The 129,473-nt window shown below is 35.4% G+C and overlaps 5 protein-coding genes across 9 annotated transcripts in view; 3 read left to right on the top strand and 2 right to left on the bottom strand.

The window, feature by feature from the left end:
• eps8a (epidermal growth factor receptor pathway substrate 8a) overlaps nucleotides 1-5,786 on the top strand; it is a 35,722-nt gene extending 29,936 nt beyond the window's left edge. The window contains 4 exon segments of the mRNA XM_042721556.1: nucleotides 498-729; nucleotides 2,042-2,225; nucleotides 2,615-2,747; nucleotides 5,357-5,786. Coding sequence (XP_042577490.1) covers nucleotides 498-729; nucleotides 2,042-2,225; nucleotides 2,615-2,747; nucleotides 5,357-5,473 — 666 coding nt within the window. The 3' untranslated portion in view covers nucleotides 5,474-5,786.
• A 5,453-nt stretch (nucleotides 5,787-11,239) lies between these two features.
• LOC109074321 (mitochondrial inner membrane protease ATP23 homolog) lies at nucleotides 11,240-16,518 on the top strand. The gene is made up of 6 exons (XM_042721555.1): nucleotides 11,240-11,533; nucleotides 13,038-13,083; nucleotides 13,162-13,243; nucleotides 13,318-13,455; nucleotides 15,852-15,935; nucleotides 16,003-16,518. Exons 1-6 carry the CDS (start codon nucleotides 11,299-11,301, stop codon nucleotides 16,204-16,206), a joined length of 789 nt encoding a protein of 262 aa, XP_042577489.1. The 5' UTR covers nucleotides 11,240-11,298; the 3' UTR covers nucleotides 16,207-16,518.
• Nucleotides 16,519-31,786: 15,268 nt separating this feature from the next.
• LOC109062733 (leucine-rich repeats and immunoglobulin-like domains protein 3) lies at nucleotides 31,787-62,666 on the bottom strand. The gene is given in 21 exon segments (XM_042721554.1): nucleotides 31,787-32,298; nucleotides 34,136-34,274; nucleotides 34,309-34,337; nucleotides 34,414-34,618; nucleotides 35,689-35,768; nucleotides 35,919-36,165; nucleotides 36,168-36,376; nucleotides 37,466-37,747; nucleotides 38,976-39,296; nucleotides 41,027-41,190; nucleotides 41,951-42,022; nucleotides 42,112-42,183; nucleotides 44,443-44,523; nucleotides 45,412-45,555; nucleotides 46,529-46,672; nucleotides 47,872-47,979; nucleotides 49,369-49,512; nucleotides 50,514-50,648; nucleotides 58,282-58,356; nucleotides 58,443-58,514; nucleotides 62,136-62,666. Coding segments are annotated over 21 exon segments (3,114 nt in total). The 5' UTR covers nucleotides 62,336-62,666; the 3' UTR covers nucleotides 31,787-32,107.
• Nucleotides 62,667-74,355: 11,689 nt separating this feature from the next.
• LOC109089285 (monocarboxylate transporter 2-like) lies at nucleotides 74,356-100,720 on the top strand. Of its 4 annotated transcripts, XM_042721553.1 has the most exons (7): nucleotides 91,840-93,202; nucleotides 93,872-94,003; nucleotides 94,103-94,328; nucleotides 96,233-96,376; nucleotides 97,619-97,906; nucleotides 98,293-98,811; nucleotides 99,996-100,720. In XM_042721553.1, the coding sequence occupies exons 3-7, from the start codon at nucleotides 94,115-94,117 to the stop codon at nucleotides 100,265-100,267; spliced, it is 1,437 nt and encodes a 478-aa protein (XP_042577487.1). In that variant the 5' UTR covers nucleotides 91,840-93,202; nucleotides 93,872-94,003; nucleotides 94,103-94,114; the 3' UTR covers nucleotides 100,268-100,720. The 4 variants fall into 4 exon arrangements, with proteins under 4 accessions (XP_042577484.1, XP_042577485.1, XP_042577487.1 ...); XM_042721550.1 differs by lacking the exons at nucleotides 91,840-93,202; nucleotides 93,872-94,003 and adding an exon at nucleotides 74,356-74,504; XM_042721551.1 differs by lacking the exons at nucleotides 91,840-93,202; nucleotides 93,872-94,003 and adding an exon at nucleotides 75,938-76,124.
• A 21,068-nt stretch (nucleotides 100,721-121,788) lies between these two features.
• LOC109089293 (chemokine-like protein TAFA-2) overlaps nucleotides 121,789-129,473 on the bottom strand; it is a 21,421-nt gene continuing 13,736 nt past the window's right edge. For both annotated transcript variants that reach the window (XM_042721549.1, XM_042721548.1), the window contains exons 3-6: nucleotides 126,909-127,064; nucleotides 124,624-124,748; nucleotides 123,235-123,284; nucleotides 121,789-122,203 (exon numbers count right to left, since the gene is read on the bottom strand). In XM_042721549.1, coding sequence (XP_042577483.1) covers nucleotides 123,255-123,284; nucleotides 124,624-124,748; nucleotides 126,909-127,064 — 311 coding nt within the window. In that variant the 3' untranslated portion in view covers nucleotides 121,789-122,203; nucleotides 123,235-123,254. The remainder of the gene's footprint in view (nucleotides 122,204-123,234; nucleotides 123,285-124,623; nucleotides 124,749-126,908; nucleotides 127,065-129,473) is intronic.

Raw genomic sequence — 129,473 nt, 5'->3', positions numbered from 1 at the left:
TGCTGTCAAATAAAACAGTTGCCATGCCAACATGTTTCTGTAAACAATGCTTGCCCCGCATGCTGGTTCTTCTTATTGGAGTTTTCTTGAAATGATGTTTATGTAAAGAGTTGTTTATAAGTTTTTAATGTTTTTTTTGCTTGACAGTGTCTTAAAAACGCTGTGCTCATGTGTGAGATGCCGCAAAAGACACGAGGCGTGAGTAGTGGTCATACGTCCATCTAGTACGTATTTACATAGAAAAACAAAGGAAAAGTAGTGCACTGGAATAGAAAAAAGTGTTCTGTGTGAACGGCTTCTTAGAGACCTCTTGCAATCAGATTCATACCCTTGATGAGCTGGTGTCCAATCAAAGTTGATCATGTGATTACAGCAGGTCTGCAGGTGAACTAAATCACGAGTGCTTCAGCATGTCCTGTGTGAACAGGAAGTGCATTGGTGTGAGGTCTTGATCACAGCAGAGTTCAGTGAGTGACTGTGCTATTTGTGCCGTTCAGAAGCAGCGCTCAGATTATGTGCCCAAACCGGCGGTGACGGAAGCCCCGCCCACCCCAATGGCCCCGCCTCCTCCCGCCCCACTGCAGATCCCCACCCCCCCGCTGCTGCCCGCATCCGCCCAAAAACATGACACACCACCGGCAGACGGCCAACAACACAACAACAGCAGCAGCGAGAGCGACGGCGTGACCATGAGAGAACATCAGAGAGAGAGACCCGCGCCCGCCAGCCGTACGTACACACACACACACACAAGCAGCACATTTTCTGAAAAATAAGCCATACTGGACAAATCGATTCAAAACATTAAATGGGTCATGAACTGAGAAACCAAAATTCCCTTGATCTTTTGACATATGGAGGTCATTGTACTATAAAAACATCCTGTAAGTATCAAAACTCAACACTTTGTCATTTGTCTAAATACAGCTTCTATTTATGGCTGTCTGCCAAAACCACAGCTTGTGGATTGTTCTACACTATGACGTAATAGTGTGGATAAGCACCGCCTCCGCAGAACATCAACATCTGCTTCTACATCAATAGCTGTTTAGCCACGCCCACCGATTCTACAGCATTGCCTGTTTAGCCCCGCCCACCAGTTCTACATCATTGCCTGTTTAGCCCCGCCCACCAGTTCTACATTATTGCCTGTTTAGCCCCGCCCACCGATTCTACATCACTTTCTGTTTAGCCCCGCCCACCAGTTCTACATCATTGCCTGTTTAGCCCCGCCCACCGATTCTACATCACTTCCTGTTTAGCCCCACCCACCGATTCTACATCATTGCCTGTTTAGCCCCGCCCACCGATTCGCACATGTAGTATAAGTGAGAGACGAACGCGCAGGTCTACACAGAAACCAAACGATAAAGATGCTCTGAAGACAAGAAGATGCTGTTCAATGCAGCCTTCCTTCTGATCCCAACGTTAGGAAAGAGTGGATGAACTTTATTTTTAGTGAAGATCCAGACCGCGTGAGTAAGAACTCGTTCCTTTGTTCACTTCATTTTACCGTGGATTCATTTACAAACAAGGAACAATTCGATGCGAGATTGAAACTAAAAGACGGTGCTGTGCGACTGTATTAGATCCGACAGTAATGTTGCAACACAAGTGTGCGTAACTGTTTTCATTACGTGATCAGTATTGCTTTGTCTCGTCTTATTGATCGCTTGATATGTATTGAGTTATATTGCGTTCTTGACCTAAATCACAGCAGCGTCCATCTGTAAGGAATATTGCTGTCAATCATACACAACTATTAGCCAATCACAGCAGTGGGTGTTTACTTCTGAGTCTACAATCCGCCTTCAAACAGAGCGTTCTGATGAGGGGTTAAAAACAGCACAGAAAATAGCCTGTTACTTCTAAATAATGTGTTTTGATGTAAAAATCTTAACATTATAAGTGGACTTCAGAGAACAGTACAAAATAAAAAACAAAGGCAGTTCATCACCCCTTTAATAAAAGAAGTATAAGTATCTCAGTGTGTAAATGACACACACACACACACCTGCAGCATTATCCGTGTGTTTCTCAGGCCGGAAATCCAACATGGAGGAGGTTCAGGACGAGCTGATGCACAGACTGACTCTGGGCCGCAGCGCTCAGAAAAAGTTCCAGGCTCCGTCTCGATCCTCCAGCCTGCCGGCGGTCAACATCACGTACGACTCCACGCCGGACGAGGTCAAGGCCTGGCTGCAGCTCAAAGGCTTCAGCGAAGAGTGAGTGACCCGTTCATCAGAAGTTGATATGATTCTTTAGGGTCTTAATGAAAAGTCTATAACATACTTTGGTTAAAATATCTCAATGGCAGTGTAAATAACATTCTTTTTACCTTGTTAAAATCAGCTCTGTTTTCAGCGAGCCGTTTTAGTGCATGCTCCTTTAAATGCTAATGAGCTCTGCTGACCCCGCCCCTCTCTTCCGTGGGGTGACGAGCAGTTCTCATGAGGCTGGAGATGTAACACTGTGTGGATCTGTATCATTGTAGGGTGGTTGTGTACACACACTGCCAACACACATTTCAGTTCAATCATCTTGTAAAAGTGTATGCCCCGTCCAATGACCCCTTTAAGGCTGATGGGTTGAGCTGTTGTGGTTCGGTCTGCAGGACTATCAACAGTCTGGGTGTGCTGACCGGCGCCCAGCTCTTCTCTCTGAACAAAGACGAGCTGAAGACCGTGTGTCCTGATGAAGGAGCTCGGGTCTACAGCCAGATCGCCGTCCAGAAAGCTGCTCTCGAGGTGAGTCGACATCTTCTGCTTCTCCTCGCAGATCCTTCCTTATTTCTCTCGTCATTCCCCTTTCAACTCTTCCGTCACAATCCAACTGTCTCGGACCGGATCACATCACACTGACCGTACGATTCTGAAACCATCTAGAAAGCGATAGCATAATAGTCCTCCCTGAATCGAATCTCGAGTCCGTTTAGTTGATCTGCTGACAAGTTGCTCAACTCTGTAGTGTCGCTTTGGTTTTCCTGTGGTGTTTTTGCTGTCCGCAGGTTTTCTTCTGACCCTCCTATGATCCTCACATGTAACCCACATTCCTCTGAAGGTACTTTAGTATCGTAGCGAGGCGGCTTTGCTCTGTTTAGTTAACACATCATTAACCAGTTCCTTCTTAAAGGGATAGTTAACAAACATTGCATGAGTTTCTTTCTCAAAGAATATGTTTTAAAGAATGTTGGAATGCGAAGAGTTAATGGAAACCGTAATATGTGGGACGTCAAAAACGGTTTGATTCCTGACATCCTTCAAAACATCTTCTTTTGTGTTTAAAACAAGAAAGAAAATCAGGTTTGAAACAACTTGAGTGTGAGTAAATGATGACAGAATTTACATTAATGGGTGAACTGTCCCTTTAAATTGGAATATGAAGTCCACACTTAGCTAGTTCATCACTAACTAATAGTTTCATCATTCAGTTCTCATCTGATAGCGTCAGTGCAGTTAAATCAAAAATATTACTCAATAATAATAGTCTTTTAAACCCTCCCAAAATAAAAACAAACATAAGAAATGGCATTTGTTTATTATGATTGATCTTATAATGCACAGCGACTGAAGTCTGACAGGTAAACATCATAACAGGTAAATATTTAGTTTAAGCATTATGGTTCAATGCTAAAATATTTAGTAACTTGCCACAACTAGCTGGTGCAAACGCCCCCCGATGATCCAGAGCCGCTCGTTTCCTCCTCCAGCTCATATTAATATTTCAACAGCACTATTTATTTTGTTTGCACGCGACCGATGATCTCCGTTTCATTGAATCTGTTTGAAATCAGAGCGAGTGCTCATTCTAACAGATGCTCGTGTTGTTTAGTGGCTTCTGTCTGCGGTTTCCAGTCATAGTTAGAGAATAGATGCTTTCCCAGAATCCCTCAAGCGCCGCTTTACACGTCCATCATTGTCAGTTTAGAGCATCCTCATTCACTCGTTTCTGCTCTTCTCCTCTGTCTCTCCATCACGCCGCAGGTGTTCTGAGGTACTGAGCTTCACGCAGCTTGTTTAAATAAGCATTTTGTGAGGGCTGGGTTGGAAATACATATTTCTCGATTTGAATCGATTCTCATTTTGATGAACTGATATTGAGCAAGAGCTGATCTATGCTGTTTTCTGTAACAAAACTTAATGAAACATTATTTCATTAACACATCCCATCCAATACATCGCATTACGCTTTGTCCTTAGTTACATCTGATAGGAAACAAAGTCTCAGCTTTCAATTTTTCATGAAATTCAAACAATAAATACTTTTTAATGTGGTGACAGACCACTGCAAATAAGTTTCAGCTGCAAATAAACATGAATGAACATCAGAAGAATCAGAACATCTTTCTGAAATTAATCATGTCCCTTGGAATCAGTGTTTTAAATACAGAAAGGTGTCAATAAATCAGCTTGTGATCAATAATGTCACAATTACCTCCGAAATATATTCAATGACCATAAACTTAATAGTCAGCTAGAATAAATAACATTTTGCTGAATACATTACATATTTATTATATTTTTACTTAAGCTTTCCTTTAATATTAATAGATATTATTTAAAAACAAATCTACTTGTTTTATTTAAAAAGAAAAAAGAGTCTCTAACTCTAGCATTCTCTATTCTTTCTCTAATCTCTCTGCTTATTTTCTTTTTATTTATTAATAATCAATAATAATGACCCTCTAACATTAGCATTGTCTATTCTTTTTATATTCTTTTGACTTGTTCTTTTTCTATTCTATCTCTTTGTTTTCTTTTTATTTATTATAAAATATATAAATATATTCTGTTTACATAATATATGTTTATATAAATACACATGCATGTATATATTTAAGAAAATGTTACATTTACATATTAAATATATTTATCGAATTATATGAATATAAATATATACATGTAAATATTTTCAAAATATATGCTTTATGCGTGTGCATTTGTATATACACAGTATATAAATACACAAAGTACACACACATATATTATGTAAACAAAAACCTTTATTTTGGATGCGATTAATCGCGATTAATCATTTGACAGCGCTAGTAATATTTAATAAATCCATCATGAAATCAAGTTTTGACATCCACTATATAAATGTTTATATTTAGAAAGAAAACTGGAGTAGAAACATAATTATATCAATAAAATAACCTTTGTTTGTAATATAGTTTTTACAGCACTAGTTGAAATTTTTTTTGCTTATATATCCAAAGGAATCAATATTGATCGGAACTGAATTGAATTGCAAGCTTGTGCATGAAAATCGAGTCAGATCGTGAAATCAGTCTGAATCCCCAGCCCTCGCGAGGTGTTTCTGAGAGTCTCACTGCGCTCTGTCTGTGTGTCTGTAGAGGAGCTCCGCCTCGGAGCTGCAGGAGATCATGAGGAGGCGGCAGGAGAAGCTGGCAGCGGCGGCGGCGGCGGGTGATTCCGGCGTGGAGTCCTTCGATGAGGGGAGCAACCACTGACCCCTCACTCACCTCTGTCACCTCTGACCTTTTACAGGACGCCGTGGAGCGCGCTCAGTTTGCCGCCATAATGCACCGTCGTCAAGAACTCTTGGACCCGTCTGATAACGGAACCAGATCGGACGCAGACAAACACGCGTGACGAGACGCGAGAGGAAATTGGCTTTTATTAGCAGAGATGTGAACGTTGCTTCAGCGTTCTCCGCAGGTTCCTGTGAGAACATCAGAGCTGTATGTAGTCTAGTGCCATTGAGTTTTGCCTTCATACTCCAACATCCTGGAAAGATTCGTATATATATATATATACTGTATATATATATAGAGTACAGGTCAAAAGTTTGGAAACATTACTATTTTTAATGTTTTTGAAAGAAGTCTCTTCTGCTCATCAAGTCTGCATTTATTTGGTCAAAAATACAGTAAAAACAGTAATATTGTGAAATATTATTACAACTTAAAATAATAGTTTTCTATTTGAATATACTTTAAAAAAATAATTTATTCCTGTGATGCAAAGCTGAATTTTCAGCATCATTACTCCAGCCTTCGGTGTCACATGTAACATCCAGTCTATCACATGATCATTTAGAAATCATTCTAATATTCTGATTTATTATGAGTGTTGGAAACAGTTCTGCTGTCTAATATATTTGATGAATAAAAGGTTAAAAAGAACTGCATTTATTCAAAATAAAAAAAAATATCTAATAATATATATTCTAATAAAATGTTTTCTTTACTATCACTTTTTATCAATTTAACACATCCTTGCTGAATAAAAGTATTGATTTTATTTTAAAAAAAAAAGAAAGAAAAAAAAATTACTGACCAGTAGTGTATATTGTTATTACTTGATGTTTATTTTTTTTTATTTTTTTATTTTTTTTATTTTTTTTCTTTTTATTCATCAAAGTATCCTAAAAAAGTATCACATGTTCTGAAAAAATATTAAGCAGCAGAACTGTTTTCCAACTTTGATAATGAATCATCATATTAGAATGATTTTCTAAAGGGTCATGTGATAATGATCCTAAAAATTCAGCTTTGCATCACAGAAATAAATGATAATTTAAAGTATAATAAATTTAAAAACAATTATTTTAAGTTGTAATAGTTTTTTTAAATTTTAATGTTTTTTCTGTATTTTTGATTTTTTTATTTCAGGCTTGATGAGCAGAAGAAACTTCTTTCAAAAACATTAAAAATAGTAATGTTTCCAAACTTTTGACCTGTACTGTATATGCACTCATATTGTACTTTTACTGCTTGGACAGAAAACATCAGAAAAAAATCCCACACGATTGACCGGATCTTGGACCAAATATCACTTACTATTGTTCCTCACAGACACTTCTGACTAATGACGTCCTGAAGTTCAGCCAGATTATTTATCAGCCGCTTTGAATGTATGTGGAGATTTTTTTTTTTTTTTTACTAGCAAAATAATATTTCTGTACGTGTACAGCCAAAAGAGAAGCTTTATGGAAATGAAACGTCCGTTACTGTAGATCTGACGTTCGTTGCGTTGGCCTGAATTATTTGAGTTTCACAAGAACACGTGACCGGTTCTGGGCCAAAATCCTCCTGCAGTCTCATCCTCTTCTTCCTCTCTCTGCGGATCTCATTGTAATGATGATACTGATGCCATCAAACCTTCTGAAATATTAATGACTTCTTGTAAGCATTGATTTTTTTCTTCACTGTCCCAGTAATGTGACTGATGTTTGGCCAAATCAATCTCTGGGTTCAAGGTTTCTGTTTAAACACAAATGTAAATATAAAGTGTGTGCAGAATAAACAGAATCATGTGAGCTTTGTGTGGCGTCCATCAAAGTGATTTAGTAGATAGTAGATTTGAACGAGAGCTTAGCTGTAAGAAAATAAATCAATAAAGAGAGAGGTAAACTGGACCAACACCGAACTGCTTCATTTTCTCCAGTTTATCACTGTGTATTACGCTCTGTATGCATATAGCGATAGACAGGTGACTTAATATAGTTGAAAGTGTACATATTTTAGAGAGAAATTATACATTTAAAGGGGTCATGACATAAGAAATCAAATTTGCTTCGATCTTTTGCCATATAAGAGGTCTTTGTAAAACATCCTGGAAGTTTCATAGCTTAAAACGTCCTCATTATACGACACAGTGTCCTGGAGAGTCACAAAGAAACGTGTTGAAAGATAAAGTGGAACTAGATCTGAATGCAGCTGCATCACGAACCGTAAGTAACAATGGTTTCATAATGCTTTGTCTGGAAATTTTTATTTTCATGTTGTGGAAACACAGTGAGGGGCATTGATAGTGTTTCCTATTCAGTGACGTCAGCCAATCACAGCAGCGTCCGATTACTGACGAGCCTTAAAGGACCCGCCCCTTAAAACAGCACTTTTTATGAAGAGAGCGTACATTAATAACTTTAACATTAACAGTAAACCTCAAAGAACATATTCAAATTCTAAAAAAAAAAAAACATGTCATGGAGCCCTTTAATGAGGAAACTTTGGATGGATTGTGATTTGTTTGAAGTAAGTTATTACATTTGGATGAAAGATGTTTTAATCTGTGACCCTGCAGCACAGAAGCAGTCATAAGTAGCACAGGAATATTTGTAGCAGTAGACAACAATACAATACATGTATCTTTCTTTAATGCCAAAAATCATGAGGATATTAAGTAAAGATCCATGAAGATATTTAGTAAATTTCCTACCGTAAATATATAAAAACTTAATTTTTGATTAGTAATATGCATTGCTAAGAACTTCATTTGAACAACTTTAAAGATGATTTTCTCAATATTTAGATTTTTTTTTGCACCCTCAGATTCCAGATTTTCAGATAGTTGTATCTCAGACAAATATTAAACCATACATCAATGGAGAGATGATTTATTAATCTTTCAGATGATGTATAGATCTCCAGGGTCTCATACGTCTGTACAGTAGAGGGTTGTGCTTTCTGACTGCATGAAGAAAAGGATGCAGGAGAAGAAAGTTTAAAACTCTTCAGCAAATAAAAAAAAGGAGAAAGTAATTTTTGTTCATTAGTATGGCTGCATTAGGTCAGCAGCAAAGACACTGGTTACTGTTATTTAACATTTAGAATTACTGCAGTTTTGCATCACATTTTGAGTTTGCATTGCACTGTTTTTATTCATTTTTTGAGGAACACTGAATGACACTATCACTCCTGATTTCTGTCACCATGGCAACACCAGATCTGTCAATCAATAATACACGGGAAACAAAGTAACCGGCGTTACTCATCTGAAAAAGCACCTCAGATATTTAAATCTAAATTAAAAAGTAATGCGGATCTCACAGCACACGCGTCTGTCAAACCAGATCCCTAACAGACCTCCCGGAGCTTCTGGAGCTCAGCCTGGGCCTCCGCGCTTCCAGGATCCAGCTTGAGAATCATCTCATAATCTGGACGAATGAACAGAGACCTGAACTGGATGAAGATCAGACTGGATTTTTATTTCTTGTGCATCTGTTAAACTGCGTGATCATTTAATTTTTTCGTGATCATTTAATTTTTTCATTTTTGATGGTTTCACCTCCATTTTTTTAATGTTTTATGCTGCATTTTTTTGATTACAAAATAATTTAGTTAAAACATTATATGGAGTTTAAGTTTAATTAAAACAAGAGAAGTAATGATGCTGAAAATTCAGATTTGATCACTGCAATAAATTTCATTTTACAATATATTAACATAGAAAACAGTTATTTTAAATGTACTAATATTTAACTGTTTTAACTGTATTTTTGATCAGGTTAGGGTTATTGAGCAGAGGACACTTCTTTCAAAATGTTTAATTATTCCAAACTTTTGACTGTTGTTGTATACAGCAAAGTTCATAAAGGTAATTAAAAAGGCTCTGAAATGTAAATCGTTGCGTGTGAATCGTTTTGGATGATTTGTGAATCAGTTCAACTGAATCACTGAAAAGATCCGACTGGCTCACAAGTTCAGGCACTTTTTAGCTGCTGGATTATTTCAGATCAGACACAAGAGCAGCTTCATGCACTTCCACGAATAATTCCTGATCAAGCTCCAGACCTTCGAGAGCATCCTGGTGTTTGTTGAGCGCCGCGCGTGCCGCCGCTCTCCTGATGTATGCGTTGACGTATTTCCCGTCGGCAGCGATGGCCAAGTTACAGTCGGACTCCGCCACGGCGAACCTGTGGCACATAAACACTCTCATCAGCACCGCTCCACCAGAACACAGCCGCATGAAGACGGGAGACGCCGCAGTACTTCTGGAGTCTGAAGAAGCAGCCGCTCTGCTGGTGGGCAGGACAGGGCTTTACGGATCGGCGTCCATTCCTCCGGTGTAACACTGGATGGCGCTGTCGTACCGGCCATCCCTGAACAACTCATTCCCCTGAAACATTAAAGGAGTTTCCACAAGTTGTTTTTTTCAGAAAGCTGTTTTAGTGCATGTTCCTTTAAATGCTAATGAGCTCTGCTGACTCCACCCCTTATTTTTTTGTTGATGAAAATACAGAGAAATTCTGAGGTTTTTTTTCTTTAAATGACATTTGAGTGTCATCTTATTTCACATTTTGATACGATTAGTGTTTAATGCAGTCATCTGGTCGAAAACTTTTGTCATTAATATAAACAGACAACAAACAAACAAACAGCCGGATCTGGAGAGCTCAGAATCTCTGATGTCTTCCTCCCAGGTGTTCAGCTCCTTCATGAAGTTCTGCAGATCTTCTGGGTTCTGTCATATCTGTATCTGCAGCTCCAGCGCTTTATTTCCCGACATCTCTGCACTCTTCTATTCGACATCAGATTTCCTGAAACAAACACAATTTCACCAGTTTACAACAACTACTTTGTTGTTTACAACAACTATAAAAATAAAATACAGTTTATTCATGCACCGCTCCATAACAAAAACATCCTAAATATACATTTAAGTGTTTATTTATGAAATTTTATCTATTTGCATCTGTGGATTTTGAAGTTTTTATCTCCACGTTTTTATCTCCACTTACATATACCAAATAATAAATAATAACAATTTTCTGATGAAAAGAGAAATCCAAAACCCCTTAATATGTACACAAAATCAAATCTATATATATTTTATATAGCAGGTTTATCATGAGCTGTGTGGAGTTAAATACAGAGCACTGATAATTAACTTATAATTGACTTGATTTTAAATATTTTAGGAAAAACATGGATCAACGTCACTGGCGTGCTAGAACACACGTGGGATAATTAACTTAGGATCATAAACTTATCTAAAACGCATGTTTAGAGAAACTCATCCAGACGTGTTTAAATTGAAGAGCAGAATCAGACGTGTGTGTGTGTGTGAGTGTGTGTGTGTCTGCGCGCATGCGCGAACTACTTTTCTCTCTCACACACACACACACACACACACACACACACACACACACACACACGCACTGCGCGCGCACGTATAAAAAAGCGAAAATGCTAGAAATAATTATTTTCTTCATTACCCATTTTTGGTGTTTATAATGCTCGTGTTTTGTCACAATATGAAATATATATTTTTGAAGAATATAGTCTCTTGCGTGTGTCGTTTAGTCGTGGACTTTTATTTTGAAAACAAAAACAACCTTGAGGAGATATTATTTTAAGCACAATTATCTTATTTCGAAAATCGAAACAATATAAAAATAAGTACCGCCTACACAAAGTAGAGTAAGTAAAATCGCGACCGTTTTAAAAACTGAACTACTTTAATCCCCTTCACCCTTCGCCTGCTTTCAGTCACGTGACTCGCGGACACCCGCGTGACCTCTGCGTACGTACACGCGCAGCTCAGAGCTATGGCTCAAAACAGCGCAAAAGGAGATGACTTTATTAATAAAGAGCCGCTGCAGGAGAAGAAAGAGGCTGAGGAGCAGACAGCGGCGGCGGAGAGCAAGCAGAAGGAGGAAGACTTCGGCTACGGTTTATACCCCGAGCGCAGCAGCAGCAAGTTCAAGCAGGGCTCGATCGGAGAGAGTCTCTTCACCTTTAAACACAAGTGTCACATCATGCTGCAGGTCGCCATGGACACTAGTAAGAGAACAGCAGCTGTGGGCACGCAGTTTCTCTACATTATCAGAATATTCAAATAAGAGTTTCTAGAGATTATGTTATAGAAGTATGCTATAATGTTTTAGTAGAAAACTGTACACAGACACACACACACACACACACACACACACACACACACACACACACACACACACACACACACACACACACACACACACACACACAGACAGACACACACACACACTCACACACACACACACACACACACACAGACAGACACACTCACACACACACACACACACACACACACACAGACAGACTCTCTCTCTCACACACACACACACACACAGACTCAGACTCTCTCACACACACACACACACACACACACACACACAGACACAGACACACACACACACACACACACACACAGACACTCTCACGCACGCACACACACACACACACACACAGACACACACATACACACACACAGACACACACAGACACTCTCACACACACACAGACACACACACAGACACATACACACACACACACACACACATACACACACACACACACACACACAGACACTCTCACACACACACAGACACACACATACGTACACAAAGATATTATCTGTTAGTATAACAAAAATGTATTCTTATGTTTTAATAAATATACAACACTCTCACACACACACACACACACGTGTCATGTTTTAGATCATCTCTGCATTACTACAGAAGCTTGTTTCCATCACGATTTACAAGGAAAAAATAAAAGAGTGATTGCAAATTTTTATCTCACAATTCTGACTTTTTTAAATTAAAGAAAAGTTAGTTTTATTATTGTATAATATTATTATTTTTTAATCTCACAATCTTGACTTTTTTCTCGCATGCTCCCACCAAATAAAAAATAAATTTAAAAGGTGATTATAATTTTTACATTTTGTTTTGGGGGGGGGGGGTTCTCACAATTTTGATTTTGTCTTGCAATTCTGACTTTTTAAATAAGAATTCTGAGTTTACGTTTCAGTTTTAAGATTTCAGTTATTATTTATTTATTTATTTATTTGGTGTGTCTTCCACTAAATAAAAAAAATAAAATAGTAATTCCTTTTTTTTTTTTTTTTTTTATAATTATTATAATTATTATTTTTTTGTTGTTATTTTTTTTTTGTCTGTGACTGTGTTTTAAATAAAAAAGGTAATTCCAATTATATTATTAGTATGATTTTTATCATTTTAATGTCACAATTTAGACGTTTTTTTTTCTAAGAATTTTTAGTGTATATCTGGCAATGCTGTTTTTTTTTCTACAACAGAATAAAAAATAAAAAAGGTATTTGCAACTTTTTATTTCATAATTCTCATAATTCTAAGAAAAAGTCACAATTATGAAATAAGGTGCGGTTACCTTTATTTTTGTTTCATGCTGCAAACAAGCTTCCACAGATTAGAGTGAAGTGTTCAGTGGCTACAGACAGTTTTAACACATGAACTGAAGCGGTGCGTGTCTCATTCAGGTCCTTATGCTAAGCTCCTGCTGGGGGCCATGAAGAGCTCCGGCTGGTAAGAGAGCGACTCTCACATGAACTCTTCCTCCAGCGCTGCGTGTCGCTGATGTGTTGTTATCTGATTTCCTCTCAGTACAGTTTATAAAGACAGACACTTCTCGTGTGAGGACTGCGACGGGACGGTCAGCGGAGGCTTTGATGCTGCCACCTCTCAGGTGAGGCCCCTAAAACCAGTTCACGAGCCAGAAGAACATGAAACTGAGTCTGTGTGTGTGGTCTCCCGCTGCAGATCGTCTTATGCCAGAACAACATCCATCAGCAGGCTCACATGAACCGCGTGGTGACCCACGAGCTCATCCACGCCTTCGATCACTGCAGGGCCCGAGTCGACTGGTTTAGCAACTTCAGACACCTGGCCTGTTCAGAGGTGAGCAAACACAACACTGTGATTGGCTGTCGTAGTGCATTTCAAAATTACACTTAAAAAATAAATTAAATTAAATATAAAAAAACCACAAATAATTGGTTTTAGAAACCACATATAAAATATACAATACTGAAACCAAAATAAATGCTTTTAAAAAATTTAAATAAAATAAAAAATAGAATCCAAAATAGAATTAAAAAAACTAAATAATAGTTGAACTATAATAAAACATTCTAGAATCCACACTTTAAATTAAAAATAATATAATAAAAATGAAAACCACATCTAAAATATAAATATAATGTATACAATATTGATGCTTTTAATAAATGTTTTTTAAAATATAATAATAAAAATATATTATAAAAAATAGAATTTTAAAATAAACAAAATAAAAGTGGAACTATAATAAAACATTCTAGAATTCACATCTAAAATTAAAAAATAATAATAAAAAAAAACACATCTAAAGTATAAAATACTGAAACCAGAATAAATGCTTTTAAAAACCTCATCTAAAATAAAATAAAAAATAGAATCCAAAATAGAATGTTAAAAAACACATCTAAAAAAATAAAAGTGTAACTATAATAAAACATTCTAGAATCCACACTTTAAATTAAAAATAATATAATAAAAATGAAAACCACATCTAAAATATAAAATACTGAAACCAAAATAAATGCTTTTAAAAACCTCAAAATAGAATCCAAAATAAAATTTTTAAAAAAAGTGTAACTATAATAAAACATTCTAGAATCCACATCTAAAATTACAAATAATTGGATACAAAATTAAAAACCACATCGAGACCACAAAAACCACAGCAGTTTTAGAAATTGGATCTAAAATTAAAAAATATAATTCAAAATAAAATGTAATTTAGAAATCATATATAAAATACAAAATAGCATCCAAAATGTTTTAGAAACCACATCTCAATTAAAAAATATTGTAACCCAAGTAAAACATTTTAGAAACCACATCTAAAAAAAATAAATAAATAATATAACCAAAATTAAAATGTTTTAGAAACCACATCTAAAAAAATAATAAATAAATAATATAACCAAAATTAAAATGTTTTAGAAACCACACCTAAAAAATATAAATAAATAATTTAACCAAAATTAAAATGTTTTGGAAACCACATCTAAAAAATATAAATAAATAATATAACCAAAATTAAAATGTTTTGGAAACCACATCTAAAAAAGACTAAATAAATAATATAACCAAAATTAAAACGTTTTAGAAACCACATCTAAAAAATATAAATAAATAATATATAACCAAAATTAAAATGTTTTAGAAACCACGTCTAAAAAAATAATAAATAAATAATATAACCAAAATTAAAACGTTTTAGAAACCACATCTAAAAAAAATAAATAAATAATATAACCAAAATTAAAACGTTTTAGAAACCACATCTAAAAAAATAATAAATAATATAACCAAAATTAAAATGTTTTAGAAACCACATCTAAAAAATAAATAAATAATATAATATAACCAAAATTAAAATGTTTTGGAAACCACAACTAAAAAAAGACTAAATAAATAATATAACCAAAATTAAAATGTTTTAGAAACCACACCTAAAAAATATAAATAAATAATATAACCAAAATTAAAATGTTTTAGAAACCACATCTAAAAAAATAATAAATAAATAATATAACCAAAATTAAAACGTTTTAGAAACCACATCTAAAAAAATAATAAATAATATAACCAAAATTAAAATGTTTTAGAAACCACATCTAAAAATATAATAAATAATATAACCAAAATTAAAATGTTTTAGAAACCACATCTAAAAATATAATAAATAATATAACCAAAATTAAAATGTTTTAGAAACCACATCTAAAAATATAATAAATAATATAACCAAAATTAAAATGTTTTAGAAACCACACCTAAAAAAAAATAAAAAAAGATAAATAAATAATATAACCAAAATTAAAATGTTTTAGAAACCACATCTAATAAATAAATAAATAAATAAATAATATAACCAAAATTAAAATGTTTTAGAAACCACATCTAAAAAAATAATAAATAACCAAAATTAAAATGTTTTAGAAACCACATCTAAAAAAATAATAAATAACCAAAATTAAAATGTTTTAGAGACCACATCTAAAAAAAAAAAATAAATTGTAACCAAAAAAAATGTTTTAGTAACTGCATCTGAATTTAAAGAAGTATAACTAAAATAAAACCTTTTGAAAAATCACATCTAATATTTAAAAATAGCTAAACTAAAATAAAACTATTTAGAGACATTTTAAAAAGGGTTAAAAGGGTTTATTTAGGTGTTAAATAATGTGTAGCTTGAGACATTTCACAGCACTCTGAAGTGTTTGTGTTTGTTTTGTTCCCTTCAGATCCGAGCCGCCAATCTGAGCGGAGACTGCTCGTTCGTTAATGAGATTTCCAGATTTAACTTTGGCCTGAAAGAGCACCATCAGGTTTGTGTATTCGGCTGCGTGGTGTGGATGGTTTCTGGACGTGTGTTCATGTGTGTTTATGTTCCAGGCGTGTGTTCGCGGCCGAGCGCTGCGCTCCATCCTCGCCGTTCGCAAGGTGAGCCGGGAGGAGGCGGAGCAAGTGGTTGACGAGGTGTTTGACAGCTGTTTCCATGACCACGCCCCTTTTGGCCGCATCCCACACAACAAGAAAGACGCCAAGTTCGCCTACAGGGATTACGAGAACCGAGACCGATACTACGCCAACCTCTGACACAAAAGAGAAATATAATACACTGTGCTGTTCATTCATGTTCTGGAAGAATTAAGAAACCACATACTCGCCTTTCTCATCACTGATCATTTGACAACACCATTTATAGTTTGACATGGATGAGATTATTTATTGATGGAATAACAATCAAATCCGTCTTTGTATATGACTGTACAGGTTTTTATGAGGTATTCTTGTGAACGTTCGGTGTTCATGGAGCCTCAGGTTTCTGTAATAAATCTGAGTTCTGCACAAAACTGAAAACCTTTCCATTTAAGTAACAGAGAATTAAATAAATGTTATTTTACACAAGTGTTTTTCTCAGTTGCGTCGTTGATGCTGTTAGTTTAATTATGGACTTAAATTTCCATTGAATTATATAAGAATTTATTCAGCTATTTTTATTTATTTATTTTATATTATACAAATACATACATTATACATTAATATTTTAAATTTATTCATTTTTTTAAAGTTTGCTATTTTTATATTAATATTGATATTATATTACACACTTTTTAATTCCTTTATATATTAAATATTTGATTAAGGAATTTATTTAATTTATTTTATACAAATACATTATACATTAATATTTTAATTTTATTCATTTGAAAAAAAAAGTTTGCTATTTTTATATCAATATTGACATTACACACACTTTTTAATTCCTTTGATTGTATATTAAATATTAGAATAATTAAGGAATGTATTTATTAATTTATTTTATATTATACAAATACATACATTATACATTAATATTTTAATTTTATTAATTTTTTTAAGTTTGCTAATTTTATTTTAATATTGATATTATATTACACACTTTTTAATTCCTTTATATATTAAATATTTGAATAATTAAGGAATTTATTTATTTTATATTATACAAATATATTCATATTTTAATTTTTTATTTTATTTTTTTTTAATTTAGTTTGATTTTTTTATTTTTATATTGATATTGATATTACTTTTTATTTTTTTTTATTTTGTTTTTATTTTTTTTATTTTTATGATTAAGGATTATTTTATATTATACAAATACACACATACATTTATATTTAAAATGTATTCATTTTTTTAATTGATATTGCATTTTATTTTATTTCTTTATGAGTATATATTAAATATTGGAAAATATTATTTTAAAAATCTTATATTAAATAGGGTTTTAAAGTCAGTCGCTTCGTTGAACCACAAGGTGGCGCTGCTGCTGTTTGTATTCTGTCGAGTCTAATTATTTACCATTTAACTCTATCTGACTGAGGCCTAAAAATGTAAATTAATCGAGTTCCTATCACCGATCTAGATATAATTCTCTATTACAGATCAGTGGATCCCATATTTAAAAGATTCAAATGAAGCAGTTCTTATTACGTTCAGCTTTTTGTGTCTCAAACCAGAAGTAAAAAGAAGAGAACATAGTATTTTATGCGAAAGAGACTGTGGGCAGAGCTAAATCACAAACAGTAAAGCCATTGGTTGAGAATGTGATTAATAACAGACACCTGCTAGAGATTAGATTAGATTTGATTAGAAACAAGAATCTGCACGAACACTTCAACACAGAGAAGTCTCTGAATGCAGTAAGTTAGTTTTCTTTAAGTTTATCACAACATTTACTATTTAAGTAACTTTTGGCATGCTCTTAGTTTTGTTAGTCTGTTTTTGTGAACTGGTGTTTGTGTTTTGTCGTAATCATATAAACACGCAAGTAATGTACCCTTACGAAAAATTTGGTTTTATTACAAAAAAAAAACAAAAAAAAGCCTTGGTTATTATTGTTAAACTGTGGTAACCATAAGTTACCAATGGTTTTGCTACACTGAGTTTAACCAATTTTTAATGTTATAACTAATATAGGCCTGCAGTGTTTAACCAATTAATGTTTTCAAGTAAGTGTAGTGATTATGCAAATGAAGATGTTGGAAGCTGTTGTGAGATGAGTTTGTTGTTTTAGTTTTCTTGAGGTTTTTGTTAAGATTTTGTGGAGTTCTGGTTAATGTTTGGTGGAGTTTTATGTTTAGCTCTCGGACCGTTCTCTGGGTCAATGCTTCCATCAGAGAATGATCAGAGCCGTGTGTGAACAATAAAAAGATGAATGTGACGTTTGTGTTCTGTTCATGATCTGCAGAGATCATCTGATCTCAGGTCTCCAGACGTTTGCTGTTAGTTCTGATCAGTAGTTTAATGTTCTCCAGTAAGGTTTGTGTGTGTGACGAGTGGAGATTTCTCCGTGGATAAGCTGCGGCTGAGCTGTAGTTTAAAGTTAAACCACACGTGTTGAAATAAATGAGGTTTCTATGTGAACGTCAGTAATGTGAAGCAGTCGTATTGTTAATTGTTGAGCTGTGTGTGATTCCGGCACGGATCTGGAGCTGATATTAGTGTGTGTGTGTGTGTGTGTGTGTGTGTGAGAAAATGACTGGTTTATATTGGTGCGAACGGTCAAAGGTGCAGCTGTCCGTCTGTGGAGTCCTGGATCAGATCCTGCAGCGTTCAGCAGGAGACGTCTGCTGCTGAGGGGGTTATTAATATTAATAAAAGAGTTGTGGACTCAGCCTGTGTCTGGAGTATTTTAGAAGTCGGAGAAAGAGAGTTTGCTCGGTGCTGCTGGATCTGGTGTGTGGAGCCCCAGAGGGAGCGTCTGGATCTTCATGTCTGTCCTTCTCTCGTCTCTGATCGTGCTCTGATCCGCTCTGCAGCTTGTCACAGCTCACGACCGTCACGCAACCGTGCATCTGTGACCAGGCTGGGGTTCGAACCCAGGCTCCTTCCGTTCAGGGAGGATCACTCAGACCACTGAGCCACTGGCACTTCCACACTGAACACTCTCTTTTTTTTTTGGACATTTGTCTTTTTTTCTCTTGTCTTTAAAGACTAGTGAAACTAACATTTTCTTGCTCAATACAGGATTTGAACCTGGAACTCCCAGATCATGAACTGATGCTCAGACCACTGGGCCACAGGATCTTCTATGTTTGTTCGGCTCTGTTTTGGAGTGAAACTAAACTATTTTTCCAGCGCGAGCGTGAGGCTTGAACCAGCGGTGCCTACATGAAGACCTGCTGTTCAGACCACTGAGCCACAGGCCCGTCTGCGTGTGCTGCTCATCTTTTTCTGTCTTATTCAGTCAAAAACCCTTTTCCACTGAAAGAGAGATTTGAAGAACTGATGTTCAGACCTCGAGTCACTGGTGCTTCGCTGACTCACTCTTCATCTGAGTTTTTCTCATTCGTGCAAAAACATCGTAACGAGAGCGAGGTTTGAACTCAGATGTTCCAGATGAAGAAGAGAGACGCAGACCACTGAGCCACTGGTGTCTCTTCATCCAGCTGAGTTTCTGGAGGAGTTTATCTCAAACTCAAACCTTGTGAGCACAGAAAGCCCCGCCGCTGCCGTGACTGGAGCTGAACTCCTCACAAGCCACATGTGATGTTGGTCAGTCGACTAGTTAGTGTGTGTAGCTAGTGAAGAGAGTGAAGCTCTTCTCATCTGATGTTTGAGGAGTCTTAAAGCTCTTTTATTGTTCTGGGACGAATCACAGTCACTGTTTCTGACTCGTGTCATGAGAGGATCCTCAGTTTAGCTGATCAGAGTCTTAAATGAGCTGATTAATGATTTACTCCTTCAAGAATCACTCAGAGACACACCAGAAGAGCTCATGAACATTTTGAGTCTCCCCCTCTCTTACCTCACAGTGCTTTGGTCCAAATGCCTGCTTTCCTCTTTTACATCACCGACACACACACACAAGGTGCGTCTCAAATCGCGTACTTATGCACTATTCTATGACGTTTTGTAGTATAAATAGAGAGTAGTGCGTTCACACTGAAAATTCCAAAAATTAAAAGTGTACTTTAAACACCCGAATGATGCACTTAAATAACCGAAAAAACAAAGTGTGGAATGTTGGACACTTTATGCACTCAATTGTAACAGCTTTAATTACGTAACGAAGGGGGAGGGGCTATCAGAGTCTGATTATGAATGACAAAATAATTAAAACTTATATAATTCATACACTACATGGTTGAGTACATAGTGCATAAGTACACAGTGTATGAGTGCATAGTGTATAGTGTGTCATTTGGGATGCAGTAAAACACACACATACACACACACACACACACACACACACAAGTCCGGTGAGAGAACAAAGTCAATAGTTGTGGATCTCCAGTAAGTAAGACTGTCGAGGCTATTTTATTCACTTAAGCATTGGATTAAGTGATTATTTTCTCTTTAATACAGATGATGCCGATGTATTTTTTGATGAGTCCGCTATGTTAGCAATAATAACGTTACCGTATTAACCCTGAGGAAAAGGGTTGCCAGGTTTTCATAACAAAACCCACCTAATTGCTACTTAAAACTAGCCCAAAACTTATCTGCGTTTTGAGGGGGTCCCCTGGTAAAAAGTGTGTTCCAGGGGCTAAATATACACATTGTTGGGGTCGCTTCAATCCGCGAACATGAAAAACAACCCGCGGCAACCGTGATAAAGTATCCCACGGGAAAACCGCGGACATGGCAACACTGATGGATAGTGTCTGTTGTATTTAAGAACAGTAACCATAATAAAATTGACTGTTATTCTTTGTGAGGTTTAAAATACTATAATTTACTTTGCAATTTAATGGTTACTTTTCTTAAATGAGACTTCCCCGATGCCCCGAGGGTCCCAATGTTCTCCACCCCGTCAGGGCCCTGAGAATACATCTTCAATGCTCCGGCCTGTTCAGAGAGTTGGAGCAGCTTTTCGTTTGCTTTGGAGGCTGCTTAAGATGCTGCCGGTTACAAAGCAAAGACTATCCCGCTGGATAACTGATGCTGTAGCCTTGGCTTCTGCCTCAGAAGGTTTGCAGTGCCCCGTAGGTGTGAGAGCCCACTCCACCAGAGGAACAGACCCCTCCTGGGCTTGGTCCAGCAGAATCTCTGTTGGTGAGATACAGTGGGTACGGAAAGTATTCAGACCCCCTTAAATTTTTCACTCTTTGTTATATTGCAGCCATTTGCTAAAATCATTTAAGTTATTTTCCTTTCCCTCATTAATGTAACCACAGCACCCCATATTGACAGAAAAACACAGAATTGTTGACATTTTTGCAGATTTATTAAAAAAGAAAAACTGAAATATCACATGGTCCTAAGTATTCAGACCCTTTGGGACCTTATCAGTTTAAACTGCTTATTTTTCCCTATGGTGGAAATAGCTATGTCCCTAGTCCTAGTCTGCTTGCATATTTGAATCATATTTGGTCATTATTTTTAATGTATTTGCCCCTATTTTAACCATGGGAAATTTATCTAGTGTTATATTTATATTATTTTGTCATCATTATATTGTTTTAAAGAGTTCTATCACATTGTTTTGACAGTTAAAGTTTTGGGAGTTTTTTTTGGATGAACATCCGCTTAAGAAAATATTTTCATTAAATGTGAAAAACACAAAGATCATGGAGAAAAAGTGGGGAAAGACACACACTATATATATATATATATATATTATAATATATATCTATATATATATATATATATATATATATATATAATATATATATATATATTAATTATATTATATTTTTTCAAAATATATACTGTATGTGTGTGTATTTATATATACATATAATTATATACATAATAAATACACAAAGTACACACACATATGTCATGTAAAAAAACTTTTATTTTTGGATGTGATTGATCACGATTAATCGTTTAGACAGCACTAAAATATATATTTAATATATTAAATTAAAAAGCGAGTCACACGAACGTAACCAAACTGTATGAATTATATTTCTACGTCTTTATATCTAGCCAGAGGAAAACCTCATTTTGCATTAATATTTAATAAATTATTTACTATGAAACCAGGAAAAACCTGTCAAACCACCCATTTTATTTACTATAAAGATATTTTACATTGTAATATACATTTAGAATTCGAGTTTCATCGCCCTCCTGTGGTGAATCGTGTGAATTACATTAATGCGATTTATTTCTGCAGATATAACGCGAGTTAGAGGAAAACATTGCACTAAATTAGTTTGCATTGATTTCATATAATTTTATATATTAATCCCGACCCTTTGCAACAATAAATCATCTGGAAAGCCGCCCTTTTCTTCAGTAGAAATATATAGTTATAGCTGAGCGCCCTCCTGTGGTGAATGGTGAGAATTACACTGCTGCTGTTTATTTCTACATCTTTAATTCTAGTCATGGAAAAACATTAAATTATTTTGCATTTATTTAATATTTATTAAACTGTCGATTACCATGAGAAGCAGAAAAACGTGTCAAATTAACCCTTTAATTTACTGTAAATATATTTTACATCTGTAATATAAATTTATATTTCGACTTTCATCGCCCTCCTGTGGTGAATCGTGTAAATTACAGTAATGCGATTTATTTCTACAGACAGAAATAATTTGCAGTGATATTATTATTTTTTTTTAAAATATGTGTTTTAATCAATTTTATTTATTTTTTAAATAAATGTTTTATTAACTAATCATTTAACAAAACTTTTTTAAAACATTTTTCTCATTTTTTCCACTGAGCCCCTAGAATTACCATGGTATTCTTGGATATTTTTTGTAAGTGTTTCATGGACGCAGGGTGATATCTACTGCTGGACGTCCTGCTCAAAGTCATCGAGGTGACCGACTTGACCCCCCACTCGACCCCGAATACTCTGGAGTCCCTGATGATCTTCTCGCTGCAGGAGACGTGGAGCAGAACGGATTCATCTATCCTGATCTCCAGCAAGGACAGCAGACCCACGAGACGTGAGGGGACCAGAGACAGCAAACACACACATTCATCTGTCTAAAGGAGGACGAGGCCACCAAACCATTCCTCATGAAACCAACAGAATGAATGAAGTTTCTGGAGGTTTAGTCTTCGAGTAAACACAAACACTGCAGGCTTATTAACAGCGACGCTTCTCTCTGATCAAACAGAGACGCTCATTAACCTGATATCAGCGGGAGGTTCATTAGCCTCCTGACCCTCACTGTCATTACCAGCAGAGACGGGAGACACCAGGTCAAAGGTCACCGCTCCTGCTGCCTCTAATCAGGCCGTCAGTAATGAAGAGTCACTAAAGTAAACACACTAATGAGTGCACTAATCACTGCATCACAGAAACAACAGCGTGTCGTCTGACCTCCAAAACAACACAGCGTATGAATCTACTTTGTGTAGAAACGTTTGAAGACTTTAAAACTCTTACATATGCATATATAATTCACTCATATATTTATTAATTTTAGATTACACATGTACATACATTATACATAAATCTTGCATTGTTTAAAAAAAAATTATATTTGATATTAATATATATTTTATACACACACATTCATTTTGTGTATTTTATCAAAATATTCCTTTATATGATTATATAATAAATATTTGAAGACTTAATGCATTTTTTTTATATATATACATAATTATCTTTCATGTCCTATGTCTGATATTTTATCAATATTGATATTATAAATATTAAATATTTATAGATGTTTATGTAGTTATTTAATTAATAAGTAATGCATTTATTTTTTAATAATGAATGAATGAATGAATGTATTGTTTTATTTTTTCTTATTTTTTATTTATGAGTGAATGAATGTTTTTTTTGATGGCATTTGTTATATATTTTTGTTTATTTATTTTTTTTATTTATTTATTTATTTTTTTTTTTAAATATTATTTTAATGTATAATAACTATACTGTATGTTATTTACTTATTTATATATAAATATTTCTGTGTGTATATATATATATATTTATTTTTAGAGAGAGAGAGAGAGAGAGAGAGAGAGAGAGAGAGAGTTTATTATTTAAAATAATAGTTTATTTACACAATAAAAGACTACACTATTCTATTGTGAACACAGGTCAGGGTGTTTTTGATCGCAGTAGTCCTGGTTTCCACCAGATGGCGCTAAAGGAACATTTTTGTTCTCACAAGAAAGCCTCTTTGTTCTTCACACTCTTCAGCGAGCGCGTGTGTGTGTCTGTGTGCTGAATGCAGTGTTCGAGTCTTATTCTCACTCACCAGCAGCCTTCACTCCACTCTCTAGTGAACATCGGGGATCACAAGAGTGTGCTGTTCCACTCTGTTTTGTGCGCTTTCAGGCAGAGCGCTGTGATTGGCTGCTCGTGGTGCGGGGGGCGGAGCCTCTGATTGGTCGTCAGCAGGCGTCTGGCGGCGCAGCAGTTATTTATTTTGGGCAGAAGAAGCTTCATACTGCCAGACATTCCCAGCAGACACTACACACAGAAATCCTGTTTAATTTTTTGGCTGACTTGGGGAACGTCTGAGCTGAAGATGATGATGTTTGTCTGCACACGAGCGCTGATGAAGAATTATTTTCTCTGGCCTGTCGCTTGAATGTTTTCACGGTTCCTCGAGCCCCTCTAAACCAGCCCCACAAACCACTTCTGATGGAAAATGCAGATGTTTGCAAGTTTCCTCCCCCCACAAACCACGTTTGTGAACGAATGCTTTGTGAGACAGACTGAAGAAGGCTTCTAAACGCCTGATCTTTAAACAGTGCAATCAAACTCGAGCAAACAGACTGACAGTAACACCATCCTGACAGACTGAAAAACGCCTGATCTGATCTGATCTGATGCAGAATGCAAACCTACTGTGCAAATCAAAACTCGAGCACATCTCCCTCACAAGACTGAACTGAAGCACATTAACCACCATCACTGAGTTAGTTCGTTGTTTCTAATAGAACGCTCATTCAGCTGCTCTCTAGTTCTGTTCTTAAATGTCATCACAAAAACAGAATGTTTTAGTTGGATGCTTGTGTAACATTTTTTAATTGTTTCAGAGAACATTCATAAATAGCATTTCCATAATGTTTGCATGTTCCATTAATGTTCATTAAACCAAGAATATAACAAAAAAAATTATAACATTAAACATAAGCAAAACATTATTGTTAGCTGGGGAATTATTTAGACTTTATTAATGTCCTCATAACGTTAACGTAAAAACATTTTCTACGTGGTTCATGGATTTTTTTTTTGTTTATGGTTGTTTTTTTTGTGTTAATGTTGTAATGTTGTAGTTGGATGTGTCCTTCTAATGTTTGCAACTTGTTTTAAATGTAACATTCTCTTCATAGTTTCAAAGTGATGAAATGGAATGTTACTTTAACATTCACATGACCAAGAAAAAAAAATATTTCTACAGTATTTTTTAAAAACTGGATGTTCAGAACTTGATTAGCGAAGCTTTGTTTGTGTGTGTGTGTGTGTGTGTGTGTGTGAGCAGGTCTGTGAGGGTGATTAACAGCGTTGAGCGTGTGTTTTGCATGTGTGATTGTTAATTACAGTGTTTGAAGTGCAGCAGCTCACAGACTTGAAGAACCATCTGGGCCTTAAAACACACCAAGAACATTGTGTGTGTGTGTGTGTGTGTGTGTAACAGTCTTGGAGTTAAATCTGGGCATTAGAATTGTGTGTGTGTGTGTGTGTGTGTGTGTGTGTGCATGCACTTGAGACTTTTCAAGTGTCAATACAAAAGTTTTGGTTACCAAACTCTCTTGGTCCCCATTGACTTCCACAGTATGGTAAAAAAAAATATGGAAGTCAATGGCTACCGTCAACTGTTTGCTTCCTAACATTCTTCAAAATATCTTCTTTTGTGTTCAGTAGAAGTTTTTAACTTGTACAGGTTTGGAATGACATGAAGGTGAGAGACTGGGCATTTTTGGGTGACCTGTCTCTTTAATGCAATTAATCTATTTCTTTCCAGTGTAACTGTATTATAGTAGGTTTATGTTAAGGCACACTAATGTGAAAGGACGTTTAGTGCTGTTAGAGAGTGAATCGTCCACCTGTGTTCAGAACAGCAGGTTTGGTAACAATCACACGAGTCCGGAAAACCAACATTACCACGCCATTAGTGTAATAACAGTCTTTCAGCCTCTGCAGGAACATTAACACACACACACACACACACACACACACACACACACACAGTGAACCAGGTGCTCACATGTCATCCGATGCGCTCTTTTCTAAAACACACTGATCAATGTACCTTCAGTCTCTCTAAAATGCATAATTCACCCCAAAAATATTCATTCTGTCACCATTTACTTCACTGTATTATTTACTTCAGTGGAGCGATGTTTAGCTGAATGTTCATGCTGCTGTTTGAATGAAAGGGAATGTCAAGCTCTAAAAGACCAAAAAATATATATATAATTGATTATATATTATTTATATATATAAAAATCTAAAACAAAAAATTATAATAAAGTGTAATGAATCATAAAAACATAAAATCAGGCAATTTAAAATATAAATAACAATAAAACCATAAAAATATCAACTATATCTAAATATATAAAAGCATCTTAAAAATATGAAAACATAAAATATAAATATATATATATCAAAAGTATCAAAAATGTATAATGTGACAATACAAGTATCTTGAAATGGGATGTAAAGTATACTTTTCTAGAAAAATATCACAAGTACGGTAAATATATAAAAATCGAATTAAAGTAAGATGAAATCATTAATGTATCATAGAAACAAATTAAAAAGTATCATATCAAAATATAAATATCATAAGACAAAAAAAACTATCATAAGATAAATTAAAAAAATAATAAATGAATGAAAGTATCATGATCATATAGCCCATAAATCTATTCCAATAGGAGGAGGGGGATATTGTGAGGATTTTTTTTTTGGATTTTGGCTTTTTGTTTTTATAGTATTATTCAGCATCAGCCTTCAGTGTTTGTGAGAGAGCAGCTTGGACATCCTTCTGAACGTCTCTTAAACGCGTCTCTGAGTAAGTAAGTGATGACAGAACGCTGAATTACTGCCGTGATGATTGTCTTTGTGTTTCTGAAGCTCTCGCTGGCATCATCTGAAGCTGAGATGATGGAGCCTCGTTCCAGAGCGTCTGGAAAACATCAGGAGATCTTTGTTATGAGAGCCAGTGCGACGGCAACTCAAATCAACTGCATATTGACTCTTTTATTTCTGGAGTCTGATTTCTTCTTGGATGGTGCTAATTTGGCTTGGAAGCGGGAGAGAATCCGCTGCGTGTGACAGTATATGTGAGTTGGCTGAGCTCCGATAAACCAACAGAGGAACGTCTGTGAGCACATAAAAACGGCTTGTGCGACTCTTCTGGGTGGGCCGCGAATCTGGGGATAAAATCACCGTACGATCTGCAGAGGGAAAGTGTTATGTGTTCATGCAAACATGATCTACACGACCACACCTGACGGATTCAGCGCTCATTAACCGCTCATGAATCTCTGATTCTTCAGATCTGATTCTTGATTTAATCAGTGTGCATGGCTTCATTTCAGACAAGCTACTCCAGCTAACAGAGAATGTTCTTTAAAAGATTTATGTAGATGTTAGGACATAACGTTCTTAAAGTAATAATTATGGAATATTCTTGTAAACGTATTAATATTTGATATACGTTCTCATAACATTGAGGAAACGTTATGAGATCAACCTTCTCCAAACATCCAATGTTCTTATTTGTTTATTAATTAACATTTTAAAAACAAGGCGTTTCAACGTTTAGAGAGTATTCATAAATAACATTTTTATAACTTAAATTAAATGTTAAGATATTTAGCTGGGGAATTATCTGGCTTTAAATAATGTTATCAAAATGTTAACACAAAAAAAATTTATTTTGTATTTTTTTTCTGTTTTTTTGTAGTTTTGTGTTTCCATCTAATGTTTTTTAAATGTTGCAACTTGTTTTAGAATGTTCAGAGAACATTCAAATGTAACATTCTCTTCATAGTTTCAAAGTGATGAAATGGAATGTTACTTTAACATTCACATGACCACAAAAAAATAAAAAATAAATTATATATATAAATGTTAGCACATAATGTTCTTAAGGTAATGATTATGGAATGTTCTTGTAACCTTATTAATATTTTATATACATTCACATAACATTGAGAAAAAGTTATGAGATCAGCATTCTCAAAACATCCAGTGTTCTTATTTGTACTTGATACATGTTCTAAGAAAGGTTTTTGCAACATTTAAATAACATTCTAATCATGATATGAAAACTGGACATAAAGACGTAAAATCAATGCTCCCACATTTTTATAACCTAAATTTGTTCCCAGGGTAGTCAAGTCAGTTTATATTGTCATTCGACTGTGAATACTGGAGAGTAAAACTGGTTTAATTTCCCCACAGCTCTGATCTAAACTGTGTTTCATCTCCACTCACTTATGATCAACATCGCTGTCCTGCATTCCAGCTGTTTTTATGTGGATGAAAATACTCCAAACATCAGTTGAGCTGGTTTTGAGTGTGGGGGCGGAGCTATAAATAGGTCTGACCAATGGCAGACGGGGGCGTGTTCATGAACTCTGTTTGAAAACAAACAGTGTTGGGTGCCTGCAGTGAAGCAGAACCACACTGAAACTACAGCAGTGAACGTCTCTCTCTCCTTCTCTCCGTCTTTCAGCACGTACAGAGAAAGAATGTGAAGTCGTCGCAGCTGGAGGAGTGGAAAGCACCTGGAATCGAAACGCTCGCGTCTCACTGCACACAGTCTAAACACAGACACATTCAAACATTTACCCTGATCCTCAGCTCGAGCGTCATTAGTGTTGAACTATTACTATCTGATCAAAGCTGTTCAAGTTCAGACTCGTTTGTCCTTCTCATAAAATCAACAGTTATACTTTATCCAGAGGTGGATAATAAATTAATTACAGATAAGCTATATTGTCAGTATCGACAGTTTTTGCTCTTTCCCATCAACAAAAACCGCTGTGTCTCCGATTATGCATGCTCATGAATGTTTCAACATTTCTGAACGAATCGAGTGAGTTAATGATTCAATGACTCATGAATATAGACAGTAGTGGCTTCCTTTTTTGCCAGTATGATTCAACATTTTGAACAAATCGAGTGAATAAATGATTCAGTGAAGTATTCGTTAAGACAGTCACTTGCTTTGTTTCTGAATGATTCAGCTTTTTGGATGAATTGAATGAGTCAACAATTCAATGAGCCATTCATAAAGACAGTATGACTTGCTTCATTCCTGAACGATTCAGAGGTTTTGAACAAATTGAGTGAGTTAAAGATTTAGTGACTCATTCATAAAGACAGTATGACTTGCTTCGTTCCTGAACGATTCAGAGTTTTTGAACAAATTGAGTTGAGTTAAAGATTCAGTGACTCATTCATAAAGACAGTATGACTTGCTTCATTCCTGAATGATTCTGAGTTTTTGAACAAATTGAGTGAGTTAAAGATTCAGTGACTCATTCATAAACACAGCGACTTGCTTCATTCCAGAATAAATGAACCATTTTAAATGAATCATGAATCAGTGACTCACTCATTAAGACAGCAACTTGCCGCCACCTACTGGTGGTTTTAGTTTTATGTTTAAATCAAGCCAATAATTAAATTCCATGTTTGTACATTAAACATATTCAATATTTAAAGCATTAATTTTGTAACACTACGCAGCTGCAACTGCAGTGTAAACACGTTCATGGCATCTCTGAGATTTAAATACAACTAATGCCACTTTCGATTTAATTTGATTGCTAACAGCCCTATAATGTCTTATTTAATGAATAACTACATGCATTTACATTTCAAGCTGTTAAAGCCTACATTAAGGGTAAAAACGCCCTGGAAATCTATTGAACTTAATTTTCCTTAATGGAAAAGTTGATTTCTGTCACAGCTTATAGGTTCAAGTATTATTTATTATCAGTTTTTATCCCGTCCTTCTTTCTGGTGTTATAGATCTTCCCAGAAACTCTCACATTCCCACCTGCGCCGCCAGTTTACAAGAAACCGCAGCGAGATTCCAGCGTCTCTTTCTCACTGTGAAGATCAGCGCTGAACATTCCTGCAGATTTACAGCAACATCTGTACCATAAAGAACATCTGTTTCACATCGTCTAAAGGATGGATGAAGATTTCAGTGCAATAAGAAAGCATCCTCAGACAGAATCAGATCCTGAGATGCTCTGCAGATGGGTTAATGAGAGCTAAACGACTCTGCCGGTCATCAATTATCTCAACATCTGCGTCCACGCTGCAACATCTGGCAACAATGAGGACCAATCGGCTCTGAAATAGAGATAAGAGGCAGGCATGTGAAATCCATTTGCTCTGCTTAGTCACAGAGTGGGAGGTAAACTCTGGGCCTTCAGCTGATCTGAGGTCAGCCGCTCCAGCGCCGGGTCACGTTCAGATGCTCCTCGGCCGACGCAGGATCAGGGAAAATCCGCCGGTGGTCTGAGAAATAGTTGATTTCCTGTCTAGTTTCACTGGAGCCAAAATCAAAGTGGGGGAATTATTTTGGAATTCCAGTCATTCTCACGTTTTTTTTTTTTGCCAGGAAACTCTTTGTTGGCCGCGATTGAAATGAAACGCTTCTCGACTCGAAATGCTTTGATCGAGACGCTGCTTTCGTGTTTAACGGCTTTAAATACCTGCTGCATTAAAAAATACACAGCAATGTGCAGCTAAATGGACTTCAGTTGTTCTTACTGTGATGAACGGTCCATCAGTGCAGGGTTACTATAAATAAAACCGTTTTTACTTCAACATTAACTTTAATATAAAAAGAATTTCTACTAGTTGCCAAGGCAACATTTTTCATTTTAATTTAGCTTAACTTAAATAAATACTAAAAATAAATATATATATTTTTTTTAATAAAATTAAGTAAAAATTAAATGCAATTTTTTTTATAAAAATAGTAAAAAAATTAAATGCATGAAAAATTTAATTTTTTTAATTAAAATTATATCGATACGTCTGAAAAACTACAAAAAAAATAAATAAAAAAAAAATCACAAAACAAACTGTCGATTAAAATTCAAATATAAAAACGGATTTGTAATATTAATTGAACTATAATAGTATCACATTAATACAAAAAAAACAACAACAAAAACACTAAATGTCAAAAAGGATCTTGTCATCATCTAATCATTTTTCTAATTAAATTATGCAATTCATCATGGATAAAATCAAGTCCCATCCTGCATTTTGCATGTATGCATTTAGCAGACGCTTTTATCTAAAGCAGATTCCACTGCATTCAAGATATAATCAATTTAATCAAGTGTATTTCCTGAGAATCGAACCCATGACCTTGTTTGAGCTAGAGCAAAGAAAATATCGTTTGTTTCTTGCCAAACATTGGTTTTACTCAGAAATACGTTTACAGGTTGCAAAAGCGGTTTCATGTTGACTTTAAAACTTGCTTTGTCAGTTTCAATGGGAGATCGTTGTAACTGATTAAAAAACGTCTTAATGCTGGATTTGTTTCATCTTTTGTCTTCTCCAGATGTTAACTGATGGACTGGAGTGCTGTGGATTACTTGTGATGTTTTTATCAGCTCTTGTTCTGACGGCACCCATTCACTGCAGAGCATCCATTGCTGAGACACTGATGCAGCGCTACATTTTTCTAAACCTGATCCCATAAGGAAATAAAAGCACATCAAAAATGAAGCGTATAAAGATGACACATGCGTTCACGTGTAGCAGCTCACGGGAATGTTTATTGTGTACTAGTTTGTGCAAATGGTGCTTTATTCAAAGCAAAAGCCAAAGCGGAATAAACATCATAAACATCATTAACTAGTCCTCGAATGGGTTGCATATATCTGACTCAGGCGTACATTTACAGGAAAAGAGTAGGAAAAATAAGGGTCATATTTACACTATTAATTTACAAAATATAATTTCGTATAAAATGTATATAATCTGTTTTTCTGTACAAACGTGTCATTTACATTCAGTCGCAGCTCCTTTCTTGAGGTAGAGCGTTTCTGGTCTTTGGTCGTCCTCCTGTCGAAGGCGCTAAGAGCCCAGCGGTGACGAGGGAAAGCTCTCTATCGTCCTGTGATCGAGTGGCTGCTCGTAAACGCTCGCACGCTCCGAGTCCAGGTCCGAGTCGGCGTGAAGCGCTGCGTACGGATTCTCGTGAAGGATGACGGCGTTATGAGCGCAGAGCTCCTGCTGCGGCCGCCACGGCGCTTTCCCGAACGTCCCTGAGATCACAGACACACGCTGTCATTAACATCAGTGTTAGCAGCTCAAACCATAAAACTAGCTTCACAGTAAGGTCCTATAAATTAATGCATTCACTAACATTAACAACGAGCAATACGTGACTCAGCATTTATTAATCTTTGATAAGTTGTTGATTGTTAGTTCATGTTATCTCAGCTCCATTGAATAACATTAACTCTTTCCCCGCCAGAGTTTTTGCTGATTTTCACTAAAATTGCATGGCCCCCAGATTATTTTGTTGTATGAATATCTGAACACGCAATACATTAAAATAAACACCCTCTACTTTCAAACAAATAAAATCTGTTTTATTCTAGCTTCAAGCATTGATTTTTTTTATGTCGGTAGGTTTCATAAAAAAAGCAAAATTTTTATCAGATACTACATCTGGATCATATTCAGTAATATTATCAAAGCGAAGCTGCAGTAGATGTCTTCCATCAGTTCTCCCAAAGCTTGCACACTTTCTGGATCCACGCTTCACTCGCTAACTTTATGCAGTTTTCATTTATACGCGGTTAGTGTTGATGATCATATGCATGTGCTTACATAAGAGATCGCTCGTTTCTGCGTCTTCCTCGTCTGTGTTTTTGATCGAGTGATTCTAGACTCGTTCAGGAGATGCGTAATAGCGCCCCCTAGTGTATAACAGTGAAAACATGAAAAAATTCTGTGTTTGGCGGGGAAAGAGTTAACAGATACACCTGTTGATTTAATTATTGTAATAGTGAATGCTGAAATGAACACTAAAATTAATAAATGCTTTAGAAGTATTTTTCATTGTAGGTCCTGTGTAAATTATTTGATTTAATTAATATAGTTTTTAAAATTTTATAAATTAATATAAATAAATAAAAATGTAAATGATTACATTTAATCAACTAATTTCGTACAATGACAATAAAGGCTTTCTATTCTATTCTAATACTGTTATAACGATTATTACTTATTGTTACATTTATTTATTATGATTAAAAATGCATTTGAACATTGTCTTGTTGCCACTGTCTGTGTTATGTGTTCAGTGTGAGTTTTTTTTTTTGGATTATTTAGACTGAGTAAGATTTTGAATTATATTTTTATTTTGTTTTTTTTTTTTTCATTTTATTTAAATTTTAGGAACTTAGTTATGTGATTTGTATTTTTTTTTTTTTTGCTATATAGTTTTTATAAATTTTTATTTTAGCTTTAGTTTTATTTATTTTAGTAAAACAAGTCACAAAAAAAAGAAAAAAAAGAGAAATGTTGCCTTGGCAACTAGATGAAAAAATATGTTACTATAACATTGCATTAATATTTTCAATTAGTTTTTATTTTTCATTTTAATTTTAGTTTAAATTTTAGTGACTTAGTAGCATGTTTGTATGATTTGTATTTTTTTCTTTTCCATTTTATTTAATTTTTATTTTACTTATTTATTTTAGCAAAACAAGTCACAACTAAAAAATATTTACATGGCAACTAGATGATTTTCTTAAAATTAATTATAAATAATAATTGTGAAAATTATAAATATATTATTTTAAATATGATTTTGTTTTAAATATTATTTTTCATTACAAAAATATGTTTATGGTTTTGTAGCTTATTGCTGTTAATTTATTAAAAATAAACATTCATTAAGGTTTATTTGTTTAATAAAAAATATATATATTTTTTATTTTAATAAATGTAATAAATAATGTTTATATGTGATTGTATTGTCATGTGAATGAAAAGCATATTTGTGTTACTTTGAAGCATTCTCATGATTACTGCTCGTGTTTCCTGTTTGATAAATGTGAAGTGAAAATATTATATCTATCTCAGACTCACCCATATATGATGCCGAGGAGCCCAGAACGCACTCTCCTCTCTCACAGTCCTCCACACAGGAAGTGTCACCCAGCTGCATCATCATGTGATCGAAGGACTCGAGGGCGGAGCTGCAGGTGTAGAACAGATCACACTTCTGCTGTACTTCCTTAAAACTTCTGTAGAACTCACACTTCCTGCTGCCGCTGCTCTGACGCACACGCTGCACGAGAGAGGAAGAGGTCAGGATTAATCACGCAGACGCAGACGAGTGTCCTGTGCGTGTCTGCGTCTCTCACCGCTGAAGGTGTCCTGCAGATCGGGGCTGTAGCGGGGGCTCCGTCTCAGCAGAGAACCCACCGGCCCCTGATAATGGCACAGCAGGGGGTCGATTGCCGCCTCCATGTCCGCCTCACTTCCTGTGTCCAGCTGGCAGAGGCCTACGGGAGGAGAAACGGTATCATAAATACTACGGTAAAAAAATCTCCCGTCCTCAGTGTAAGACTGACTTTAAATTCAACAGGAGAATGTTTTTTATAGGTGTGTATTTTGTAGTGTGTAGTTTTTTTTTTTGATCATCGTAAGAGTGTAAAGTGTCAGTTGACATTCCCATATGATGAATGAAAATGAAAAATAGATCTGTAATAAAAATGAGCCATTTCATCATATTTTACAGCAAAACACTGTACTGTAATACTTTTAGAAGTGAAATTTACATTTAATGATTTTTCATCTCAACAACTGTGTACTCTTAGTTTTTTCTTGTTAGTTATGACTGTACTGTTATATTTTTTTTTTTTTTAGTGTATGGGTTTTTTATAACTGAGATACCATAATATATTTTTTATTAATTTTTTGTTTTTTTTTATAAGTTTTTATTTTTATTTTTTTTTTTTTTAATTTGAGAAATTATCTTGTTATTTTTTGTGCCATATTTAGTTTTTTATATATATTCTATATAGATATATATAGATATATATTTATACTTATATATTATCGATATATATATGTTTAATAGTTTTTATTAATATTTAGAATTCGCATATTCCGTTTTGTTTTTGTTGTTCCATTTTAATTTTTAAAAATTTGAAAAATAATTTTTTTTATAGATATATATATATATAGTTTTTATTTAGTTTTAGTTTTTTAGTTTATCAAAATAAATTAAAAAAAATCTAAAATGTTGCTTTGGCATCTAGATAAAATAATGACATTTTATTTTAATTTATTTAATTTAATTTTCTTTATAAGCAAGTAACCTTTTTGTTTTAGTTGACTATAATAAGCCTACTCAGTATATAATACCGGTAAAATACTGATTTCAGTAATTTGGTATAACACTACTTCAGTATTTATATTTCAGTTCATCTACGCTGTATTTTCTTGCAGTAGATTTCTGCCAACCATAACTTTTTTTTTTTACTTTAAATTTCCCATATGTGCTGTTTTTTAAGTTTTTTTTTTTGTATGTGAATTTAGCATGTGTGTTATTGTTTATGTTTTTTTTCTGTGTTTTTGAAGCAGGGCGTTGTGTTGCTGTTTGTGTTTTTGTCTGGGCGTGTACTCTCAGACGCCATGTACCCGTCCTGACGCTCCGCTAGCGTTCCCTGAGACGACAGATAGCTCGGGATGTCCGCCGGGAGATTCGTCTCATCTAAACACGAGACAACAAAACGGAAAGTGGCGTTAAACATCACAGATGCTTTGTATTATACCTCGGGAATAAAAACCTCCATCCAGAGGGAAGAAGCTGAACACAAGTAGCTTTGAAGTTCAGTTTTTCATCAGTAATGTAGTTCTTCACCTGTGTTGGTGACGCTGCAGTCCTCGTTGCGCCGGCGCGTGTGATAGATGATCACGACCCACACTAGCGAGGTTCCCACCACGCAGCACACCACAGCGATGATCACGATGCCCACCGTGGTCCAGCCGTCCTCCTCCGGCCCCAGAGCCCCTCCGGCCGCCGGCCCCGAGTCACAGTTTGGGTTGGGCAGGACGGCCAGACGCACGTTCCCTCGCTCCGTGCCCAGCGGGTTGGACATCTCGCAGGTGGGGTGGTTCCTGCTCCGTCCGCGGCGTCCACGATGATCAGCAGCTGGTTCCCGGCGGCGAAGAAGTGTCGCTCGGTCACCTGCAGCGGACTGTCGTCTTTGGTCCAGTTGAGTCGAGGCGGAGGACTGCCGCCCGCGATACACTGCAGCACCGCCGTCTCGCCCTTCACCACCACACGGTCCAGCAGCGGACGCAGGAACGACGGCGTCTCTGCGGGAAGAACGGGACGCTGCTGATGCACACTGATGCAGTCGAGTTACACAAACAACGAAATTCCCAAATTATCGTATTTTTTTTTTTTTTTATTTTTGTTGTGCTTGTGTAATGAATTGAAGTAATGATGTCGTGCTTGAGGTTTAGCGTCTAATATATTCCATAAGCTTCGTAGCTTTTTGATTTTTGATAGTAATTTTTTTTCATAAAACTCAAACAATAAATGTGGTTTTTAATGCGGTGTGACAGATCACTATATTATAATTATAATAAAAAATTTTTTTTTATACAATTCACAAAAACACCAAAATATTTTATGCATGCATTAGAAGACACAGCAGACATATAGGAGGTAAATAATTATTATTATAATAATTAAATAACATAATGAAATATTATGATCAATTATTTTTTTAAATTTTTAAATTTAATTATGTGATATTGTTGATAGAAAAACTGGCATAAAGTTTTTCTATTTATTTTATATTTATATATTTTTAAAATTTTATAAAATAATAATTAAAATTTATTTTAATTATTTAAATATATATTTAAAAAATTTTATACAATAAACAAAAAAGACCAAAATATTTTATATATATATATATAGATATATATATATCTATATATACATTCTAAAATTAAGTAAAAAGTTAATAGAAAAACTGTCATAAAGTTTTTCTAATTATTTAAATATATATATTTAAATAATTATATTTCAAAAATTAAAAAGTTGATATAAAACCTGCCTTTATGTCATTTAAATGTTTTATATGCAAGATTTGATTATTAAATAAATTATTATTAAGAGTGTTGTTTAAATAAATGTGAATAATTGATTATTACATTTTTTTATTTATTTATAATATATTCTTTTTTTGCTTATACACACACACCACACACACACACACACCACGCACACACACATAACATATATATATCTATATATATATATATATATATATATATATATATCTATATATATATATATATATATATACACACACCTCAGTTGACAGCTAAATTAAATCTTTAATTTTGGTTTGGTTTAATGTCACTCTTTCAGAAGCACATGCAAACTCTTACCCAGCACCGTTAGCGTAGCGTTAGCAGAGACGGCGCCGGCGGTGTTTTGCGCAGTGCAGCTGTACACGCCGATGTCCTCCGTCTTCACGTCCACGATGAAGAACACGTCGTCCCTCGGCATGACGTGCATCCGCCGCTCGCGGGCCGCAGGGAAATCCGTGCCTCCGTCCTTCTGCCAGGCGATCTGAGGAGACGGGTGTCCGCTGGCGGCGCACTCCAGGCGCGCGGTGGCTCCGGCGCGGATCGTCAGGTCCATCGGCGTTTTGGTGAAGTACGGCAGCACTGCGAGGGAAAAACAGATTAGGGATTGTTCTCGCAAACTCAAGGAAATACAACTTTGCAATTAACCTCCATCATCCATTCTGGACAGTTCTGACCTGGAAAACCATTTGATATGTTCAGGTCTTTTTGACCCGAGTATGCACGAGGCACAATCAGACAACAAAAATAATTTTGTAAAATTATTAATGAGTTTATAATTGTGTGTCAAAAACATTTTGTTAATATATTTAGCATTTTCCCCATACCTCGCACACTTTTAGAACTGAATTTTGTTGATGAACATGAATATGTTGCCTATTAATGAACCACTGCAGAATAAAAAACTGATCCCTTTTCATCTGAAAGTGAAAGTTTATGCAAGAAAAATGGATTTATTTTGTTTGAAAACTTTTTATAATAATATTTATGCTGTTTTGTTAGAAATAACTTAATGTAATTTGGTATTTTTTTTTATTTCATGAGACACATTCAAAGGAATTTATAAATTTCATACATGATATATTCTATACTATATATAATATAAAGATATTTTTATATGGTTTGTCTATATTTTATGATTTTTTTTGGGAAAATAAATATAAAAATTATATATATAAAAATTAATATATATATATATTTATAATGTAATGGTTTTTTCTGGGTCATTCAAAACGTTGATTTTTTTCACATTAACTCATTAATGAGAAGTTGCTGCTCAGATACAATATGACTTTAGTTGAAAAATACAAAGTTTTGACTGTTAAATAACGATTCTTCGGGTCCAAAAGGACACATAATGTGAAATTAGCAGAGATTTTGAATGCATTATGAGGGATACATAGTAGGTTATTAAACAGATTCGGGATAATGTAAACAATAAATACTTCATCTGGATGTACACCGCAAAAAAATGATTTTCTTCCTTAATATTTTTGTCTTGTTTTCTACTTTAAACATCTAAGAATTCTTGAATCAGGATGCATTTACCTGGACAGCTAAAATGACTTAATTATCCAAAATGATCCAAATTGTATTAGTTTTTGCTTAAAACAAGCAAAAATATCTGTCAATGAGACAAAAAGCTTTAATTTAAGATTACTGTTCTTACCCCACTGGCAGATATTTTTGCTTGTTTTAAGCAAAAACGAACAAAATTTTGATAATTCATTGCATCTTGATTCAAGAATGTTTAGACAAAAATACCAAGCAAGAACATCATTTTTTGCAGTGTAATTGTGTGAACACTTACTATGGACGGTGAGTTTGGCTTTGGTGGAGTACGAGGAGCCGAAGTGGTTGGAGATGACGCACTGGTATCTGCCCTCACTAGTGAACTCCACGTGGCGCAGCTGCAGTGTGGTCGTGTACTCGGTGACCTCGCTGACCTGAGAGCGCAGGTGAGCCTGGTTATGGATCTCGGCGTCGTTCAGGATCTCGTTGTCTTTCTTCCAGGCGAAGGTCATCGGGGAGTCGCTGGAGCTGGCCGCGGAGCAGACGAACGTCACGTTGGTGCCTTTGATGGCTGACTGTGTCTCGGGCTGCACGGTGATCTGGGGTTTGGGGAAATCATCTGCGAAGCACAAAAAGCATCAAATATCAATTGTTTTATTATGTTAAAAATACAGTAATATTGTGAAATATTATTATAATTTAATATGACTGTTGACTATGTGAATATATTGTAAAATGTAATTTATTCCTGTGATGCAAAGCTGATTTTTTTATAGCAGCCATTACTCCAGTCTTATTTTAATTTATTCTAAATATTTTAATTATAATAATTTTTTTTGTCATCAAAAATAGAGTAAAAACATTGAAATATTATTACAATTTAATATAACTGTTGTCTATGTGAATATATTGTAAAATGTAATTTATTCCTGTGATGCAAAGCTGAATTTTTTTAGCAGACATTACTCCAGTCTTATTTTAATTTGTGAATATATATTTTAATGTATTATAATAATTTTTGTCATCAAAAATACAGTAAAAACATTGAAATATTATTACAATTTAATATAAGTGTTATCTATGTGAATATATTGTAAAATGTAATTTATTCTTGTGATGCAAAGCTGAATTTTTTTTACCAGCCATTACTCCAGTCTTATTTTAATTTATTCTAAATATTTTAATTTATAATAATTTTTTGTCATCAAAAATACATTAAAAACATTGAAATATTATTACAATTTAATATAAGTGTTATCTAGGGTGAATATATTGTAAAATGTAATTTTTTCCTTTGATGCAAAGCTGAATTTTTTTAGCAGCCATTACTCTAGTCTTATTTTAATTTATTCTAAATATTTTAATGTATTATAATAATTTTTTGTCATCAAAAATACATTAAAAACATTGAAATATTATTACAATTTAATATAACTGTTGACTATGTGAATATATTGTAAAATGTAATTTATTCCTGTGATGCAATGCTGGATTTTTTTAGCAGCCATTACTCTAGTCTTATTTTAATTTATTCTAAATATTTTAATTATAATAATTTTTTTGTCATCAAAAATAAATTAAAAACATTGAAATATTATTACAATTTAATATAAGTGTTATCTATGTGAATATATTGTAAAATGTAATTTATTCTTGTGATGCAAAGCTGAATTTTTTTAGCAGCCATTACTCCAGTCTTATTTTAATTTATTCTAAATATTTTAATTATAATAATTTTTTTGTCATCAAAAATACATTAAAAACATTGAAATATTATTATAATTTAATATAACTGTTGACTATGTGAATATATTGTAAAATGTAATTTATTCCTGTGATGCAATGCTGGATTTTTTTAGCAGACATTACTCCAGTCTTATTTTAATTTGGTCAAAAATAATACAGTAATATTGTGAAATATTATTCCAATCTAAAATACATGTTTTCTCTGTGAATATCTGTTAAACTGTAATTTATTTCTGTGATGCGCAGCTGTATTTTCAGCATCATTACTCCAGTCTTCAGTGTCACATGATCTTCAGAAATCATTCTCATATGATGATTTGCTGCTCAAGAAACATTTCTGATTATTATCAATGCTGAAATAAATTTTACATTTTATTTTTCAGGATGAAAAGAAAGTTCGAAAGAACAGCATTTATTTGAAATAGAAATCTTTTGTAAAATCACTGTCACACTTGATATTAATTTCTTTAAAAAAAGGACACAAACACAGTTTTATGTGAAATTCACAACAGTTTTGATTGTAAATATGAACAGAACCGCTTCTATGCAGTTCCAGGAAATGGAATCATGAATAAGATGTTTTAAAAGAGCAAATGAACTCACCGCACACAAACTCCTCCTGGGCGACGGCGAAGACGCTTTTGCCCTTGAGCAGATGTGGATGGGCGCAGCTGGCGTTCACCAGAGGAAGGAAAGCGTGCTCGGCCACCCACGGAGAAAACCACTTGAGCTGGCAGTCGCACAGCAGGCTGGAGGTGTTCAGGTGCCTGACGGAGAGAGAGACGTGTGAATAATCACTGCAGGTTCATGAGTGTTACGCAGCTTTAAAGCCGTTTCACACGACGCAAAAAAGAGAAGCGAATCGCAAACCAGCAATGCTTTTTTCCTCATGTAGCGTAATTATTTCATGCATGGCTTTGACATCGTCCGCTGCTCGATGTGCAGCATTAAATCAAGATAAACAACTTTTGGTTCGTCATCACACTGCAAAAAATGATTTTCTTCCTTAGTATTCTTGTCTTGTTTTCTAGTATAAATATTGAAGAATTCTTGAATTTACAAGTAAAACAAATTACCCAAATTGTAATAGTTTTTGCAAAAAATATCTGCCAATGGGGCAAGACAAATAATCTCGTTTATCCTTTAATTTAAATTCAATGTGTTTGCATGCAGCTCATGGTATTTCTGTAACAATTAAAAATGTTTATGACTATAAGCAGTGTGGTGTTATTAAACAAACAAAGAGTGCATGTCTGCCTATAATAGAATCTTCTATAGAAATTCTCAAGTGTATCTTGATGCTAATTGTACCTCTAATTGTATTTTAGGATGTATTCTTGTAAGCATTATAGACAGACAGAACTAAACTTTTTTTTAATCCTAATTTAATGCTGTTGAGCTGCACACGATTTTAAATCCATTTACGATATGATATACATATCTGAGAAAAAATGCATTGCTGGTCTGTGAATTAGCAGAAGGCAATCGATCATATCGCGCTCGGTGTGGAACAGCCTTCATACGTACAGCTCTGTGAGTTTCTTCATCTGAGAGAAAGCGTTGGCTTGAACCGACATGATGGCGTTGTTGCTCAAGTCCCTGCGATGTGAGGAGAGAACAGACGTTTAGGAACCTAATAAACACACGTCATCATCATCAAACGCTTCAGATCTGAGAGAGAGTCTCACAGCTGCTCCAGCAGGTCCAGGCCTGTGAAGGACTTCCTGGTGACCGATCGGATTCGATTGCCTTGGAGGAACTTGAGGAACAGAAAAACAAATGGAAGTTTAATGATGTGTTGAATAATTAGTTTATCATTAATCGTATCTAAAATAAAAGTTTTTGAGTACATAATATATATGTGTGTGTGCTGTGTATATTTATTATGTATATATAAATACACACACATGCATGTATACATTTAAGAGAAATGTTATGTTTATATATTAAACATATAATATGTAAATAAAATATAAATACATACACATGCATGTATACATTTAAGAGAAATGTTATGTTTATATATTAAACATATAATATATATATAAAATAAATAAAAATATTTTCTATATATATATACTGTATGTGTGTATTTATTATGTAATATTAATAATAAATATATATATTATATAAACATTAATTGATTAATCGTTGCCCAGCACTAATTAATCGCACATTAATTACCCAAAAGATTCATTATTGTGTTATTAGATAAGAAAAGCATTGATTAGTCATTGCAAAAAAAAGTAGCTTTAGAATGAAATATTTTTAACAAAATGTATTTAATTATTATATTTTAGTTAGGTTTTTATATTTTTTATTTTTTAATATTTTTAATGTTTTTGAAAGAAGTCTCTTCTGCTCATCAAGCCTGCATTTTATTTGATCAAAAATACAGAAAAACAGTAATATTGTGAAATATTATTACAAATTTAAAATAATGTTTTTAAATTTATTATACTTTAAATTATCATTTATTTCTGTGATGCCAAAGCTGAATTTTAAGGATCATTATCACATGATCCTTTAGAAATCATTCTAATATGATGATTCATTATCAAAGTTGGAAACAGTTCTGCTGCTTAATATTTTTTCAGAACATGTGATACTTTTTTAGGATACTTTGATGAATAAAAAAAAGAAGCTACTGGTCAGTAAATTTTTTTCTTTCTTTTTTTAAATAAAATCAATACTTTTATTCAGCAAGGATGTGTTAAATTGATTAAAAAGTGATAGTAAAGAAAATATATTATTAGAAAATATATTATTAGAAATTTTTTTTTTTTTTTTTTGTGTAGTTGCTTTTTTTTTTTTTTTAATATATTATATTGGAGAGCTGTTTCCAACACTCATAATAAATCAGAATATTAGAATGATTTCTAAATGATCATGTGATTATGACTGGATGTTACATGTGACACTGAAGGCTGGAGTAATGATGCTGAAAATTCAAGCTTTGCATCACAGGAATATAAATATTTTTTTTAAAGTATATTCAAAAGAGAACTATTATTTTAAGTTGTAATAATATTTCACAATATTACAGTTTTTTCTGTATTTTTGATCAAATAAATGCAGGCTTGATGAGCAGAAGAGACTTCTTTCAAAAACATTAAAAATAGTAATGTTTTCCAAACTTTTGACCTGTACTGTATATATATATATATATATATATATATATATATAGGTATATATATATATTATATATATATATATATATAGATATATATATATATATGTATATATATAGATATATGTATATATATATATATATACACATATGTATATATATATATATATAATATATATATATATATATATACATACATACATTTATTTTTTAATGAAATGATGCTCTCAATGTGAAACTATAAGTTTCAGAAGGTGGCGGCAATGAGTGAGTCGTTGAATCATTCGTACAACCAATTCATTCAAACGGCTAATTAATTCAGAAATGAAACAAGCGAGCGAGTCATTGAATCATTCACTGAACCGATTTGCTCAAATGGATTCATTCAGAAACGAAAGCAAGTGACTTTCTTAATGAACAATGCACTGCATCATTGACTCACTTGATTCGTTCAAAACAGAGGATTCATTCAGTAATGAATCACCACCATGTGCTGCTAGGAGACGCTGAACAGTTCTGCTATTTTCATTCGCAAAATTAAGCAAAATAAACAACATTACATCTAAAATGTAACACAAAATTAATTCTCGTTCATTGGACTGTTATATAAATCAATATCACATTTACAATGGTGCAGATGTTGGATAAAAACAGCACTCTTGTTGGTGTGATATTACTAAACCATATCATATGCTATGAATATAAGAGTCATTTTTTGCACTCATATCTTGAATTTTAAGCTCATATAACAACATTCACGCAGTCAGCTGTCATCCTGCATCATGTGCGATGACAAACAGGTCTGTACGTCAAATGCATTAAACGGACAGGTCGAAAATTACCGAAGATAATATCGCAAACAGTGAAGAAAGCAAATAAGATCACTCACAGTTTCCTCAGATTGTCGAGAGCAGAGAAAGGTCCGTTCATGTCCTCGATGGTCCACGAGATTTCATTATACTTCAGATCTCTGGAGAAGGCGAGAAACCACACTGTTAAAATCCACACCCAGAGAACACGAATCGACAGAACGTTACGCTGAAAATCAGCTTGCAGAACAAATCCTGATACTAACACAACCCCCTGTTCTTCTTCTTCTGTGGTCACAAACTCTCTAACATCCCTGCCTTTAACACATTACACCATGATTACTGCACAGAATTCTGCTGACCTTCCTCCAAAGTTGCAAAAAAAAAAAAAAAAATCTAAATATTGAGAAAAATCACCTTTAAAGTTGTCCGAATGAAGTTCTTAGCAATGCATATTAAGTTCTGATATATCTACGGTAGGAAATTTACAAAATATCTTCATGGAACATGATCTTTACCTAATATCATAATGATTTTTGGCATAAATAAAAATGTATAATTTTGACCAATTCAATGTATTGTTGTCTATTGCTACAAATATACCTGTGCTACTTATGACTGCTTTTGTGCTCCAGGCTCCCATATTTAGATCATTTTATGAAAGTATCTACTGTACTGAAATAAAGATCTCATTGATTTACATTACAAGCATCAGAATTTCATTAAACAAACATCAGCATCTGCACCAAACTGCACATTTCTGCACAATTTCTCAGACTATACGAGCTTTAAAAGCCTGATGGATAAGATTCTGTCTAAAAGTACAATAACTCTTGCTTTTAAATTTTTTTTATTTTTCTGACTATTATTTAATGCATCCGGCTTAACAGGGTTATTGTTGACCTGCATGTTCAGAAAACAGGTTTACTTGCTCTTCTGAAGAGTTTGATGCCCAACCAAGACCATGTATCGAAACTAAACAGCAAAAAAGGCTGGTTCATGTCATAAAGATCGAAGCGGCTCTGCGGTGATTCAGAAGCTCTACTCACAGCGCCTGCAGGTTGCTGAGGCCTCGAAACGCTCCGTCAGCGATGAAACTGATGCGGTTGTTTCCGACGTGGAGCTGCTCGAGGACGCTGAGCCCAACGAAACTGCCTTCCTCCAAACGGCTCAACTGGTTCCAGCTCAGATCGCTGACAGACAACGACAGCATTACGTACAGCATTCCACAACACAGCTTTAAACATCATCTGTTATGAAGGACTGATCGCAGCTCTTTACTTGTGAATAATTTACTTGCAAATGTTTGCTAAATGAATATCAGATGCCCAAAAACGTCATTATTTATCCACTGCATCAATCCAGAGCTGGGGTGGTGGAGGGTTTTATTGTGTTATTGTTTGGGTTTTTGGTTTTTTTGTGATTTTGAACCTTAAAAACTGACATTTTAAGATATTAAATAGTTACTTAAGAGCTTAAACTAGTCTAAACGAGGTACTAGGTTAAACGGGTGAGGGTTAGGATTTGTTTTTATTTTGTTTTTTTTTTTTAAATGTTATTTTTTTTTTATTAATTGAATTTAATTTTAATTAAAAATTATATCAAGTCTTGTTTTCAGAAAATATTATTGTGAAAATAAAAATTGTGTTGGTTTTTGCTTAAAACGAGAACAAATATCTGCCAATGGGGTAAGAAAAATAATCTTTATTCAAAGAGAAAACAATTATTTTTCGTGCCCCCTTAGCAGACATTTCTTCATGTTTTAAGCAAAAACCAACAAAATTTTAACATTTTTAGAAAACAAGTCTTATTATCTTAAATCATTTTGCTTGTCAAGAAAATGCATCATGATTTAAGAATGCTTAGATATTTGTAACAGAAAACAAGACAGAAATACTACGAAAGAAGATCTTTATTTACAATTTATTTGTTTTTTTGTTTTTTTACAGTAGTCTAAAAATACTTAAACTAGTCTAAATATTACACATCACTTTAATTCCCAGCAACACATCTATAATGTTTGCCTCTCAAAACACTATTAGCTTCAGTCTTAAGACCACTTTAGACAGGAGAACACAACACGTTGTGCTTGTCCTGCGCTGCGCTAATGCATGATGGGACAGAGAGGTGAGGGAGAGAGTATCTGTGAGAGTGAAGTAGACTCACAGCTCGGCGAGTTTCTGGCAGAACTCCCAGGCGTCGGGTTTGATGCGGCTGATGGCGTTGTGTGACAGATGCAGCTGCTGCAGCGTCAGGAGGCCGTAGAGCCAGCCTTTGCTCACCTCCGTCAGGTTATTGTACTCCAGCTGCCTGCTCACACACACACACACACACACACACACACACGTACGTCACACTAGGATTGGGTATCGAAAACCGGTTCCAAATTTCAGGGTTCCCACTCTAAGCCAAATGTGAAAATCCCTGGCTTTCCCTGAATAAAGCTGAATTTCCATCACCTGTAACAGGCCGCTGCTGTGCTGAGCACTGAACAGACAAAAACCAGCCACACACAGTACTTTAAATCCATCCATTTGCAAGCTTTGTTTACTTGTTCACATACGTTTTTAGTTCAAACCTAAGTTAAACACACATACACAATATATTTTTTTTTATTTTACCCATTAAATGCACTTCCATACTACTTTTTATTCATTCAGGGGTTAAACGCTCTGAAGGAGTTTCTTTTTGTCACCAAGTTCATCATTCAGTGTTTTTATTTCAGCCTGGTGACTGCATTTGACTTAAGTGATTGCCGGTTGATGAGCAGGAAGGGAATAAAAATATGCAAAGATTAAAAAAAAAAAAAAAAAAAAAAATTTATAGAAAAATTACAGTTTGATTATTCCCTGGTATTCCATGACTTGGACAAAAAATATATGTGACCCTGGAGCACAAAATCAGTCTTAAGTGTCAAGTTTTCAAAATTGAGATTTATGCATCATCTGAAAGCTGAATATATAATCTCTCCATTGATGTGTGGTTTGTTAGGAGGACAATATTTGTCTGAGATACAACTATTTGAAAATCTGGAATCTGAGGGTGCAAAAAAAAATCTAAATATTGAGAAAATCATCTTTAAAATTGTTCAAATGAAGTTCTTAGCAATGCATATTACTAATCAAAAATTAAGTTTTGATATATTTACGATAGGAAATTTACAAAATACCTCCACAGAACATGATCTTTACTTAATATCCTAATGATTTTTGGCATAAAAAAAAATCAATAATTTTGACCCATACAATGTATTTTTGGCTACCTGTGCTACTTATGATGGCTTTTGTGCTCCAGGGTCACATATATATATAAAATTCCCTGACTTTCAATGTCTGGAATAGACCTTTTAAAATTCCATGATATCCAGAAATTCCATGAGCCCTTGGAACCCTGAAATTTTTTTGTTTTTGCTGTTGGTTTTTTTGTTATAATAATGTGTGGATTTTTTTTTTTTTGGTTTTTTTGTTAAAGGACTTCCATGTTGTTAGGATAGGAGAAAGTTTAGTCACTGGGCTTCGTTGTTGTTCCTGTTCCTCTGGATCTTCAGCGAGAGCAGGCCGTGAAGGCCGTGGAACGTCAGACCCTCGATGCGCCGCACGCGGTTCCTGCTCAGCTCTCTGTCACACGTTAAACAACAGTCAATGATAAGTATGCTGTTTTGATATATTTATGGTAGGAAATATACAAAATATCTGCACGGAACATGATCTTTACTTAATATCCTAATGATTTTTGGCAAAAAAGAGAAATGTATAATTTTGACCCATACAATGTATTGTTGTCTATTGCTACAAATATACATACAAAAGTTTGGAAACATTACTATTTTAATGTTTTTGAAAGAAGTCTCTTCTGCTCATCAAGCCTGCATTTATTTGATCAAAAATACAGAAAAAACAGTAATATTGTGAAATATTATTACAACTTAAAATAATAGTTTTCTATTTGAATATACTTTAAAAAAAAATAATTTATTCCTGTGATGCAAAGCTGAATTCTCAGCATCATTACTCCAGCCTTCAGTGTCACATGTAACATCCAGTCTATCACATGATCATTTAGAAATCATTCTAATATTCTGATTTATTATGAGTGTTGGAAACAGTTTCTGCTGACTAATATATTTGATGAATAAAAGGTTAAAAAGAACTGCATTTATTCAAAGTAAAAAAAAAATTCTAATAATATATTTTCTTTACTATCACTTTTTATCAATTTAACACATCCTTGCTGAATAAAAGTATTGATTTTATTTAAAAAAAAAAGAAAGAAAAAAATGACTGACCCCAAATTACTGACCAGTAGTGTATATTGTTATTACAAAAATATTTATATTTTAAAAAACATAGCTTCTTTTTTTTTTTTTTTTTTTTTTACTTTTTATTTCATCACAGTATCCTAAAAAAGTATCACATGTTCTGATGAAAAAATATTAAGCAGCAGAACTGTTTCCAACTTTGATAATGAATCATCCTATTAGTGTTTTTTATAGAGTATTATGTTATTGTTATTATAAATTCAGCTTTGCATCACAGAAATAAATGATCATTTAAATTATAATAAATTTAAAAAACAATTATTTTAAATTGTAATAATATATCACAATATTACATTTTTTTCTGTATTTTTGATCAAATAAATGCATGCTTGATGAGCAGAAGAAACTTCTTTCAAAAACATTAAAAATAGTAATGTTTCCAAACTTTTGACCTGTACTGTACCTGTGCTACTGATGACTGCTTCTGTGCTCCAGGGACACAGATTATCACAGAAATACTGGGATGAAAGTTTATAGTTCAATTCATGTATTAAATACATAGTATTTTAAATACATATATATTAAAATTAATAAAACACTTTAAAAAGGACTGTAAAATAAATATTTTGTTTAGTTCAGAACTGTGGGACAATTGTGGTCTCTAACTGAGACAAAAAAATCATGATTCTCAATTTATCCAGAATCGTGCGGCGCTAGTGTCGCATGAGATGGATGTGACGTCACTTACAGGTGCTGCAGGTGCGGCAGCGAGAAGATCTTGGGCGGGATGGAGCTCAGCCGGTTTTTGTTGAGTTTTAACACCAGCAGCGAGCTGGACAGGTTACTGAAGCAGCCGTGCTCCAGCGTGGAAATACGGTTATTATTCATCAACCTACAGAAACAAAGCCGTAATCACTGACAGATCTGGTAATAAACAAACTAATAAGCAACAAACAATAAACTACTACTACTGAGTCACACAAGAGATTAAGCTAGACTAAAAAAAACATTTAAACTAGTGTTAAACAGCTTAAACTATTCTCTAAAGGAAGCTTAAACTAAAAAAAGAAATTAGTCTAAAAAACCCAAACGAGTCTAAAATTAGCTTAAACTAGTCCAAAAGGCCTTGAATTTAACTTAAAGATTAAAAAACAACCTAGTTTAAAACAAGCTAGTCTACAATGAGCTTAAACTAGTCTAAAGCATCTTACGCTGATCTGAAAGAGCTTCAACTAATCTTTAAAAAGTGTATATTACTCTAAAATGAACTTAAACTAGTCTAAAGAAACCTAAACTAATCTTTAAAAAAAGTTTAATCTAATAGTGAAGCTTAAACTACTATAAAAAAAGCTTCAACTAGTCTTTAAAAAGCTTAAACTAGTTCAACAGAGCTTAAATTTACAAAAAAAAGTTTAATAAACTAATTTAAAAGAGCTTATGCTTGTCAAAAGAACATAAACTAGTCAAAAACAGCTTAAACTAGTCTAAACTTTGCTTAAAATAGTCTAAAAGAGCTTAAAATAAATCAAAAAAGGGCATAGACTAGTCTGAAAGAGCTTAAACTAGACTAATGGAGCATAAACTATTCTAAAAGAGCTTAAACTAGTCAGACAGGGCATAGACTAGTCTAAAATTAGCTTAGACTAGTCTAACGGAGCAAAAACTAGTCTAAAAGAGCTTAAACTAGTCAAACAGGGCATAGACTAGTCTAAAATTAGCTTAGACTAGTCTAAAATTAGCTTAAACTAGTCTAACAGAGCAAAATCTAGTCTAAAAGAGCTTAGACTAGTGTGAAAGCTCACTGTGAGCACTGAGGACTGACACAGTGAGCTGATGTGAGACTCCTGGCAGTTTCTGGAAAGCAGGTCAGTTGAGAACAGAAGAAGGACTCACAGGTTTTTCAGAGGGAGAGGAGGAAAAGCCCCGGCGCGAACCTCCATAATATTGTTGTTGCTAAGGTCCAGCGTCTCCAGAGCGACCAGCGAACTGAGCCGCTCCGCCGAGATCCTCGAGATCCTGTTGTTTGCTCTGAAACACAAGCAGAGGCATTCAGAAAGCAGATTTCAGCGCACAGGTGAAGAGCGCCGCTGCACGCCTCACAACAGCCGCTGGGTTCAGAAGCGTGTTATTTGGTTTATAAGGTAATTACTAACAAGGTATTTAAACAAAAAATACCCCTGCCAATTACACGGATGATGAAGCCAATTCCCTCAGTGAAAGCGCCGCTGACGAGCCCAGCAATTTCCCGAGCTGCACGCCTCCTAAATTGCAGTGCAGGAGCTGCTTGTGTTAGAAACACGGAGGGCACAGAGCCGCCTTTGTGTGTCAGACGTGCTGAAAACATTCCCTGGAATCACAGGTCTAAACCTTCAGACAGTCACACTCACACACGGTTTGAGTTTATACAGCTGAATGAGCGTAACTCAACATAAACACGGGACTGACGTCATGAGAGTGGACATCACTCCAGACTCATTCCTCCCACTGATCGCTCTTTTGTGCCTGACTTTCTCAGTTAGTCGCACAAGTTTTTTTTTTTTTGTTTTGTGGTTAACAAATGTGTTTTGATGATGTTTTATGATGGTTTTTTGTTATATTTTATAAGTTATTTGGAAACATAAGTGTTTGTGATTTGTATTTCTTTGTTTGGGTTATGTTCTTTTGCTGTGTTATAAGCCCGGCTTCGGATGCTTTCACTTTCGGATTCACGATCTTGACACGTTTTACAATAAAAGATAATTGTCTGTTTTGCTTACATCTGTACACCTTTTGACTTTTTAAGACTATAACAAAAGATGGATTCAATGTTATTTTTAATTAAAAAGCACAACAACAATAAAACAGAACAATGACAATCTAGCTTACAAAACGTTTATTAACTTATATATAGACAATCTAGCTTACAAAACGTTTATTAACATATATATATAAACCAACAAAGAGCTTAAACTAGTCTAAAGGACCATGAAATGGTCTAAAATTAGCTTAAAGGAGCATAAACTAGTCTAAAAAAACACTAAACTAGTCTAACAGAGCATAAAGTAATCTAAAAGAGCTTAAACTACTCTGAAAGCTTAAATATAGGTCACATCAAATCTCTAAAGTAATGCAGAAACAACATGAAGACTGTATATTTTAAAGATTTTTTTAATGCCATCTTTTAAGTATTTAATTAATTTTTTTTTATTTTTTTTTAATAAAATTTTTTTAATAATATGATTAGTTATTGTAATGCAACATTACAGGCCATGCAACATTATTTTTTTTAGTAGTAATATGTTGTTAAACATATTATATTATGTTATTATAAATCATAATTATTTATATATTATGTTAAGTTTTAATTTAACTAAACTTTTTAAATTTTTAAACAAAAGTTTTACATGAACACACACACACACACACACACACATATATATATCATCTTCAGCTCAAGGCAGAAATCTGAACCTCTAATCTTTCTCGTTCTCGTTTAAGAAAAGCCCACGGTCAAAACAAACACCTTTCAAAAGCAAGGCATTAAATGGTTGTGTTGAGCGGCGCACAGAGGCATGATGGGAAGTCTGTGCTTTTGTGAAGTGAAGGAGGAATGAGTAAAAGGTGTTGAGAGAGCGAGAGATAAGACGCGGGACGTGCCGGAGCAGATCCTCTGGAGAGACAGACGTGTGAATACAGCATCCGAGGCAAAACAAGGAAGTCGAGAGGAATGTCGAGCAGCTCATTTATGAACAGAGTCTCAGACCGTAAAAACTTTTTATTTAAATTTTTATTTAAATTGTAGGTTTGTAACTGTGTTTTTGTAAATAAGTTTGAAAAAAAAGTGTTTGAATGAGTGTTTTCAGTCTCAATTCTACTTCCTGTTTATCACCTCAGCGTAATTCCTCATGAACAGCCATAAAATAACCAGACACACTCTCTCTCTGTGTGTGTCTTCAACATCTGCTGAGTGTGTGTGTGTGTGTGTGTGTGTGTGTTTTATCCCTCCCTCCTCCTCCGTTCAGACAAACAAGCAGCTCATTGTGTCTCTCCGCCGCACACCTCAAATTTGTTCAACCAATTTTCGGCAAATAAGGTTGTTACACTCCGCTAGTTTAATCAGAGTCTGAGCGGGCCGGGGTATTTTTAGTGCCGCAAGCTAAACGACAAACACTTGTGAGCGTTATATATGACACGTTATATGAAAAACGCTCAGGGTGAGATTATTTCCACATAAAGCAGATTGTGAAAGCAACGCTGCGAATGTTTGGCACGTCAGCGCATTATGAGAGTTACTAGACGCTCGCTGAATTTCACAACGCAGACACTTTCCATACCCCCAGAGTGTGTGTGTGTGTGTGTGTGTGTGTGTGTGTGTGTGTGTTTCTGGCAGATGAGACTAAAGGGAAAGAAGTGAAGTTGGCTCTGAGATGAGCAGAGAAGGTCTGAAACACATTAACTTCAACTCAATTTCAACATATTTTCCTCGTGCTGTAAAGATCGTTAAATTTCAATAACCGTGTGCTCATGGCAATCCAATCAATTAAGTATTTTACAATTATTAAATGTACATTTATGCCTTTATAGAATCTTAGAATTTCCACAGTGTGAAAAAAAGCGGACAGAATCATTGAATCCAGCCATAAAAATAGAATTTACAGCATAACACTGAATGTTATGGAAGTTGGCAAATTTTTTAAGAATAAATCTAAAGTAGGGCCGTGCAATTAAACAAATCGTGATATAAAACATTTTAAAGGGCCCTATTACCTTTCAAATAAAAATGCAAAACGCTAAATATGACTAAAATTGAAATTTGTTAAACTTATAATTTTTTTTATTTTTATTGTATAAGTTAGACATTATTTTTGAAACCCAAAATTTATTTTAACCCTTAAAACGGAATCCAGAAAAATTGAAATGGAAAAAAATGGAAATCCAGAGGAATAAAAAACAGAATTTGGCCAAAAATAAAAGGTTCTCATAGAATGCTTTTTATCCAAAGAGATGCTTCCCATTTTCTCTTTTTGTTTGGAACTATATTAATATAAACCAGCAAGCTCATAAAAAATGAATTAGTCTTACATTTAATATTACATTAGAACTAAAACAGTAAAACTAACAAACATATCTGACTCTACCATGATAGGACGAGCGACACTGGCGTCACCATCTTTACTTGTTTGGGATGTGTTATTATGCATATTTTTGTGGTTCTCAAGTGTAAATAAAACAGTACTGCCCGCAGATAAACATTAATATACACACCACAAAGGGGGGGGGGGGCCATATCTTATCGTTTGCGATATACCGGTGAAATCTCTCCCCACGATAAGAATTAGTCTTCCTGCGCTAATAATGATAAAGTCTAGTTGTTGACATATTTCTGTGCGCGACATCGCGGAAGGCGGACGTGAACTTGAGGAGGAGTATATCGCTAAATGAGGAGCTCCTTCTACAATCTTGAACTGGTTTGGTTAGGGCTGTACAGTGCACAAAATAAATCGCTCTGAATAAATGCAGTACAGTAGCATGTGTGCGATACAGTTTGCATGTGATATCATTATCCGCTAAATACCAGAAATATCATGATATATTTTTATGCCTATATCAGCCATCCCTACTACCACAGTATAAATGCATTTGACACAGTTCTACTGTTGCATACAAGAGCGAGAGAGAGAGAGAGAGAGAGAGAGAGAGAGAGAGAGAGAGCTGAACGGGGGTCTGGGGTATCGTATAGCTCCTGCCTCTTATTCAAACAGTCTCTCAGACTGAGCGTCTCTCGTCTTTGACCCTTCAGCTCACCAAAAACAAACGGCTTCGGCTCCACAGCTGGGAGTAATTCACTCGGCATCACCTCCATTAATTCAGCCGTTTCACAGGAATCTGTGGCCTTGAACAATTAAAGAGCCATGTGAAGCCACGGCTAAAGAGCAATTAGCTGGAAAATTTGACCCGGCGGACTGAAGGACTGAACTTTGATAATGCCTGTGTTACACCGTTTGCTGCATGTCCTGAAATACTGCATCACTTTTCAATCACCTAGCAACCACACAGAACACCCTAGCAACCACATAGGAAACCAATGAGAACACCATAGCAACTGCAGAGCAACACCCTGACAACCACTCAATTATCTATTAGGGGTGTAGCGATACACATACTCGTACTGAACCGCTGGGTACCGAACGATTCGATTCTTGTGTCGACGACAGCCAGAGATATTGTCAAAAACATCAATTGCTGGCAATATTAAGATATTTGGCATTTCCAATTAATGTAGGCCTGTTACATTCTTATTTTTATTTTTTAGGCCTATTATTATTATTATTATTATTATTATTATTATTAAGTTACTTTTATTATAAAAAATTAAAAATAACAATTAATTTGCCCCGCAATAATTCCCAAATAACTGACGTGCTGCGAGGATAACAAAAGATTGGGCTATTTACTCCTCAATTAAAATGTTTTTTAAAAAAAGTATTTTTAAACAGGTCTATTATACGATGAATTACAGGCCTACAATTAAAATATTAACACTGCAGTCGTCAATAAACATCAGTGAAATAAGAAGCTTTAGCCTATTTCAAGCACCGACTTTCAAAAACAACCTGTTTAACACGAAATGTTTCTTCTCATTTTTTTCACTATGTAATATTAGAAATATTAAGGGAATAAATGAAAACAGTTCCCGTTACAGTAGATTGGTAGTAGATTGGTCTCGTCGTCTCTGAGAGAGTACGTGGCGTCAGATGCCCAAAGCTCCGTCATTACTCCATCACTCCGTTTTACTTTCTGCAGTGAATTGACTGAGATTAAGACGTTCACCGGCGTAACTCTTGCGCAAAGTTTGCACGTTTCTTGTGTGCAATATCCACTGGCTCGTCTTCATGGTTTTAAACAGAAATATTTCCAACATTGTGACATAAGCAATTACCCCCGAACGTACCGAACCATGACACCACTGTGTCGAAAGGAACCGCACCGTGAATTCTGTAAACCGTTACACCTCCACTATCTATCTATCTATCTATCTATCTATCTATCTATCTTTCTATCTATCCATTCCAACCATCTATCCAACTATCCATCTATTAGGGCTGGACAATATATCGAACGATATGATCATGCGCATCTCGTCAGTAAAGCCGGTTCCATGATTAGCGGTAAATCCCCATCACCTGTTTTCAAATGGAGCTGCAGTTAATACACAGAGCCGTAGTTCACTGAGAAGCTACGCTATATCGAGTTCATTATCGAAGGCGATTCATCTTCAATAATGAACTCGATATAGGGTAGCTTCTCAGTGAACTACGGCTCTGTGTATTAACTGCAGCTCCATTTGAAAGCAGGTGATGGGGATTTACCGCTAATCATGGAACCGGCTTTACTGAAGAGATGCGCATGATCATATCGTTCGATATATTGTCCAGCCCTACCATCTTTATTTATGTGTTTCTATTTATCTTTTTGTTTGTTTTTTTGTCTATCTATATATCTATCTATCTATCTATCTATCCATTCCAACCATCTATCCAACTATCCAACTATCCATCTATCTATCTATCTATCTATCTATCTATCTATCTATCTATCTATCTATCTATCTATTCCAACCATCTATCCAACTATCCATCTATCCATCTATCTCAGGGTTTCCCACACATTGATTTATTTGTGGCACGCCGCCACAATATCAAAACTGACCGCCACAAATAGATTTTCCAAAAGCCTTTGACTTCATTGAATAAACATGAGCACTGCACGTTATAAAATCAAAAACCGATGCGGGTGTTTTTATATCACTGTATTGCAGAAGGAAACCGACTGTAGTTAGAAAATTTTCGATTTCATTTTCATTTCATTTTTGCATGTAATGCTTGATAAGGCAGCGTTTGAGAGCTCAGCGCTACTTTGCAGCCGTTACCGGAGAATCCTGTATCTCTCCCGCTCTTAAAGCGCCTCCTGCTGGCAGAAAATGACTTTGCATATATGTGTATATATGGGGGCGGGGGAGTGCCGCCACAAATAGAGTGTAAGGCTGTGGGAAACACTGTATCTATCTATCTATCTAGGTGGAAATTAGCAATTGTTGCTATAACCTGGCCCAAGACATATTCTCTTGTTTAACAAGTTTAATGTTTATTTGTGCATTGTCCCGGTTTCAAATAAAATAATTTCCATTCCATTTCCATTCCATCTATCTATTGATCCAATTACTTATCTAACATCCAAATATCCACCCATTTATCCATTCATCTATTCAACTACATATCTATCCATCCAAATCTATCTATCTAATCCATATGTTCAGATTATTATGTATCCATAATTATTTGTCTGTATATAGTATAAATATGTCTTTCGGTGTTCAGCTGAATAAGTGAAAAGGCAGAATAATATGTACCGAACAATGACTAACACGATCAAATAGAGGCGCACACTAATGCAGCAAACATGTCGGCAGTGTGAAAGTATTTAAAACTATCAGAGAAAGACGCAGAAATCATTACAAGACCGAAGCAGCAGTCTATCTGTCTTTCCGTCTACCAATCTTGAGTCTTGACCCTCAAACTTTAAACTATTTTAACTTCTCAGACCAGATTTTGACAAGCAAGCATTAAACTGGTCCAATGTCATTCTGAACACAAGACTAAAGCGCCCTGGATGTTAAAAGAGTCTCGTAGTTTGAGAGCGGGACTACGGTGGGATGTATTTAACACTGAGTGCTCAAACACAGATGACACTCCACACAGGCGCGTCACACACAACAGACCAACCAAACGCTGCCAAACCGTGCTCTGAGTCCAAGAGGAAATACCACACACACACACACACACACACACTCTCTCTCTCTCTCTCACACACACACACACTCTCTCTCTCACACACACACACACACACACACAGAGCTCTCGCTCACACACACACACACTCTCTCTCTCTCTCACACACACACACACACACACACAGAGCTCTCTCTCTCACACACACACAGAGCTCTCGCTCACACACACACACACTCTCTCTCTCTCTCACACACACACATGCTCACACACAGAGCTCTCTCTCTCACACACACACACACACACACAGTGATATGGGTCTAGGTGGAAATGCTCAGAAATTCACTCCAGACCCTCTCCACCAGGGAAATTAATATTTCATCATTCTGTCATTTTAAGTGTCACATTTTCAAGACGATGGAATCTGCTGGAGGACTGTAAATAACCACTAATACGACTATAATGAAGGAGACAATGGAGTATATTTCACAAGAAGATTAAAACCAGATTCAAACTGTTCTGACACATGCAGATCCAACCAATGGTGCTTTTCAAACACAAACTCGTGCCTGCAGAACGAACTGAATCGAACTGAACGAAGTGACATTTTCAAAAGAAACCCAAGTTCTCTCTCCACCTGCGTGTATAACTTTTTTAAATTTGATTTGACTTTAAATCCAACTTCATTAATCCTTCAAAAGTGCCACTAGTGGAAGCAAACAGAATGCAAAAATGCAGCCATTGGTCAGTCAAAGAGAAAGTCCCACCCCCAAGCTCACGCCATTGGTCGAGTTCACATCGGGCCACTCAAGCAGACAGATCAATGTTTCCAAAGCATCACAGTTTCACTCTTCTGTGCAAGTAAATCAAGATAACGATGCTTTCATACTCACAGAATCAGACTGCTGAGGTTTCCAGCGTTTGGGCCCAAATCCGGGATCGACTCAAACTCGTTGTTACTCAGTTTTCTGTGAACGTAAAACCGCACGGTCACACATTCATCCGTGACATCTGAAGGGGAAAATAAAACTAAACCCCAAAAAAGCACACTCACATTTCGCTGAGCTGCGGCAGACTGGCGAGCAGCGCTTCAGGAAACGTGCGTAACTTGTTATGGCTCAGATCCCTGGAAAAGAAAAACACGAATTAAACGACGCAGTCTCTGAAGAGAACCTGTGAAGAAGAATAAACTAGACATTCACAAAAAATGCGATATAAACTCATGCTACGACACTCTTACCGTATGACACGATCATTTCAACATGCAGAAACCGAATCAGTCAATCCCAAATAAACAAAACACTAAGTTTGCAACAATTTAAAAAAGAACTCTTAAAAATAAAGGTTGCCATCCATCTACCGATCTTTCCAACTATCCCCTGAATAGTCTTTAAACAATCAATTTTATCTGTAATAATAGAAAGAACTATAAAGAAAGGTTTTATGGATGTTAAAAATATTTCTAATAATGCTGGCAAACAAACAGTTGATGGCAGCCATTGACTTCCATAGTATTTTTTTCACACTATGGAAATCAATGGCTACCGTCAACTGTTTGGTTACCAACAATCTGCTAAATATCTTTTATTGTGTGTTCAGCAGAAACTCGTACAGGTTTGGAACAACTTGAGTGTGAGTAAATGATGATAGAATTCATTCTGGATGAACGACACACTTTCATGGATGCCAATAAAGAACCTTTATTTTTAAACGTCTGCTTTTGGATTTTAGGTTTTATTGAAATACTACTTATATAACAGCAAAAGCCTTTTGTGAATGTGTATCTTTAACTACACACCTGCGGGACTGATTCAAACCACTGAGACGACTCTTAAGAATCATTTGTTTGATTTGTTTGATCATTTAATTTAAGCGAAAAACTGTTCTTTATTCCACTGAAGCTAAACACAGTTTAATTACTACACCGAAGATGTAAACATGAAGCTGAATGGAACAGGATTTCCAGATTAATGAACTACTTTTCTGACTGATTTACACAGAGATAAATCAATCTGGTGATTCGTGAAGCAGACTCGTCATGATTTCACACTCAGACTCTTCATATTTTAAAGGATGTGGTTTACAGATGTTTTAATGTCGTTGGATTGGTCACAAACACATTGAGATATCACACTCTCTCAGTTATGATAAGATAGACGCTTCAGACTCGTGTTCAGTTTATTAACACTCCTGTTTATCACACTTCACATGATCTGCCGTATCCACACACACATTCTGAGTGAGTGTGTGCTTAATATTTGTGCTGGTTTCAATACTACATCTGCAACTATTTAAATTCATCACACAGGTTGTTGGTTACAAAAATCATTTGTAAGATCTGGTCAGCTTTCTATAGTAATACTTATATACTACCATGCTATCAGCAAGATGCATTTCCAGACAGACAGATAGTTTCCAACAAAAAATTATTTCCAAAAAAAAAAAAAAAAAAATGTAATAAATACTTTAAAAAATGTCTAAAAATAAATACACCTTAATAAAATAACTTCTGACAAGATACAAAAATAAAAATAAATAATTACCAATAAAAAAACGAATCCAAAATATAAATAAATTCCAAAATAATAATAATAATTTGTAGATAATAATAATAAATCCAAAAAACATAAATACATAATTTCCAAAAAAAAAAAGTGCTAAATATATATAAACTCAAAAAAGAAAAGAAAAATCCAACAGAAATTAACGATTTCTAACAAAAAGCATGTCTAAAAAGGAATAACTATCTATTTATTTTAATAAATTAATATAAAAACTGACAAAAATGAATAAATAGAATATTTTTAAAAACACCTTTTGGAGATGCTGGCATTAAATCTATTTTTTAAACCTGTTTTTCCACTTATATTATCACTGACTGATCAGTTTTCCAGTGTGTATTTCACGGAGTTAAAGGTGTGCGTGGGTTCAGAGTTTAAACATGAAGCTGAAGGGGTGTAAACCAGCTGCTGCCGTCCCAAACCCTCCACGCCGCTGAAAAAACCCTCGGCTCTTTCCAGATGTAAATCATGAAACGCTTTTTCCTTCTATTTTTCCATTCTGGCATCGAGAGCCCTTCACAGCCAGAAAACTTCAGGCCTCCCTCTCTCTCTCTCTCTCTCTCTCTCTCCCCCTCCTTCTCTCTCTCCCTCTCTCTCTCTCTCTCTCCCCCTCCTTCTCTCTCTCCCTCTCTCTCTCTCTCTCCCTCCCTCCCTCTCTCTCTCTCCTCCTCGATTTTTTCCTCCCTCCCTCCTTCTCTCTCTCTCTCTCTCTCTTTCTTTCTACACATCGGCTCCTAATGGCTTCCATCTCTGGTTGGGTTTAGCTGCTAATTCAGCAGAAATAATGGGCCTGGGGGAAACAAAAGCTCAGGCAGTTTAATGCGTGAACATGTGCTGCAGAGCTGCTCATAAATTAGCATCCCCTCCTGAACCCCTGGAAGCCCCGAGGACTCTCGTTCTCTCGTTCTCCTTCAAACCAACATCTAGAAGGAGCTTGAGTCCCGTACAAGACGATCCCTTCATCCCACTCTTTGTGAACGCAATGCAACCGAACGAGAACGAATGCAATTGTAAAGTGCATGAAGAGAGAAGTGTGAAAGCAAAGGGGTTAATTACAATGGCTTTGTTCTTCATGAATAGAATAACATATGCAAATGAAGTCCAAATAAAGACCTGTGAGCCCCTACTGACAGAACAACAAAACACTGATTCATGTGCTGAAAGCTTCCTGCTGGATTCAGTTCTTACAGCTAAAAATGTGCCTGCAATGACTAAACAATTAGTTGTGTTTTTACACAAAAATTGCTAGTAAATTTCACAAACAGTTACAAAGAAATAACAAGTAGCACATTAATTTAACGTGAAATTTTGAAGTAGAAAAACTCCAATAATCAAAAAAAAATATTTATACAGTGTTTTGACATAACTAACATTTATATATTTAGGCAAATTGTTACATTTTATTTATGCTATTTTTGGAATTTTTTTTTTTTGGAAACTATTTACACACAGATCTACGAATATACTTGGAATTTAAAAGAAATGCACATTCATTTAACGTGAAGTAGAAAAACTCCAATAATCAAAAATAGTTTTACAGTGTTTTGACATAACTAACATTTATATATTTAGGCAAATTATTACATTTTATTTATGTTTTTTTATTTATTTATTTTTATTTTTTTTTGGTTGGAAACTATTTACACACAGATCATACGAATATACTTGGAATTTAAAAGTAATGCCAAAGAAATGTAACGTGAAGCAGAAAAACACCAATAATCTTCATTTACAACTTAAAAAAGTTAAATAAATGACAGAATGGTTTTATTTTTAGCCAATAAATCAGTGTTCACATGTTGATCATAACACGAATTTGTCTGATTTTCAACACTGAAAATATCCCAACATTGGAATTTAAATGATTGTGGTTTTGTTTTGATTTAGGGCCTTTAAACTGAACACAAACACACAAACAAAGCAAAATCAATCACAATAACAACATTTTACAACCTCTGTCACTGTATACACGGAGAAAGTTTCTATTTATACGCTCAGATGTGTTTGTTTTCGTTGTTTATCGGTACAAATCATTTATAAACTTTACCTACTGTTGTGGTTTTCTACGCTGTATGTTTTTTCCTCGTATTTAGCGACATCTAAATCTATGAAAGCGAATGTTTTGCGAATGTTTTGATCGTTGTTCCAGTGGAAACACACAAAGGATCTGAGGTAAAAACACTCACAGACGCGTGATCCGCGCGGGGAGCCTCTCCGCGATCCTGCCGTGTTTTAATCCACTACAGTCCGCTGAAAATCCCGCACACGAGCACGCAGACGGACACGGCTCCGGTTCCGATCGATCCGAGCCTCCGTTAATCGCTGTGAGTCCCGTAACGTGAAACACGAGCAGCACGAAGCTCACGGCGCGAGCGGGCTGCGGCATTTTCACCCGAGGGCACAGAAAACTACGAAAAAGTTGACGAAATCGATCCGTAAAAGTTTTAATTCCGCACGAATATGGAAGATGGGGATGTTCGTGGCAGGTCCGAGTCAACTGAATCTCCTTTTCGCGTTGAATATCATGAGTAAAAGTGCAGATATCAGCGCCTCAGCACTCGCTCCATCTCTGAGAAACTTTTTTTCCAGCGCGCTGGAATCAGAGCAGCATTCCGCGGCGCGCGCTCCTGTGGGCGGAGACAGCCGAAGATTGCCGAAGGCCGCAGCGCGAGGGATTCTGGGTGCTGTAGTGCAGAGAGATACCCACACTTGCGGTCTTTGCACTTGACTACCTGTATGACCTATTTCCTGTATTTGGCCCAAGTGTTCAAGTGTGGATAAAGAGGTTTTCATTACCTGATGGGACACACTTGTTTACATAGCTTTATTTTAAATACTTTGCATTTTAAAACCAACTTCTAAATTTCTGTGCAGTAGTCTCTATAACATGGCACAGTTTAATTTGTGGTGCTTCTAATTAAGTGATGAAAAGCAGTTGCACATGTTATACAAAAATAAAATCACCACTACTCATCTTTGCACGGATTAACAACTAGTTGCAGACTAGTTTTGTAAATTTGACAAACATGACACTTTTTAGGCTGCAGCTCTGTTTTCTTTTTGTGTGTCGAGTTTTTATTCATATTATTAACAAAAATACGACATGATGTGTTTCTGGTGTGCAACCTGCACATGTGCAATACTTTTTAACATTGTTCTGGATCAAATCTGAGTGATTCAAATTAAAATCTGAATCAACACACATTTACTTGATATACTAAATGTCATAACTAACATTTAATAGTCTTATTTTCTAATAAAATAAATAAAAAATGTCTGTTCAGTAGTCTCTATAACATGACACGGTTTAATTTGTGGTGCTTCTAATTAAGTGATGAAAAGCAGTTGCACATGTTGTACAAAATAAAACCACCACTACTCATCTTTGCACCGATAAAACATGCAACACTTTATTTTTCTACCAAATTATATGCAATGATATCTAATTATTATGTTAATATTGCTTAATATTAAATGAGGTGTATTTTGAGGGTCCGCAAAGTTTCGTTCCTTTACTAAAAACGGTGCATTTTTTGTTTAGAACTGTGCATTGCATTGTGCATTATGTGGGGTTAATAACTATTAAATTCAGCCCTGGCTTACATGGAAACACTTTTATAGCTTTGCCTCTTAAAACGTGAATTAAGCCAGTGATTGCTGGATTAACATCTACATTAACAATTACAAATGAAACATCGAGTCCCACTGAGTTCACAACAGTTTGTGAGACTCGTTTGTGAAACAAAGGGGTTAACTTGTGCTCCATTAGCATACAGAAGAGGCAGATGATGAGCGTATTGTGTGTCTGCTGTTATCTGCGCCTCTGTGAATGAGCTCACAGTGATGCTTCATTTCCTAAACCCATCAACAGGAGACATCTTCACTAAACCCTATGGCTTAAGTTTATCCAGATCAAAACTGATTCCAAGTTCATGCTTTCCAGGAATGAGCTGAAAATCTCACGCTCGACTGCTTTGGTTCATTACATGCAGCGACTGATTAGTGGTTGGAGTGAATATTTGATTGTTCTATATAATCAGCAGAACAAACAGAGAAAAATCAATCTAATTAAGTAAACTGCATTTGGTTTAATTGCTAAACTTGATTATGGCCACAAGCGAATTTGACAAAACCGTGCAACAAGAACAAAGTTCGATGCCGTTCCTGTTTAGTTGCACTGTTATCGAGCGCAAAACTTATTAAGCATTGATTTAAAAATGCAGATGACGTATCTCTGCTGTCCTGATTCTTTTAGTGTTTCGTTGTCTCTAACCTTCAGCGATGTCGTTTGAGTGTGTATTTGCTCTGATAATGACTTGAGCAGCTTTCAAGTGAAGTTTCTCAGGATCGACATGCTGAAGCAATCAGTGAATGAGATGCAGAGCGTCAGTGGTGATTGATTATGTCTCCAGAGGCCCGAGGAAAGTAGCAGAGAAACAGAGACAAAGAAAGTGTGTTTGTGTGCCGAGTTTTACCTTTCGAAAGATCTTATGCACATGTACAGTTTATGACAGGAACTCAATGTGAAGTTGCTTACAGCAGTGATTTGTTGCAGACTAGTTTTGTAAATTTGACAAACATGACACTTCTTAGACTGCAGCTCTGTTTTCTTTTTGTGTGTCGAGTTTTTTATTCATATTATTAACAAAAATACAACATGATGTGTTTCTGGTGTGCAAGCTGCACATGTGCAATACTTTTTAACATTGTTCTGGATCAGGTCTTGTGTTGTAGGGGATGTAATGGGTGGAATTAATCAGGACTGGACTTCATTGAATGGACCGGCCCACTATGTATGTATGTAAAATAACTGATTAGAATTTATTTACTATCAAAACCAAGTTCAAACATTACTGAAGACAAGTGAACAGTCAGTAATAAAATAAGAAAAAATTATCATAAATAGCACCGTTTTCAGGTACAGATATTGCATAATCAAATGTAGAATACTTCACTTAACATACACACACACACACATATATATATATATATATATATATATATATGTACATATTTGTGTATGTATATATATATATATATATATATATATATATATATATATATATATATCCTTGTTAAAGATATCCTTGTTAAAGCTGTTAGTCAAGAGCAGTGAGTTATTTCTCTTTGTCTTTTGTTCACATTAATGACACAGACAGACGGTAGGTTTTAAGGCTTCTGCCTGGCACTTAAAGGGGATTTTTTTTTTCTCAATTGATTACAAATTGAGAAAATATATCTCACATAAATGCTGTAAACATACAGAGACAGAGCATCAGCTGGTAAAGGTTTCAAATAACTAGTTAAAATTAAATATAATGCAGTTTTCATTATAATAACAATTATTTAATGACACAAGTGAAAATATAATAAATATGTAAAGTAGTGCACATATTTAGCAAAATACTCCTTTCTATGGTTATTTTTCTCAACTAACCTCCTATGGTCTTTAAATTGCTTTCTTGAGGTAAATGTAATGTTCTGTGACATAATTGTTCTCCTGCTGTTTTATTGACTGATTGATCGATATTATTTAAGAGGCATATATACCTTTCGGTAAGTTGTACTGTATCTTTAAACAAAAAGTAACAGATGATCGGTTTACTTGAACTGAGGCGCTAAAGCGATGTCACGTCACATTTTCTAGCGCCAAAATGGTATTATCTGAATTTCGTAATAAAATGGACAGAAACTGAGAGCTGAGAATTTTAAATGTAATTTATATAGATCAGTGAGGTGGCCTATTACAGCTGGAATATCGTAACTGTTTGAAACAAAACAAAACAATGCAGTAGCCTACGTGTATCATTTATTTTTTGTCTCAGCTGTGAGGTCAGGCCACAGGGGCGCGGGAAGATTTTTTAGGTTGGGGGTGCTGTACGCGTGGGGGGGGGGGGGGGTCGATTTGGTTAGTCAAACTTTTAAATACATTTTAGCATTTCTGTAGTAAACGTACAAAGTCACAATCCATGTAAGTTACCATTAAAAGTTGTTTTACTATGATTAGCGCAGCAGCAAGCGCGTGAGGTTGTCATGGCAACCAGATACATTGCGCGCGAATTACTTGTAAAGGCTGCGCTATTTCTACTTCACTAGCAATAAACAGGTTGAATAGAATGCACCATAAACATGTTTGCCAACAGAATCGCAAAGTAGATTTTAAGCAAATCAGCAGTGAATTACCCACTGCTTTAAAACAGATATCTGTTGGACATTATTCAAGTTAAACGCACAGGCATACAAACACATTTAGTAACGTTAAATCTTACTGAAAATGGCCGATTAAGCAGTTTATATTCTGAAATATATTTCTAGGTTGTGTTCTGTGTGCATCAAATTACATTTGGATGTAAATGGTCCTTTTCCCGCGCCTATCGCCCTGCTGACATCTTCACTGAAGTCTTTTGCCGGCCTTCCAGCAAATAATTCATTTATCTTGACACATTTGGTGGCATCTGCCTCAAGTGCTTGTCGTTTTCTCTCTCTCAACTTCTCGGCCCCCCTTTACGCTTCGAGATTTTATTCTTTAACATATTGAATTTCGTTGCACATCATTACATCGCTGCAGTTGTAAAGCGGGCGCTTTTCAAGGCTAGAACTTGAGTCTGATTGGCCAATAGGCTACTCAGTGAACACGTCACGTGTGCTCATCCCAGGTTTAGACCTGTCAGTCTCTCGCAGCTCGCATCAGCTTCATGAGAGAGGCGCATAAACCCGGAATTGGACTATACAACAATATACTTACGAATATATTTACGATTAATAATGATTTAAAAACAATACATAACGCACCGGCCCAACCAGACCGCGGCCCACCGGGAACCTCCCGGTAGTCCCGATGGCCAGTACATGCCTGTTCTGGATCAAATCTGAGTGATTCAGATTCAAATCTGAATCAGATCATTTCTGAGTGTTGATTAATGTTGTAATTTGAGTTTAATAGTCTTATTTTGTAATAAAATGAATAAAAAATAATAAAATGTAAATATAGCTATATTTTTTTTTCTGAACGTGTTTTTAGAAAAACAAATGCATTTTCCCTCTAAATTTAAATTTAATTTATTTTTCTGACTCCTCTGCAGATATTTGTTCTTGCATTAAACTTAAACTCATTAAGTTTTGATACATTTTTAAGAAAACAAGACTTTATATCTTAAGCCATTTTGTATGTTGCATGTGATGTTTAGATACTTATACTGGAAAACAAGACAAAAATACTGTGGAAGAACCCCATTTTTGCATTTTTAGTACTAGTGACAGTCAACTTTACTAGTAAATATGTATTTTTTTCTATGTAAATAGTGTTTTTGAAATATATGAAGTATAAAATATAGCATACAGTTATTTATGAAATTATGAAATCATGAAAAAATGACAAATAACTTTTATTAAGATTGCAATGCAGCATATACATACATATATATAAATATTTATATATATTATTAATTTTATTTCAGTTTTAGTTATTTTAGTACAACAAATGTATTATTTTATATATTTTGAATTTAACATAATTTATTTAAATGCATTTATTTATTTATATTTTAAGTGTTTTTTTGTGGTTTTAATTTTATTTTCAGGTGTAGTTCAGTTAAGTCTGATGCGCAAGTCTCTGCGAGGTGTGGCCAGGTGCCAGTCATTATACTCAGAATAGCAACAAAGAAAAAAAGTGTCTTCCCAGCATGCATTGCTCTGATGGCTCGTCTCAGCCAGTGCAAGCAGTGCAGAGCTGGTTTGCAGGAACGGATTGTGTGTTTTACAGGTGACAGACTCTGTTTACTCACAAACACCGCAGCAACTCTGTAGAAGAAGAGCTGATTTTACTTGATTCTCCATCAATCATTTTTTAGAAAATCTCCAATCTTTAAAGTCTTCCAAACTCAGTGGTGAAGTGTGTAATCTGTCTCTGAACATCTGTCTCATGGTTTGGATGTGTGAGAGCTGAACACAAACCCGTCTCTGTGAGTGTGAGCGCCGCTTATAATGAATGAAAATACACACTGAATAGCTGAGTTTGTCCTCAGGGCCGTGAGCCAGACGAGTCCATCTGTGTGCACAGAACCAGATTATTAAACCAGTCTGGTTTACACAAACACACTTTCAGTGATTCCCAGAGGTACGGTTTATTTCTCAGAGGCTGGAAAATCTCTCCGGAAGTCTCCGATCGATGTTTCTCGCTGTCGTCCGGATGGAGAGAGTTTGAGACATTGTTGAGAAGCGTGAGAGATTACTGAGGTCTTCTTCTTAGGAAACAATCAGGGGTCTCAGTTTATGCTCCAATTAATCTCACAGAAACAAACAAAATCTGAACTGTGATTCTGTTGCATCTTAAAATCTTAATTTTGGATAAAATAAATAATTTTATTCATGATAATAATTTTATTTATTACATGATAAAGTCTTTTATTGTGGTATTTCTGTATCAGGGTTACAGTTAACTTAAACTAAAATTAAAAGCATTGATAACATTTTTGTTACTTGAAATAAAATAAAGGTTAACTGAAATGAAATGAAATAAAATAAAATAAAATAAAAAAGTTGGTTTTCAAGCCAATATAAAAAATGTATTTTATATATATTTTATACATGTTACTACTAAAACTTTAAGTTAAATTAAAATGTAAACAGAAAATATTAAAATAAAACCTGATTCAAAATTTTACTAAAAATCATAAAAATACTTCCATAATTTGTGTTCCGAAGATGAAGGAAGGTCTTACGGGTGTGGAACGACATGAGGATGAGTAATTAATGAATGAAAATGTTCATTTTGGGGTGAATTAACCCTTTAATAGATAACTTGTGTAGACAACACTGTCTTTGTTTGTAAAACATCTTACAAGACTAAAGTATCCAGGAAACAAATAAAAGCATAATCTAGGCCTCAAAACTAGACACACAAACCTCAAGAACGGTGGCAATAAACAAATATTAAAAAGATGAGCTCTTTACATCACAACAAACAACTAACAATAATGAAAAAACACCAAAAAAAATGCAAAACAATAATCCAATAACACTAACTGCAGATTTTTTTTTTTTTCATGCTGCAATTCACAAAGCCTTCACGTTTCAGCAATATGAGATTCTTTGTTCAGATGTGTTTGATTAGTCGGGACAACATTTGGGGTAGTTTTGTTGGTCTGACAAGGGTTTTTATATAGTTTCAACGTAATAGCATGTTTTAGTGTTTGAGACTCAAAATGTTAAACAGGAAAATATGAAGTTGCATTTTTTTAGACTGCAGTATTTTACAAATGAGCAAAATAAAGCCTCATCTGCAGCTCTGAAATCATACAGATAGGAGATGGGATGATCTGTTTCTCTCTCAGCGGGACGTCTGGTGTGAAAGACGCTGTAAAAACAGAGGCGTTCGCGAGCAGATGCTCTACAGAGCCATCCATCAGAGAATGGAAACGACAGAAGCCACGCCAAAGACGTGAGGCCCGTCCAGCATGTTAAACCAGAGCCGAGCGCTCAACGACTAAAGCAGCTGTGGATCAACTCTGTCCTGCTGCAAGACCACAGACGGACGAACACACAGTGTGTGGAAACCATTGAGAAACATGAGCAGAATCACACTGAACAGCATCTGATCAGAGACTCAGAAAATCAAGCATCAGTCGCACGCTTTAGATCAATCATTCTGCACGTTGATTCAAGATTGTATTCGTTCATTTGGAGATCCAGGAATAAAAAATGTCATTCATTTAGGGGATTTTATATTCTGTATATTCACAGAATCTATATATATATATTACAACATTACCTACTAAAACATAAACTAAATTAAAATGAATATATATAAAAAGCAAACTCAAAATATTGATAAAAATTGTAAGTAACTATACTCTAACTATATAAAAATAATGAATAATGATTCAATTAAATTAAATTCTTCATTAGAAACAAGAAGATAGGCTTACTCGGGTTTTCTACTTCATAATCTCTTGTTTAATTCAATGTGTAACTTGCTGTTTCTTTGTAATCATTTGTGAAATTAACGAGCAATTTCCATGTGAAACCCTCATTTTATTTAGTGTAGCTGGAGTAATTAAAAGAGAGTTGATTAGATGAGATCTGAAGTCCATCAGCTCTTCTGTTAGAGGAGTCTGCAGGAACCGCAGGAGGTTTTGAAGTGTAAACACACCATCAGTGGAGCAAAGCATTCTGGGAGATTCAGAGCGTCTACACTGAACATGATTATTCCTGGATCCATCGACACACACTTGACCCAGCACTTAGAGACGTTACATGATTAAAAACAGAAGGGGATTTCACAGTGATGACAAAGAAAAAGATTCGGGGTCCTGAAATAGCAATAAAGAATCCTAACATATTATTCACAAACAGAGCACAGCAGACAGTTAGGGAAACTGGTTTTAAATTGTAACTTATAAACCATTAAAGACAGACCTGTTGTAAACACAGAAGTTGTTAAATTATAGTATTTGCGTTTGTTGAACCAATCTGTGCGCATCATTCCGAGTTACAGCGTGATTTCTGGTGAAAACTACATTACCCATGATGCCGTGCGGAAAATTCCACCAATCAGAGAGTGGCGGCACAAAACGACCTCCATATATATATATATATATATATATATATATATATATATATATATATATATATATATATACATATATATATATATATATATATATATATATATATATATATATATATATGGCTATATTTCTATAGCTGTAATTAAACACTTTAAATGTTTGTTATTTTATTTTTCACCATCGTTTTTAATTCGCTTAAGTCATTCGCAATGCATCAATGAGTTTGTGAAGGCGCGATTGTCCTCGAAGCTCGTTGGTTTGGTTCATGACTTATAACCTTTTAACAAAAGCCTTTCTAAAATCCCTTTGGGAAGAAATGAATTTGGTTGAATAAGCTCAATGACGCCACCTGGAGGCAATGAAAATATTCAACACCAGAATCATGTAAAATTCTGTGTCAGAATAGAGAGGAAACCTCTTCTGAGACTTTTAACTCATTCAGGTAAACAGATCCTGGAATTATGTGTTCATATTGGGGTTTGGTTTACCATTAGTGGTGCATATTTGAACATATATGAATATATTTTACATATATTATACATAACTGAATATTTATGCAGCAGTGTTTGTTTGGATGTCTAATTTGAGCACAAGATCCAACCGCAGTCAATGCTTCTCAGCACAGCAGCTAACAAAAACAAACAAACAACAACAAAAAAGCATGTTAACAATGCTTAGCCAACGTTTGCATGATTAAGCTATGAAAATGTTATTTTTGACTGTTCTCTGAACGTTTAAAACATTTTTACTATAGGTTATGTGAACTTTATGGGAATGTTACTTTTGAATGTTCTCTGAACTTTCTGAAATGAGTAGCATAATAACATTTAATAAACGTTTCAGAAAAAAAAAATGTTCATGAATGATACATAAATAATGTTCTTGTGCTAACGTCTTGAGAACATTTAAAACCAGATAACTTACTGAACAAATGTTCTATTATCTAATAGTTCATAACTCTGGATTCTTATTGGGTTACGGTAAATGCACAGTTAATTATTGCTTGTATGTTATTGCTAATATGTTATTACTAATAAATGAGAAATAAACCACACTCCTTCAGACAGCCATAAGCTAACATCATTCATCTGATGCACACTGTTAGAAAATGCAACAGAATAAACAGGAATAATATTAAAACACACAGATGCAGTTTAACCTAGTGACACACTGCCCTCAGGTGGCTGCAAACTTATTAACTATTCGTGTACCAAAGGTAAAACATTTCCTTATCTTTCTGTAGTGATGGGAAGATAATTGAATCTCGTTACCTCAATATTCCATATCGTTCATTTGGTCGAATTCAATTACAATATATCATTTCTGAATCACATAATGGTCCGTGTAACGCTTCACAGTTCAATTTTCAGCCCACATGGTGCAAATGCAAAAATGAAACCAAACATTCATTTTTTCTTTTTTTTTCTCAATTACTTCATAAATTAATAATTGCCGTTTCTCTCTTTTTTCAGTTTACTAAGTTGTGACTTAAGAAATTATCATTTGGAGATGTAGGCTGAAGATTTATTCATAAACATCAGCCGCGGAAATACATCTACATATAATGTAAAAGACAAACATTGTCCCCCAGTGGTTGTGTGTGTGTGTGTGTGTGTTTGTATGGTTGAATTGGTGTATTGTGGCACATTTTTTGCATATCAGACTTTTGTGAAATATTGCGATGTGTAGCCAAAACATTAAATCACACCCAATACCATTTTAAAAACCCCAGGTCAGGATGTTTCCTAATCAAATCAAAAGAGAAAATGCAGATAAAACATTCATAAAAGGAATTATAGATACATTAACAGCTTCCTATGTGGGACAGTTGTGTTCCTAATGTGGGACACTGACAAGTATATGATAAAAGGCCAAAATCACCTTGATTCATGTGGAATAGTAAAATGCTTTTGGTTATGTATTGTTGAAACATGGATAACTGAACATCATCAGACAAATAATACAATATGATGCATTGATGAATTTATTATAAAGACATTAAGCAACTATTATCATTGGCCTATGTTGCTATAGATAGAAAAAAGTTAAATGCACAGTCAGAATTTCTTGACTGTTCTCTAGTTCATTTTAGTTAACAGCAAACACATACAACAACAACAACAGGCATATAGCCTATAGGTCTTTTAAGGCAAAATATAAACTCTTGCAACACCTAAACCTACCCCTCACACAAAACTTTCTGCTATTTTAAAAACATTTGCGATTTTTAAAACACTTAATTCCGTATGATTTACTCATGGGGACCATAAAATGTCCCCACAAGGTCTAAATGTACAGGTATTACTATACTTGTGGGGACATCTGGTCCTCATAACATGCACCAGGCACACACACACACACACACACACACACACACACACACACACACACACACACAAGAACCACAAAGAGCCTTCAAACCATCCCGTGTAAAATAACCATGTTTGTCCCATAAACATGCCCTTCCACACATTTTCCTGTTCCACTTTTCTAAACCATATTTCCTAAAGCGGGACACTAGGAAATTTGGTAAAAATATAAAATGTATACAAAGTTATGCTATATTTTGATGGACAAACATTTTATAAGCACATTAGACTGACAACAAGACTGTCTTGTTTGAAATTAATTTATACTCCTTTATATCAAGTTTGTCCAAACTCTATGTCACTGACCTTTGGGTGGTCTTCACACAATGTGCTTCCTGCCCTCACATATGACTGGACATCTGAGAGATCATGTGATTTTGATGACATGATACCACAGCTTTGGCTAACCCATTGTTTTATTAATAAATATACAGTGTCAGAGTTGGGACTTTTTAATGTATACCACTGTATTGTCATAGTTCATTAAGTCACGTATTTTCTTTAGGTTTTTAGTGGGGCACAAAACACTTAACGTGCAATTTAGCACAATGTGCTTTCATGTTCTGGGCTGTTCTGCTTGTCTGTATATAGTAGCCTATATGTTTATTATGAATAAGGTGTGTCCTCCAGTGTTTCAGTAGGATACATTAAGCCACGTTACGCGTTTGTGGAACTTGTATGAGCGCAAATTGTATGAGAAATAAATGGAAAATAGAAACTAGTTTAGATTTAATTTATTCAAATGATCATTTGATCACAAAAAATGGAATAAAATGGCAATTGTTCATTTGTTATTTAGTTGATAGAATTGAATGGCAATTATGAAGTAGTTGAAAAAAATGAAAAAATTTTTGTTTGTTTGGTTTTAAAATTTAATTGTGAACATGAAATCACTATAATGCCTTTTAAATCCCGAGTCATTTTATTCACTGGTCACGTGACTGATGCAAAATGAAAAAAATTAAATTATATATATATATATATATATATATATATATATATATATATATATATATATATATATATATATATATATATATATATATAAAACTATTATTCGGATGTTCCACGTCTTATGTTGTACAATCTGAAAAAAAAAAAAAAAAAAAAAAAGACTACTGTAATTTTATTTCCTGTTATTTGGCAGAATCATTTGTTACTCTTTACTGATTGTTGTTTTTTTTTCTAGCACAATAAGAACCCGGTAAGACTTTTAAAAGAGGCGCATTCCAGACGCGATCCGGGGCCAAATTTTGTGTGACTGGAATAATGAACAATAGTTGAGCTCGTGCGCTCCCGTACAGCATAACTATTACGTTGTGTCGACGTTGCAGACTTTTGTTTTTAATATTTGAACGTTGCAGATGGTTACCTTCCCGGATATGAACCTAATTAATATTCATCGCGCCCACTGGGCGACACGCCTGCCTCGTAGCCAATCGGAGAGCTGCGCGTCACGCCGCGTCATTAATATTCACGAGCCAAGCCTCCGCCAAAGCGCGCGTGACGTCACCGCCGCCGCCCGCAGAGCGACGGATTCAAACAGCGTGCGGAGCGTCTTTCTGCAGCAGCGGCTGAAGGTCAGAGAGACAGACAGCACTGATAACCGGACCTGAAGGTAAACAGTCTTTTTAAATGATGATGATGATGATGATGATGATGATGATAGGTTTGTGCTTCCGAGACGGTCCCGTTATCACGACATGCTGCTGCTAAATGATGATGTGCATCATGTGCCGATTACACATTTAGATATTTGCAGTTAATCCTGCAGAATATAATAAAGTGATGAAGATTAATAAATATTGACTGGTTGCATCCGGTGTGTATCCGGTGCTCCGTCGCAGCATCCCGCGCGCAGAGACACGGAGCAGAACCGCAGAGAGAGCCGCTGCTATATTTATCCGGGCTTTGATGCTGTAAGCGGGTTTGGCTGATCTGGGTCACTTCATCTGCTGGACTTACATTATTACAGCGGGTCACGTGACAGACAGCTTCACGCATGACATGCGCCTGCATCCTCTTCATAACCGGATACAGTCATATCATACAGTGTTGTCATCTACTGTTATAGATGCACCTGACTCACCTCTGTTTGACTGTCATTACTCAGCTAACAGGGAACGTTCTCACAACGTTCTAGTGTTTTTATTATAAATAATAGGACAAAACATTCTTATAGTAATGTTTATGGAATGTTCTTGTAAGTGATATGTGACCCTAGATTTATACATCATCTGAAAGCTGAATAAATAAGTTTGTTAGGAGGACAATATTCAGCTGAGATATACAGCTGTTTGAAAATCTGGAATCTGAGGATGCAAAAAAAAAAAAATCTAAATATTGAGAAAATCATCTTTAAAGTCTTTAAAATTAATGCATTTTACTAAATAAGAATTAAGTTTTGATATATTTACGGTAGGAAATTTACTAAATATCTTCACGGAACATGATCTTTACTTAATATCCTAATGATATTTTGTCATAAAAGAGAAATGTATAATTGTGACCCATACAATGTATTGTTGTCTATTGCTACAAATATACCTGTGCTACTTATGACTGCTTTTGTGCTGCAGGGACACGAATAATGTTAAGAGATCAACATTCTCAAAACATCCTTATGATGTCATCTGTGCTTGTGAAACGGTTTTGTAACCTTTAAATTATAACCTTAATTTGTACCTGGGAAGGTTCTCTGAAAGACACGACCAAATGTTCTTCACAATAGAACATTCACAGTTATCTGGTCTTTTGTAAATTATTAATATTTTTTTTAAGTGGTTTTTTTTGATGGTTTTTTTTGAATTTTTTTATTTTATAATTTTATTTTTTTATTTTTATTTTTTTATTTTAATATTTGCATATTTTAAATTTTTTTATTTATATAATAACAATTAATTACACACAATTACATGCAAGTACCCCTAATCCTAACCATATAGTAAGTACATGTAGTTTATTATTAGTGATTAATATTATGGGTACAGGCTGGACACTAGCAGACAGAAACGCACTGAGCATGTGCGTCTCAATCCAGCCCAGAACTCCAGCTTTCTCTGCGCTGTGCTGATAAGAATAATCTAAGACTGGTGTGGTTCAAACACGACGCTGGGCATTACAGGAGACGCCCTTCCTCGATATTTTGGTGCTTCATATGGTCAAGTACAACGTTTATGAAGCCGTTTATGTTTCACTAAGCAGAGACGAGCATGCATGCCTCCACAAACGCTTTCAGGTGAGTTTGCCACTCGTTAATCTCTGGAAAATTCATGCACTGCTATTATTTCCAAGAGGAAAGACGTCTCAGATGATAGCGGAACACAACACACACCGACATCACACTGTTATTAGTCTGTGACCGACTTGTTTTCCAGTAAAACGTGGTCATTAGAGAATTTATACCAACTGTCAATATGTATTTTTCTCACTTTAAGCATGAATGAATGCAGTTGTTGTGCAGCGCAGGAGCAAATATGGGTCATTTTGGACAAGTAGGTGAAAGGTCACGATTATGACTCAGAAACTATTAACCCTCTAAACCTAAAATCAGAACAGTGTCATTTTAAAAAGTTGGTTAAAGGTCACAATTGTTAGTCAGGAAATATTTTAAGTTTGATTGTGAAATCATGGAAGTGTAGTTTAAAAAGTTTGGATAGTTTGAAAAGTTTAAAAAGTTTGAAAAGTTTGAAGTTTTGAAGTTTGAAAAGTTTAAGAAGTTTAATTAAGCAAGTGACTAGCATGTCATTAGCATGATTAGCAAAGTTACTAGCATGTCTCTAGCATGATAAGCTAGTTACTAGCATGTTGCTAACATAATTAGGCAAGTTACTAGCATGTCGCTAGCATGTTTCTAGCATGATTAGCAAGTGACTAGCATGTCAGTAGCATGTCGCTAGCATGTTTCTAGCATGATTAGCAAGTGACTAGCATGTCACTAGCATGTTTTTAGCATGATTAGCGAGTGACTAGCATGTCGCTAGCATGTTTTCTAGCATGATTAGCAAATGACTAGCATGTTGCTAGCATGTTTTTAGCATGATTAGCAAGTGACTAGCATGTCACTAAATATGTTTTTAGCATGATTAGCCGAGTGACTAGCATGTCGTTTAGCATTTTTCTAGCATGATTAGCAAATGACTAGCATGTCACTAGCATGATAAGCAAGTTACTAGCATGTCACTAGCATGTTTCTAGCATGATTAGCAAGTGACTAGCATGTCAGTAGCATGATTAGCAAGTTACTAGCATGTCACTAGCATGTTTCTAGCATGATTAGCATGTGACTAGCATGTCACTAGCATTTCACTAGCATGTTTTTTAGCATGATGAGCGAGTGACTAGCATGATTAGCATGTTTTTCTAGTGACTAGCATGTCGCTAGCATGTTTTTTAGCATGATTAGCAAGTGACTAGCATGTCGCTAGCATGTTTTTAGCATGATTAGCAAAGTGACTAGCATGTCGCTAGCATGTTAGCATGATTAGCACTACATGTCGCTAGCATGTTTTTAGCATGATTAGCGAGTTGTGAGCTAGCATTGTCCTAGCATGTTTTCTAGCATGAAGTTAGAAAAGTTTGACTAGCATGTCGCTAGCATGCATTTCTTAGCATGATTAGCGAGTTACTAGCTGTTTCTAGCAAGTTACTAGCATGTTGCTAGCAACTAATTAGCAAGTTGCTAGCATGTTTCTAGCATGATTAGCACAGTGATAGCATTGTCAGTAGCATGTCGCTTTGTTTTAGCATGATTAGCAAGTGAAAGTGTCACTAGCAGTTTTTAGCAACTAAGAATAGCATGTCGCTAGCATGTTTCTAGGCATGATTAGCAAATGACTAGCATGTTGCTAGCATGTTTTTAGCATGATTAGCAAGTGAATTATGTCACTAATATGTTTTTTTAGCATGATTAGCGCATGTGACTAGCCATGTCGTTAGCATAGTTTCTAGCATATTAGTGACTAGCATGTCACTAGCATGAAGCAGTTAATGTCACTAGCATGTTTTTTAGCATGATTAGCAACGTGACTAGCATGTCAGTAGCATGATAGCAAGTTACTTTCTAGCATTATCTAGCATGATTAGCAATGTGACTAGCATGTCACTAGCATTGTCATGTTTTAGCATGATTTGACTAGCATGTAGCTAGCATGTTTCTAGCATGATTTAGCAAATGACTAGCATGTCGCTAGCATGTTTTTTTAGCATGATTTTGACTAGCACCAGTTTTAGCATGATTAGCGAGTGACTAGCATGTCGCTAGCATGTTTTCTAGCATGATTAGCGAGTGACTAGCATGTCGCTAGCATGTTTCTAGTTACTAGCTAGCATGTTTTTAGCATTGATTTAGAAAAGTGAAGTTAGAAGTTTGAACAGTTTTTTCAGAATAATATTTTTTAGCAGCATGATGATTAGCAAAGCACTGTGACTAGCATGATCGTTACTAGCATGTTGCTAGCATGATTAGCAAGTGACTAGCATGTTTCTAGCATGAATAGCAAGTGACTACTAGCTACGTGTCGCTAGCATGTTTCTAGCATGATTAGCAAGTGACTAGCATGTCAGTAGCAATATTAGCATGATTAGCAGTGACTAGCATGTAGCTAGCATGTTTCTAGCATGATTAGCAAAGTGACTAGCATGTCACTAGCATGTTTTTAGCATGATTACAGTGACTAGCATGTACTAGCATGTTAGCTAGCATGATTAGCAAGTGACTAGCATGTCGTTGTTTTTTTTCTAGCATGATTAGCGAGTGACTAGCATACTAGCATGTCGCTAGCATGTCATGTTTCTAGCATGATTAGCAAGTGACTAGCATGTCGCTAGCATGATGTTTTTAGCATGATAGCATGAGCAAGTGACTAGCATGTCGCGCATTGTCACTAGCATGTTTTTAGCATGATTAGCGATGACTAGCATGTCGCTAGCATGTTTCTAGCATGATTAGCATGATTAGCGATGTCGCTAGCATGTTTCTAGCATGATTCTAAGTGACTAGCATGTCGCTAGCATGTTTTCTAGCATGATTAGCGAGTGACTAGCATGTCGCTAGCATGTTTCTAGCATGATTAGCGAGTGACTAGCATGTCGCTAGCATGTTTCTAGCAATAGATATATAGAGTTACTAGCATGTCGCTAGCATGTTTCTAGCATGATTAGCAAGTGACTAGCATAGTCGCTAGCATGTTTTTAGATTAGCTTAGCGAGTGACTAGCATGTAGCTAGCATGTTTTTAGCATGATTAGCGAGTGACCATCATGTTGCTAGGATAGATAGATAGATAGATAGATAGATAGATAGATAGATAGATAGATAGATAGATAGATAGATAGAAAGAAACAGTCTGGAGATAGATAGATAGATAGATAGATAGATAGATAGATAGATAGATAGATAGATAGATAGAGAGATAGATAGATAGATAGATAGATAGATAGAAATAGTCAGATAGATATATATTGATAGAGTCAGATGTTAGATAGATAGACAGATAGATAGATAGATAGATATTGATAGAGTCAGATGATAGATAGATAGATAGATAGATAGATAGATAGATAGATAGATAGATTAGAAATATTAGATAGATGAGTTTGAATGAGTTTAAATGGATTAGAAATAGTACATAGAAGCGAAGCTTGATTGAGTCTAATGGGGTTTAGTTTGTTTAGTTTTGAATTTTTGACAGTTGGAGCTTGGCTCATCTGAACATTCCGTCAATGTAACAAGTCTATGGGATTTTTATGATTTTTAATCTTAATTTTTATGAAAACCATAAGTCCGATCAGTTAGAAAAGATATAGCACACCCGGCGAGATCAGTCTGAAGAGCTGGGCTGAGTTTGAAGTCTGTAGAGTTTAAACCTCTAGGAGGAGTTAGAGTCAGAAATTTTAGTCTCAGAAAAAAAAGAATAATGTGGGATGCATGACATCAATTTCAAATATATAGACAAACTTTAAGTTGGCTTGAGAAAGCCTGAACAGAAAGTTTGAAAAGTTTAGAAAGTTTAAAAAGTTTAAAAAGTTTGAAAAGTTTAAAAAGTTTAGAAAAGCAAGTGACTAGCATGTCAGTTTAGCAATGATTAGCAAGTTACTAGCATGTTTCTAGCATGATAAGCTAGTTAGTAGCATGTCGCTGTTGCTAGCATGGATTAGCAAGTTACTAGCATGTCACTAGCATGATTTAGCTAGTGACTAGCATGTCGCTAGCATGTTTCTAGCATGATTAGCAAGTGACTAGCATGTCACTAGCATGTTTCTAGCATGATTAGCAAGTGACTAGCATAGCATGATAGTCGAGTAGCATGTCGCTAGCATGATTAGCAGTGACTAGCACTAGCATGTTTTTAGCATGATTAGCAAGTGACTAGCATGTCGCTAGCATGTTTTTTAGCATGATTAGCGAGTGACTAGCATGTCGCTAGCATGTTTTTAGCATGATTAGCGAGTGACTAGCATGTTTCTAGCATGATTAGCGAGTGACTAGCATGTCGCTAGCATGTTTTTAGCATGATTAGCGAGTGACTAGCATGTCGCTAGCATGTTTTTAGCATGATTAGCGAGTGACTAGCATGTCGCTAGCATGATTTTTAGCATGTCACTAGCATGTTCTAGCAAGTGACTAGCATGTCGCTAGCATGATTAGCAAGTTACTAGCATGTCGCTAGCATGTTTCTAGCATGATTAGCAAGTGACTAGCATGTCGCTAGCATGATGTTTTTAGCATGATTAGCGAGTGACTAGCATGTCATTAGCATGTTTTTAGCATGATTAGCAAGTTACTAGCATGTCGCTAGCATGTTTCTAGCATGATTAGCGAGTGACTAGCATGTCGCTAGCATGATAGCAGTTTTTAGCATGATTAGCGAGTGACTAGCATGTCGCTAGCATGTTTCTAGCATGATTAGCGAGTGACTAGCATGTCGCGATAGCATGTTTGATTAGCATGATTAGCTAGCAGTTTCTAGCATGTAGCGCTAGCATGTTTCTAGCATTTTTTTAGCGAGTGACTAGCATGTCGCTAGCATGTTTCTAGCATGATTAGCGAGTGACTAGCATGTCGCTAGCATGTTTTTAGCATGATTAGCGAGTGACTAGCATGTCGCTAGCATGTTTTTAGCATGATTAGCGAGTGACTAGCATGTTCGCTAGCATGTTTTTTAGCATGATTAGCGAGAGTGACTAGCATGTCGCTAGCATGTTTCTAGCATGATTAGCAACGAGTGACTAGCATGTCGCTAGCATGTTTTTAGTATGATTAGCGAGTGACTAGCATGTCGCTAGCATGTTTCTAGCATGATTAGCAAGTGATTAGCATGTCGCTAGCATGTTTAGATAAGCATGATTAGCATAGTGACTAGCATGTAGAATAGCTAGCATGTAGATAGCTAGCATGATTAGCAAGTGATGATAGCATGTCGCTAGCATAGATTTAGAGCATGATAGATAGAGCATAGATAGATGACTAGCATGATAGATTTTTAGATGATAGATTAGTAGACTAGATAGACTAAGCATGTTGTTTAGCATGAATTAGATAGATGGAGCTAGCATAGCTATGGGATTTTTAGCATGATCAGATACCATGACTAGCATAGCACACCGGCGCGATGATCGCTAGCATGTTTTAGCATGATTAGCGAGTGACTAGCATGTCGCTAGCATGTTTTTAGCATGATTAGCGAGTGACTAGCATGTCGCTAGCATGTTTAGCAAGTACTATAGCATGATTTAGCATTTTTTAGCGAGATTAATAGATACTAGCATGTCGCTAGAAATAGTTAGCATAGATAGCGAGTTTGAATGCATGTCAAATAGCATGTTTTTAGCATGATTAGCAAGCTTGACTAGCATGTGTTTTAGCATGTTTATTAGCATGATTAGCGAGCAGTTACTAGCATGTCATACTAGCATGTTTTTAGCTATGGGATTATCGATCTGTGACTAGCATGTCGCTAGCATGTTTTTAGCATGATTAGCCAGTGACTAGCATGTCACTAGAAATGATTATCGAGTGACTAGCATGTATTAGCATGTGAAGAGCTAGCAAGTAGATAGATAGTCTGTAGATAGCTAGATGTAGATAGGAGATAGCAGATAATAGTCACTAGCCTCAGAAGAATAATACTAGCATGTCGCTAGATGTTTAGCATGATAGAAGACTAGATAGCATAGCATTGATTAGATGACTAATAGCATAGATGATAGATAGATAGCATAGATAGATAGATAGAAAAGATAGATAGAGTTTAAAAGTGAAAGCATGATGATAGATAGATAGATAGAGCAGATAGATAGATAGCAAGTGACTAGCATGTTATTAGCATGATTAGCAAGTTACTAGCATGTTTTCTAGCATGGATAGATAGATTACATAGAAGCGAAGCTTGATGGAGTCTAATGCGGGTTTAGCATGTTGACTGTCGCATAGTTTTTAGATGATTTGACAGTGGACTAGCTCATCGCTAGCATTCCGTAGCATGATAAGCAAGTGACTATGCATGTTTTATGCATGTTTCTAGCTTCATTTTTATGAAACATGTCACTAGCTTATTAGTTAGACTAGATGTCACTAGCCCGGCTTAGATGATTAGTCTGAAGAGCAAATGGGCTAGCATTTGATTCTGTAGCATGTTTTTTAGCATCTAGGAGGAGTTAGCAGTCAGAAATGTTTTAGCATGATTAGCGAGTGACTAGCATGTAACTAGCATAAAAAGTTGTCAAGTCAGACTAACTGTTAAGTTGGCTTGACTAGCAGTCCTGAACAGAAAGTTTGACTAAAAAGTTTGGAAAGATTTGAAAAGTTTGAAGCATTTTTTTGACTAAAGTTTCACTAGCATGTTTCTAGCATGATTAGCAAGTGTCACTAGCATTTTTTAGCATGATTAGCAAATGAATAATGTTACTAGCATGTTTTTCTAGCATGATAGCAAGTGACTAGCATGTCGCTAGCATGTTTCTAGCATGATTAGCATGTTGACTAGCATGTCGCTAGCATGTTTCTAGCATGATTAGTGCTAGCATGTCGCCTAGCATGTTTCTAGCATGATTAGCGAGTGACTAGCATGTCGCTAGCATGATTAGCGAGTTCTAGCATGATTAGCAAGTGACTAGCATGATTAGCATGTTACTAGCATGTCACTAGCATGTTTCTATCATGATTAGCAAGTGACTAGCATGTCACTAGCATGTTTTTAGCATGATTAGAGAGTGACTAGCATGTCGCTAGCATGTTTCTAGCATGATTAGCAAATGACTAGCATGTTGCTAGCATGTTTTTTTAGCATGATTAGCAAGTGACTAGCATGTCACTAATATGTTTTTTTAGCATGATTAGCGAGTGACTAGCATGTCGTTAGCATTTTTCTAGCATGATTAGCAAGTGACTAGCATGTCACTAGCATGATAAGCAAGTTACTAGCATGTCGCTAGCATGTTTCTAGCATGATTAGCAAGTGACTAGCATGTCAGTAGCATGATTAGCAAGTTACTAGCATGTCACTAGCATTTTTCTAGCATGATGTGCATGTGACTAGCATGTCACTAGCATTTCACTAGCATGTTTTTAGCATGATTAGCGAGTGACTAGCATGTCGCTAGCATGTTTCTAGCATGATTAGCAAATGACTAGCATGTCGCTAGCATGTTTTTAGCATGATTAACGATTGACTAGCATGTCGCTAGCATGTTTCTAGCATGATTAGCATGTTTCTAGCATGATTAGCAAGTTACTAGCATGTCGCTAGCATGTTTCTAGCATGATTAGCAAGTGACTAGCATGTCGCTAGCATGTTTCTAGCATGATTAGCGAGTGACTAGCATGTCGCTAGCATGTTTTTAGCATGATTAGCGAGTGACTAGCATGTCGCTAGCATGTTTCTAGCATGATTAGCGAGTGACTAGCATGTCGCTAGCATGTTTCTAGCATGATTAGCGAGTGACTAGCATGTCGCTAGCATGTTTTTAGCATGATTAGCGAGTGACTAGCATGTCGCTAGCATGTTTTTTAGCATGATTAGCGAGGACTAGCATGTCGCTAGCATGTTTCTAGCATGATTAGCGAGTTACTAGCATGTCGCTAGCATGTTTCTAGCATGATTAGCGAGTGACTAGCATGTCGCTAGCATGTTTTTAGCATGATTAGCGAGACTAGCGATGTCGCTAGCATGTTTTTAGCATGATTAGCGAGTGACTAGCATGTTTCTAGCTAGATGTAGATAGCATGATTAGATAGATAGATGATATTAGCGAGATAGTTACTAGATAGCAATGTCGCTAGCATGTAGATAGCATAGATTAGCGAGTTACTAGCATGTCAGCTAGCAGTTTAGATGCTAGCATGATAGCGAGTGACTAGCATAGATAGATAGGAGGACTAGCCTGTCGCTAGATAGCATGATAGACTAGCATGTCGCTAGCATAGCTAGATAGATTAGATAGATAGATGACTAGCATGTTTAGATAGATAGAGATAGATAGCATCGATAGATAGATAGATAGATAGATAGATAGATAGATAGATAGATAGATAGAGTCAGATGATAGATAGATAGATAGATAGATAGATGATAGATAGATTGATAGATAGATAGATAGATAGATAGATAGATAGATAGATAGATATAGAGATAGATAGATAGATAGATAGATAGAGATAGATAGATAGATAGATTAGAAATATTAAATAGATGAGTTTGAATGAGTTTAAATGGATTAGAAATAGTACATAGAAGCGAAGCTTGATGGAGTCTAATGGGGTTTAGTTTGTTTAGTTTTGAATTTTGACAGTTGGAGCTTGGCTCATCTGAACATTCCGTCAATAAAAGTCTATGGGATTTTTATGATTTTTAATCTTCATTTTTATGAAAACCATAAGTCTGATCAGTTAGAAAAGATATAGCACACCCGGCGAGATCAGTCTGAAGAGCTGGGCTGAGTTTGAAGTCTGTAGAGTTAAAGCTCTAGGAGGAGTTAGAGTCAGAAATTTTAGTCTCAGAAGTAAGAATAATAATAATAACTAGAATGTACATTTCCTGAAGAAAATGTGAGTGGTGCTTGCAGTGGCAAAACTCGGCGCTCGGTTGCTACGGTGTTTCTTGGCGTTTGTTAGAGCGGTTGCTTTGCTAGGGTACCCAAGGTGGTTGCTAGGGTGTTGCTATGTGGTTGCTAGGTCACTTGGGGTGGTTGCTAAGGTGTTAGTAGGCGGTTTGCTATGATGTTCTGAGTGGTTGCTAGGTGGTTGATATGGTAACCTGGGTGGTTGCTAGGCAGTTGCTAAGGTCCTTGGGGTGGTTGCTAAGGTGTTGCTAAGCGGTTGCTAGGGTGTTCTGGGTGGTTGCTAGGCGGTTGCTAGGCAGTTGCTAAGGTACTTAGGGTGGTTGCTAAGGTGTTGCTAGGGTGTTCTGGGTGGTTGCTAGGCGGTTGCTAGGCAGTTGCTAAGGTACTTGGGGTGGTTGCTAAGGTGTTGCTAGGCAGTTGCTAAGGTACTTGGGATGGTTGCTAAGGTGTTGCTATGTGGTTGCTAGGGTGTTCTGGGTGGTTGCTAGGCGGTTGCTAAGGTACTTGGGGTGGTTGCTAAGGTGTTGCTAGGTGGTTGCTAGGTTATTTGGGTTGGTTGCTAAGGTGTTGATAGGCGGTTGCTAGGGTGTTCTGAGTGGTTGCTAGGTGGTTGCTATGGTAACCTGGGTGGTTGCTAGGCAGTTGCTAAGGTACTTGGGGTGGTTGCTAAGGTGTTGCTATGCAGTTGCTAGGGTGTTCTGGGTGGTTGCTAGGTGGTTGCTAGGCAGTTGCTAAGGTACTTGGGGTGGTTGCTAAGGTGTTGCTAGGTGGTTGGTAGGCGGTTGCTATGGTAACCTGGGTGGTTGCTAGGCAGTTGCTAAGCTATTTGGGGTGGTTGCTAAGATGTTGCTAGGCGGTTGCTAGGGTGTTCTGGGTGGTTGCTAGGCGGTTGCTATGGTAACTGGGGTAGTTGCTATGCTGTTACTAGATGGTTTGTAGTTGTCACAGATGGTCACTATGAAGTTTATATAGAGTTCATAGCATGTTGTTAGCCAATTTGAGCACTTAGCTAATCACTATTAGCATGTAGCTATTCACTGCTAGCATGACTAGTAAGTTGGAATTCCAGTTTGCTAGCATGAGTCAAAAAAGCCAACCCCCATGTCTGTACGATGTTCTGATGCAGAGATATAGATCTTGAAAAACGGTTGCTAGGGTACTCTGTTTGGTTGCTAGGGAGTGGCTTGGCATCTGTCAATGATGATACTCAAAGGCTGCTTGCCAATATAAACCAACCCCCATGTCTGTACGATTTTCGGTTGTAAAGATATAATACTTACTAAATGGTTGCTAGGGTACTCTGTTTGGTTGCTAGGGAGTGGCCTGACAGCTGCCAGTGATGATTCTCCAAAGGCTGCTTGCCAATGTAAACCAACCCCCATGTCTGTACGATGTTCTGATGCAGAGATATAGGTCTTGCAAAACGGTTGCTAGGGTACTCTGTTTGGCTGCTAGGGAGTGGCCTAGCAGCTGCCAATGTAGATACTCCAAAGGCTGCTTGCCAGTATGAATGATAGAAACCAACCCTTATTGCTTTATGACATTCAGATTTGAAGATATCCCTCTATGCTTTGGGTTGCTAGGGTGCTCTAAATGGTTGCTAGGGCGTGGCTATGAAGTCTTGAAGGTGATTCCTGATTGGTCGTTTGTTGCCCCGAGTCAAACGAGCCCACCCTCATGTTTCTATGACACTCCTATCCAAAGATATTAATTTGATCTTTTTCAATGGAAGTCTATGGAGGTTGTTACTAAGGGGCCCTAAATGGTTGCTAGGGCGTGGCTTGACTGCTTCACAATGATCCTGATAGACTGATTGGTTGGCTGAGTAAAATGAGCCCACCCCCATGTCTCTATGACATTGTGATCCAGAGTTAATGTTCAATGCAAAACTCCTAGGTAAAGTACCATAGTAGGAAAAACGCGCTGTTTCATGGGCGATCCCTCACCATAGTATGTCTATGGGGCAACTTTGGGGGGCTCTTGCGCCCCAGGGGTACAACTTATACCCCACTGTGGGGTATGTTCTCGCACAGCCTGATAGCCTCTCCAAATGTGGTGATTCACATGTTTCTGCGAAATTCTCTCTCCGAGCTATGATCCGTCAAAGTTGGCCGCAATGCATTGTCTATGCGATTTTTCGGGCGATTTTTCGCCCGGTGTGCGAACATCGTACGCCCGATCGCTTATAAAAGTCATAGCACACCATTCCCGAATAGGCCGCACGATTTGACACCTCTTTTGCGGGTCTGTGACAAAAACTGCGGGACTAGTTACGCGCCGAAATTTGTACGGAATCTATAAGAAGAAGAATAAGAAGAACTAGAATGTACATTTCCTGAAGAAAATGTGAGTGGTGCTTGCAGTGGCAAAACTCGGCCCTCAGTTGCTAAGGTCTTTTTATAGAGTTCATAGCCTGATTTATGTCTTAGCTAATCACTATTAGCATGTAGCTATTCACTGCTAGCATGACTAGCATGTTAGAATTCCAGTTTGCTAGCATGAGTCAATAGAGCCAACCGCCATGTCTGTACGATGTTCTGATGCAGAGATATAGGTCTTGCAAAATGGTTGCTAGGGTACTCTGTTTGGTTGCTAGGGAGTGGCCTCACAGCTGCCAATGATAATACTCCAAAGGCTGCTTGACAATATAGACCAACCCCCATGTCTGTACATTGTTCTGATGCAGAGATATAGATCTTGCAAAATGGTTGCTAGGGTACTCTGTTTGGTTGCTAGGGAGTTGCCTTTCAGCTCCCCAGTGATGATACTCCAAAGGATGCTTGACAATATAAGCCAACCCCCATGTCTTTATGATGTTTTGATGCAGAGAGATAGGTCTTGCAAAACGGTTGCTAGGGTACTCTGTTTGGTTGCTAGGGAGTGGCGTGGCATCTGTCAATGCTGGGAATGATGGTTGCTTTCCAGTATGAATGATATAAACCAACCCCCATGCCTTTATGATATTCAGATTTGAAGATATCCCTCTGTGCTTTGGGTTGCTAGTGTGCTCTAAATGGTTGCTAGGGCCTGGCTATGAAGTCTTGAAGGTGATTCGTGATTGGCTGTTTGCTGCTCCGAGTAAAACGAGACCACCCTCATGTTTCTATGACACTTCTATCCAAAGATATTAATTTGATCTTTTTCAATGGAAGTCTATGGAGCTTGTTACTAAGGGGCCCTAAATGGTTGCTAGGGCGTGGCTTGACTGCTTTACAATGATCGTGACAGACTGATTGGTTGCCTGATTAAAATGAGCCCACCCCCATGTCTCTATGACATTGTGATTCAGAGTTATGTTCAATGCAAAACTCCTAGGTAAATTACCATAGTAGGAAAAACGCAGTGTTTCATGGGCGATCCCTCACCATAATATGTCTATGGGGCAAATTTGGGGGGCTCTTGCGCCCCAGGGGTACAACTTACACCCCACTGCGTGGTATGTTCTCGCACAGTCTGATAGCCTCTCCAAATGTGGTGATTCACATGTTTCTGCGAAATTCTCTCTCGGAGCTATGATCCGTCAAAGTTGGCCGCAATGCATTGTCTATGCGATTTTTCGGGCGATATTTCGCCCGATGTACGAACATCGTACGCCCGATTGCTTATAAAAGTCATAGCACACCTCTCCTCAATAGGCCGCACGATTTGACGCCTCTTTTGTGGGTCTGTGACAAACGGTGCGGGACTAGTTACGCGCCGAAATTTGTACGGATCTATAAGAAGAAGAATAATAAGTATGTGAGATAATATAAGTGATGCTTTGCCTTCGGCAAGCACCACTAATAATAAGTATGTGAGATAGTAATAGTGATGCTTTGCCTTCGGCAAGCACCACTAATAATAAGTTTAAATAGTAGATCAGTAAGTTGGCTTTCTCAAGCCAACTTAATAATAATAAGTTTAAATAGTAGATCAGTAAGTTGGCTTTCTCAAGCCAACTTAATAAGTTTAAATAGTAGATCAGTAAGTTGGCTTTCTCAAGCCAACTTAATAATTATTAAAGCTTTAAATGGGCTAAATATAAAGACAGCTCTTTTATGACTCATGTAAAGTGATACAATGAGAATATGGAGGGAGAAAACAGCTCAATTTGGTGCACATGCTGATATTTATGAAGATGAGATGTAAATGATCCAAACATATAATGCAGTGATTGAGAGCTGAAGAAATAAAGGCTCCTCAGAAGATGTGAGATGTTCTGGAGACTTGTGAAGATCATTCCTCCGCTGAGGAACAGTGAAAGTAAAGCTTCTGGAAACAAACGCTCCTCAAAAGATCCTGATGATCAGATTTGAGACTCTAAAACATGATTGATGGAGAATCAAGTAAAGCTGAGCTGCTTCAGTCCAGTAAGAGTTCATCTGGAGATATTACTGCAGTTATTCTGACCTTTACTTGATCAAAAACAGTCCATATTGGACACCAGAAGCTCCAGCTACAGTTACACTAAAAGAGCTTTGACTGGATAAAACACTCTAAACCAGACATGCAGTAGATTGTGTGCGACAGGAATGTTTTGATCATGTTTCATGTATCAGACATGAGGCTTTTACCTTCTACCAGAAGAAAATCTCTTTTAATGCAAGTTATTGTCTAGACTATCGGTTTCCAGCAGCGTCTTTCTGTATCTGCTCATTCTTTCAAAGAGAAGCCGGTCTGTGTACGTGTGTGCATTATGTACGTTTCTGTTATGATATCTCAGATGTATCTGAAGTTAAATAACAGAGGTGGAGACGTGTGATTAGTGGCCCCCCGCAGCGCTCTCTCTCGCTGACGCTATTGTTTCTCTGAAGTCTCTTTCTTTGGGTGGGAAAGTCTTGTTTTTGAACTTCAGGTTTCTTGGCCTTCAAACACAGGGGATCGGCCAGCAGGTCTTTCCTCTCATTCAAACCTGCTTTAAACAGCATATGTTCAGCTGATGTTAAATCAACGCAGCGATGAATAAATATTGTTGAAGATCAGAGGCGTTTAGGTCTCGCGCTGATGTATTGAGTTAGTTCACAGCTGGAGCGCGGATGCTGTTTGTGCCGCTTCCACCAGCGCTGGGTTTCACCTTTTACCAACAATGAAAAAAATCTGCTGTAGAACTATTTTTTTTTATTTGGAATCGACTAGTACTTTTGAGAAATGCCACGTAACACATTGAATTAAATGTGATATTTTGAAATTGAAAAAGTGAAATGGTGTTTAATGTTTACAACTTTTCTACACTGTGGTATAAATTTTTAAAATAAGGAACAGCTTTTCGTCTATGGTTTTTATATTATACACATTTATCTTATTTAAAAGACAAACACAAAATGTAACTTCTCAGATAACAGGGAATGTTCTCAGAACGTTCTTGTAAGGTTTTGAACAAATGTTCTTCCAGTAACATTAATGGAATGTTCATTCAAAGCTATCAAGTCTTTAATAACATTTGTAACGTTTTTTTTTTTTAAATGTTACTCCTTGTTTCAGAACGTTCAGAGAGCACTGAATAATAACGTTCCCGTAACGTTTCAAAATGATACAATGCAATGTTCCCGTAACATTTGTATAACCAAGAATAAACGTTTCTAAGACTTTAACTTCTTAAACTTTTAGAGAACATTCAGAAACAGAGGTTTTATAATTAACTGAAACTAAAATTTGAGCTTAAATTAGTTTTCATTTCAGCTAGTTTCCAAGGCAACATTTCAAATTTAGTTAAACTGATGTACAAAATTAAATAAAATTACTCTAAACTATATCGAGATACATACAATAAAAACTACTGAAAGTGGCAGAAACACAACAAAATTGCAAAAACTTCAAATAAAATTAAAATAGAAAATATAAGCATAAAAACTGGTTTAAATTATTTAAAAAAACTATAACAGTATACTAAAATAACATGTTTCAGAAACGTAATAAAAACAACAGTTTTGCTAGCTGGGTCACACTATGAAGAGTTAATGGCAGTGAAACTTTTTAAGTGTTTAAGGCGTGAACTGAATTCTGGGAGTTTTCCAGCGGTTTCGCGTGACCCTGAATGTCCTCGGCACAGTCTGTGAGTTTGGAAATGTCAAACCAGGACAGAAGGAGACCTTGAAAACTGCCTGATACGCTCAGTCGATCGGCTGCATCAGATCTGCTTTATTTATAAAGCGATTTTCTCAATGCATGGAATATGATTGTGTCTGAATACTGCTTTAGACAGCACAGAAGTCCCTGAGATCACGTGTGTGCTCGTTTGTAATCGATCAGCGGTGATGGAGGTCTGTGTGATGTGAACTGTAGAGAAATCAGGGCCTAAAGATGAGGAAGGCCATCTCATTAAATATTCATGAGCAGCACTCACCGCTTCAAACCAGACCGCGACCTTCAAGCTGAAGGAGAATACAGACCTCTCATAACCTCTCACTGTGTCCCGTTTAGTCTGCGCAAGCCTCTGCCGTCAGCCAATCACATCGCTGCATTAGTAGTGTACTCGCCTCAGCTTCTGATTGGATCAGATGAATCGCCACTGTAAACAAGACGTGTGATTGGTTAATAATCTGAGCACCAATGAGTGACTGAACAAATGCCATTCATTACATAACAAAATGAGTTTAAAACGTAGTATTAAAGTCATTTATTGTACAAAAAGATGCGCTTTACAAATAAAACATTTGACAAATGTACAGTTTTGAAGTTGATAAAAGGACTTTTTACGATGAAAGCCCATTTAAACCACAAAATAAAACAATTAAAAAAGGTAATTGGAATTTAACACTTATGACTTAATTACAATTCTGAGAAGAAAAAGAACTGTTGTGAGAATTGTGAGATATAAAATTGTAATTCTGACTTTTTTCTGAGTTTAAATCTCAAAATTCTGACTTTTTTTCTCAGAATTTTGAGTTTAAATCTTGCCAAATAATAAATAGGATCACACAAAACATATAACAGACTATAATATAATTAAGAGATTAACAAAAGGAAAAAACCCCACTGTGCAACAAGTATAGGCTACGCTTGTTTTTGTGATACTCTTAATGCATTTTATTTCTTTTATTTGATTTAATCCATCTGATCGCACACACAAACAACATCAGTTTTAGCGTTGCCTGAAATTTCAGCCATTCATCATCAAACTAAAATGCAGTCAGCCAAACATAAGTTACACAGTTTATTTTAAAAGGTGCAAAATCAAACAAACAAACACTTTTGCGCATGTGAAGGACTTTACATCGATATTAGAACACAAGTGAAGTTTAAAGCCATGTTTAGGCTACATAATGAATAATAGTTATGCAAACAAATGTTACAAATATGACAAAAATGGAAACATTCTTGTGGTATGAGACCGTTTCAGTTTTGCTTGACACTGTACTCTAATTTGTGTTTTATTTGATAATTTAATATATAATTTTATAACTACTTATTTTTCATTCTTGTTCTGTTCTGAATACCATTAAATTTAAAATATTTGTTGTAGAGTGAAGGGAACTAAATATTTACTATATATACAAATAAATTACATAAATGAATGTAGCCTAATCGTTTGGCAGTTACAAGGTTAACAGGGGTTTTTGGATGAGATTAACGTGCGATCATTCGTACAATGAGATCGTTTCTACTACGTTAGACTGATAAATGAGGCCCAGTGTTTGGTACTTTGAAATATAAGTTAAAACCTCAGCATGCAGTGATATCATTCACAATAACTTTGCAGGAAGGTTATTTGGATTTGAAAAGAGCATAGCTAAAAACAAAAGCTTATCTCACTCAGGGCTTTAGTTCTGGGGTGTTAACATCACATGAGCGCTGTGTGTGTGTGTGTGTGTGTGTGTGTTTCTGACACCTTTGGCTTCGGAACTGAAACATCACGTGATAATAATCTCTCAAGTTTTGTTTGGTTGTAAACAATGACTTGGTTACGTGTGTAGCCCCGCCCGCTTTTCCATGAACTCAAGCAGCAGGAGGCGGGGCTTTATTTGGTCAGTGACTGACAGCTGTAAACACTGTTGCCGTGGCGATGACTTGTGTTGTCTCAGTGACCCTGAGTGACTTTAATCTCCTCAATCTCTCACACACTGTGAGAGTTTCGGTGAGTTCAGCTTTTATTCACTGGTTGTGTGGAAATGAAATGATGAAATATATGAAAGGAGGAGCAGACCAATTACAATTCAGTATGCAAATAAATGCCAAAACTGGATTATGAAGCTGTTAAAAGACACGGCACACCTTAAACTGAAATTGAGTCTAGATGTTATTGAAGCTTGTTTCCGGCATGGGATTAAAAAATGATAAGGTAATTGCAACTTTTGTCTCACAATTTGTGAATTTCCGAGTTTATCTAATCATTCTGGCTTTCTTTTCTTTTAAAGTTTGCTTTTTTTCCACCATAAAATAAAAAAGGTAATCACAAGTTTTTATCTCACTAGCCAAGATTTTTTTTTTCTTGTACTAGCAGATTTTTATCTCACAACTTTTTTTTCTTTCTCAGAATTGTGCATTTATATCTGACTTTATCATGATTCTGAGAATTTTCTCAAAATTGTGGGGGGCAAAAAAAAAAAAAAAAAAAAAAAAAAAAATATATATATATATATATATATATATATATATATATATATATATATATATATATATATAGTATTCTATATGTATGTTTTCTAAAATATTTATACAATTATATAATTACACAGCTCAATATGTTAAGTTGTAAATTTATATATTTTTATACATATATATATATATCCAACTTTACATAAAGGTAAAGTTACATATATTTTGTAAAGCAAATCTGAAAAACATGATTGTTTCAAAAATGTAACTAACATCATAATACAAATAAATGTGCATTTTAGTGTTGTTTTTTCAGTATTATTTTTCATGTGTGTTTATGATGAAACGAAAGGCGTCAAAAGCATCTATTTTGGCTCATGAACTCTCTTTATGTCTGTTTGGTTTTAATTAGCGCTCATTTCCAGGCGGCTCGTTCCACCCAGAGCTGCTATATCTGGTCCCTCTGTCTGCCTACCAGAGACTAAAAACAGAATCCGGTGTCATTTCTGCAGGATCACAGTAAAAACCACCTGTTATCAGACAGGTTTCCTGAACACTCCCTCTGGTCTCTCATTGGTCAGCCCCACACTCACGTGATTGGTTGAAATCTCAAGCTAATTGCCGGTCTCCGTCTCTCCTGCAGTGATATCTCACGATGCCTCCACCTGTCGGACCCCCAGCCGTGCCGCCTCCAGACGGTGGGTGGGGCTGGGCTGTGGTGGGCGGGGCCTTCATCTCCATCGGATTCTCTTACGCCTTCCCGAAGGCCACCACCGTGTTCTTCAAAGACATCCAGAACATCTTCAGCGCCTCGTACAGTGAGGTGGCCTGGATCTCCTCCATCATGCTGGCCGTCATGTATGCAGGAGGTAAAACATTTACAAAGGGTTCGAAAAGTCTTTTTAAAAATAGTAAGTGCCAGACATTCATAATGTCCCAAAAGATTTCTATCTCAAATAAATGCTGTTCTTCTGAATTTTTGATTCATCTGTGAATCCTGAAAAAATAAAATGTGTCACAGTTTCCACAAAAGTATTGTGCAGCACAACTGTTTTCAACATTGATAATAATCAGAAATGTTTCTTGAGCAGCAAATCATCATATTAGAATGATTTCTGAAGATCATGTGACACAATGATTCATCTTTTGATCACAGAATTCAATTACAGTTTAACAGAGATTCACACTGAAAACAGCTGTTTTAAATTGTAATAATATTTCACAATCCTTACTGTATTTTTTTAATCAAATGACGTTGGGTTTGTAAAGGATTAAGCTGTTTTGGTGTCACATAAAGGTCGTGTCGACACGCTGTAGTTGACGTGATGTTCAGCAGCAGCACGACTGAGAAACCATTTCAATTAGAGTCAAATGAAATTCATTACTGGATTAATTAAATTAACACATGTCCAGAACAAACTGACCGGTGTCACACGTCACGCAGCTCTCTCCTAAATTAAATCAGCATCCTTTATTATGAACAAGCATTAACATGCAGATCTGACCTTAACATGCTGGAGAACACACACACACACACACACACACACACCTGTCTGTCTGCAGTGCTTCAGTTCAGGGCTGTGACGCTGTGTGTGTTTTCACGCTGAGGATCATGGGAAGGCTGAGTGACTGCATGTTAATGAGATCTGCCCTGCGGCTCAGAAGCCCGAGACGCTTTATGAGCTAAATTAAGTGCCGGTCTGACACACCTGATGATCTACAACACAGATCTTTCACAGAACAACATCTGAAAGCTTAACAAAACAAAACAACGCCAAAAAAACAACTACTGAAATAGTCTTGACTTTCGTGCTTTCTGATTAGGATGTTGAATCTATTAGCAGTGGAGTGTTTGCATCGATCCAGGGCTATTCTAGTTAACCAAAAAATCATTACATGCATGAAATATTTGTAAAAATTTATTTTTTTAAATTTCAACTAGTTGCCAAGTAAACATTTCTAATTTTAATTTAATTAAACTTGATGTACTAAAATAACTAAAACTGTTTTAAATAACTTTAAATAACTGTTTTTTTCAACAGATTTTCAAAACATTTTCCCGCTTAAAACTTTACACACAAATCCAAGAATCGCACACACAAAATGCAAAAAACTATTATCATATCTCAGTGACAATAAAATCACATTGCGTTGATCACATTGCTATTTCAGTATCATAGAGATATAATTTTTAATTAATATTTTTAATTACTTTTAGCTTCTTTTTTAAATTCATTTTTAGTTTATTTTACAGTATATTCAGTTTTAGTTATTGTAAGTGCTGTCAAACGATTAATCCTGATTAATCGCATCCAAAATAAAAGTTTTTGTTTACATAATATATGCATGTACTGTGTATATTTATTATGTATATATAAATACACACACATACAGTAAATATTTACATGCATTCTTATATTTTATATTATATATGAATATATTTAACATGTAACATATTTTTCATGAATATATACATGCATGTGTTTCTATTCATATATACATAATAAATATACACATATTATGTAAACAAAAACTTTTATTTTGGAAGCGATTAATCGTTTGACAGCACTAGTTATTGCTGTACATCTAGTTCAACTAAATGGCAACTAGATAAATATTTAAGCTAGTGAGTAAAATAACTGGCTTAGATATTTAAGTTATTTCAGTCATGTTTTTTTTTAATGGTTTTAGTTAATGTAATAGCCCTGGCTGATCAGAAGGGAGCTGATTATGTGTTTTTTTCATTGGATTTTCAGCTGTTGTTCTGTTTCAGGTCCCATCAGCAGTATTCTGGTGAACACCTACGGCTGCCGTCCCATCATGATCCTGGGAGGATTTCTGTGCGCCATCGGGATGATCAGCGCCTCCTTCTGCAACACCGTCTTGCAGCTCTACATCTGCATCGGCGTCATCGGCGGTCAGTGTTTAACTACATCAGTTTGACCCACATTCTGCTTGAAATGCTGGTTAAACAGTTATGTTCTTAAAATTTTGGTACATGTACAGGGTTCCTACATGGTTTGGAAAAGTATGGAAAAAATAAAGCAGAGTATGCATTTCCAGACTTGTGCCCCTATTTCATTTTTTTTTTTAATAATAGAAAATTAAGAAATTCATGAAAATATATTTATCATACAAGAAGTGTGTTTTCATGACAGATTCTTGACTCTCGATTCTTAACACGATGGAATGAATTCAAGCTGCACTATGTCATTATGCAAAATACAGGTTATAGGTATTTTGGCTTTCTTCTCACAGTATTCTTAGCACCTTATTACATAGCCTCAAGGACCTTTGCAAAAATAAAAAAATATGCAGACTTTTATGTGCACATGAGAAACCATTAAACTTAGCACATAGGACAATGCACACTGAGCCCATCAGCCCATTTAACGATGTATTTTTTTGGCCTCCACAGAGTATGTGTAAGATTTAGAGTTCATTAGTGCTCATAATATATATCTCTGACATTCAACAATGGAGGTTTTATGTAAACTTCAATGTTAATTTTGGCAAATTTAATGGAAGCCAATGTGGGTCAATCTGACAAATGGTGAACCATTACTTTCGACACAACAGGAGTTCATGATTTCTAACATTTTATAGATTTTTTACATTAAAATAATCATCTTTAGTGTTCTTCATAGAGTTGGTGATTTGTATGGAGGCCAATCGGGGTCAAAATGACATCCAACACAAATGGCGTACAATTATTTTTAACACAATAAGAGTTTATTATTGCTCATATTTTATATCTCTAATAAGCTACAATAACAGTTTTATGTAAAACCATGACTCTATAATGTTCATTTTGGCACATTTTACGGAAGCCAATGTGGGTCAATTTGACGCACAACACAAATGGAGGAACTAATTTTCAACACAACAGGAGTTCATAATTTCTCATATTTTACACATTTTTTTGTCTCCAACAAGCTACAATAGAAGTTTTACATTTAAAAAAAAATCATCTTTAGTGTTTTTCGTAGAGTTGATTTTTGGCGATTTGTATGGAAACCAATCGGGGTCAAAATAACCCCCAACACAAATTATACACCATTATGGATGAATGCAACCATTTTTTGGGTTATAAGCTCAATGGATTCGGGGGACAGTCAGTATCCCACAATGCCCTCTGCCATCTTGTTTCCTCTCACAGGCTTCGGTCTGGCCTTCAACCTCCAGCCGGCGCTTACGATGATCGGGAAGTATTTCTACAAGAAGCGTCCCATCGCTAATGGCTTCGCCATGGCCGGCAGTCCCGTGTTCCTCAGCACGCTGGCGCCGCTCAACCAGTATCTGATCAATGAGTACGGATGGAGGGGAAGCTTCCTGATCCTCGGCGGGCTCCTGCTGAACTGCTGCGTGGCCGGATCGCTCATGAGGCCCCTAAAGGCCCCGCCGAACCCGGCCAAAGCGCTGGAGGAGAAACCGTCGATGGTTAAAGGTGAACCTTTTATTTTTAAGATTTAAAATAAGTCTCTGATGTCCCCAGAGTGTGTCTGTGAAGTTTAAACTTTAAATACCCCACAGATCATTTTTTATAGCTGGTTAAAGTTGCCTCTTTTAGGCCGTTTTTGTGTTTGTTCCTTTAAATGCAAATGAGCTAATGCCCCCCCCCCCACAGAAGAAACCCAGGAAATCCCGAACTAATTCATAATCGCGTTTTTATATCATCTGTGATTTTTTTTTTTTTTTGCGTAGCTTGTCAGTGAACTACGGTTCTGTGTAGTAAATGCTGCTCCATCTGAAAGCAGGTGATGGAGATTTACTGCTGATTACAGAACCGGCTTTACTAACGAGATGATTATAAATGTGATTTTTGCATAATAGGTCCCCTGACGGAGAAGACCACGGCCTGGCAGACGGTCAATAAGTATCTGGATCTGTCGCTCTTCAAACACCGCGGATTCCTCATCTACCTGTCGGGAAACGTCATCATGTTCTTGGGCTTCTTCGCGCCGATCGTCTTCCTCTCGTCGTATGCTAAAGACAACGGGGTGGACGAGTATCAAGCGGCCTTCCTGTTGTCCATCCTGGCTTTTGTGGACATGTTTGCGCGGCCGTCCATGGGCCTGCTGGCCAACTCGCGCTGGGTCCGGCCGCGGATCCAGTACTTCTTCAGCTTCGCCGTGCTGTATAACGGCGTGTGTCACCTGCTGTGTCCACTGGTGGAGAGCTACACCGGGATGGTGGTGTACGCCGTCTTCTTCGGCTTCGCCTTCGGGATGGTGAGCGCCGTCCTGTTCGAGACGCTGATGGACCTGGTGGGAGCGCAGAGGTTCTCCAGCGCCGTGGGGCTCACCACTATCGTGGAGTGCTGTCCGGTGCTCATCGGACCGCCACTGGCAGGTAATAAAATAAGATAAAACATGAATATAAATATAAATATTAAGTGAAAAACATAAATTTAAAATACTGAAAATTACTTAAATTAAAACTGAAATAAAAATACATGTTCGGTGCTCATCGGAATACCGCTGGCGGGTAAAAACGCAAGATAAAATATGAATATAAATATTAAGTTTAAAACATAAAAATACTGAAAATGACTAAAATTAAAGTAATTAAAACTGTAATTAAAAATAAATGTCTGGTGCTCATCGGACCACCGCTGGCAGGTAATAACATAAAATATGAAGAAAAATATAAATAATGAAAATTACTCAAATTAAAACTGAAATAAAAATACATGCCCGGTGTATATCAGACTGCCACTGGCAGGTAATAAGATAAAATAAATTTTTGCTATTTAAAGTAAAGCTTTTTATTTTTTTTTTATTTAAAGTTTAGAAAATGTAAAATGTAATTATTAAATGAGAATTGTGATGTTGGGTATTAAATTTTGTATATTTGATGTAAAACTTGAAATAAAAAACTAAAGCTAATAATAAATTAAAGCTAAATAATATTAAAAAGAACAAAATCAAATACAAATTACAAAAGCACATCAGGGTAATTACGTAAATATAATAAAATAAAAAACTTTTTATTAACTTTTATTTCAGCTAGTTGCCAAAGCGACTTCTTATTTTCATTAAGTTTAATTTAAAAAAAATAAATAAATAAATAAAAATGACAAAAAAAATTACTCTAACTAAAATAAAAAATGAAAACATTTATAAAAAAATAATATTGATGACAACTATAATAGTATATGATATTACAAGAACACTGCAACACAACAAAAATTAAAATGATATTGGAGAATATATAATAAAATCTAATATCAATATGAATGAAAACTATAATATTATCTTAACGGTACTAAAATAATACTAGGATACATTACTAAATTACTAAAATGATTATTTTTAAAATAAAAGCTAATTGAAAAATAAATGAAATAAATAATGCTGAACTAAAATAACAATGTTTCTTCAATACACTTAGTCAGTCAGTGCTTTGCATTTCTTTTATTGTCTTTGTTTTGATTTCTAAACTCTCTTTTTGAACAGAATATTCCTTTCATGTATACACGTATATCTATAAATGTGTCTGTAATGCTGTAATTAACACATGGCATTGATTTGCAGGGAAGTTAGTGGACATCACAAAGAACTACAAGTACATGTACCTGTGCTGCGGGGCGGTGGTCGTTCTTTCCAGCATCTGGCTCTTCATCGGTAACTTCATCAACTATCGGCTGTTGGAGCGCGAGCGCAAGCAAGAGGAGACGTACAAACGCGGCGAGCAAGAGGAGCAGGAGCAGACGGAGACCCACGCAGACACAGACGCTGACGCTGAAGCGGCACAGCAGCTCTGCGAGAACAAAGACGGTGTGCTGCAGCGAGAAACCAACATCTGAAAGCCTATGCAAACTCTGAAGACACTGCCAAAGCTGTAGAGGCTTTATTAGACAGATCACAGCAGATCAACGCTAGGGCTGGGAAAATAAGTCGATGCATCGCGAATCGAGAAATGATTCAGCATCGATTCTGAGATTTTGTTTCCACCACAAAATAGAAAAAAAATTATAAATTACAACTTTATCTCACAATTCAGACCTTTTTTTTTTTTTATAAGATATAAATTTGCAGTTCAGACGAATAAAAGGTAAAAATTGTGCTCAAAACCTCAAAATTTCAACTTCAGGATTTCTAGTTGTAAATCTTGCATTTTTGCAATTTTGAGTTTAAATCTCACAAATTGTGTTTATATCTCAATTATGAGTTTAAATCTCACGATGTAGGTTTATATTTCACAATTTGAGTTTATATCGCATAACCTAGTTTATATCTCATAATTCTGAGTTTATATCTCACAATTTGAGTTTATATCTCATAATTCTGAGTTTGTCTCATAATTCTGAGTTTATATGAGTTTGTCTCATAATTGTGAGTTTATATCTCATAATTTGAGTTTATATCTCATAATTGAGTTTGTCTCATAATTGTGAGTTTATATCTCATAATTTGAGTTTATATCTCATAATTTGAGTTTATATCTCATAATTCTGAGTTTGTCTCATAATTGTGAGTTTATATCTCATAATTTGAGTTTATATCTCATAATTTGAGTTTATATCTCATAATTGAGTTTGTCTCATAATTCTGAGTTTATATCATAATTTTGAGTTTAAATCTCATAATTGAGTTTATATCATAATTTGAAACGGTTGAAGTGAATCACAAGGGTGTTCACAGTGGGCTGTGTTTACATTAATCTGGCGTCATAAAAGCATTCTGGTCCGAGGTGAAATAACATGAGCATTTGAGTGTGCAGATGAAAACTAGATTAGAACCCCATCTGCTGTTAAAATCTAATCTCAGAATCTATTCCAGAGAGAATCACGATGCATTCGGAAGATCTCAGAACCGATCCACGAATCGATTCTGCATCGATTTATCATCGTAGCCCTAATAAACGCGCACTTTGATATAGACAGCCTTAATAGCTTGGTAACGGTCATTTCTCGTGGTTCAGGTTCAGCAAACGTCCGTATTTGACAGCCAAACGCCAGACGTCCAGCTCGTTTGAGTGTGTTTTACACGTTAAGCTGCTGGCGCCTGCAATCTGACTGAATGTAAAGCTGTACGTGTTTCTGATGTTTAGGGCCTTACCAATTCGTTCCTGACCAAAATCACTTCTGAGGATCTTTACCAAATCTAGAGCTTCAAGCAATATGATTTCCACCACCGTCCTCAGGGCAAACACTCGCTTAGTTCTGTTTTTTAACACAGGGTATTTGAGTTTCACATGATTCCTGTGCTCAGTTTTAGAGTGCCACTATCAACACTCTCCAACTCATGACGTGTTGCCTTAAATATAATGTAAGCATCTACTATTCTAAAGCCCCGTTCACACCAAGAACGATAACTATATCTGGTCCACACCAGCAAACGATATCGTCTCACTCTCATCTGCCGCTTTTAAATTCTCGAAACTCGTTACAGCAGGATGGATTCTGATTGGCTGTCAATTTTTTATCGTTCATCAGCTGCAGAAAAATCGGTTTGAAAGTGATTCCAACGATATCGTTTCTCTTCGTCTTTACGGTTATAGTTTTGGTGTGGACTCTGCTGTTCTTTAATATTGAGAACGATTTTTAGAACTGTATCTTTGTCGTTATTTCTTTATCGTCCTTGGTGTGAACTGTGTATATTATGCTACATGTAAAGTATTTGCTGATGTACATTTATTCATCAATTGGATAGAGGCTAATTAATTGAACAAATACATTGTATGAAATGTATGAAAGCCTGTTTCCACCACAAAACAAAACAAAACAAACAAAAAAAAAATTTTTTAACTTTTTAATCTCACTTTTTTTTTTTTACAAGATATAAACTTGGAATTCAGAGGAAAAAAGGTCAAAATTGTGGTCAAAATTAAGAATTTTAAGTTCTAAATCTCACAATTTGTTTATATCTCATAATTTGAGTTTATATCTCATAATAGAGTTTATCTCATAATTTTGAGTTTAAATCTAGCAATTTGAGTTTATATCTCATAATTGAGTTTATATCTCATAATTCTGAGTTTAAATCTCACAATTTGTTTATATATCATAATTGAGTTTATCTCATAATTCTGAGTTTGTCTCATAATTCTGAGTTTATATGAGTTTGTCTCATAATTGTGAGTTTATATCTCATAATTGTGAGTTTATATCTCATAATTTGAGTTTATATCTCATAATTTGAGTTTATATCTCATAATTCTGAGTTTGTCTCATAATTGTGAGTTTATATCTCATAATTTGAGTTTATATCTCATAATTTGAGTTTATATCTCATAATTGAGTTTGTCTCATAATTCTGAGTTTATATCTCATAATTTGAGTTTATATCTCATAATTGAGTTTGTCTCATAATTCTGAGTTTATATCATAATTTTGAGTTTAAATCTCATAATTGAGTTTATATCATAATTTGAAACGGTTGAAGTGAATCACAAGGGTGTTCACAGTGGGCTGTGTTTACATTAATCTGGCGTCATAAAAGCATTCTGGTCCGAGGTGAAATAACATTGGCATTTGAGTGTGCGGAAGAAAAGTAGATTAGAGCACCATCTGCTGTTAAAATCTAATCTCAGAATCGATTCCAGAGAGAATCACGGTGCATTCGGAAGATCTCAGAACCGATCCACGAATCGATTCTGCATCGATTTATCATCGTAGCCCTAATAAACGCGCACTTTGATATAGACAGCCTTAATAGCTTGGTATATGGTCATTTCTCGAGGCTCGGGTTCGGCAAACGTCTGTGTTTGAGCTCATTTGAGTGTGTTTTACACGTTAAGCTGCTGGCGCCTGCAATCTGACTGAATGTAAATCTGTATGTGTTTCTGATGTTTAGGGCCTTACCAATTCGTTCCTGACCAAAATCACTTCTGAGGATCTTTACCAAATCTAGAGCTTCAAGCAATATGATTTCCACCACCGTCCTCAGGGCAAACACTCGCTTAGTTCTGTTTTTTAACACAGGGTATTTGAGTTTCACATGATTCCTGTGCTCAGTTTTAGAGTGCCACTATCAACACTCTCCAACTCATGACGTGTTGCCTTAAATATAATGTAAGCATCTACTATTCTAAAGCCCCGTTCACACCAAGAACGATAACTATATCTGGTCCACACCAGCAAACGATATCGTCTCACTCTCATCTGCCGCTTTAAATTCTCGAACTCGTTACAGCAGGATGGATTCTGATTGGCTGTCAATTTTTTATCGTTCATCAGCTGCAGAAAAATCGGTTTGAAAGTGATTCCAACGATATCGTTTCTCTTCGTCTTTACGGTTATAGTTTTGGTGTGGACTCTGCTGTTCTTTAATATTGAGAACGATTTTTAGAACTGTATCTTTGTCGTTATTTCTTTATCGTCCTTGGTGTGAACTGTGTATATTATGCTACATTTAAAGTATTTGCTGATGTACATTTATTCATCAATTGGATAGAGGCTAATTAATTGAACAAATACATTGTATGAAATGTATGAAAGCCTGTTTCCACCACAAAACAAAACAAAACAAACAAAAAAAAACTTTTAACTTTTTAATCTCACTTTTTTTTTTTTTACAAGATATAAACTTGGAATTCAGAGGAAAAAAGGTCAAAATTGTGGTCAAAATTAAGAATTTTAAGTTCTAAATCTCACAATTTGTTTATTTTTGTTAATTTTAGTTTTTTTATGTTATTAGTGTTTATTTTTTAATTTTGATTTTGAATCTTTCGGTTTGAGTTTATATCTCATAATTGAGTTTATATCTCATAATTCTGAGTTTAAATCTCACAATTTGTTTATATATCATAATTGAGTTTATCTCATAATTCTGAGTTTATATCTTCATTTTGAGTTTAAATCTAGCAATCTGAGTTTATATCTCATAATTCTGAATTTAAATCTCACAATTTTGAGTTTATATCTCTTGAGTTTGTCTCATAATTCAGTGACAAAAATTGAAATATGAGTTTTTATATAGTAATTCTTATTTTATTTTTTTGAATTTATTATTTTGTTTTATATCTTGTAGAGCTGCATTGCTTTTCTTTTCTTTAAAGCACATGTTAAGTATGAAAGCATAAATATGAGATGTTTGTTCACGTTTTTAAGTTTATGAGCACCAGATGTATTATTATTATTATTATCTTTACTATAGTACAGACGCATTATAATGCTGGAATGAAGATGTGCTATTAATAGCATGTAAATAACTAACAACACTAATGTTATTATTTAATGTGATGGTTATGTTTTGTATCATATTTTTTAACATTTGTTGTCATGTTTGTCAGGAGATGCTGAAACCAAACTGCCACTAAAAACACACTCTTCATTCACATATGCTGTTATAATTATTATTAGTATTATTATTAGCAATTTTAACAACCATATTGTTTGCTTTTTTGCAATTGTCATGTTCAACAAATGTAACGGGTTTAACTTGATCTCTAGCTTCTTACATCACACTGATGTTAAGTCATTCTGTATTCACTTCTTTGGTTCATAATTCTGGATGCAATGAATTTTAATTAAACCACAACATTTGGAAGACGCCTCAAGATCTGTAACATGCATGTAAATTACACCGACTCGTCTCTCTCACTCCCTAAATGATGTCAGAATGATTTCATCCTCTTCATGTGAAATTAATTAAAAACAGCAAGTAAACAAGCAGCTCAAATTCCATTCAAACTTAATTTAATATGTTGTTTTTTAAGGGATTATGCAGCACTTATATCTAAATCAAATAATTAAAACAACTCAAATACTAGAAAAATGTTGTTATTTATAAATACAATGAATTATAATCCCTGGTTCCCCTTATAAGAGTATTTTCTGTTATAATTATTTATTTTAACCAGGATTTGCATTGAGATAAATTCAGAAATGATCAGATACTACCTCTTCATGACTGCATTGTAGGGCATCAGGGGTCAAAGGTCATCTGGGCTTTGGTTCGGATGTGTTTGCTAAAAGTAACAGGTGTTAATGAATGCAACAACTGCAGTGCATTGTATGTTCTTCAACAAATAAGTTTATGGTGAATGTTTCTGTATATGTGCTGTTCTGTTATGAAATTAATGAATGCATCACAAATGCACTTGAATCTCAATTCAGTATATCACTCTTTAGCTTGTTAAATACTGCAGCACATAACTCAGTAAAGCAAAATCACACGAGCAGCGGTGTTGATTCAGACCCATACACGATTCACTTCATTAGATTCGCGACTGCGAGTGTGATATTGATGTTACACAAAAGTTCAGTACACAAGAAGTTAATATTGCGTTCATGTTACTTACTATTTGTCCGTTTTTGCTCCAGCAAACATCGTTCCAAAGCAAAAAAACGCGCAGGTGCTTCGTTCCGGTTAAACGAATCAGTTGAGTCATGATTCAAATGACTCGCTCATAGATAGTGGCAGGATGATCTTTAGTTGAGTCATTTTATACATGATTCGTTTTTATTTTTTAAATAAATAAATACAAATAAAACAAATAAAAATAAATAGAAACAAGTTATCTAAAAATGTAACACTTTAAAATGTTTACAAAAAATAACACTTATTTTTCAAGCTCATTGTTTTTAGGTATTATTGAATTTATTTCTTTAAAATAAAAAAAAAAAAAAAAAAAAAAAAAAAAAAAAAATATATATATATATATATATATATATATATATATATATATATATATATATATATATATTAAATTAAGTAGAAGTTTATCTGATTACATTAAATACAACAGTTTAAAGGCAGGCAGTATGCGATTCTTAATAAATTAACAGAAATCTGTCCAAAAACCAGTGATTCAGTTCAGACTGATACACGATTCAATTCAGCAGATACACGACTGCTGGTGTGATACTGCTTTTACACAACAGTTCAGTAAACAAGACGTTCATGTTGTATTACTAAAGTTACTTTAGCTCCAGTTCCACTGCAGAATAAACCGAACACACGTGTGCTTCGTTCTGGAATGAATCGGTCGAGTCAATGATTCAAATGACTCGCTCATAGACAGTGATTTGTCGCCACCTGCTGGCGGAACGCTGTAAGCTGCAGACAGAAAGAGTCACATTGCGTAGCAATAAAATATTGCTTATCTTATCAAAATGCGTAGTTAATTATTATAGTGAATAGTTCCATATACCAGCAGAACAGACTAACCAACTATTGTAAAATCAGATAAATAAAAAAATCCTGCATATGGTCAAAATTCAGTCAGTTAACCTGAATGCAACTTATTTAGTTACTTTTCTCATGGTTTTGGAATTAAATGTGGCATGTTTTGGGTAGATTCACAAACAGCAGATCTGATTCTTAAATATGTGTTGACACAAGTTAATTTAACAGAGAAACTCGGAATATGATGAGTGTTCAGCGGAAGTGTGTGTTCCGTCAGTGAACAGCAGGAGTCGCTCTTCCGCGACAAAATAAAAGCGCCTCTCTCTCTCTCTCTCTCTCTCTCTCTCTCTCTCTCTCTCTCTCTCTCTGCTAGGATTTGTTCATTCCAAATAGATTGTTTTTATTAGAGAGAGAGAGAGAAAACCCGATCTGAGATGTTTAAACGGTTTTTAAATGACTTTAACTGGTCCGTTTATCTGGCATTGATTCTATATCGCATAAAAGAGCAGGTGCATAAAATACTGTCGCGCAGATATTGCGTGCACACGCTCAAACGTTGTCTTCGCATCACTGAAGACTAGAAGAGCTTTTTCTTCTTCTTCTAATTCAGATAAAGAGTAGGCTTTTCTCACTAAATGGAAGAAAGCAGATTATAGTCAGCTATTCATTTTATTATTTAATACTTATTTTAGTTAAGTGCTTGAATTTTAAACATGCATTAATTAAGTTATTTTATTTAGTGCATTTGTATTTGTTGTTTTTGAATACAGTTATGCAATAAAAGCAAAGTTCTACATTTTAAATGGATTATAAGCTCACTTTATAACCACTAAAAGTTCTGTTATGACCAATGAAATTAATATTATTCTCTATCTCTATTATAATCATCATCTGTATGTTATAATGAAAGGAATTGATTATAACTCGGAACAAAAACTGATGTGTTGCTGTCTTGAAGGGAAACCCAGCACACATTCATGAGGATGATGAAAGTGTTTTCACTTGAGTAAAGCTCTGGAGTCATTTTAAGTGTTTTTCTTGAATATGTAGAATTTCTCATGTGGTTACATCATTTATTTGATTTTATTCAACTCAAAAATACAAAATTAATCAATCTGTAGGCTACACTGGGTTACATTGATGAAAGGAAATTTAAGGGCTAGAACTAAAAAAGGTAAACTAAGATATCATTTGCAGGTTAGCACTTCTTAATATAATAATAACTCCAGACACAAACACATGAAAAACAGCCATGTGTGTGTGTGTGTGTGTCAGTGTGTGTGTGTGTGTCAGTGATGGAGCTGAAGTCTGAGGAGGAATAACATTTGGAAACGACCTCATAAATATCCAATCACAAATCAATTCAAAGACATTTCTCTTAAACTCATTTGTAGATTATCAGCAGACTTCATTCATGACACTGATATATTTTGTACACTCATGTGGTGAAACGTGCTTGATTTTAGATTTGTCAGATTTCAGGACATGACTCTCATCCTTCACTTCTGCGCTCAGCGTCTTCATGCCCTTCTTTCTTTCAGGAATAAACTACTGAGAGAGTAAAACAATCCCCCAAACATCTCAGTGAAAGTAAGAGAAACGCAAACCAGACACGACTTTAAAAGTCAAGCTGCCGGTCAGTTCAGCGAATTCAGTGAAACACACAGTCAATACATTCAGCTTTATCCACAAACATGATGATCAGACACACGCCATGTGACCTCACACTGACCTCTGACCTCAGACTGATCAGACACTGAACTCTGACTGACCTCGGACTGACCTCACACTGACCTCTGACCTCAGACTGATCGCACGCTGACCTCGGACTGACCTCACACTGACCTCTGACCTCAGACTAATTGCACACTGACCTCTGACTGACCTCAGACTGATCAGACACTGAACTCTGACTGACCTCACACTGACCTCGGACTGACCTCACACTGACCTCTGACCTCAGACTGATCACACACTGACCTCTGACTGACCTCTGACTGACCTCACACTGACATCTGACCTCAGACTGATCGCACACTGACCTCACACTGACCTCTGACTGACCTCTGACTGACCACTGATTGCACACTGACCTCTGACTGACCTCCAGACTGATCAGACACTGAACTCTGACTGACCGCACACTGACCTCGGACTGACCTCACACTGACCTCTGACCTCAGACTGATCACACACTGACCTCTGACTGACCTCTGACTGACCTCACACTGACATCTGACCTCAGACTGATCGCACACTGACCTCAGACTGACCTCACACTGACCTCTGACCTCAGACTGATTGCACACTGAACTCGGACTGACCTCACACTGACCTCTGACTGACCTCGGACTGACCTCACACTGACCTCTGACCTCAGACTGATTGCACACTGAACTCGGACTGACCTCACACTGACCTCTGACTGACCTCACACTGACCTCTGACCTCAGACTGATCGCACACTGACCTCGGACTGACCTCACACTGACCTCTGACCTCAGACTGATCACACACTGACCTCTGACTGACCTCACACTGACCTCTGACCTCAGACTCATTGCACACTGACCTCGGACTGACCTCACACTGACCTCAGACTGATCGCACACTGACCTCGGACTGACCTCTGACCTCAGACTGATCGCACACTGACCTCAGACTGATCGCACACTGACCTCGGACTGACCTCTGACCTCAGACTGATCGCACACTGACCTCAGACTGATCGCACACTGACCTCGGACTGACCTCTGACCTCAGACTGATCGCACACTGACCTCAGACTGATCGCACACTGACCCTCGGACTGACCTCTGACCTCAGAGGACTGATCGCACACGACCTCTGACCTCAGACTGATCGCACACTGACCTCTGACTGACCTCACACTGACCTCAGACTGATTGCACACTGACCTCGGACTGACCTCTGACTGACCTGCATAGAGGAGAGGTCAATCACACCCCTACAGTAAAAATATATATATATTTTTTGCTTTTTCTTGTTTTAAGCTTAAAGATTTTTCCTAAAACAAGACTTCAGTCACTGTTCAGACAATATCTTCAGTTGTTTTGCTTCTCTTGATCTAAGAACGTTTAGATATCAAGAGAGAAATCCTGAGGAAGAAGGTGATTTTGGGAGTGTTCTGAATGTTAATGGAGCCGTCAGGTGCGTCTGAAGGTGACTCTCAGAGGTTTAATCATGTAAATTGAGGCCGTATTAGAATTGCTTTGCACTTTTTAATATCGCTGACGCTAAAAATCCATAAAGTAAAACAGGAAAAAAGCAATGTTTATTTGCTCGCTTGTAATGAGATGACAGATTGAGGCACGTTTAATGATATTCATAGAGGTCTGGAGGACTATAGCCTCACTTATAGTTATGAATTCATAATTATATTGATGCTGTAAGTGTTACTCATGCTTACAGAACTGCACCAAAGATGATTTATTTTTAATTATGTTTTTCTCTGTTTGAAAACCTTTAAAAGTTCTGAAATTAAAGCACCTACATAAACCAAACCAGAAATATTTTCTCTTGAAACTTATTTTCATAATTAAACTGAATGATTTAAAACAGGGTTTTTATAGTTAACTAAAACCATAAAAACAGTTTTAATACAATAAACAAAATTAAATAAAATGTAAATATTTTTAATTTTTATTTCATCAAGTAAATGAATAACTACATAGATGTATTTGAAAAAAAAAAAATACTAAACTTTAAAACTAACAAAATTATCAGAAGTTTTTTTAATTCAAAATTTAAAAAAACTATGCATATGTCAAGAAATGTCATCTTTATTCAATGGATTTTGATTTATTTTATTGGATTTAATGCACAATATTTTTTATTTGATGTTTTTTCAATTAATTCTCATTAATGGATGTTTGTTTATTTATTTCATTTATTATTATTTTACAAACCTTCTTATTGTTTCGCCATTTCACACACAACACCCTTATCAGACATGATCTTAAAAAAAAGTCAAATTATCAGATATTTTTAAGAGACAAAATATTTTTCTGCATGTTGGTTACTAGTTTTCAGATATTAATGTAACAAACAATAATTCTTTGGTCAAACTCCCAAACTGCTAATTGATTTTTCTACAGAGTATTCACTTGAAGTGAATTGGCTCAAACACATCAGAGTGATTGCTGAGTGTGAAACTGCATCCGTGGCTCAGGTTAGTGATGTGTTTGTGATGATGTGAAGCGCTTATCAGCTGCGGTTTGAGCTGAAGTGTGTGTGCCCACGAACACTCAACACAAGAGCCGAGAGTGAGACAGACACTGATGACAGACACCGATAGACGCTCATCACCCGCCAACATCATTCTGTAAGACACTCGCATCCACCACTACAGCACCACTGCACGAGTTCAGACAAAAATCAACATTAGCTGATAACCTGCTCATCCGAGATCAGGATGAGTTTGTTTCTTCATCAGGTTTGTAGAAATGTAGCACTGCATCAGTGTCTCAGCAATGGATGCTCTGCGGTGAATGGGTGCCGTCAGAATGAGATAAAAAACATCACAATAATCCACAAGTAATCCACAGCACTCCAGTCCATCAGTGAACATCTGGAGAAGACAAAAGATGAAACAAATCCAGCATTAAGACGCTTTTAACTGAAAAACCGAGTCCTTAACTGAGTTAACTGAGTCCATAATTCATAATAAGTCCATAAGTGCATCTGCTGTTGTCTCTCGCATCAAAATCCAGTCACATATTAGTTTCGAGCTGTTTAAACGCTGCTTGATCTGTGCAGATTTCTCTCCTGATTCACACCAGAACACTTTTTCACTGGAGGAAGTGTTATTATTATGGACTCGGATTTTAGTTAAAAACGTCTTGGTAATATGGTTTTATATGATTATATCACAAATGCTTATAGATCATTAAAATATTTTTTAAAAATGCTTATAGATCTTAGTTTTGGTAACTCTGAATAAGTTCTCATTCATTAACATTAGTTACTCCATTAACCGACATGAACGAACAAAGAACAATTATACTGTTAAATATTGATAAAACAATTATTACAGCATATAAATCTTTGTTAATTATTAATAAAAGTATTTTTATATTAGTACACAGTACATCAACTAATGTTAAGACTAAATTTTAATTAATACTGTGTTGATAGTTTTTGAACTTAATATTAACTAAGATTAATAAATGCTATATAAATATTGTTGATGTTAACTAATATAGTCAACTAATATAGTTAACTAACATGCTTAGTTTCATAAATTTATAAAACTGCAGTCCAAAACAGCTCTAAACAAACATGTGACAACGATGTTAACTGATGGACTGGAGTGCTGTGGATTATTGTGATGTTTTTTGTTTGATTTATTTATGAAGGTGCAGTTTCACTGCAGAGCATCCATTGCTGAGACACTGATGCAATGCTACATTTCTACAAACCTGATGAAGAAACACACTCATCCTGATCTTAGATGAGCACATTCACAGCAAATGTTGTTTTTTTTGTGTGTGTCAGTATTATTTGTGGCTTATAAACGTGCAGCTTCTGAAACTGAACTCAGAGACGGACGGATGGAGTGAGAGCTTCAGTTTCTAATGCATGTGCTGTTAATACTAGATGAGCTTCAGCTTTTAATGGCTGTTCAGAGATCAGATGGGGAACACACACACACACACACACACACACAGCTCATCATCTCCTCTCGGCCTGTGTTCATTTTTCATGTGTTGGTGCCCTTGACGCCCGTGCAGGGCAGACACAGTGAAGGTTTGACTTCAGTCTGTATCAGATGACAGGAGAATCAGGAACCAGTTCAAACCCTGCGGAGAAACTCTATCAGACGCGTCAGACGCGCTTGACTGACAGCAGCGGCTCTGAAAGCCTAGAGCTCTAAAGGAACGGTGGCGCCGTTTAGACGTTTGAAGAGCGTGAAAGCTGATGCTGTGCTTACAGAGAAAGACGTCTCTGAAGGTCACCAGCTGCTGTTATTTGCTCAATCTGAACTCTTCTGTTTAAGTCTTCCGTCATGCAGATCCTCAGATGAAACGGAAAGACTCTGAGATCCTTCAGGATAACCTCTGGAGTTTCTTAACTACTGTACATCTCAAACTCTGATGTAACTCAGATCTGCCAAGACAAGGAGCTGTTTACCTGAGTACCACAGAAAAAGCAGTTTTGTTAAATTAGGCAGATTTGACAATATTTTGCTTGAATAATACTTGAATAAAACCAGTTAATAAAGATGTTACCATCAGATGCATTCAATTCTTCTCAGCACAAACATGTTGCTAATTAGGTTTATAGATTGCACCTTATTTACATTTAATCAAATTAATAAACAAATTAAATTAAATCAAATTATTTTATAAAAATTAAATAAATAAATAATCTGCACGAACACATTTCCTTTCTTATGAGGTTAAAATAAAATAATTAAATAAAATATTAAACAAATAAATAATCTGCACAAAATTCCCTTGCTAATGAGGTTTATAGATTGCATTATAAAAAAAAACAATATAAATAAATAAATAAATAATCACAAACACAGTTCCTTGTTCCTTGAGGTTAAAATAAAATAAAATAACAAATAAAAATCAAATAACAATAAAGGATAAATAATCAGGCTTATAGATTGCTTCTTAATCACATCAAATAAAACTATTATATAAAAAATTTAATAAAATCTATCAATTAATCAATCAGCACAAACATGTTTCTTTGCTAATAATATGTATAGATTGCCTCTTATTTACACTAAAGAAAATGAATTAAAATCAACTAAAAAAAATATATAAATATAACTGAACGAATGAATAAATAAACACTTTCCTAGCTAATTAGGCTTATAGATTGCACTTTATTCACAATAAATAAATAAATGATAAATAAAAATAGCATGGAATTTTATATATATATAGCTTAAAAAAACAAAACAAATATCTGCCAGTGGGGTCAGAAAAATAAAATTAATTCATTATTTTTCTGACCTAGCTGGTGATTATTTGTTCTTCTTTTAAGAAGAAATTAATTAATTATTAAAATTAATAAAATTCTAACATTAAAATTATAAAATCTAAAATTAATTAAAATTAATACAAAATTAATCAACTCGTGTGTTTGTTTTAAACCAGAAAACATTAAAAAAAAAAAAAAAAAACAAGAATATGTTTAAAACAAGAATACGTATCTGCCAGTTTGTTTTCAATTTAAATTCAGTTGATTTTTCTGACCTCATTAATAGATATTTGTTCTTGTTTTAAGCATAAACTTAATTTAGATATAAATATTTTGTACTGGAAAACAAGTCCAATACTGAGAAACAAATTTTTTTTTTTTTTTTTTTTTTTTTTTTTTTTTTGCAGATTAAGTTGATTTTGTTGTTTTGTGCAGAATGAAAGTGACATTTTCCAGCAGAATCTTACATCAAAATCATGTTTTCTAGATTATTCTTGCAAAATTTTCCTCTATAGTCCAAAATGAATCAATGAAAGTATTAATATTGTCTTTTAAGAGCGCAAATCTTCATTGTATGAATTATGGAGGAACGTGTCGCAGCATAAAGCCAAACTGAACTTCTGCTCGTGAAGCTCCGTCTGCCTTTCATTTGTATGTAAATGCTCCTCGTGTGGGATCTGTCAGCAAATTATCTGTTAAACTGAGACGCAGAACAGCACAAGAGCGTCATGATGGATTTGACCTAAATCTCAGTCCAACTGAAGCAAACAAACAGAGTGTGGAGGACGGATGGAGTGCGTTTTATTACACAGGCTCATATTCTGCATCTGCTGCGCAGGACGCTCAGATAAATGCAATTAAAAATTCATGCAGAGACTCATTTGGACTCTTTTAGGTTTTATTTTTCTCCAGGCTGGAGCTCAAGACTGAAAATGTTTTATTGTCATAAAAAGAAAGTCCATTGCAAGCATTGAACTGACCTGATGGATTCACTTTACGCCTGATGAGATTTTACATTCTGAAAACATACGGATCAGGGCTATTACGTTAAGCTAACACCACAAAAAAACATTTTACTTGAAATAAAAACTTTAACTAAAATAAAATTAACCCTAAATGTATTTTATATTTTAGCTTGTAGCAACATTTCTCTTTTTTTAAATTTAGTTTAACTTGATTGAAAAACAAACTGAAAAATAAAACTGAAATAAATAATATAATATAATATATATAATATATAAAATATCAAAATCTAATATATAAATATAATATTATATAAAATAATATAATAAATAAAAACTATACAGTCATATAAAAATGCAAACATACTAAATAAATTTATTTAGTAATTTGAATATGAATTAATTTTAAATGAAATTATATTATAAATTTGACTAAAATTACATTGAAAGGAAAATGTTGTTATTGATATTGTTATTTTAGTGAAATTAAAATACTGTTATAGTTTTATTCATATTTTGAATTCGTTTTTATTTTTTATCTTTTCTGTTTTCATTTTATTTTATGTTCAAGTACTTTGTAGTCTGTTCTTGTTATTTTTATTAGTTCTTTAAAATTTGTCTATATTGTTTTTTTAATTAATTTGTTTATTCAATTTTAGTACATCACGTTAAACTAAATAAAAATGAGAATGTTGCCTTAGCAACAAGCTGAAATATATATATTTTTTTAACATTTTTTAAATTTTCATTATTTCACATGAATTTCATTTTCACTTTTTTTTGTTTTTGGTTTTGGTTTTGGTTAACTGTAATAACCCTACTTGATGCAGAAATAACACTGATCTGGATTCAGTGAATGCGATGAATGAGTTTAATCTCTCCAGATGATCTGGGGTCAATCAAAACTGATTTAAAACTTTATGAAACATCAGAATGAATGAGGTGATGAATGTGAATAGAGTGTTTGGCAGCATTCTGGCATATTGTAAATAAACTTGGAATTTGCATTGCCATGTATATAACCACAAATATGATTTACTGCCATATCTGCGAGCGTTTGTGCCCCTGAAGCCGTGAATTTGACTTTAATCTGATTATCTTAATGGGCCGCTCAGATTAATTGAGATTATCCTAAATGTCAGACACCATAAGTGCTGGCAAATGTCAATACACAGAGAAAGATTTCATAGGTGCAGATGAAATGTCATGGGTGGGTGATAATATTTTAGCTTTAATTAAGCGAGTGTGTGTCTTTCCAGCCTCTGGAGAATCGTATGAGATATCGCAGGAATCACAGTGAACGAGCGGAGTCACATTCAGCTGATGGCAATGGAAAAACACACTCCATGATCTCTAGATTTAACTGTTGAACTGTAGTGTTCGTTGTGTGAATGAACATGTGTTCATCACCTCTGCAGGTGTCCGTGTCTCATTCGGTCCCCTGGCCCCTGTAAATGCTGTCTGACTGCAGATGTTCCTTCAGGGGCCGAATTAAAGAGCCATCGCACCACTGCTGCTGCCAGTGACACCGGGACATTTATCAGAATCGGCTCTGGTTTCAGGAGACAGACGGAGACCTTCTGTTGCAAGAGACGACTGACTGCCATCAGACCATCCAACCAGACCCAGCGTCTCACACACACACACACACACACACACACACACACACACACACACACACATATATAAAGAAATACACCGACACACACACACACACACACTTTTGATCATGTTGAAGTTATGAGATAAGCCAGAATTATGAGATAAAAAGTCAAAATAATGACATACATAGTGATAATTATGATATGAATAGCTAAAATTACAACAAAAAGTCATAATTATGACAATGGTGAAACCATATGAGGTAAGTCATAATAATGAGATAAAAAGTCAAAATTATGACTGATGATAATTATGAGATAAAAAGATGAAATTGTGACAAAGTCATTATGATATAAAATTCAGAAATTATTATAGAAAGTCATAATTATGAAAATGACGAAATTATGAGATAAGTCAGAATTATGAGATAAAAAGTTAAAATAAAGACAGTGATAATTATGATATGAATAGCTGAAATTATGACAGAAAGTCATAATTATGACAATGTCGAAATTATGAGATAAGTCAGAATTATGAGATAAAAATACAAAATAAAAACATAGTGATAATTATGATATGAATAGCTGAAATTATGACAGAAAGTCATAATTATGACAATGGTGAAACTATGAGATGAGTCCTAATTATGAGATAAAAAGTCAAAATTATGACTGATAATTATAATTATGAGATAAAAAAGATGAAACTATGACAATCATTACGATATAAAAGGATGAAATTATGATAGAAAGTCATAATTATGACAATGTTGAAATTATGAAATAAGTCAGAATTATGAGATAAAAAGTCAAAATAATGACATAGTGATAATTATGATAGGAATAGCTGAAATTATGATAGAAAGTCATAATTATGACAATGGCGAAACTATGAGATAAGTCGTAATTATGAGATAAAACGCTGAAATTATGACAGAAAGTCATTATGATTTAAAAAGCTGAAATTATGACAGAAAGTTATAATTATGACAATGGCGAAATTATGAATTTTGATTATGAGATAAAAAGTGAAAATCATGACAGTGATAATTATAATTATGAGATAAAAAGATAAATTGTGACAGAAAGTCATAATTATGAGACAAGTCATAATTATGAGCAGTCAAAATTAAGACAGTGATAATTATGATAGAAAAACTAAAATCATGAGATCAAAGTCATAATTATGACAATGCCAAAATTATGAGGAAAAAAAGATAAAATGAGGGTTTACTTAGTCACAATTATGAGATAAAAAGTCAAAATTGTAATAATTCTCCAATAAAAAATAATATAATTAAAATAACTCATAATTATGAAATAGCTGAAATTATGACATAAAGTCATTATTATAAGTCAAAATTACGAGTAAAGTAATACGTATAATTTTTTTTAAATTATGACTATCTAAATTAAATTATGAAATTATGAGATAAAAAAATCTAAATTACAACTGAGTGATAATTATGATAGAAAAATTCTAATTATGAGATCAAAGTCATATTTACAACAATGCCAAAATTAACTTATTTAATGTTGAACTTAGTCACATTTATGAGATGAAAATCTAAATTATGGTTTACTCATTCATAATTATTAGACCAATAGCTGAAATTATGACAGAAAGTCATTATTATGACAAAGTCAAAATAATGAGACAAGTCATAAATATGTACTAAAAAGTCAAAATTATGACATAGTGATAACTATGATATAAAATGTTGAAATTGTGACAGAGAATCATAATTGGCAGTCAAAATTATGAGAAAAGTAATATGATATAAAAACTCAAAAGTATTACATACTTAGTCATTTTTATGATATATAAAATTCTGAAATTATGTCAGAAAGCCATAATACAGACAATGTCCAAATTTTGAGATAATTCACAGTTATGAGACAGAAAATCAAAATTCTGGCATACATAAAACCAATATCTGCCAGTGAGGTCAGAAAAATAAAACTTGAAAAAAATCCTTTTGAATTAAGTAAAAAAAATCTTATTTTGCCGTGTGAAGGTTAATCTCTTTATACATTGTGACAGATTATACTGATTAATATAGAATCTGGATTGCATCGTTCCTCATCCTCCTGCGTGTTTCAGCGTGTTCTTCCCGAAGTGAGCATCAGTCTGCTAATATTAACAATTAATGTGGCCTGTGAAAGTGAGGTCACCTGATCTCAGGCCGTGCACTGATCAATATTACAAGCTCGTTAGTGCGTTTCATGTTCTTCCTGCTGCTGCGCTGCATCCTGAGCTGACATCTTTTCTAATTACTTCTAAAAGGAGGCTGTTATAAATGGCACTAAATGCAATGGTTCTTCCTTCTGCACTTTTGAGATCACTTTCAGTTCTGAAGGAGGAAGAAAACACTTGTGTTAATGGAAAGACGGAGCCGATCCGGCAAACGCCCGAGTGGCTGCCAGATCCGACAGGCGAGCTTCCCAGAATCCCCAGCGGACCAGACTCCAGAGGTTGGAGGTTTTGGTTGCTATGTGAACTGCACGGATCAGCATCTCTCAATCTGCCGTGTGCAGCGGAGCGATCATTACACCGCTGGAGCCGTGTTTCCATCAGATCCTCCACTCTTTATTTATTGGACTCAACTAGATTGTGAACAAAATGTGCCTGAGCAAAACTCACCGCCAAATCGAGGGTGGTTGCTATGTGGTTGCTAGGTGGCTCGGGTCTGTCCTTCAGTGTGTTTCATCTCTTTTATGGTCCAGCGTGTCTTGAACTTATTTGAGCAGAGATGAACTTTGTTTCTATCTGCATATGAAATTTTTAGGTTTCAGTCCTACATCAGTTCACAGGATAGAGCGACATCATAAATTCTGCATGTAATAATTAAATTTGAATATGGGGTCAACAGTCCTCATTATTGTCTCTGAAATATTAAAAGCCCTTTTAATATTTCAGGGTGTCCCAAATCTAGAGATGAATTAATTTGGTAGAAAAAAAAATTCTATTAATGTTTCATTAACTATGAAAACCCATTTCCACCGCATAAATATAAAATGTAATAATTATGAGATAAAAAGTCAAAATTATGACATAGTCATAATTATGAGATAAAAAGCTAAAACGATGGCATAGAAAGTCATAATTATGACAATGTCAACAGAGACAATAAACAGAAAGTAAAAAATTCAAGTCAAAAATTAAACTATGAGATATAATTCTCCAATAAAATGTATATAATAAAAACAACTCATAATTAAGAAATAATTTTTAGTTTATAACTATAAATTATAGTTTATAATTAGTTATAATTATCAAATAAAAAGTTGAAATTATGAGTTAAAAGGTCGTAATTCTGACAAAGTTGCTATTATGAGATAATTTATGAGACAAAAAGTAACAATTATGACAAACCTAGTCATAATTAATAAAAGTTGAAATTGTAAAGATAGATAAGCATGAACATAGAAAGTCAAAATCATGAGAAGTCATAATTACAAGATACAAAGTTGAAATTGAGCCATGGCAAGCCAAAAATCCAAGTCAAAATTATGAGATATTTCATAATCAAGAGATATGTGCAGTAAGACTCTGTGAATCAGAGACTTTGTTCTGTTTGATTGGTTTTGGGTTTGTTTTGAGGCACTTAAAGAGTTAGTTCACCCAAAAATGAAAATTAGCCCATGAATTACTCACCCTCAAGGCATCCTAGATGTACAGTTTATGACTTTCTTCTTTCAGACGAATCCAGTCAAAGTATTTTAAAAATTTTCTTTGATCTTTCAAGTGGTTTAATGATGTTGCAGTGCATCAGTCCAAAAGAAGTGAAATAAAGCAATCTTTTTTTTCTTCAGGAAACAATAATAAATATTTTAAGCCACTTTACTTGCAAAATAAATGCATCTTGATTCTTGAACTTTTAGATATTTAAATTAGAAAAAAAATACAAGGCGGCAAAAATGCAAAGAAAATAATTTTTTTTGGTTTGAAGTAATTTTTTATGTAATATATTGTTACAAAATGACCAAATCATCTTAATACCACCCAAAACGTCATTTACTCACTCTCATGTCATCACAAACTTGTGTGAGTTTTCGAAACACCAACAGAGATGTTCAGCAAAATGTTCATGCTGCTCTTTTACACAGAATGAAAGTGAAGGAGGAGGTGGACGCTGTCAAACTCCTAAAAGGACACCAGCAAATAACATTATATACACAAACATGACATTCTATATGATTAATCAATATGTAATATTTGGATCAAGCAGAGCTTTGTTTCTGACAAAACACACCCATTGTAAAACACAGTAAAATATAAGCACCCCGTAAGTTCATCTTGAGGTCTTCAGATGATCACAGATGTCATGACTAATCCTGACGCTTTTGTGTAGTGAGCAATTACAATAATCATCCAGCGAGGAGAATCTGACACCGTAACAAAAGACCCTCAGACAAACCCGACGCTTCAGAAACGCTCGCTCTTTGTGCTGAAGTTCCTGTCAATCTCTTATATAATAGAGGATTGCAGCACACAACAACAAGCACAGTTTGAAGAAACTCCGTTCAAGTTCATCATTAAACAGGTGTTCATCACAGTTTAAACACGTGAAGGCAGCAGCAGATCAGTGTTTGTTCAGTGAATATAAACAGCTGTTTAACATCACTGTGATCCATCTGCATGGCTCTGGGACGCTGATTAGAGGAACTAACCCACCCCAGAGACACGCTGACAGGTTATCAAACACGTTAAACCTGCAGAGATGAACGTGATCCTTTAATAACAGAAGGACACATAATAGGGCCTAAAAACTAAATGTTAAACTATAAAAAATTATTAATTGAATTTACTACCTTTTTTTAAGGTTAAGGGTTGCAATCTATTTATTTTAACTACATAAAAATAAATTTAGTTGACTTTCAACATTTTTTTCTGGGTCTGGGTCTGTGTATCCAGCCATGCAGTTAATTGCTGATATGACGTAAACATATCATAGAGATATAAAACCAGGGGATCTGAGTTTTTTTCTGTATGAGATCCAAATAAAGTGCTGAGACTAAGCACCTAGTTGACAGAAATACATGTCCTCATTAGGTTACGGAAACATTACTCCTGAATGCTCCATGAACGTCCAGTTTTGTAACTGTTTTTAAAATGTTTTTTCTTGGTCACATGAATGTTAAAGTAACATTTCTTTGTATCATTTTGAAACATCATGGAAACGTTACTTTTGAGTGTTCTCTGAACATTCTGAAACAAGTGTAACATTTAAAAAAACGCTAGATGAACGTCTGACTGAAACGTTTCAGAAATATAATGTTCAGCGAACGATGTATGAATACTGTTTTTGAGAACATTATTAAAGACCAGATAATTCTGAATTAATGTTACTTGTCCGAATGCTCTGAGAACATTCCGTGTTCTGTCCGAACGAATCATTAAAGTGATTCACTGATTCTCTGATCACACATCAAAACATTCCATTTGATAATTTTGCAAATATTATACGAATGTTATTTTTCTCAAGCGTAGTAACATTTAAAAACATTTCAGAAATAAAATGTTCCATGAACAATATAGCATTGTGTAATCGAACATTACTGGTTCATTAAAGTTTGTTACTGTCCAAGTGAATCAATCGAGTGATTCACTGATTCCAGCACACGTCAGCGGGAACATGAGTTTGCTCTGGCTGTGTGAATGAGTGAGGGTCACCTGAGGGTCATGAACCTCACCTGGACAACACCTGGACACTGAGACGCACCAGATTAAGACAATCATGGTTTATTATGAGACTATGCATCATTTACACACAGATAAAGCATCTGCAGTGCAGAAAAATCCTGCTGGAGTCTTCTGATATGATGCCATTCAGTATAAGGATATATGAACATTCACATTAGAACTTCAAGAAATGCGGGAACAAACAGTTCATCTGTTTTTCTTCCACCGTAATCCATCTGGACACTGATGAAGTTCATGTTTTGGCCGGAGCTCTGTGACCTTCATCGGTCCGGATCCTGATCGGCAGCTCAATCACGGTTAATAATGAGCAGGTCTGAGCCGCTGATGAATGAACGTCACTGAGCCATGAGAGTCTCACTGCAGATCCTGGGATTTTCCCGTCTCTGCTCTGAATGACTCCTCCAGTACAGACGAGACGGACACAACTGATGAGCGTCTCTGAAAAACAACAACAGTTTATCCCACTATATATATATATATATACACATACACACACACATATATTTATTTATTTATTTATTTATTTTATAATTTAACAACACATTTGGAAATTCACTGTTTTTTTATGTTTGTTTATGTTTATATAAATTTTTTAAATAATATTTAATTTTTTATTTTTTAATTAATAACAAATGTTTATTTTTTACTTATTTTATATATTTTTTTTAATTAATATTTACATTTTTAGCAAGTGCTTGTCTTTATTTATTTATTTAAATTTTAAATAAATTTTTAATTAATTACTTTTTTTATTCAATTACTATTTACATTTTTAGCAAGTGTTTTAATTCGTTTTTAATTATTTTAATTTGTAAATTTTTTTAAATGAACGCTTACGTTTTTTTGGCAGGTGTTTAATTTTTTTTTTATTTAGTGTAATTTAAAATATTTTATTTGACTGATTATTAGTTTGGGAGTCCCTGGTGTGTTCTATACACTCTTAAAAATAAAGGTGCTTCACGATGCCATAGAAGAACCTTTTTTGTCTAAATGGTTCCATAAAGAACCTTTAACATCTGAAGAACCTTTCTGTTTCACAAATGTTTCTTTTGTGACAAAAGAAGGTTCTTCAGATTATAAAAATGTAAGAAAGAGATGGTTCTTTAAAGAACCTTTGACTGAATCCTTCTTTGTGGAACCAAAAATGGTTCTTCTATGGCATCGCTGTGAAGAACCTTTTAAGTACCTTTATTTTGAAGAGTGTAGCAAGAATGAACAGCTCTATCAATCACTAACCAGACAGTTTAGAGCTCCTGCTCTACTGTTACAACATGTTTGATAAACAAGTGTTTGTGAATAGAATGACTATAAAGCACCTCGTATTTGAGTTTGTGATATAATCTGTCGGCAAGATAAACACACTGCTGATTCCAAGCAGAAATAAACACAAACACCTGCATCTAAGGACTTTCCGGGAAGTTTCAAACCCCTGTTTGTGATGATGATGATGATGATGAAGGCAGGCTCACCTGTATCGGGTTTCCAGCGGTCACCAGAGCTGATCCCGGTCTGAGGAGATCTGTGCCGTGCGTAACATGGGAAATGAAAGCAGGAAACGGCATCAGTTTAGTGTTTCATACAGAAAAGAAAGATATAGGGGTTTTGAGGTTGATATGGTTTATTTTGAATCAATGAAGACCACCGCAACGCCGGCCAATCAGGAGAGCCTAAGGATATTTAGGATCAATAATTAGGCTCCAGACAGGTTTGACGAAGCTGTTTAAATAATTGATAGACGCTGAACAAACTCAAGTCATACAGTCGTCATAACCAGCAGCAGAAGGACATTTGCATTGGGTTTCTATTAAAAGCTTCTAATTAAAGCGCTGGTGATGTTCAAGGGTGTTGCGGTGACACTAAAAGCTTCATCTGCTGGTAACAAATGATCCCAGAGACAGATGGATGACCTTCAACAGCAGAGACCCGCACAGAAAAACGTCTTTCACCTTTATGTCCTCCCAAAACCTGTAGGAGTTTCATTCTTCTGTTGAAAACAAAACACCATATTTTGAAGAATGCTGGGTAGCAAACAGGTGACGGTACCCATTGACTTCCATTATATTACTATCAGCATTATTTAGTTCCCATCATTCTTTAGAATAGCTTCTTTTGTCTTCAGGAGAAGAAAGAAACTCATTCAGGTTTGGTGATGATGATCATTTTCATTTATGGTGGAATATACATTTAATAAACACATCTCATAAACGTTCTTATCATTTTTGTTGCACATAATAACATTTGTTTTGCTTTCTGTATTTTTCTGTTATCACTATTTATATGCAAGTTGCAGTAATCATTTCTGCAAAAATTTGATACATTTTTGTCTTGTTTTCCAGAACAAATATCTAAACAAACTTATTCTCCCTTTGAATTACATTTATTTTTCAGACCCCATAAACAGATATTTGTTTGTGTTTTAAGCAAAAACATTCAATTTAGATTTTTTATTTTCAGAAAACAAGCCTTAATATCTCCAGTCATTTTGCTTTTTTTTTCAAACATTCCCATTTAATTATAAAATCATTATTTCTGAATGTTCTCTGAAATGGGAACGTTAAAGGAAACATGAGAATGTAGAACAAATATCTAATCTTTATTTTATGAAGATAGTATTATTTTTGAATGTTATATGTGCATTCTGAATGTAGTATTTCATGAATGATTTATTAATAATGTTTTTGTGCTAACACTTTGAGAACATTATCATTATTAAAGACCAGACTACATATAATGTGTTTATTAATAGTGCTTTAAATCATGCACAGAGCAGCAAAACTCTCTGGAGGTTTGTTAGTCATTGCGCTTGAGATCACGGTATTGTACCATGTTTGTACCGTGTTTTCTGAGGGTCTTCATACCTTTGTGGTCTTGATCTTATTCCCCATAGCACAGCTCCATCCTTTGAGATCCGGCAGCACTTTACAGTCCTCTCCATCCAGACACGGATGCATCTGACACCACCACTTCTGCTGTACTATAGAGGCTGAACACACACACACACACACACACACACACACACACACACACACACACACACACACAAAATTTGAAAACACACACATTTACACTAAAGTTTAATTCAAGTCCGTTTTGACTTGGAAGAGATGCATAAAAATATTTTTTAGTAAGTTTTTAGTAAGGAAACAGAACGTTGAAAAACACTTTAAGAGTCTCAAAATACACATCTTTTTTTTTTCTTTCTGGATTTTTTCCAATAATTTTTTAAGAGATATGAACCATTTAAAATGTTCGGGTTGTTTTGACCAGGGTATGTATGGAGCACCATTAGTGTCAAAAATACTTTCTGTTAAATGATCTATGAAGTTATATTAGTGTCAAAATTTTTTGTTAAATATATTTCAGATTTTCCCCATATCTCACATACTTTTAGAATTTTTGACTTTTTCACTTTTTCATCTGAAAGTGAAGGTTTATGCAAGTGAAATGAATTGAAATGAAAACTTTCAGAGAAATATTTAAGTTTTTTTGATGTTGTTTTGTTGGAAATAAATATGTAGGTTTCATACATTTAGACTGATTTTGAGCAGTTCAGAGGAATTTAATTTCCATTCATTCCAGTGGGGTTAATACTGATTCTCAGATTGTATGTTTATATAGATTTTCAAACTTAATTTCATATATATATATATATATATATATATATATATATATATAGCATCACAGTTTTTTTGTATGGTTCAAGTAAAATTTGAAATTTGAAATAATTTATAAAAAGGGGTGAATGTGGTAATAACATGGTAGCATTCAAAACTTTGACCTTTTTTCGCATTCACTCATTAATGATCAGTTGCTGATCAGATACAGTCTGGTGGTCTGAGTTGATGTCAAATGCATTATGAGGGCTAAAGCCATCAGAACGAGGCGTGATGATGGAGAAAATCATCAGCAGGTTAAGTGCTTATGTTTTTTTGGAGATGACCTGCCGATGGGGGACATTCGAGCCGCGCTTTCATTTGCAGAGAATGTCAGAGACTAAATGTCAGAGAATAGGTCAGACGGCACTCAGGGGCCCGAACCCATCCAAACAGATCCGTTAGCATTCATTTCACACAGCTAAAGTATTACGGGTGGAACGATTAGAGGTGATCAGAGTTTAATCAGCTTCCTCATTAACGGACAGACATTAAACACGGCACTAATGACGCTGACCACCAAACGAGCGCTAAAGCAGTTCACTCGAAAATCAGTTCATATCAGCATTATTTCCTTGATTAATTGAATAAAAAGATTTTATTTCCAGCATTTTAGTGAAAAGCTAATTATTCCTCATGTTGAGAATTGATAACCAAATATAAAAACAGTGTTATTTGAGTATCACTGATTATTGTTCTATTATATTTTTAAAATTTTTAGATTTTATTTTTATATTTTCTAACTGTAGTTTTTTCATCAAGTAATCAAGTAAATTTAAATCAAGTAATTTATTCATTTTTTAATTAATTTAAATTAGTTTATGTTATTGTTATAAACTAATATTGAGTTATTTTAGTACGTCAACTTAAAACTAAATGAAAATGAGAAATGAAATAGATGAAATAAAATAAATGTAATAAATTAAAAAAAAAATTTCAAATAACAAAAATATTTTTACTTTATTTTATTTGATTCTAGTTTAGTTTAGTTTTAACTAACTATAATAACCTTGAGTAATAATGATTTAAAATACAAACATTTCAATAAAGGAGCTGAAACTAATCAATCACACACACAAACTATTTTCACTACATTTTCATTGACAAGTAGTTGCAGTTACTTTAGAACCATCATTCATATATTATAGTTAGAATAATGAATTTAATATATTTTATAATAATGAATTTAAATAGCATTTAAAACCGCTGTGACAGAATCCACACTAAAAAAGTGTGTAGTATTTACTTTGAAACAATTTTCACTCATAAATTACAAAGAAATGAGAAGTGATGCATTAAAGTAAATTAAAAACTTTGAAGCAGAAAGACTATTTTCTCATAAAATGCACTCCAATAATCTTCAAAATCATTTTGTACAGTTGAGTCTGGATTTCATATGCAGTGAACTCGCTGTAATGTGAGGATTCGCTCATGCTGGATTATAGGACTCTGAGTTTGTAGAATATCTCTGTCCGGTGTGTTTTTATTACCGTCTACGCAGGACGGAGCCGCTCTGGTGGTTCCTGCCACTTGTCCCGGGAAACACGAGCACTTGACGGTCTGCGAACGCTCCTCGATCTTGTTCTTATTGCAGCATCGGTGTAACGCCACCACCTCACACGTTCCCATCCGCACGCCACGCACCACTGCAACACAACACAACCTTCAACACTTTCACTGAAAACAATAAAAACAAAATAAGCTTTTTACATTTTATTTCAGCTAACATTTCTCATTTTTATTTAGTATAACTCGATGTACTAAAATAAATAAAGTGGGGAAAAAAGTCATGCAAATTCTTGGAAATTATTAACAGAAATATTATTATTTTTATATTTTTGAAAATTTGTAAAAACTCATATACAACAAAATTGCTAAGACTTTAACTAAAATTAAAACAGAAAATATTCAAATTCAAAATATGAATAAATATGATATGAATAAAGATGATAATAGTACCGCAATGAAACTAAAATAATGCTGGACCACAATCATCAAAATAGACATAAAAAAGTAAATACATTTTTTAAAACTAAAAAAAAATGTAAAAGAGAAAAGAAAGAAAGACAAAGAAAGAAAAAGGAAAAGACAAACACAAAAATAAAATAAAAAAATAAAATGTAATAATTTTAGTAAAAGCCACATAGTGTCAATGATACTAAAATAGCACTGGACCACAATCATCATCATAAACATAAAAAAACAAAAACAATAAATATTGTAAATGATAATGTATTTGATATTGATAATAATAATAATCATAAAAATATGAATAAAAGGCACATAATGTCAATGATCCTAAAATCCCAGGCCATGGGGACAAGACCACAGGAACCAGACGAGTCCGCTTTGCTGCAGCCTAGAATTAAACTGCTAGTCTCGTCTGGCCAGAGGAGAACAGCACACTATCTTGACACAATACTTCCCTTTTTACAATACTGTAAAGCTGCTTTGATACAATCTGCATTGTAAAAATTTGCTATATAAATAACGGTGACTTGACTTGAATAAAATAACACTGGACCACAATCATCATCATTGATATAAAAAAGTACATTGATTTTTTTTAAATAAATAAATAAATATTTAGAAAAGAAATGAAATAAAACATAATAAAATAAAATAGAATAAAAAATAAAACAAATAAAACTGAATAAATACTTCATAATGTCAATGATACTAAAATAGCACTGGATCTTCATCATCATCATGATTGATTAGTGGACACAGTGTGTGATGAGCTCAGCTAAACCCCATAAACTCTAAACACTCAACTGTTCAGTACTAAAGCTGTATTCATGAAGCCAGTGCTGTGAGCGACTGAAGGAGTACAGGAGGAGCGAGCGCAGGAGGAGTGCAGGAGGAGCGCAGAAGAAGCGCAGGAGGAGCACAGAAAGAGCGCTGGAGGAGCGCAGCAGCAGAGAAGGAGGAGCACAGGAGGAGCGAGTGCAGGAGGAGAGCAGGAGGAGCGAGTGCAGGAGGAGAGCAGGAGTGAGTGCAGGAGGAGGGCAGGAGGAACACAGGAGGAGCGAGTGCAGGAGGAGAGCAGGAGGAGCACAGGAGGAGCACTGGAGGAGCGCAGCAGGAGCGCAGGAGGAACAAGTGCAGGAGGAGAGCAGGAGGAGCACTGGAGGAGCGCAGCAGGAGAGCAGGAGGAGCGCAGGAGGAGAGTAGGAGGAGCGCAGGAGGAGAGCAGGAGTGAGTGCAGGAGGAGAGCAGGAGGAGCGAGAGCAGGAGGAGCGAGTGCAGGAGGAGAGCAGGAGGAGAGCAGGAGCGAGTGCAGGAGGAGCACAAGAGGAGAGCAGGAGGAGCGCAGGAGGAGAGCAGGAGGAGAGCAGGAGGAGCATAGGAGGAGAGCAGGAGCGAGTGCAGGAGGAGGGCAGGAGGAACACAGGAGGAGCGAGTGCAGGAGGAGAGCAGGAGGAGAGCAGGAGCGAGTGCAGGAGGAGCACAAGAGGAGAGCAGGAGGAGCGCAGGAGGAGCATAGGAGGAGAGCAGGAGCAAGTGCAGGAGGAGGGCAAGAGGAACACAGGAGGAGCGAGTGCAGGAGGAGCACAGGAGGAGCACTGGAGGAGCGCAGCAGGAGCGCAGGAGAAGCAAGTGCAGGAGGAGAGCAGGAGGACCGCAAGAGGAGCACTGGAGGAGCACAGCAGGAGCGCAGGAGAAGCAAGTGCAGGAGGAGAGCAGGAGGAGCGCAGGAGGGGCTAGTGCAGGAGGAGCGCAGGAGGAGCGAGTGCAGGAGGAGCGCTGGAGGAGAGGAGGAGGAGCGCAGGAGGAGTGCTGGAGGAGAGCAGGAGGAGCGCAGAAGGAGTGCAGGAGGAGCGCAGGAGGAGCGCTGGAGGAGAGCAGGAGCGAGTGCAGGAGGAGAGCAGGAGGAGCGCTGGAGGAGAGCAGGAGGAGCGCTGGAGGAGTGCAGGAGGAGCGCAGGAGGAGTGCTGGAGGAGAGCAGGAGAAGGGCAGGAACGAGTGCAGGAGGAGAGCAGGAGGAGCGCTGGAGGTGAGCAGGAGGAGCGCAGGAGGAGAGCAGGAGCGAGTGCAGGGTGGAGCGCAGGAGG

This window comes from Cyprinus carpio, chromosome B4 (genome assembly GCF_018340385.1).
Source record: "Cyprinus carpio isolate SPL01 chromosome B4, ASM1834038v1, whole genome shotgun sequence".
NCBI classification, from domain to species: Eukaryota; Metazoa; Chordata; class Actinopteri; order Cypriniformes; family Cyprinidae; genus Cyprinus; species Cyprinus carpio.
Note: the sequence above shows the minus strand (reverse complement) of the source record. Positions and strands in the feature narration are given on the sequence as shown.

Bases quoted from the DNA above. Each gene is read 5' to 3' on its own strand.
- LOC109074321 (XM_042721555.1), top strand. From the start codon at position 11,299: ATGGCTCAAAACAGCGCAAAAGGAGATGACTTTATTAATAAAGAGCCG. The intron at 13,084-13,161 runs GTAAGAGAGCGA...ATTTCCTCTCAG, and splicing joins GCCATGAAGAGCTCCGGCTG to TACAGTTTATAAAGACAGAC. The intron at 15,936-16,002 runs GTTTGTGTATTC...TTTATGTTCCAG, and splicing joins GCCTGAAAGAGCACCATCAG to GCGTGTGTTCGCGGCCGAGC.
- LOC109089285 (XM_042721550.1), top strand. From the start codon at position 94,115: ATGCCTCCACCTGTCGGACCCCCAGCCGTGCCGCCTCCAGACGGTGGG. The intron at 94,329-96,232 runs GTAAAACATTTA...GTTCTGTTTCAG, and splicing joins GGCCGTCATGTATGCAGGAG to GTCCCATCAGCAGTATTCTG. The intron at 96,377-97,618 runs GTCAGTGTTTAA...TTCCTCTCACAG, and splicing joins CTGCATCGGCGTCATCGGCG to GCTTCGGTCTGGCCTTCAAC.